The sequence below is a fragment of the Lolium rigidum genome, chromosome 6 (genome assembly GCF_022539505.1).
Source record: "Lolium rigidum isolate FL_2022 chromosome 6, APGP_CSIRO_Lrig_0.1, whole genome shotgun sequence".
NCBI lineage: Eukaryota > Viridiplantae > Streptophyta > Magnoliopsida > Poales > Poaceae > Lolium > Lolium rigidum.
The window spans coordinates 257255769-257399947 of NC_061513.1; the positions used below are offsets into that span (position 1 = coordinate 257255769).

Here is a 144179-nt window from a genome sequence, read left to right on the forward strand (position 1 = left end):
TATTTGTAATGACCAGCACATATCAAAATAAACAAGCACAATTCAATCATCCATTCCATGAAGGGTTCAGTTCATCCAATAAACGAATCATCCACAGCGGGCATGCATCCATATAATGATATAACACTAAAAAGGTATCTCCTATTGATCAAATAAGCTCATTCATCAGTCCATCACAACACACACAAGTTGGTATCAGAAGTACTACCTGAAGACAAGGCCATCCAGGGTAATGAACTCCAAAGACAGCTATCAGTGTGGTACCGGTACATGAGGCAGCACAGCGGCTCACCGACATACCTCCAGATGGCCTCTTCGGCGATAGCAAGGCCATCGCCGCCCGGTCGCTTCGGACGAAAGCCTCATTTGTGGGGATGATGCGCCAGAACTGCTTGAGGTGCCTGGATGATAGCAACATCAACAGAGTTAAGTCCTTTTTATATTCCTGTTCATAAACCTGAAAAATAGTTTAGGACCAAATGCTATAACGCATTTTTCAACTACACTTAAATGACATGCGCAACACAAGCTGATTGAAAGTATTTATACTGGAAAAGCAGAGCATCCAAAATAGACTTGAAAAACATGTAAGAACCATGCCATAAACAAGAACAAGAAATAAGTTGGCAAATAGGATATGGAAACAGTGAATATTAAGTTTACACTATACAGATCTCAATCTCATTCTCGATCTGTGTCACCCTTTAGTAAGTTAGTCAAAACAAGCAAGAATTCACAGGCTTTGAATTCCGAACTCAAATAGACATGTAGGTTATACAACAGAAAGATAACCAGTATACCAACAAAAGAGATTATTGCTTGAAATCAACAGGCTCTTCTGTTGTAAAAAATTATTAGACCCACTGTGAAGGCACTAACAAACTAAATGCCTAAATGCTCAGTTCCCGTTGTGCATTTATAAATGTTCTTTAGCTGGATAAAGCCACGCGATATCAGCGACTAACACTTAAAGTAGCAACCATGTCCTGTTGCCAAATCCAAGATAGCATATTCCCATCATGTCCTTTCTCTTTTCCTTGTCATATACGACAGCAGATTTAAATATAATAATATAAACCAAAAAAAGTGATTTTCAAGAGCAAAATTTTGAAATTGTGGCTCGCACATGTGTGTCTGGTACTGAATTTTATGAAATAGAAAGAAAAGGGTGAATTTTATGGACGAAGTCATCCAAGTAGTGAATGATTTCTATTTCCATTTCTATTATCATTGTATTGACTATTAAGTACGAAGGATATAAAGGAGCTCGCAGGCTTGCTTTGATCACATATTTAACATGGCTTTATTGAAAACAGCTGCTGATGAATAGGCTTGGACTGCACTGACCCAGAACAAAGAATGGAAGGTACCGCCTGGTGCCAGCTAGTAGTGAATTAGTTTAACACTGCTTGCTTGCTTCAATCACAAATACTTAAAGGTTCCACATGATGACACACACAGGTCCACAATACAAGAAATTAACACTAGCATCATGTGGGGGTACTGCTACTTGCTGCTAGATCCATTATACAGCAGGGGACTCGAGCAGATGCCGTACCTTGAGCAGGACAGTGGAGAAGCTGGAGCCTCTACATGGTGTCAGGGTGACAACAGAGTTGTCATCATCGGTTACCTCATCGAGCACAAGGTAGTTGAGTGACTTCTTCCTCTCGAGGATAGCCATCGGGCAGTCATTTGATTTCCTGCACCTGAAAACGAAAAAGAATCATGCATTGAAATTTAGAATTAACAGCAACTGCAATGTTTAAGAAATTTCTATCAGAACCAATCAAAATTTAGTGACAGCCAGAATACTAGGAGAATTGCATGAAATATGCATGCATTTAATATCATTCATGTGCCTCACAACAAAACAATTCACCCTGCCTACAAGCAATCTCAAGATTTTCTAACTAGGACATCTATAACTAGCAACATCCTACAATGTTGTCGTCCTAATTTCCAATTCAACAAGTGATGACATCAGACAAGCCAGGTGAAACTTGCTTGTGGTGGCTGACTCTGTGACAGTGCCAGTGCCAGGCCAGGAGGATTCCAATTTCTATGTCTACCCTGCTTCCAAGAAAACATTTTCCCATATCTACAACCTTGGCAACAAAATTAACCAGAAAAAACAGCCTACTACACTATTTCCAGAATAAGCACGAGTCATGACATCCAGATATGACCACAAAATACAGAGAAAATCAAACAAAATAGCAGACAGATGAAAAGCAACATATTAGATGGTTCAATGCTAACAGTTCAGCATAGCAGCATTCTAACAGGATTCCTAGGTTCAACAGTACCATCCTAATGGAATTCAAAGGTAGGTTCTGAGGCACCGAATGCACAGGTGTCCAGCATGCCAGCACATCTCAGGTGTTCAACTAGCTGGCTCTCGTTACGACGATATATCAGGCATCCAAGACAAAAGCATCACAAAACGTTGAAGCGCACACCAGCCCGCACTGAGGCAGGGCAGGCTCAGCAGATGAGCAATGAGATCTTGACCTTCTCGTGCACGTGAGGCAGATCCTGCACCAGGGCGCTGCCAGCGGAGGTTTGGGTACTGCCCTGGCACAGACATCTCATCAAACTTGATTTAGTTTGCCACCTGAGAAGCATCCAGACGCACATAGCAGATTAGACTGCAAGGAATCAAAAGATAATTACATCAGAAGATGTCATGTAACCAGTCCACACAATCAATTAAGAAGCATCACTTAAACAAATATCCATACGTTCACTCACATATGTTCATGACTCAAGCCAATGGTCGTGTGCTCTGTGTTTGCCGGGCTTGTTTTTATCCTTAAATTCTTGACTGCACGCTTGACCTACAAAGTCAAGCATGTTACAGATATAGATAATACTAGCATTATGAACAGTTCCATAAGAAAGTTGAAAAGAAATCTTACCTTTCCCACGATAAATTTCATTCGGGTGATCAACCTTCTGATTGGCAAGTAAAAAATCAACAACAGGGTCAGGCTTGAAAATCATTGTCGTGGAAACATCTGCACACACAAACAGTGTTTGTAAATGCTAGCAATCAACTACTTTTAGATGTGATCACAAAGAAACTGGGCTCATCCAGAACATAACATACCAATATTAAGACAAAACCCACTCTTTGCGGCTCGAATGGTAGAGTGAAATCCTCTACAGCCTAATCCCTGCACCCAAGTCCAAAAAAATTGAAGGATTGTTGTGAAAAAATGATTGGCGAACTAACCGGCAGCCCCTGCAAACACAAAAGTTAACAGAGGGAATTAGATAGGGACCACCGGAGCAGCCATGCAAAATTGGTAGATAGGCCTTCAAAAGTATATATGAAGAAACATACTGCTTGGTGGAGTGCCATTGCAATGGCACTCACAGGAATTTTAGCTACAAAGCACAGCTCCACCATAAATGTTTCAGTCTGATATGGCATATTGGCTCTTTTCCTGTCACTTCCAAGAGGATTGTCATTTCCAGGGCTTCCATTGCAGCAGTTCTAAAAGCAAGAAAGATATATGAGCAAGAAGAGATAGACTGTAGACAATACTGGATAAGGAAAGAACAGTTGAAATGGAAATCAGATCCCACAAAAACCTCTACAACACACACCAAACAACATAAATCCTCTGAAACTAAGGCCTCTAAACTTATTTTTGAAGAAAAATATAGAACGGAAAATAAAGAACTCTTCTTTTTCCCAGCAGATGGTACATCAGAACCAACAAATGCCTTCTCAAAAAAAATTCCTTGTCCCGGAAACTAACCATCAAACGGATCTCTGACTAACGAACCGTGAAACAAAAAACTCTACAAATAAATATGAGCAATGACACCCAGCAAAGATAGAATGAACAGAAAAAATGATACTTCTTTCCCAGGAGATGGGAAATCAGAGCCCACAAAAACCATATGTGCTACGTTTAAGGATGAGGTGAAAACCACCCCCTTCCCAAGAAGGAACCACAAAATCCGTTTAACAGAGCACACAAACCAAGAACAACCAAGGCTCCAAAAAGATCTAAGACATTCACAGCGGTCTAATCTACAGAAACCTAGATTTATCCTCCATTATGGAGACCGGAAGGGAAGCGAGGCGGCCTCGAGAGAGGTTTTGCCTCATGTTCCACTCCCCTCCCTCCAACGTAAGCTAGCTACTTGACTTATATGATTTCCAAATCTGCAATCAGATAAAGAGAAGTTTCATGGAAAGCACGAGACTTGATGTTGAAACTCAGTGCTTTGCACCGCACCACGTTGTTACATCACAAACAAAAATATGAAGGGTACAGCTCACAACACAGTGGCCATACCAGCTGTAAGAAGCTGCAAACTACAGGAAACATGTGCAAATTCTGGATCTTGTCGCAGACAAGTGCTATCTATCTACTCATGTGTAAGGTACATCCACACTTGCCTCAAAACACAAAATTTTGCTACCAATACTTCTGACAGAATTCTTAATATTCTCCAACCTATTATTGAGCAAGACCAGCATGCACGCTGATGACCATTGGAAGCAACTAGAGCAAGCTTCCAGGTTTGGAGACAATGAGACTACCTCGACGCTGTACTTGATTGTGATGTACTCCATGCTGCACTCCACGAGCAGCAGGACACTAGCGCTGTCCTCTCTGGCGACATCGGCAGGAAAATGGCTGCCAGGGACGGTGTCATCGGCGGTGAACCCAGGCGCCATACCAAAACCATGTGTGCTGTGTTTAAGTACTAGGCGACATCATTCCCAACCTGAGGTTCCACGGTTCATGTAAGTTGTAAATAATCACTTCAAGTAGTAGACAAGTAAATCTAACACCAAAAGAAAACAATATATAATTCCAGAAAGATTGGAAACAAAGGGCTGATCAACCATAGGTGCCGGATACTAGAAGTTTTACATCCCCATTTCTCCATAGATAACTTATAGATATTAGCCCAAAACAATTCTGGACCAGAAAACAACAGCCGGATTTCAATTTGGTGCAGACACTAATTTAACTAATCCTCTTGATCAGCTTATTCCTTGAAAAGAAGGAGGATTTATAAGCTTAAGCCATAAAAGACAACGTGCGCATAATTCTGAAGCAAAATAGCATATATGTTATGAAGTATGATATACGATCAGGGGCGGAGGCAGGGGGCGAGCAGGGGCTAGACCCCCCCCAATGGTTCGCCCCCCTCAACATTGTACAGCAGGTATTAGTACTACTATGTACGGTTTGTGAGCTAATGGCCAGCAGTAATTACCTGATTAACTAGCCCAGATTTCATTGTTGGACCTGTGCCTACCTAATTACAGGCCTGGTAGCCCATCTGCCAAGGCCATCGAGGCGTGGTGCTGTTTCCCGTACCAAATAGCACTCTGTCCATCGATCAATCGCCTATACATATACTAGATCGATCAATTTATCGGAGCGGTTCGCCGCTAGGGCTGCCGCCGCCGCCGTTCACTATCCACTTGCTCCAAGAGATGAGACCAGGATACGCCTCCGATGAATAACAGTACCAGAGCTCCAGCCTCTGGCCAACTGACCGCCGCGGGGTTTGGCTACTTATCGTCCCAGAACATCACGACTGCCTGTCATCACGTAAGAATTTATCTCTAGTAGCTAGCTATTGTTTTTCTATACTTGCAAATAAAACAATAGACTATGTAGAACGTGGTGAGACATCTATAATAGAATCTGACCTGTGCTGCTTATCCACATTGAGAACATAGACTACTAAATAGAAAAGATTTTAAAATCGTTAGAAGAAACGCCTCTTATGAGATTACAAATATGTTCTGACAAGACCAGTAATTGTAGCTAGAATTCAATTAAGTATATAAGCATATATTCTCTTTAACGTATTTTACGAGACTAAAATACATTTTCACATTTGTGACCATCGCCTTTCTCGCCCCCCCCCCACACACACACACACCAAAATCCTGGCCCCGCCCATGTATACGATTCTATAAGTAATGAAATTTGTACAAGATGTAAACCAGAAAAGAGGCAAACATTGTGTCAAAGAGACCAGGTGACTCAACTAGACCAACAACAGCACAACCAAGTACCAGAAAAGCACCAAATAATCCCAAAAGTTGAACCGGGGATCGAATGGGAACCCGAGGAATCACCTAAGGGAATGGTATAAAAAGCATGTGATACAGCGCCGCCACATGTCTTGGTACAGCTCCAATGCCTCTTCCGGTGTGTCACTGCCTGCATAAAGCGTTATGATTAGACTAAGAACACAAGTTTAACAATTTGGAACCTACTTTTCGCATACAGACATACGCATTGAGCGGCGACCTGCTATAAAAGATGTGGGAGGCCGCTCTAGTCACTTTCGTAAAAACACAAATTTTTTACAGGTATTACTCGCATTGAGCAACACAATAATGCACACTGATGACTAGCAACAAGCTACCAGGCCTGGAGAGAGTGAGATTACCTTCACGCAGTACTTGATTGCTATGCAAGCCACCTCATGATCAAGGTCGTCCAAGGTCGAGCAGCAGCACGTCAGCGGTGTCCTCTACGGCAACATCAAAAAAAAGCAGCACGGTGGCTGTCGGGGATGGAGTCATCGAGGGTGAACCCAGGCGCCACATCAGAACCATGGGTGACATCTTTCCCAACCTGAGGTTCCATGGTTGAGGTAAGTTGTAAATAATCAGTTCAAGTAAAGTAGTATACAAGTAAGTAAAACACCAAAAGAGAACAATACGTAATTCCAGAAAGAGGAAAATGAAGGGCTAATCAATCATAGGTGACGCACACTAGATTATATGGGAGTTTTACATCCTTATTTTTTTTTCCATACATAACTTACAGCTATAAACCAGAAACAAACGCCGGATATCAATTTGGTGCAGATACTGCTTTAACTAATTTATAGAGGATGTAAACCAGAAAACACTGTGTCATGGAAAGCAGTTGACCAGGTGAGTCAACTACACCAACAACAGCACGATCCAGTACCAGAAAAGCACCAAAGAATTCTAAAAGTTGAACGGATCGATGGCCAAAACAGCAAGCAGCTAGTGATGTACAATCTATTATGAAAGAAGTGGGAGGGCAGTAGCTAGTGATGTACAATCAATATGCCAGGCAAGTAGCAGTAGACGGATACATCCTCAGAGATAAAAGTATGAATCGATGCACAGCTGACAAAGACAAAGTCCATATATACCAGCAGCCACTAGTGATTCTCTTTGTGTTGTGCTCAGCTAGCTGCTGAGAGCATTACACGTAGTATCCAAACTATTCAGAGCAAAGATTTGTAGCATCTGCGAGAAGGTACACAATGCAGACAGCAGACAAGCACAAATAGCAGTGTTGGAGAGTTAGGCTACCCTGTTGCTGTCGATGATGGTTAGGCCAACGCAGTTGTCTGTGCGAGATCCGGGCGTCGTGGGGTGGGGTTGCAGCAGAACCGTCATAGGCAGTGTCCTGTGGTGACCTGCAAAACACGTACAGGCAGATGAGCTAAGTAGCTCCATGGCAGCGACTATCAACCAGAGAGGCTGCTTCTTTTTGAAGCTAATCCGTGCCAGCCGGCGACGGAAATCTTAGCGAGGTGGTGGGTTAGCACATACCATGCGTCCCTCACAGTTGCGTCCTTGTTTTCTTTTTCTTTTTTTTGAAATGGACGCGGATTGATTGATCCGTCTCATGCGTTTCTTCGGGAGGCGACGGTCCGTCGGATGCGATCCGTGGCTCCTGCCATTTGATTGGTCCGTCCCGTCCCGTCCCCCCACACAAACGCAGCCATTAGTAGGACCCGGCGACCGAGGCACATATTTGACTAGACGCGACCGATGCCTTCTCTTCGACTACTCCATGCCTGCGCCACGACCCGATATACTACTATATCAACAAGAATGCCAAAACGTGCAAGTGTATGTAGCATGTACTCCTCGTACATACTTATAATAAGACAGGACACTGAACTTTTAAGCTTAACATGGTGACCCTCGTGGAACCCGCCGTATGAGGATGGTTTACGTTGGCGTGCAAGATAATTCCAAAAGACACACACAAATCCTCAAAAACTATCATGTTTAAGCCTTGGTGGTTGAGTTGGTTGCGTTCTTGCACACGCGCGCCTACTTCAGTAGCTGCATCACTCATGCAGAGTAGGTGGCCAGTCCAAGGAAGAATACATGCTTTTTTATACTATACACTTGATCGATGCCGACTGTATGGAATAATAGAGCAGGAAGAAGTAGGATGCCATTGTACAAAACGGAGAGGACAGTGTGCCACTGACATAAGAGATCGAGAGGACCGAAAAGGAACCGGAGCCATGGAAGAAGGGAGAGACGGGGAGGAGGCCAACGGCGAGAATTCAGAGGATGGGGGCAATACTAATGACAGCGGCAGATGCAACGGCAGCGACATCATCTCCTTCAAGTTCATGCAGAAGGTATACATACATGCGTGCCTGCTGTAGAAAATAGTAGTTTTGTGCAACCGAGATGAAGCAGAATTTGCATAGATAGTCGCAGATTTTTGAGAAATTTGGAACAGATTCTTGCAGAGATTTTGGGAACCTACTTCATGATCTTCGCCGGGTGCGGCTCCGTGGTGGTGAACCAGAGGACCGGCGGCACGGTGACGTTCCCAGGGATCTGCATCGTGTGGGGGCTCGTCGTCATGGTCATGGTCTACTCCGTCGGCCACGTCTCCGGTGCGCACTTCAACCCCGCCGTCACCGTCGCCTTCGCCACCTGCCGGCGCTTTCCATGGAAGCAGGTGCTTGCAGACAGGGATCGATGTTCAGTGGAATGAACGTGATGTTACTGATGTTCAGTGGAATGAACGTGATGTTTAGACTGTCGGGAAAATGCTACTGACGATGTCGATGTGGCAAACTCACGATGTCGAATTGTCGATGCTTGCAGGTGCCGTCCTATGTCCTGGCACAGGTGCTGGGATCCACGCTTGCTAGCCTAACGCTACGCCTGACGTTCGGCGGCGGGCACGAACACTTCTTCGGGACGACGCCGTCTGGTTCTTACACGCAGGCGGTGGCGCTCGAGTTCATCATCTCCTTCTACCTCATGTTCGTGGTGTCCGGAGTGGCCACAGACGACAGAGCAGTGAGTTCATTATTTGCTCCACGCCGCTCCGCAGGCTGAATGTCGCCATACGCTTCGAGATTGCTGGTGTCTGACACATATCAATGATGTTTTGTCGTCTCGCAGATTGGTGAATTAGCCGGTCTCGCCGTCGGTGCCACCGTCTTGCTGAACGTGCTCTTTGCCGGGTACAAGGCTAAAACCCCATCGATCTGGCCATCTCCGGCCGTGCGCCTGAAATCATCGCCACGAAACTAAAATTGTACTATATCTGCTCTCAGCCTCTCACCAGTCACCACTGACCTGATGCGTTTGGTTGCAGGCCAATCACGGGGGCGTCGATGAACCCGGCAAGGAGCCTCGGGCCAGCGATCGTCGCCGGTCGCTACGGCGGCCTGTGGGTGTACGTCGTCGGCCCTATGTGCGGCACGGTGGCGGGCGCGTGGGCGTACAACCTCATCCGGCTGCAGGACAAGCCGATCACTAGGAGCTCGTTCCTCAAGACCGCGTTAAAGGGTTAAATTAGAAGGAAGAAATGTGTTGATAGTTTGATTCGAATGACCAATATTGCATCCATTTTAAGGATTGTGTTTGAATCACGTGCGTGTGACGTGTGCGCACTGTTATTTTTGTCATACTTGCATAGAAAAGGGGCCATTTTTTAGTTGTCTCACATGAACCCGATTCTTGCCCATCAACCCATATAGTACCTCTGTCCATAAAAAAATGTTTTAGATTTATTAAAACTTATATGACAAATCAAAGACATCTTTTTATAAATTGAAGGAGTAGTATACATTTTTCTTGTTGGAAACATACATGCTACCGGGAGCACGTCGTGAACGCTGCTTATTCTCCCGAAGCGGAAATGCTGCTGGATCTCTACCACCATCTACATCTAATCTTGCCGGGGGTCGCGAAAGCGTTGCCAGATTTTCATCGACACGCTCCCGCTTCAACAATTTGTTTTATCACGCTTTGATGCGGTGTTGTTGATCTGTATGTCTAGATACCATGGAGGCTTTGCACGTGCGACATTTGATCGTGGAAAAGGTGAGTGGATAATACATTTCCTTCCGACTAGACGAGGCTAGTTACTGGCATCGACTCGTGACTACATCAATGTCACTGTCGGCAACTTTCCGCTAGCTTAATCTACGAGAGCAGGATCCGTTGCATCTCTCCTCATATATGATCTTTGTTATGCACTTTTTTTTTTGTAGCGCGCTCCCTAATAGGGTTCCCCAAGCGGCACCTCAAACTAGCCTGCCATCTTTATTTTGGCCCATTTTCTAGCATTTTTTTCTTTCTGTTTTTCTAAATTTAGCCACAATATTCTTTTGAGCGTAACATTAACAAATAAAAAACACACAAATATACAACCATAATAAAATCAGAGCATCGGTCACCAATAGCAAGGTCGGCCAATAAAATCAAGCTCGGCCACTAAGTCCAGCCATCATAAAACACATCACACATGCATGGATGTCAATCTTTTTTAAGACGTTTTGATATATGGAAGACAATCTTATATACCTAAGATTTACTTACCGGCTTGATCAAAGAAAGATTTGGCCTTCGCGTCCATGCAACTCCCACTTTTTCCTTGCTTCCCATGTCACTTTGATCCTTCCGTTTCACACCTTTCAAAGATCTTTTGCTCCCTCAACTGGAATCTCTCCCCACACACGAGTTCAAATCATTCTCTATCGAAATCTACAAAAAAAATTCCACTAAATAGTATGTTTATGAATAATAGAGGTCTTCGTGACTTTGCTAAACATTTACATATTGCTGACTGTATTAGGAATGTAATTTAGATTTTATGGCTAGTTCGGAAACGGGTAGGCGAGATTAGGGGGTTCCTAAACAGTCTTTCTGGCGGGGCTGACTTCACCTGGTTTTCTCGTCCACCTCGTGGACGATCTGGGGGCTTATTAAATGGCATTAGAGCAGACAATATGAATGTGTCAGCTAGTTTGGATGAGGATTATCATATTAAACTTCGCATCCGTAACAAAGCTCGCAACTTCATTTGGAGTCTTGTCGCTGTGTATGGAGCAACCTATGATGAGTTTAAGGTTTCCTTCCTTTGAGAGGTGGTTAATATGAGACATGGATTTTAACTTGCTAAGAATTCCTTAGGGAAGAGTAGAGAGAGATTCCACAACCATTGGCCTTTCTTATTGAATGTTGTCATTGACAGTTTAGATTGAGAGAGATTTGAATGATTGAAAGACAATTAACTTCGGCAAACAGTCTCCCTGAGCCGACATGCGAGAAGTTAGGGCATGTACCTATGGACTCAGACTAGGAATCTAAATATCCATTGGTCACTATACAGTCTCTCCAACGTATTGAGGCATTGCCGGATCATGCTCCCATACTGTTAACCACCAGAACGCATAGACCACATTGTAAACGCCAACTAAAATTTCAACTTGGATAGTTACATCTTGAAGTTTTTTTCGTATTTGGTTAAAAAGGTACGAGAGAGACCTCTACCTGAAACCAATCCCATTCAAATGTGGAATAAAAAATTGAGTCCTACTCATAAATACCTTGGTGGATGGGCCCAATATTTGTCAGGTCAGTTAAAAAATGAGAAGTTTCGTTTATCATATTTGATTGATGAGTTGGAGGCATTCGTTGAAGTGAGACCATTATATACGGAAGAGATTGAACTCAAAAGTCAATACAATGCACAAATAGCTAGTCTCCTTCGTGATTACAATGTTAAATGGTATGAGAGATCGGAGGTTCAATTTATTTTGGAAGAAACTTCGAATACAAGATACTTTTCCAGTGTCGCAAATGGCCGACATTGGAAGAAACTTATTCATTCTCGGGGACATGATGATGGTACGATCAAAGGGCATGAGCAACTCAAATCTTACATTACTAATTACTATAAAAATTGGTTTGGGAAACTAGAAGAAGGTAACATCTCAATGGATGAGTCCCAAATAGATGACAATCCTCGAGTTTCCGATGAGGAGAACGCTTACTTTACTGATCCTTATACAAAGGATGAGAGAAGAAAGGTTGTTTTCCAAATGGAACACGACAAGGCTCGAGGTCCATATGGTTTGCCGGCAAAGTTTTATCAGAACTTCTTGAAGATAATCAAGACGGACATGATGGAACTGTTCAGTGCTATTCATGATATGGATAGCTTGAATTATTTTGCCTAAACTTCAGTGAGATAATTTAGCTACCAAAGGTTAAGGAAACATAAAGGATCTAACCATAGCGGTCTATTTGTCTTCCTCACATTACCTTCAAAATATTCACAAAACCGAACTGTTAGGCTTAATTCAGTGGTTGATAATGTTGTGTGCCCATCTCAGACTGCATTCATGCAAAGGAGAAATATCCTTGATAGGGTAGTAACCCTACATGAAAGGGTTCATGAGTTGCATCAGAAAAAGATAGAATGGAATCATTTTAAAAATTGACTCTAGAAAAATCTTATGATAAATTTAAATGGTCTTTCTTTCAACAAACACTTAGAATGAAATGTTTTTCTGATTAGTCGCATGCTCTTTATTCATAATTTTTTTAGAGGAAGTGTTAACATCAAAGTCAATGACAGCGTTAGCAGATACTTCCAAACGGAAAAGATTAAGGCAATGCGACTCATTATCACTCATGTTTTCAATATAACGGCGGATATTTTGGTCGTAATCCTTGATCGTGTGAAAGTTGATGGCCCAATTGAAGGTGTAGTTCCACACCTTATTGATGGTGGACTATCTATCCTTCAATATGTCGATGATATGATCTTATTTATGGAACATGACCTAGAGAAAGTAAGAAATCTTAAGTTGATCTTATGAACTTTCGAGAAACTTTCGGGTATTAAAATTAGCTTCCATAAAAGTGAATTGTTTTGCTTCAGTGATGCCCAAGTCGATGCTGCCATGTATGCTAAATTATTTGGATATGGGCTAGGCCAGTTTACTATCAGTTATTTAGACAGCCCAATTCACTTTTGAAGTCTAACAAATGTTAGATGGAAGCACTTTCAAGAAAGACTTTCAGAATGGAAAATATTTATCTCTAGGTGGAAGATTGTGCTCATTAATTTGAGACTCAGTAATATGGTTCTATTTGTGATTTCCTTATTCTGATTACTCTAATGAGTCTTGCAAATATTGGTTTATTTTCGATCAAAATTCTTTTGACATGGAGATAGTAAGAAAAAGAAATGGCGACTGGCTAACTGGAATGTGTTAGCTCTCCTAAAGATCAATGAGGACTTGGTATTCATAACCGTGAGGTCAAGAAGCGAGCCCTACTTGGAAAATGTCTATTCAAGGTTCTTCATGAAGATGGGATTTGGCAAACCATTCTAAATAGCAAGTATGTCGGCTCGGCTCTTGAGCTTTGTCCCATGTTTTTTTGGAAACCCGAGGACACGCACTTCTCGGTTGGCCTTATGGAAATAAGGAAATTCTTCCACCCATATGGAACTTTGTTCATCGGAGATGTGTTGGATCTATACCCAAGAGGCAATAATAAAATAGTTATTATTATATCTTTGTGTTTATGATAAATGTTTGCATCCCATGCTATAATTATATTAACCGGAAACATTAATACTTGTGTGTTTTGTAACACTAGTAAGAGTGCACGTGCAATGCACGTCTAATTTTAACACTATGTTTTGTTTGAAGTCAAATATTAAACAATTAGACAAACTACCTCAAGTAAATATATAATTAAACCTTGTAGATACTATTACCTCCCTTTTGAAATGTGATCTTTTTGTTATAGATAATTACGATGGTACTTACTTTTCGAAACAGAGGTAGTACTTCATTTCTTGTACTCGTTTTCAGAATGAAAATGTACTAAGTTGCCATTGGAAGGGATGTGTAAACTACGATGGTACTTACTTCCAGTTTTCATCCTGAATTTGAAGTTGCTTCTATGAGCTTAGAATCATAACTATAATTTCCCCGTCTCTTGTCTACCCATTGGGTGCACAAGTGACAAGCAGGTGTCGATCTCATCATAAACACAATAAACTGGCTCAAGTTAGTTGACCAAGATCAAGTGAAGAATGAGTTGTTATGGAGACAATACATTTAAGATTATAAAGAACATGGTATAAACATGATGCAACAACGTTAAGGTTCACAGCGCAGTAGCACAAAGCCTGTTTAAGCTGCTATAAATTATATCATAGGTGCAAAAAAATTCATTAATACACATATTAAATTTGATAACAGAATAAAAGAACCTTATCAAAACTTCCAAGAACTCAGTTTACATATATCAAGTCAGCACAAACTAAAGGTCCCTGCCCATTGTAAAATAAAATAGCCGCCTCATGCCTACGAGCATTACATATATCAACAATAATACAGCTGAGCATCTCAAATAAATCAATGTTCTTATCACGCACATCATTCTGAAAATCATGAGCTTGTTTCCATCTGACAGAGCCTGCCTGTGTATCTTCAGAAACAAAGGATCTCTCAGACAATTTCTCTCATTTATCACACTGTTCAATTTAATGACATCCACATGTCAATTTTCCACCTTCTCTTTACCATAATTTGAGCAATGACATATGACGCAATAAAAATATATACCCACAAAGTCAGACATCTGTCAATCATAAGCGTAATAACAAATAATACTGGAAACTACTCTTGTGCAATATTTTTAAAACCCTAGAAATTTTGGTAATATCTAAGCTAAAATATCAATCTCGGATGCCAATTTGGTGGAGTTTATGTTAGGATGTCATCTCAAGTTACATTAGTCTGAAAGCAGGTTACAAAATAGCACCATATAAACATAAATGAATTGAATAATTCTCTTCCTTGCAACAAAAAGGAGGCGGTCAGAATGATGAACCTTGTAACTAAAATCATGACTAATGGAAGTTCTCAACGCCCCCCTACTGTTTTCTGGCAAAAAAAAAAGTTCCCAACGTCCCCCCTAATGTTTTCTGGTAAAAAAGAGTTAACAACAGAAGACCATTAGATACTCAAATTGTGTTTATTTTGGTTCAGAATTTAGCATTAAGTTTCAAAAGCCGAGCTTTGCACAAATTTACTTCGCTGGAATGAGACAAATCTCATGGAATGCAGGGAGGATAACTTGCCTGTACATAATGCCAAGATGCCAGGAAGCTCGCAAAACATCGTATGCGCAATATGAATGACCATTGTCTCTTCTTGCGAGACCTCGGCATCGTCGGGTAGATTCCCAGATCTTCGCGCTCGTCAGTCTACCGCTGGTCGCCTTCTCTCTGCCTTCCACTGACCGAAAGCCTGTCCGAGGAGTGACTCCGAAGGCTTCTGAGAAGGAGGCGCTGAACTGATCATCAACATGTTGAGCATATACCATTGCTGAAGCATGTCAGCCTTATTACTTTGTCCTGTGAGTTTTATTCTTGGTATCACTTTTTCCTAAATATCAAGTTTTCTTTCAGGTATATAATTTGGTTTGACATGAATGAATATAATAAAGAATCTAAGAAAGGTGCAGGTTTAATATTTTTCATACCATCAGCAAATCATAAACAGCTTACACTTAGCATCAGACTGAAAACCTGTCGGATGAATGCACTGTTTGCACCGTATCCTGACTCACCTGAAAACAACACTTGACAAACTAATAGATCATGAAAAGAGCATGATCCGTGTGAGTATAATTTCAGTTATAGCAATAACAATAAAACCTATTATGATATATAAGCATTGCAGGCTCTCCAGATCACATGTAGCTAAATATAAAAAGATACATCGAACCAGTCTTCAGTTATGGACTTACAAAATAGTAAGACCTCAGAAACAACTAATATCATTGACCTAGGTGATTACAAAATAGTAGGAACTCAAAAACAACTAACTCGTATGCACTAATAACAATGCTAGATTGTCACACCAACATGGACATAATCAATGGTTCAACCATAAATCGGAGGTCCATGTCAAATTTGCAAATATTTGAAAACACCTGATGTGTCGTCCACATGCAAGAAAAAATCTAGTAACATTTAAGGATTCGTGCTACTCATTCTGATAGCAGTGGGTTGAAGCTAATTTAATAGATATGACACTCGATAGTGTTGCAAACACTGGAGATCAGCAAACATGACGAAAATAGAGAACAAGAAAGAAATGGAACCAGTCTCTTACGATCTGCCATTCAAACGTAGCAGAGCCAGGGGAGGTTTTGTTGTCAACTTCTAAACTATCTGAGTCCAAGAAAACAATCCGACTTCATATGTACACAATTAACTCGAGTCATATTTAGATTAAAATCAGTACGAACAAACATCGCAGTAGGAACAGTAGGAATCAGTAGCAACATCAGGAATCAGTAGCGAATGGTTGTTCTCTGCACACTCTTAGTCAGTATAAACTCGCAACAGATTTTGATATAATTGCAGTGGCAGCGCACTCGTTTCTGAATCTGAGAACAAGATCACCAAATTGGAAGTAGCAGCCAACAACAACCAAATTGAAGATGAGAAGAAGCTCCGCCATGGCTCAAACACCTGCACAACCACGCGGCCACGCCGCCTCAGCCCGCTCACCTGCGATGCACATCCCCCGCGGCAGCCACACCCATCGCGCCCCTGCCCCTCCCTCTCTGCTCTCTCTCCAAATATGGCGGCACAACGTGGTTCTCCACATCTTGCATCTGACTGAGTTGGCAGTGCCCGTCCCACCTTGTGTCCACCTCTCTGATGGGCGGCAGGAATGGAGTTCATCGAGATGAGAGAAGAAGAGGACGCGAGGTGGAGCGCTCGATTCTGGGGAAAGTGCGTTGGGCAGCGAGAAGGACGACACTATGGATTCGAGGAGCGGTGGCGCGATCTTGGGATGTAGGTGGCGCGATCTTGGGATGGAGGCGGTGCGATCTTGGGGTGGCGGCATCGAGGGGAGAGGACGCGACGGCGTGCGGCTAGGGTTTGGGAGAGAAAAGTGCGTGTGTGGGTGGGGGAGATGGAAACCATCCAAGCGACGGAAGCGCCCGGGCGTGCGCTGCGTGCGGGATGGAAGGGGACGGGATTTTCGGGAGGAAGGTGGGAGAGAAGGCTCGGGCGTGGGAGAGGGACAACGCGTGGGGAGAATAAATAAATCTGGAGCGTTAGATGTACCTGGATTGAGGGCTGAGATCTTATTTTCCAACACAACTTCGTGCCTTTATAAGTAGTAGAGATAGAGATAGAGATAAAAGAGTCCCTAGTAAGTCTCTCGTTAAACTAGCTTGTTGATTAATAGATGATGATAGTTTCATGATCATGAACATTTGATGCTATTAATAACAAAATCATATCATTAGGTGAGTGATGTGATGGACACGCAGGGCCGGCTCTAAGATTTTGAAGGCCCCGAGGCGAACTCTATCAATGGGCCCAACGAATAAAAAAATTAATTGCATAACACTGATGTTTTTTAGTAGCATCAAATATCTGATAAATTTTATTTCTCCAAACCAAGTACACCATAGAAGCAACAACACATAGAAAAAGAGAATTAACATACGAACAAACCTGTATTGAGTAATCATGAGAAAGGAGACTTTGAGTTTAGTGTGAGTAGGATTGAGAAATTTTGATTTAGAACATGGAAAATAGAATCAGCGGCCTTGAGTAACCTGCTGATTGATATCTCCGACGCCGAGCAGGTCCGTTCCCTTTCTCCAACTCTCCATCGGGCCAGCTCTTTGTCTCTGTGAGAGTGTTTTGCGCCAGAGCAATGAACAAAAACTAGAAAGGGATTAGAGAAGAGAAATGGATTTGGGCGACCAGCCACTAGGCGAGGTGGTCTTCTCGGCTTCCGTGCGCCTATCGATGAGCGATTCAATCGAGAACGGGAAGATAACGAGCCATCCAGAGGAGGATTGGATGCTCGCTAGCTGGCTGTGATTCTTCCGTGATGGACTTGGACGCTGGCCTGGATAGTATAATAGTGGGCCTTTTTTTTTCTCTACTCTTGCATGTATACATACTATTGCAAATATATTGGGCCCCTCTTTAGGCTGGGCCTCGGGCGGTCGCACTTGTTGCCCTGGTCCAGAGCCGGCCATGTGGACACGCACCCATAGTAAGCGTAGCATATGATCAAGTCATTAAGTTCGTTTTGCTTCAAGCTTTAAGATACATAGTAACATAATAATCCTTCGACCATGAGATCATGTTAATCACCTACATCGGATGGATGCTTTGATGACATCAAACACTACTTCGTTCATGTGTAGTTATAAAGGTGGCATTAAGTGTTCGAAAAGTATATGTTGAAGCACGTGGATCAATAGTGCGATTTGTCCATCCAAATGACAGATAGATATACTCTGGGCCCTCACGGTGGAATGTCATCCAATTAGCTTGCAAGCATGTGACTGGCTCGCAAGGGATGTCATATCACGGTACGAGTAAAGAGTATTTATCGATAAATAGGTTGAACTAAGTATAGAGATACTGACGATCAAACTTCGGATAAGTAAAATATCGCGCGACAAAAGAAATCGGTATCATATGTTAATGGTTCTTTCGATCACAAAGTTATCGTTGAATATTTGTGAGCCATTATGAATCTCCAGGTCCCGCTATTGGTTATTGATAGGAGAAGTGTCTCGATCATGTCTACATAGTTCGCGAACCATAGTGTGACACACTTAAAGTTCGATGTTGTTTTAAGTAGATATGAACTATGGAATGGAGTTCAGATATTGTTTGGAGTCTCGGATGGGATACAGGACATCACGAGAAGTTCCAGAGAATAAGATTTATATATGGTAAGTCACATTCCAAGTTTGGGAGTGGCCCGATGAATTTATTGAAGGTTCTAGAAGCCTTCGGAATAAATCACTATGCATGAATCCCACGACCATCGCCGCCCAAGCCCAACCTCGATTTCTTCGTGCAGAACTTTCTTTACCCTCTCGTTCAGGAATCAGCTACTCTCCTGTCTTCTTTGATGATTCGTCACACTAGATAGATGAATCATTCTGAAGTTAGCAACATTGTTGATTCCTCTTGTTGATTGTTCGTCGCGGGGGTTTACGGACCAGAAGTAGCAACAAATGTTCGTGTAGGGATTCATGCACTGATTCAGTTGATTTCTTTTGCCTACAATTAATCGATCTTCTGAGATGTTGCAGACGTTGAGTGTTACGGTTTTGGTGTAGGGCGAGTAAAACAGTCGTGGGAAGGAAATTTGACAGGACCGTGCGATGGTGATTTATGGTAGCATAAGCAGGGCACAGGCAAGCTGCGTCCATTCCAGTTTTTTTTTTTTTGAAAATCAATACCACATATATTCATAGTAATAAATAGTACATGATAGAGATACATGAGCTGACTTCAACGATTACAAAATAAAGTCTAAAAGATACCAACACATCTTCAACGTCTTCAAAATCTTTCTTCTTCCAGAACACAATCTTGTACTCTTCTGAAGGCAACCAGAGATAGAAAACGAACCATAGACCTGTAAACACCGACGAAGGTTCTCATGTCACTTTGATCCTTCCGCTTGCCACCTTTCAAAGATCTTTTTCTCCCACAACTGGACCCTCTCCCCACACACGAGTTCAAATCATCCTCTATCAAAATCTACAAAACAATTCCAGCAAATAGTATGTTTATGAATAATAGAGGTCTTCGTGACTTTTCTAAACATTTACATATTGGCTGATTGTATTAGGACCATAATTTAGATTTTATGGCTAGTTCAGAAATGGGTAGGCGAGATTACACATAGACCACATTGTAAACGCCAACTGAAATTTCAACTTGGATGGTTAGATCTCGAAGTTTTTTTCGTATTTAGTTAAAACGGTACAAGAGAGACCTCTAGCTGAAACCAATCCCATTCAAATGTGGAATAATAAATTGCGTCCTACTCGTAAATACCTTGGTGGATGGGCCCAACATTTATCAGGTCAGTTAAAGAAATGAGTAGTTTCATTTATCATATTTGATTGATGAGTTGGAGGCGTTCGTTGAAGTGACACCATTATCTACGCAAGAGATTCAACTCAAAAGTCAATACAATGCGCAAATAGCTAGTCTCCTTCGTGATTATGACGTTAAATGGTATGAGTGATCGGAGGTTCAATTTATTTTGGAAGAAACCTCGAATACAAGATACTTTCCCATTGTCGCAAATGGCAGACATTGGAATAAACTTATTCATTCTCTAATTCATGATGATGGTACGATCGAAGGGCATGGGCAACTCAAATCTTACATTACTAATTACTATAAAAATTGTTTTGGGAAACTAGAAGAAGGTAACTTCTCAATGGATGAGTCCCAAATAGATGACAATCCTCAGAGTTTCCGATGAGGATAATGCCTACTTCAATGCTCCTTATACAAAGGATGAGAGAAGAAATGATGTTTTCCAAATGGAACACAACAAGGCTCGAGGTCCATATGGTTTCCCGGCAATGTTTTATCAGAACTTCTCGGAGATAATCAAGATGGACATGATGGAACTGTTCAGTGCTATTCATTGTATGGATAGCCTGAATTATTTTTTCCTAAACTTCAATGAGATAATTTAGCTACCAAACATTAAGGAAACAAAAAGGATCTAAGCATAGCGGTCTATTTGTCTTCCTCACATTACCTTCAAAATATTCACAAAACCGCAACTGTTAGGCTTAATTTAGTGGTTGATAATGTTGTGTGCCCATCTCAGACTGCATTCATGCAAAGGAGAAATATCCTTCATAGGGTAGTAACCCTACATGAAAGGGTTCATGCGTTGCATCAGAAAAAAAATATAGAATGTAATCATTTTAAAGATTGACTCTGGAAAAATCTTATGATAAAGTTAAAGGGTCTTTCTTTCAACAAACACTTAGAATGAAATGTTTTTCTGATTAGTGGCATGCTCTTTATTCATAATTTTTTTAGAGGAAGTGTTAACATCAAAGTCAATGACAACGTTAGCGGATACTTCCAAACGAAAAAGATTAAGGCAGTGTGACTCATTATCACTCATGTTTTTCAATATAATGGCGGATGTGTTGGTCGTAATCCTTGATCGTGTGAAAGTTGATGGCCAAATTGAAGGTGTAGTTTCACACCTTATTGATGGTGGACTATCTATCCTTCAATATGTCGACGATATGATCCTATTTATGGAACATGACCTAGAGAAAGCAAGAAATCTTAAGTTGATCTTATCAACTTTCGAGAAACTTTCGGGTATTAAAATTAGCTTCCATAAAAGTGAATTATTTATCGAGTAAATAGGTTGAACTAGGTATAGAGATACTGACGATTAAACTTCGGATAAGTAAAATATCGCGCGACAAAAGAAATCGGTATCGTATGTTACTGGTTCTTTCGATCACGAAGTCATCGTTGAATATTTGTGAGCCATTATGAATCTCCAGGTCTAGCCATTATGAGTCGCAGGAACTTCCTAAAGAAGATTCCGCCTTAGATCTGAAAAAATCAAAGCCCACCCAATCCGCCCCTGAGCAGGAGAAAACGGTGGAAAACCAATGCAGATCCGCCTGGGTCTCCCAGGTGTTAGAGAAGCAAAGGTACGCGGCAAACCCAACACAAAATCCATACTAATATCCTCCCATGGTGTAGTAGGTGCCGGTAAAGGAGTATACAAACCGTGAGGCTTCAACTTAGACTTATGCAAAGGAGAAATATCCTTGATAGGGTAGTAACCCTACCTGAAAGGGTTCATGAGTTAAATCAGAAAAATATAGAATGTAATCATTTTAAAGATTGACCCTGGAAAAATCTTATGATAAAGTTAAATGGTTTTTCTTTCAACAACCAAGTTTTGATCTCTTCTTGTGTTAGTGTGACACCGAGCACCACCTTGCATAAAGGACCTTACACTTTTCCGCTCATTCCTTGGTCGCACTAAACCCGCTTATCCCGTGTGTCGCGAAAGCGCTGCCAGATTTTCACCGACACGCTCCCGCTTTGACAATTTGTTTTATCACGCTTTGATGCGGTGTTGTTGATCTGTATGTCTAGATACCATGGATTTTGACTTGCTAAAAATTCCTTACGGGAAGAGTAGAGATATATTCAACAACCATTGGTCTTTCTTATTGAATGTTGTCATTGACAGTTTAGATTGAGAGAGGTTTGAATGATTGAAAGATTTGGTCTTTGGGTCCATGCAACTCCCACTTTTTCCTTGCTTCCCATGTCACTTTGATCCTTCCGTTTGCCACCTTTCAAAGATCTTTTGCTCCCTCAACTGGACCCTCTCCCCACACACGAGTTCATGGCCATCGTGCCTTGTGTTCTTGACAACTTCATGGCCATCGTGCTGTCCATGCCAGACAGATCAGAGAAGCATTGTCACATCTCAGGATATTAAAAAAAAAGCATGTTCCATCCAGCCTCCATCCTCCCCTCCCGAATCAGGGCCAAATCTACCACCTAGGCAAAAAATAGTCCATGTCTGTATAGCATATTTTGATTATGTCAAACTGAGCATAATTAATAAATCCTTACATGATTGTTATGACCCTTGCAACTCTCCTTCCTTCAAAAAAATTTGATCATACTGCCGTGATTTTTTTTGCATATCTCTTACATGTCACTCCACCTATCAAGATCACCAACACCCTATTACAGCTCTTACCCAAGTTCAAGTTTGGGAAGGACTGCTGACATGGTCCAGTTAGAAAAAAAACATCAATGGGCATACTATCGATAAGCTGAACGGGTGAGAACTATGAACTAAAAACAGTCAGTATTACATAAAAAGAGTTTGTATAAAAGAAATTTTTTGATTATGTTAGCCACGCCGTCGTCAAGTCGGATAAGTCATAAGTCGCGAATATTCACGCGAGCGCACGCGCTATTTGTCTACTCCATCTAGTAGTTCTACCAATTTAGAAGGTAGTGGAATGGCTCCCTTATAAGCTGGTCTACATCCCTTTAGACTAGCAAGGTGGGACTAAATATTCTATGTAGTGCTTATTCAACTACCAACGAAAAGATATGGGCTACAAATTGAGGTTGGAAGAAACCAGGTGCATTCATTTGCCGCTTAGGTGGGCTTCCGTACAGCACAGTAAAGGACAGCAGGCACATGGAAGTTAGTACTCTCGATTCAGCCACCTAACATAAAGTGTGTTTTTTCCAACCATTTAAATTTTCCTACTCCGTACATGATTTTGAATGTTGTTACTATTTGAATTCATTCTCAAAATTAAGAATTGTGTCCTATAAAAGACTGTTTAGTACCAAGATACTATTTAGTAGCAACATACATGTAAAATTTAATAAATCTAGGACATCATGTATGAGGCGTAGGGAGTATTAGGTTTAGCTCTTCACATATCTTTTGAACATAAAATGTCATCTATTTTGTAAAAACATGATCCTCGGCGTCGTGTCCACCCAATTCCGTCCAACATGCTTTTGGCCAAGACGCGCATGGAAGGTAGACTTCAGGCCGGCACAATTTTGGACAAGACACGCATGGAAGTAAGTACACTCGTTTTGTCACATTGCAAGCTGCTTTATCTGAAAGAAAATTTATCTTTTCCAACCATTCAAATTTTGTCTTCAGGATTTCAAATGCTTGATATAGTTTGAATACATCTTCCAAATAAAAAGTCGTCTGACTTTTAGAGCTCCACATATATTTTGAACAAGATCAATACTGTACTTCATACGAACATAAAATGTTCTCTCCAACCACTATAAACCATGAGCATAAAAGAGTTCCCATGAAACATGCCAATTTAAAATTTTCTAATGTACATGGTACTTTTGTGCCAACCCCATCAGCCGGAAAAGGTTCAAATGGTCACCTGACCGAGTGCAAATCAGATTACATCAAACTGACTCAAAACTCTAATCATGCAATATTATGCCAACATAGCTTTCGAGCACAGAACTCATCTGGATACATGCACGCTCAAGTGACACTATAATGGGAGCAAATTCACATTCAAATTACATTATATAATGAATTCAAAGCAAATACGTCATACATCTGTGCCTTGTGATCTTGATCACTTCATGGCCATCATGGTCCATGCCAGATAGCCAAACGACATCAGAGAAGCATCGTCACATCTGACGATGTTTAAAAAAGCATGTTCCATCCAGCAGCCAAGGCCTCCATCCCCCTGCTGAATCAGGGCCAAATCCACCGCTCCCCTTCAGGGTCGCCACAACATTCTGATGCTAGGTGTACCCCTCGAGCCAGCATGTCCAACAACCACTGGTCAAAGAAGGCTCAGTGGCTCGGCCATCAGCTGCACAACAACATACCAAGATAGATTCACCTCCAGGTCCAGCACAAGAAGCCACTACTCCACACAGGCAAGCTATACTAATAAGTAATAACAGTTATGAGTGTTCGTCACTTCAACATGTGATGGCGGAAAGGTGTTACAGTAAAACTTGGGGAGCATGTACACGGCAAGCACCAAACCAGCAGTAGGTCTAGTTGATCAACATAGAGCATTCAAGATGGCACATGACAGAATTCACATTTAGTGGAGACGAAATATCTAAGAGCTCAAACACTAGCATCCAGTTAACATGGCACACACGTTTCAGAGACACGACATGCTTACAAAATTGGCAATCCAGAGCTAAGAACCTACTACAACTAATCATAACCACTGCAATATTATGCCCAAGATGGTTTTAGGATATGAACAGACACAAAATGCCAATTATTATGCCAACAAAACTGAACAACCCAAGGCAACTTCACAAGGAAAATCACTAGTAATTCTAAATTCTTAAGCCATTGCAGAACCATGTTTGAATGAACTTCACTATAAACAGCTAACAGGAGACAATAACATGACCCACAAAGTATGAACACTGAACCTTGAGACAGTGGAGGTCCATACCTGGAGACGCATGGGTTGGTAGAGCTCCATGCACACAAACCGGAAGTTGACCCTCATCTCGATGTTCTGCTGGATCTGCTTGTCCCACATCAACAGATTGCTCACAGCAACACCCATGCAGAGGGCCTTATTCAGCTGGAACTTGATTGTAGCTTTCCTCTCGTTTACCTGGCTTCCAGAAATTCCAGGTGAGAAATCAGAGACAGTAAATTACCTGTATTGGCATCTGAAAGCTGACTACGCACAACAAGCTGACATGGAGGGTATAGAGAGCGATATAATGCAGCTAGGCTCTAATAATTATGGATAAATACAAATATCAGATAACATGAACTGGAGCAGTGTGCATGATCAAATCACAACATTTTCGATCCATGTTGGGAATGAACTATAAGTAAAAAACCGCCTTACAAGGTTCAGCAAGCACGCTGGTGTGTACAGAAACAATAAACCCATCACCAATGATCACTATATCTTTGTTCTTTAATATTGCTCTGAAATACCAAACATGTCTCTAAGAAAAATATAGTAGCAAATGACAAAACTTAGAGCTACTTAAATATCAGTCTGTTTGACCTCCAGCAGCCTAACATGCCAAATCAGTTCCTAAAATCATAAGAACAAAAAATTGGATACTATCAGGTCAAGAACTGTGGCTTGTTTATCTTTGAGTTTCCAATTCGCAAAATGTGAAGGTAAGCCTAGTTGCAAATAGCTAGCAGAATTATTTAAGATACAAAATCCTTGACTGCAGTATATTTGTAATGACCAGCACAGATCAAAATAAACCACCACAATTAAATCATCCATTCCATGAAGGGTTCAGCTCATCCAATAAATGAATCATCCACAACGGGCATGCATCCATACAATGATATAACACTAAAAAGGTATCTCCTATTGATCAAATAAGGTCATTCATCAGTCCATCACAACACACACAAGATGGTCTCAGAAGTACTACCTGAAGACAAGGCCATCCAGGATATTGAACTCGAAAGACAGGTCATCAGTATGGTACTGGTACGTGGGCACCACAGCAGCACACCAATGTACCCCCAGATGGCTTCATCCGCGATAGCAAGGCCATCGCCGCCCGGTCGCTTCGGACGAAAGCCTCATCTGTGGCGATGATGCACCATAACTGCTTGAGGTGCATGAATGATAGCAACACCAAAAGAGTTAAGTCCTTTTAACATTCCTGTTCATAAACCTGTAAAATAGCTACTTAACACATTTTTCAACTACACTTAATTGACATGCGCAACACAAGCTGATTGAAAGTATCTATACTGGAAAAGCAGATCTTCCAAAATAGACTTGGAAAACATGTAAGAGCCATGCCATAAACAAGAACAAGAAATAATTTGGCAAATAGGATATGGAAACAGTGAATATTAAGTTTACACTAAACAGATCTCAATCTCATTCTCGATCTGTGTCACCCTTTAGTTAGTCAAAACAAGCAAGAATTCCCAGGCTTTGAATTCCCAACTCAAACAGACATGTAGGTTATACAACAGAAAGATAACAAGTATACTAACACAAGAGATTATTGCTTCAAATGGATAAAGCCACGCGATATTGGCGACTAACACTGAAAGTAGCAAGCATGTCCAAATCCAAGAGCAACGCTATATAACATATTCCCATCATGTCCTTTCTCTTTTCCTTGTCATCTACCACAGCAGATTCAAATATAATAATACCAAGAAAAAGTGATTTAACAATTTGAAATTGTGACTCGCCCATGTAGAAAGCAGCTCCTGGTACTGAATTTTATCAAATAGAAAATAAAAAGGTGATTTTTATGGACGAAGACATCCAAGTACTGAATGGTTTCTATTTCTATTATTATTATATTTAACTATTAAGTACGAAGGCTAGAGGAGCTCGCAGGCTTGCTTTGAACAAATATTAAACAAGGCTTCATTGAAATTGATGCTGATGAATAGGCTTTGGAGTGCACTGAACAAGAACAACGAATGGAAGGTACCGCCTGGTGCCAGCTGGTAACAAACTAGTTTAACACTGCTTGATTGCTTCAATTACAAATACTTAACGTTTCACATGATGACATACAGGAACACGATACAAGAAATTAATACTAGCATCATGCAGGGGTACTGCTACTTGCTGCTAGATCCATTATACAGCAGGGGATTCAAGCGGATGACATACCTTGAGCAGGACAGTGGAGGAGCTGGAGCCTTCACATGGTGTCAGGGTGAAAACAGAGTTGTCGTCATTGGTTGCCTCATGGAGCACGAGGTAGTTGAGCGAATTCTTCCTCTCTAGGATAGCCATCGGGTAGTCCTTCCATTTCCAGCACTTGAACACAAAAAGAATCATGAACTGGAATCTAGAATTAACAGCAACATCAATGTTTAAGAAATTGCTAGCAGAACAAAGTAAAATTTAGTGCAAGTCAAAACACTAGGAGAACTGCATGAAATATGCATGCATTTAATATCATTCATGTGTCTCACAACAAAACATTTCACCCTGCCTGCAAGCAATCTCAAGAAAATTTTCAATTCAATGAGTGATGACATCAGACAAGCCAGGTGAAACTTGCTTTTTCTGGCTGACTACATGTCAGTGCCAGGACAGGTGGATTTCAATTTCTAGTTCTACTCTGCTTTCCAAGAAAAACATTTTCCTTCATCTACAACCTTGCCAACAAAATTAACCAGAAAAACCATCCTACCACACTCTTTCCAGAATAAGCACAAGTCATGACACCCAGATATGCCCACAAAAAACAGAGCAAATCAAACAAACTAGCAATGAGATCAGTGACATTGCAATGGCACTCAAAGAGCTTTTAGCTACAAAGCACAGCTCCACCTTAAATGTTTCAGTCTGATATGGCATCTTGGCTCTTTCCTGTCACTGTCATTTCCAGGGTTTCCATTACAGCAGTTCTAAAAGCAAGAAACATACATGAGCAAGAAGACATAGACTGTAGACAATACTGGATAAGGAAAGAGCAGTTGAAATGGAAATCAGAGCCCACAAAAACCTCTACTGAACACACCACTTTTTTTCTCTGAAACTAAGCCCCTAAACTTATTTTTCAAGAAAAATATAGAACGGAAAAGAAAAAAGAACTCCTTTTTCCCAGCAGATGGTACATCAGAACCAACAAATGCCTTCTCAAAAAAAACTTCTTCATCCTGGAAACTAACCTTTAAACAGACCTCTGACACACGAGCCGTGAAAAGAAAAACCTTACAAATAAAGATGAGCAAAGGCACACCCAGCAAAAAAGATAGAATGAACATAAAAAAAATTACTTCTTTTCCAGCAGATTGGAAATCAGAGCCCACAAAAACCTCTCCAAAAACTTGGAAACTTATATTTCCCTGAAAATAACCCAAAAGTTCATTTTCTTAAAAGAAATAAACAAACATCTAATGCACCTACTGCGGTCTTAAAAGCCCTACACATAAATATGAAGAACCAAGAAGCCGAAGAGCTATGACTACAGAATCTGCAAATAAGAAGGTTGCAGATAACTTATGTTGGAGAACAGAGAAGGGATAGAAACGCTTCCATCATGAAGAGCAAGGCAGGGGCCAAACTTTCGCCGAAACGATGGCCAATAGAATGAAGACCCAAATCCAACACCCTAAGAAACATGCATACAAATGCATGAAAATTTCACTAAAAAGAAAAGAAAAGAATCCAAAGAAAAACGAAGAACGGAAGCGCCACAAGGATGAGGAAGGTAAGCAAGGCGACCTCGAGAGAGGTTTTGCCTCATGTTCACCTCCCTTCCCTCCAATGAAAGCTAGCTACTTGACTTATATGATTTCCAAATCTGCAATCAGACAAAGAGATGTTTCACAGAAAGCACGCCACTTGATGTCGAAACGGAGTGCTTTGCACCGCACCACGCGGTTACATCACAAACGAAATATGAAGGGTACAGCTCACAGCACAATGGCCATACCAGCTCTAAGCAGCTGCAAACTACAGGAAACACGTGCAAATGCTGGATCTTGTCGCAGACAAGTGGTCTCTACTCATGTGTAGGGTACATCCACACTTGCCTCAATACACAAAATTTTGCTACCAATACTTCTGACGGAATTCTTTATTTTCTCCAACCTATTACTCGCATTGAGTGACACCAGAATGAACACTGATGAGCATTTGGCAGCAACTAGATCAAGCTTCCAGGTTTGGAGATAGTGAGATTACCTCAACGCTTTACTTGATTGTGATCATGTGATGTAGGCCATGCTGGACACCTCATGCTGGAGGGCATCCACGGACGATCAGCAGGATAGCAGCCGGGGACGGAGTCATCGACAGTGAACTCAGGTGCCACAACAAAACCATGTGTGCTGCGTTTAAGCACTGGGCGACATTATTCCCAACCTGAGGTTACATGGTTCAGGTAAGTTGTAAATAATCACTTCAAGTAGTAAACAAGTAAATAAAACACCAAAAGAAAACAATACACAGTTCCAGAAAGATGAGAAACAAAGGGCTAATCAATCATAGGTGACGGGTACTAGAATTTTTACATCCCCATTTTTCCAAATATAACATACAGCTATTAGCCCGAAAAAATTCTGGACCAGAAAACAGAAGCCAGATTTCAATTTGGTGCAGAAACTATTTTAACTAATCCTCTTGATCATTTTATGCCTTGAAAAAAGGAGAATTTATAAACTTTAGCTACAAAGACAATGTGTGCATAATTCTAGACTAAATAGCATATATGAAGTATGACATAATATTCTAGAAGGTAAGGAAATTTTTAGAAGATGTAAACCATGAAACAGGAAAACATTGTGTCACGGAGACCAGGTGACTCAACTACACCAACAACAGCACAATCCAGTACCAAAAAAGCACCAAATAATAATCCTAAAAGGTGAACAGACCAATGGCCAAAACAACAAGCCGCCATGCTGCCACAGAGCATGAGGAAGACCAGAGATCAAATGGGGACCCGAGGAATCACCTAAGGGAATTGTATAAGAAGCATATGATACAGCACCATCGCATGTCTTGGTACAGCTCCAATGCTTCTTCCCGTGTGTCACTGCCTTCATAAATAAAGCGTGATAATTAGACTAAAGAACACGGATTTAACAATTTCGAACCTACTTTTCGCATACAAACATACGCATTGAGCAGTAACCTACTATAAGAGATATGGGAGGCCGCTAGTGCTGTAGAATCTATATCAGCCAGTAGCACTAGACAGTTACATTACAGATAAAGTATGAATCGTTGCACAGCTCACAAGGAAAAAGACCATATATACCAACAGCCACTAGTGCTTCTATTGTGTTGTGCAGACTAGTACATCTAGAGAATCCAAACTTGCATTTCAGAAGAACACCCACAGAGCATGAGGAACAACTAGGCAGCTGTAGCCTCTAGGCAGCTGGAAACTACAGGAGCCATGTGCAAATTCTGGATCTTGTCCATAGAAGTACTCTCAACTCTAGAGCAGGGTACATCCAGACTTGCCTCAAAACACAAATTTTCTGACGATTCTTAGTACACCCCAACCTATTACTCGCATTGAGCAATACCATAACCCACACTGATGACTAGCAAGGTACTGGGTTTGGAGAGAGTGGCTTACCTTCACGTGGTACTTGATTTCTATGCAGGCTTGCTGGACACCTCATGCTCAAGGTCGTCCAAGATCCAACAGCAAGACAGCAGCTACGTCCTCTCGGCCCGGCGACATCAAAGAATGCAGCACGATGGCTGCCAGGGACGGACTCACCATTGATGAACCCACGCACCACACCAGAATCCTGGGTGACATCTTTCCGAACCTGAGGTTCCACAGTTCAGGTAAGTTGTAAATAATCACTTCAAGTAAAGTAGTAGACAAGTAAATATAACACCAAAAGAGAAGAATATGTAATTCCGGAAAGAGGAAAATAAAGGGCTAATCAATCATAGGTGGTGCAGACTAGAATGAATGGGAGTATTACATCCACATTTGTCCATACACAACTTACAGATATTAACCATAAACACTTCTGGACGAGAAAACAGAAGTCAGATTTAAATTTGGTGCAGATACTGCTTTAGCTAATCCTCTTGATCAGTTAATGTCTTGAAAAGAAGGAGCACTTATAAACTTAAGTTGTGAAAGACAACACGTGCATAACTCTGGAGTAAATAGCATATATAAAGTATGATGCATGATTCTACAAGCTAAGGAAATTTGTAGAGGACGTAAACAGAAAACAGGCAAACATGTTTGAATGAACTTCACAAACAAAAACTAACAGGAGACAATAAAATGACCCGCAAAACACTGAGACGCATGGGTTGGTAGAGCTCCGTGCACACAAACCGGAAATTGATGCTCATCTCAATGTTCAGCTGGATTTGCTTCTCCCACAGCGACAGATTGCTCATAGCGACACCAATGCAGAGGACCTTATTCAGCTGGAACTTGATTGTACCTTTCCTCTCGTTTACCTGGCCTCCAGATATTCCTGGTGAGAAACCAGAGAATAAATTACCTGTAATGGCATCTGAACGCTACGCACACCAAGCAGCTATGGAGGTTATAGAGAGCGACATAATGCAGCTAGGCTCTAATAATTAATGATAAATACAAATACCAGATAACATGAACTGGGGTTGTGTGCATGATCAAATCACAAGACTTCCTATCCATGTTGGGAATGAACTATAAGTAAAAAAGAACTTCCTTATAAGGTTCAGCCAGCATGCTATTGTTAACAGAAACAATAAACCCATCACCATAATGATTAATGATCACTATATCTTTGTTGTTTGCTCTGAAATACCAATCATGTCTCTAAGCAAAATATAGTAGCAAATGAGAAAACTTAGAGCTACTTAAATATCAGTTGACCTCTAGCATCCTAGCATCCCAAATCAGTCTCTAAAATCATAAGACCAAAGAACTGGACACTACCAGGTCAGGAACTGTGGCTTGTTTATCTTTGAGTTTCCACTCCGCAAAATGTGAATGTAAGCCTAGTTGCAAATAGCTAGTAGAATTATTTAAGATACAAAATCCTTGCCTGCAGAATATTTGTAATGACCAGCACATATCAAAATAAACAAGCACAATTCAATCATCCATTCCATGAAGGGTTCAGTTCATCCAATAAACGAATCATCCACAGCGGGCATGCATCCATATAATGATATAACACTAAAAAGGTATCTCCTATTGATCAAATAAGCTCATTCATCAGTCCATCACAACACACACAAGTTGGTATCAGAAGTACTACCTGAAGACAAGGCCATCCAGGGTAATGAACTCCAAAGACAGCTATCAGTGTGGTACCGGTACATGAGGCAGCACAGCGGCTCACCGACATACCTCCAGATGGCCTCTTCGGCGATAGCAAGGCCATCGCCGCCCGGTCGCTCGGACGAAAGCCTCATTTGTGGGGATGATGCGCCAGAACTGCTTGAGGTGCCTGGATGATAGCAACATCAACAGAGTTAAGTCCTTTTTATATTCCTGTTCATAAACCTGAAAAATAGTTTAGGACCAAATGCTATAACGCATTTTTCAACTACACTTAAATGACATGCGCAACACAAGCTGATTGAAAGTATTTATACTGGAAAAGCAGAGCATCCAAAATAGACTTGAAAAACATGTAAGAACCATGCCATAAACAAGAACAAGAAATAAGTTGGCAAATAGGATATGGAAACAGTGAATATTAAGTTTACACTATACAGATCTCAATCTCATTCTCGATCTGTGTCACCCTTTAGTTAGTCAAAACAAGCAAGAATTTTATGGACATGTGTGCCTGGTACTGAATTTTATGAAATAGAAAGAAAAGGGTGAATTTTATGGACGAAGTCATCCAAGTAGTGAATGATTTCTATTTCCATTTCTATTATCATTGTATTGACTATTAAGTACGAAGGATATAAAGGAGCTCGCAGGCTTGCTTTGATCACATATTTAACATGGCTTTATTGAAAACAGCTGCTGATGAATAGGCTTGGACTGCACTGACCCAGAACAAAGAATGGAAGGTACCGCCTGGTGCCAGCTAGTAGTGAATTAGTTTAACACTGCTTGCTTGCTTCAATCACAAATACTTAAAGGTTCCACATGATGACACACACAGGTCCACAATACAAGAAATTAACACTAGCATCATGTGGGGGTACTGCTACTTGCTGCTAGATCCATTATACAGCAGGGGACTCGAGCAGATGCCGTACCTTGAGCAGGACAGTGGAGAAGCTGGAGCCTCTACATGGTGTCAGGGTGACAACAGAGTTGTCATCATCGGTTACCTCATCGAGCACAAGGTAGTTGAGTGACTTCTTCCTCTCGAGGATAGCCATCGGGCAGTCATTTGATTTCCTGCACCTGAAAACGAAAAAGAATCATGCATTGAAATTTAGAATTAACAGCAACTGCAATGTTTAAGAAATTTCTATCAGAACCAATCAAAATTTAGTGACAGCCAGAATACTAGGAGAATTGCATGAAATATGCATGCATTTAATATCATTCATGTGCCTCACAACAAAACAATTCACCCTGCCTACAAGCAATCTCAAGATTTTCTAACTAGGACATCTATAACTAGCAACATCCTACAATGTTGTCGTCCTAATTTCCAATTCAACAAGTGATGACATCAGACAAGCCAGGTGAAACTTGCTTGTGGTGGCTGACTCTGTGACAGTGCCAGTGCCAGGCCAGGAGGATTCCAATTTCTATGTCTACCCTGCTTCCAAGAAAACATTTTCCCATATCTACAACCTTGGCAACAAAATTAACCAGAAAAAACAGCCTACTACACTATTTCCAGAATAAGCACGAGTCATGACACCCAGATATGACCACAAAATACAGAGAAAATCAAACAAAATAGCAGACAGATGAAAAGCAACATATTAGATGGTTCAATGCTAACAGTTCAGCATAGCAGCATTCTAACAGGATTCCTAGGTTCAACAGTACCATCCTAATGGAATTCAAAGGTAGGCTCTGAGGCACCGAGTGCACAGGTGTCCAGCATGCCAGCACATCTCAGGTGTTCAACTAGCTGGCTCTCGTTACGACGATATATCAGGCATCCAAGACAAAAGCATCACAAAACGTTGAAGCGCACACCAGCCCGCACTGAGGCAGGGCAGGCTCAGCAGATGAGCAATGAGATCTTGACCTTCTCGTGCATGTGAGGCAGATCCTGCACCAGGGCGCTGCCAGCGGAGGTTTGGGTACTGCCCTGGCTCAGACATCTCATCAAACTTGATTTAGTTTGCCACCTGAGAAGCATCCAGACGCACATAGCAGATTAGACTGCAAGGAATCAAAAGATAATTACATCAGAAGATGTCATGTAACGAGTCCACACAATCAATTAAGAAGCATCACTTAAACAAATATCCATACGTTCACTCACATATGTTCATGACTCAAGCCAATGGTCGTGTGCTCTGTGTTTGCCGGGCTTGTTTTTATCCTTAAATTCTTGACTGCACGCTTGACCTACAAAGTCAAGCATGTTACAGATATAGATAATACTAGCATTATGAACAGTTCCATAAGAAAGTTGAAAAGAAATCTTACCTTTCCCACGATAAATTTCATTCGGGTGATCAACCTTCTGATTGGCAAGTAAAAAATCAACAACAGGTTCAGGCTTGAAAATCATTGTCGTGGAAACATCTGCACACACAAACAGTGTTTGTAAATGCTAGCAATCAACTACTTTTAGATGTGATCACAAAGAAACTGGGCTCATCCAGAACATAACATACCAATATTAAGACAAAACCCACTCTTTGCGGCTCGAATGGTAGAGTGAAATCCTCTACAGCCTAATCCCTGCACCCAAGTCCAAAAAAATTGAAGGATTGTTGTGAAAAAATGATTGGCGAACTAACCGGCAGCCCCTGCAAACACAAAAGTTAACAGAGGGAATTAGATAGGGACCACCGGAGCAGCCATGCAAAATTGGTAGATAGGCCTTCAAAAGTATATATGAAGAAACATACTGCTTGGTGGAGTGCTCCAATTCCTAACCTCTTTCAGTGCCATTGCAATGGCACTCACAGGAATTTTAGCTACAAAGCACAGCTCCACCATAAATGTTTCAGTCTGATATGGCATATTGGCTCTTTTCCTGTCACTTCCAAGAGGATTGTCATTTCCAGGGCTTCCATTGCAGCAGTTCTAAAAGCAAGAAAGATATATGAGCAAGAAGAGATAGACTGTAGACAATACTGGATAAGGAAAGAACAGTTGAAATGGAAATCAGATCCCACAAAAACCTCTACAACACACACCAAACAACATAAATCCTCTGAAACTAAGGCCTCTAAACTTATTTTTGAAGAAAAATATAGAACGGAAAATAAAGAACTCTTCTTTTTCCCAGCAGATGGTACATCAGAACCAACAAATGCCTTCTCAAAAAAATTCCTTGTCCCGGAAACTAACCATCAAACGGATCTCTGACTAACGAACCGTGAAACAAAAAACTCTACAAATAAATATGAGCAATGACACCCAGCAAAGATAGAATGAACAGAAAAAATGATACTTCTTTCCCAGGAGATGGGAAATCAGAGCCCACAAAAACCATATGTGCTACGTTTAAGGATGAGGTGAAAACCACCCCCTTCCCAAGAAGGAACCACAAAATCCGTTTAACAGAGCACACAAACCAAGAACAACCAAGGCTCCAAAAAGATCTAAGACATTCACAGCGGTCTAATCTACAGAAACCTAGATTTATCCTCCATTATGGAGACCGGAAGGGAAGCGAGGCGACCTCGAGAGAGGTTTTGCCTCATGTTCCACTCCCCTCCCTCCAACGTAAGCTAGCTACTTGACTAATATGATTTCCAAATCTGCAATCAGATAAAGAGAAGTTTCATGGAAAGCACGAGACTTGATGTTGAAACTCAGTGCTTTGCACCGCACCACGTTGTTACATCACAAACAAAAATATGAAGGGTACAGCTCACAACACAGTGGCCATACCAGCTGTAAGAAGCTGCAAACTACAGGAAACATGTGCAAATTCTGGATCTTGTCGCAGACAAGTGCTATCTATCTACTCATGTGTAAGGTACATCCACACTTGCCTCAAAACACAAAATTTTGCTACCAATACTTCTGACAGAATTCTTAATATTCTCCAACCTATTATTGAGCAAGACCAGCATGCACGCTGATGACCATTGGCAGCAACTAGAGCAAGCTTCCAGGTTTGGAGACAATGAGACTACCTCGACGCTGTACTTGATTGTGATGTACTCCATGCTGCACTCCACGAGCAGCAGGACACTAGCGCTGTCCTCTCTAGCGACATCGGCAGGAAAATGGCTGCCAGGGACGGTGTCATCGGCGGTGAACCCAGGCGCCACACCAAAACCATGTGTGCTGTGTTTAAGTACTAGGCGACATCATTCCCAACCTGAGGTTCCACGGTTCATGTAAGTTGTAAATAATCACTTCAAGTAGTAGACAAGTAAATCTAACACCAAAAGAAAACAATATATAATTCCAGAAAGATTGGAAACAAAGGGCTGATCAATCATAGGTGCCGGATACTAGAAGTTTTACATCCCCATTTCTCCATAGATAATTTATACATATTAGCCCAAAACAATTCTGGACCAGAAAACAACAGCCGGATTTCAATTTGGTGCAGACACTAATTTAACTAATCCTCTTGATCAGCTTATTCCTTGAAAAGGAGGAGGATTTATAAACTTAAGCCATAGAAGACAACGTGCGCATAATTCTGAAGCAAAATAGCATATATGTTATGAAGTATGATATACGATCAGGGGCGGAGGCAGGGGCGAGCAGGGGCTAGACCCCCCCCCCAATGGTTCGCCCCCTCAACATTGTACAGCAGGTATTAGTACTACTATGTACGGTTTGTGAGCTAATGGCCAGCAGTAATTACCTGATTAACTAGCCCAGATTTCATTGTTGGACCTGTGCCTAGCTAATTACAGGCCTGGTAGCCCATCTGCCAAGGCCATCGAGGCGTGGTGCTGTTTCCCGTACCAAATAGCACTCTGTCCATCCAATCGCCTATACATATACTAGATCGATCAATTTATCGGAGCGGTTCGCCGCTAGGGCTGCCGCCGCCGCCGTTCACTATCCACTGGCTCCAAGAGATGAGACCAGGATACGCCTCCGATGAATAACAGTACCAGAGCTCCAGCCTCTGGCCAACTGACCGCCGCGGGGTTTGGCTACTTATCGTCCCAGAACATCACGACTGCCTGTCATCACGTAAGAATTCATCTCTAGTAGCTAGCTATTGTTTTTCTATACTTGCAAATAAAACAATAGACTATGTAGAACGTGGTGAGACATCTATAATAGAATCTGACCTGTGCTGCTTATCCACATTGAGAACATAGACTACTAAATAGAAAAGATTTTAAAATCGTTAGAAGAAACGCCTCTTATGAGATTACAAATATGTTCTGACAAGACCAGTAATTGTAGCTAGAATTCAATTAAGTATATAAGCATATATTCTCTTTAACGTATTTTACGAGACTAAAATACATTTTCACATTTGTGACCATCGCCTTTCTCGCCCCCCCCCCCCACCACACACACACACCAAAATCCTGGCCCCGCCCATGTATACGATTCTATAAGTAATGAAATTTGTACAAGATGTAAACCAGAAAAGAGGCAAACATTGTGTCAAAGAGACCAGGTGACTCAACTAGACCAACAACAGCACAACCAAGTACCAGAAAAGCACCAAATAATCATGGTTTTAAAGGCGCCAAGGCGTCCTAAGGCGAAGGGGGGGCGCTCTGACGCTTAGGCGACGCCTAGGCGGACGCTTTGGACGCCTAGGCGCCTAAGGCGGGCGTTTTTCTAAGGCGGAGGGGGAGCGCTTGGACGCCTAGGCGTCCCTAAGGCGACGCCTTTAAAACCATGCAAATAATCCCAAAAGTTGAACCGGGGATCGAATGGGAACCCGAGGAATCACCTAAGGGAATGGTATAAAAAGCATGTGATACAGCGCCACCACATGTCTTGGTACAGCTCCAATGCCTCTTCCGGTGTGTCACTGCCTGCATAAAGCGTTATGATTAGACTAAGAACACAAGTTTAACAATTTGGAACCTACTTTTCGCATACAGACATACGCATTGAGCGGCGACCTGCTATAAAAGATGTGGGAGGCCGCTCTAGTCACTTTCGTAAAAACAGAAATTTTTTACAGGTATTACTCGCATTGAGCAACACAATAATGCACACTGATGACTAGCAACAAGCTACCAGGCCTGGAGAGAGTGAGATTACCTTCACGCAGTACTTGATTGCTATGCAAGCCACCTCATGATCAAGGTCGTCCAAGGTCGAGCAGCAGCACGTCAGCGGTGTCCTCTACGGCAACATCAAAAAAAAGCAGCACGGTGGCTGTCGGGGATGGAGTCATCGAGGGTGAACCCAGGCGCCACATCAGAACCATGGGTGACATCTTTCCCAACCTGAGGTTCCATGGTTGAGGTAAGTTGTAAATAATCAGTTCAAGTAAATTAGTATACAAGTAAGTAAAACACCAAAAGAGAACAATACGTAATTCCAGAAAGAGGAAAATGAAGGGCTAATCAATCATAGGTGACGCACACTAGATTCTATGGGAGTTTTACATCCCCGTTTTTTTCCATACATAACTTACAGCTATAAACCAGAAACAAACACCGGATATCAATTTGGTGCAGATACTGCTTTAACTAATTTATAGAGGATGTAAACCAGAAAACTGGCTAACACTGTGTCATGGAAAGCAGTTGACCAGGTGACTCAACTACACCAACAACAGCACGATCCAGTACCAGAAAAGCACCAAAGAATTCTAAAAGTTGAACGGATTGATTGCCGAAGCAGCAAGCAGCTAGTGATGTACAATCTATTATGAAAGAAGTGGGAGGACACTAGTGGTGTACAATCTTTATGCCAGGCAACAAGCAGAAGCAGTAGACGGATACATCGTCAGAGATAAAGTATGAATCGATGCACAGCTGACAAAGACAAAGTCCATATATACGAGCAGCCACTAGTGATTCTCTTTGTGTTGTGCTCAGCTGCTGAGAGCGGTACATGTATCCAAACTATTCATAGCAAAGATTTCTCGCATTTGGCGACAAGGTACAAGATGCAGACAGCAGACAATCACACATAGCAGGGTTGGAGAGTTATGTTACCCTGCTGCTGTAGTTGATGGTTACGCTGGCGCAGTTGTCTGTGCGAGATCTGGTTGTTGTGTGGTGGCCGGCAGTTACATGGGGGAGTTTTGGTCTTGGCGGCTGTGGCCGGCAGCAGCTCTGTGATAGGCAGTGTCCGGTGGTGAACTGCAAAACACGTACAAGCAGATGAGCAAAGTGGCATCGAAATCAACCAGAAAGGCTGCTTCTTTTTGAAGCTAAACCCTCCCACCCGGCCACGGTGGTGGGTTAGCACGTACCACTTGAACGGCTGGTGAGCTGGGCAGCGGCAGCGTTGCCGTAGGGGAGGCATGGTCGGCTGAATGGGTAGATCCGTTGGTGGCCTCCCCGCTGGTGCAGGTTCAGTCCACGTCTCGATTCCATGGGCGCCATCTACTGCAGCAATTTTGGGCGCACCTTGTTGGTCTCCCGCTGCAGCGCAGGTGGTGGGACTGGTTTAAGCGGCGCTGCAGAATGGGCTCCATGGTGGGGCGGCGGTGGGTGGAGCTGGCGGCGGGAGGGAGAAAGGGGATCCAGATTCGTGGGGACGAGTCTGCGTGGGTGCCGACCTAGCGAGACAGTGATTGGTGCGCGGTGCTTCTTTCTTGGCGAGTCAAGGGGCGACATGAGATGGTTCGAGATCGAGGCGTTGCTGTGGCCGGCGGCGACTGTTGGTCGTCGTGGTGGTCGAGGCCTGCAGCAATGTCCGGGACAGGCAGTGTCCGAGAGCAGTGGTTACCTGAAGAAAAGGTAGAAACAGATGAGCAACCTGTGGCCGACGGCAGAGTAGCGAAATCAACCCCAGATAATAGGCTGATTATATTTGAACCGAAACGCACCAGTTTATATGAAGACAGACAGAGATGTAGCAACAAGCAGCAGTTTATATGAAGAACATAGGCTTAGAAATACAGGAAAGGCCCACAAGTAAACTGAAAATGGGAAGGAAATACAGGCTGACCTGCAAGTGCTCCGAGAACTTGTCCGACCCATCCACTCCTCCGCTACCACTGCACCCATGGCATCCAAGAAGAACTGCATGTGGGTTTCTCTGTGACCGGTGCAGAGAAGTGAGAGAATAGACCACACCGGTGTAGAATGTCTGATAGCCCAATCGCCATCACCATCCAAGCGACGGGAGAATGGAATTGACAGACCGGCGCATGAGATGTGGTAGCGGAGGAGCTTGACCTTGCAGTGGGCGGAAGGGGGATCCCGCGGACGGCGGCTCTAGCTGTCTCCAGTGGCACCCACCTCTCGCCCTCCTCCGCCATCTCTCTGTGTGCTTGGTTCTGGGAGAGAAGGGGGGTGAAGAGTGCGTTAGGAATTGGGGGAACTGCAAGGTTGTACAGGGGAGAGCGATTGAGCGACTCACGCGGGCGAGGTGGACGCCGGAGACGAGGGTAAGGAGCTGCAGCTGCAACAGCGCCGCCGCCGCCGGCTACTCCCGCGACACCCGCACAGCAGCCAGATCTTCCAGAGCCGGTAGCACCCGCCGGATCTCGCCCTCCTCCTCGCCTCGCCTCCAGCTGCGGGGGCTAGCAAGAGGGCACAAACGCGGGTCAGGACGAGTTGCACGGCGGTCACCCGCTTCGCTTCCACCGTCGAGCTGTCCCTGGGCGGCCTTGGTTGGGCTGAATCGCGAGTGCCGCTGGCGCCTCCCCGCTGGCGTGGGCTCGTCCGTCCGTGTGCGGCTGGATTGAGCCGGCGCAGTCTGCTCCAGCACCGGCGCACCTCGTCGGCGTCCATGGTGTGGCGGCGGTGGGTGGAGGTTTTGGGGAGAGAGAGAGGGAGAGTGGGCGGCGGCGGCGGTGGGTGGGAGATGAATGCGTCAGGACTGAGGAGTGAGACAGTCATGCGTGTGCCGTGTGGTGTGTTTCATTTTCATCGGGAGGCGACGGTTGGTTGAGATTGTGTTGGTTGAGGCAGCCATTAGTAGGACCCGGCGACCGAGGCACCCCACGCCGCGCATATACTACGTATTTGACTAGTCGCGACCGATGCACTCTCTTCGACTACTCCATGGAGTCGTGCGCAACCGAGGCGGCCGTACATTCCTCAAAAACTACTAGTACTGTATTATGCATGTTTAAGCCTTGGTAGTTGAGTTGGCTGCGTTCTTTTGCACACGCGCGCCTACTTCAGTAGCTGCATCACTCATGCAGAGTAGGTGGCCAGTCCAAGGAAGAATACATGTTTTTTATACTATACACTTGATCGATGCCGACTGTATGGAATAATAGAGCAGGAAGAAGTAGGATGCCATTGTACAAAACGGAGAGGACAGTGTGCCACTGACATAAGAGATCGAGAGGACCGAAAAGGAACCGGAGCCATGGAAGAAGGTAGAGACGGGGAGGAGGCCAACGGCGACAATTCAGAGGATGGGGGCAATTCTAATGACAGCGGCAGATGCAACGGCAGCGACATCATCTCCTTCAAGTTCATGCAGAAGGTATACATACATGCGTGCCTGCTGTAGAAAAAAGTTGTTTTGTGCAACGGAGATGAAGCAGAATTTGCATAGATAGTCGCAGATTTTTGAGAAATTTGGTACAGATTCTTGCAGAGATTTTGGGAACATACTTCATGATCTTCGCCGGGTGCGGCTCCGTGGTGGTGAACCAGAGGACCGGCGGCACGGTGACGTTCCCTGGGATCTGCATCGTGTGGGGGCTTGTCGTCATGGTGATGGTGTACTCCGTCGGCCACGTCTCTGGTGCGCACTTCAACCCCGCCGTCACCGTCGCCTTCGCCACCTGCCGGCGCTTTCCATGGAAGCAGGTGCTTGCAGACAGGGGTCGATGTTCAGTGGAATGAACGTGATGTTACTGATATTCGGTGGAATGAACGTGATGTTTTTAGACTGTCCGGAAAATGCTACGACGATGTCGATGTGACAAACTCACGATGTCGAATTGTCGATGCTTGCGGGTGCCGTCCTATGTCCTTGCTCGGGTGCTGGGATCCACGGCCGGCAAGCTCGACGCTGCGCCCGACGTTCGGCGGCGGGCAGGAGCACTTCTTCGGAACAGCGCCTTCGGGTTCGTACACGCAGGCAGTGGCGCTTGAGTTCATCATCTCCTTCTACCTCATGTTCGTCGTCTCCGGAGTGGCCACAGACGACAGAGCGGTAAAGCCATTTGCTCCACGCAGCTCTGCAGGCTGAATGTCTCCATACTCTTCGAGATTGCTGATGTCTGACATATCAAAATGATGTTTTGTCTCGCAGATTGGCGAATTAGCCGGTCTCGCTGTCGGTGCCACCGTCGTGCTGAACGTGCTCTTTGCCGGGTACAAGGCCCATCTGGCCATCTCCGGCCGCCTGAAATCATCGCTACGAAACTAAAATTGTATATCTGCTCTCAACCTCTCACCACTGACCTGATGCGTTTGGTTGCAGGCCAATCACGGGGGCGTCGATGAACCCGGCGAGGAGCCTCGGGCCAGCGATCGTCGCCGGTCGCTACGGCGGCCTGTGGGTGTACCTCGTCGCCCCTGTGTGCGGGACGGTGGCGGGCGCGTGGGCGTACAACCTCATCCGGCTGCACGACAAGCCGATCACCAGGAGCTCGTTCCTCAAGACCGCGTTAAAGGGTTAAATTAGAAGGACGAAATGTGTTGTTAGTTTGATATTGGAATGACCAATATTGCATCCATTTTAAGGATTGTGTTTGAATCACGTGCGTGTGACGTGTGCGCACTGTTATTTTTGTCATACTTGCACAGAAAAGTGGCCATTTTTTAGTTGTCTCACATGAACCCGATTCTTGCCCATCAACCCATATAGTACCTCTGTCCACACAAAAAAATGTTTTAGATTTATTAAAACTTAGATGACAAATCTAAAACATCTTTTTATAAATAGAAGGAGCGGCATACATTTATCTTGTTGGAGACATACATGCTACCGGGAGCACGTCGTGGACGCTGCTTCTTCTCCTGAAGCGAAAATGCTGCTGGATCTCTACCACCATCTACATCTAATCTAGCCGGGGGTCGCGAAAGCACTGCCAAATTTTCATCGACACGCTCCCGTTTCGACAATTTGTTTTATCACGCTTTGATGTGGTGTTGTTGATCTGTATGTCTAGATAGCATGGAGGCGTCGTGCGACATTTGATCGTGGAAACGGTTAGTGGATAATACATTTCCTTCCGACTAGACGAGGCTAGTTACTGGCATCGACTCGTGACTACATCAATGTCACTGTCGGCAACTTTCCGCTAGCTTAATCTACGAGAGCAGGATCCGTTGCATCTCTCCTCATATATGATCTTTGTTATGCACTATTTTTTTTTGTAGCGCGCTCCCTAACAGGGTTCCCCAAGCGGCACCTCAAACCAGCCTGCCATCTTTATTTTGGCCCATTTTCTAGCATTTTTTCTTTCTGTTTTCTTAATTTAGCCACAATATTCTTTTGAGCATAACATTAACAAATAAAAAACACACAAATATACAACCATAATAAAATCAGAGCATCGGTCACCAATAGCAAGGTCGGCCAATAAAATCAAGCTCGGCCACTAAGTCCAGCCATCATAAAACACATCACACATGCATGGATGTCAATCTTTTTTAAGACGTTTTGATATATGGAAGACAATCTTATATACCTAAGATTTACTTACCGGCTTGATCAAAGAAAGATTTGGCCTTCGGGTCCATGCAACTCCCACTTTTTCCTTGCTTCCCATGTCACTTTGATCCTTCCGTTTCACACCTTTCAAAGATCTTTTGCTCCCTCAACTGGAATCTCTCCCCACACACGAGTTCAAATCATTCTCTATCGAAATCTACAAAAAAAGATTCCACTAAATAGTATGTTTATGAATAATAGAGGTCTTCGTGACTTTGCTAAACATTTACATATTGCTGACTGTATTAGGAATGTAATTTAGATTTTATGGCTAGTTCGGAAACGGGTAGGCGAGATTAGGGGGGGTTCCTAAACAGTCTTTCTGGCGGGGCTGACTTCACCTGGTTTTCTCGTCCACCTCGTGGACGATCTGGGGGCTTATTAAATGGCGTTAGAGCATACAATATGAATGTGTCAGCTAGTTTGGATGAAGATTATCATATTAAACTTCGCATCCGTAACAAAGATCACAACTTCATTTGGAGTCTTGTCGCTGTGTATGGAGCAACCTATGATGAGTTTAAGGTTGCCTTCCTTTGAGAGGTGGTTAATATGAGACATGGATTTTAACTTGCTAAGAATTCCTTAGGGAAGAGTAGAGAGAGATTCCACAACCATTGGCCTTTCTTATTGAATGTTGTCATTGACAGTTTAGATTGAGAGAGATTTGAATGATTGAAAGACAATTAACTTCGGCAAACAGTCTCCCTGAGCCGACATGCGAGAAGTTAGGGCATGTACCTATGGACTCAGACTAGGAATCTAAATATCCATTGGTCACTATACAGTCTCTCCAACGTATTGAGGCATTGTCGGATCATGCTCCCATACTGTTAACCACCAGAACGCATAGACCACATTGTAAACGCCAACTAAAATTTCAACTTGGATAGTTACATCTTGAAGTTTTTTTCATATTTGGTTAAAAAGGTACGAGAGAGACCTCTAGCTGAAACCAATCCCATTCAAATGTGGAATAAAAAATTGCGTCCTACTCATAAATACCTTGGTGGATGGGCCCAATATTTGTCAGGTCAGTTAAAAAATGAGAAGTTTCGTTTATCATATTTGATTGATGAGTTGGAGGCGTTCGTTGAAGTGAGACCATTATATACGGAAGAGATTGAACTCAAAAGTCAATACAATGCACAAATAGCCAGTCTCTTTCGTGATTACAATGTTAAATGGTATGAGAGATCGGAGGTTCAATTTATTTTGGAAGAAACTTCGAATACAAGATACTTTTCCAGTGTCGCAAATGGCCGACATTGGAAGAAACTTATTCATTCTCTGGCACATGATGATGGTACGATCGAAGGGCATGAGCAACCCAAATCTTACATTACTAATTACTATAAAAATTGGTTTGGGAAACTAGAAGAAGGTAACTTCTCAATGGATGAGTCCCAAATAGATGACAATCCTCGAGTTTCCGATGAGGTGAACGCCTAATTTACTGATCCTTATACAAAGGATGAGAGAAGAAAGGTTTTTTTCCAAATGGAACACAACAAGGCTCGAGGTCCATATGGTCTGCCGGCAAAGTTTTATCAGAACTTCTTGAAGATAATCAAGACGGACATGATGGAACTGTTCAGTGCTATTCATGATATGGATAGCTTGAATTATTTTGCCTAAACTTCAGTGAGATAATTTAGCTACCAAAGGTTAAGGAAACATAAAGGATCTAACCATAGCGGTCTATTTGTCTTCCTCACATTACCTTCAAAATATTCACAAAACCGCAACTGTTAGGCTTAATTCAGTGGTTGATAAGGTTGAAATCGGTATCGTATGTTAATGGTTCTTTCGATCACGAAGTCATCGTTGAATATCCGTGAGCCATTATGAATCTCCAGGTCCCGCTATTGGTTATTGATAGGAGAAGTGTCTCGATCATGTCTGCATAGTTCGCGAACCATAGTGTGATACACTTAAGGTTCGATGTTGTTTTAAGTAGATACTTGTGATTATACCCCTTGCAAGCATCCGCAACTACAAGATAGTAATTAAGATAAATCTAACCACAGCCTTATCTATGGCATCATCAGAGTCATCGACATCAAGTTCTCGGAACTTGAAAAAGTCTACGGTATTTGACTTAGCATTTGTTACACCCTATACATAACTATTTCATATATATAACTATTTCATATTTGTTACCACCAGAACGCATAGACCACATTGTAAACGCCAACTAAAATTTCAACTTGGATAGTTACATCTTGAAGTTTTTTTCATATTTGGTTAAAAAGGTACGAGAGAGACCTCTAGCTGAAACCAATCCCATTCAAATGTGGAATAAAAAATTGCGTCCTACTCATAAATACCTTGGTGGATGGGCCCAATATTTAAAGATGTGGACTGGGGGAAATGCATTTCGGATCATAGGTGCATATGAACCAATTACGTGAAAACATATTTTGAAATGTCAAAAAATATGAAATAAAATTTCCATGTATATCTAGACATTTTATGTTGGCACACAAATTGTTGGAAAAAAATAACATTTTTTGTGTCCCATGTAAAAAAGATAAATTTTGATGCTTCAACATCTCTATTCACTGAACATTTTTTGTTTGTCTTCTTTACACAAGCAACGCAAAATGTTCGTTTTCCCCGAAAGTTTGACCGAGAACATAGAATGTCCATATGTACACGTTGTTAGGGAAATATGCTTGTTGTATTACCAGGGGGCCAAAGGCCACAATATATAGTACATGTACAGGTGCACATATGTAGAAAGCCCCCTAACATATGGGGAAACTACAATATGCAGATATATACATCTAACACCCCCCTCAAACTCATGGTGGATCCACAACACTACTTCGTTAATGTGTTGTTATAAAGGTGGCATTAAGTGTTCGGAAAGTATATGTTGAAGCACTTGGATCAATAGTGCGATTTGTCCATCCAAATAACAGATAGATATACTCTGGACCCTCACGGTGGAATGTCATCCAATTAGCTTGCAAGCATGTGACTGGCTCACAAGGGATGTTATATCACAGTACGAGTAAAAAGTACTTATCAGTAACGAGGTTCAACTAGGTATAGAGATACCGATGATCAAACTTCGGATAAGTAAAATATCGCGCGACCAAGGAAATCGGTATCGTATGTTAATGGTTCTTTCTATTACGAAGTCATCGTTGAATATGTGTGAGCCATTATGAATCTCCAGGTCCCGCTATTGGTTATTGATCGAAGAAGTGTATCGATCATGTCTGCATAGTTCGCGAACCATAAGGTGACACACTTAAGGTTCAATGTTATTTTAAGTAGATATAATTTTTTTAGAGGAAGTGTTAACATCAAAGTCAATGACAGCGTTAGCGGATACTTCCAAACGAAAAAAATTAAGGCAATGCGACTCATTATCACTCATGTTTTTCAATATAATGGCGGATATGTTGGACGTAATCCTTGATCGTGTGAAAGTTGATGGCCAAATTGAAGGTGTAGTTCCACACCTTATTGATGGTGTACTATCTATCCTTCAATAAGTCGATGATATGATCCTATTTATGGAACATGACCTAGAGAAAGTAAGAAATCTTAAGTTGATCTTATCAACTTTCGAGAAACTTTCGGGTATTAAAATTAGCTTCCATAAAAGTTAATTGTTTTGCTTCAGTGATGCCCAAGTCGATGCTGCCATGTATGCTAAATTATTTGGTTATGGGCTAGGCTAGTTATTTAGACAATCCAATTCACTTATGGAGTCTAACAAATGTTAGATGGAAGCACTTTCAAGAAAGACTTTCAGAATAGAAAATATTTATCTCTAGGTGGAAGAATGTGCTCATTAATTTGATACTCAGTAATATGGTTCGATGTGTGATTTCCTTATTCCGATTACTCTAATGAATCTTGCAAAGCTAGTTTGGATGAAGATTATCATATTAAACTTCGCATCCGTAACAAAGCTCGCAACTTCATTTGGAGTCTTGTCGCTGTGTACGGAGCAACCTATGATGAGTTTAAGGTTGCCTTCCTTTGAGAGGTGGTTAATATGAGACATGGATTTTAACTTGCTAAGGATTCCTTAGGGAAGAGTAGAGTGAGATTGATGGCGGATATGTCAAACTGAGCATAATTAATAAATCCTTACATGATTGTTATGACCCTTGCAACTCTCCTTCCTTCAAAAAAATTTGATCATACTGCCGTGATTTTTTTTGCATATCTCTTACATGTCACTCCACCTATCAAGATCACCAACACCCTATTACAGCTCTTACCCAAGGTCAAGTTTGGGAAGGATTGCTGACATGGTCCAGTCAGCAAAAAAACATCAATGGGCATACTATCGATAAGCTGAACGGGTGAGAACTATGAACTAAAAACAGTCAGTATTACATAAAAAGAGTTTGTATAAAAGAATTTTTTTCTATTACGAAGTCATAAGTCGCGAATATTCACGCGAGCGCACGCGCTATTTGTCTACTCCATCTAGTAGTTCTACCAATTTAGAAGGTAGTGGAATGGCTCCCTTATAAGCTGGTCTACATCCCTTTAGACTAGCAGCCGCTGATCTGCGACATCAATAGATAAGCATGGTATGCGAATATGTGTTGTTGATCTCCGCATCGCGATGCTACTTTCGTAGGGGAGAGCAGTCAGTCCCCACCAAGGTGAGTATAAGGGCTTTTTTTTTTTTGTAATTTCGCTTCGTTCATCTTCAAGTGCCGACAGTTTCTATTCCCGAGTGTGAAAAGCCAGTACTGGATAGACGGCTGATATTGAACAGAGGAGGAGTTCTTGTTACTACTTCTCGCTGGCACCAAAAGAAGTTTCGCCTGATTCGGACCTTTTGTGGTGGTCTGCCGAGGACAGCACCTAAACAACCCTTGTGCCATGGAATATTCCCTTTTACGATTGGAGAACCTGGTTTCTAATATTATTCATATTATAGCTATCTTTAGTCCCTATGTCAAAATAAGTAGAATATTGTACTAGTAAAATGAAATTGAGAATCATTATTTCTTTTTTCTGTATCTTTTTTGTTTCGGGATTATGTCGAATGATGTGTCTTCTTCCAACTTTTTGAGTTCTCCACGAGCTCTTCTTCCGGTATTATTCTACATTTTCCCAAAAGGACATTCATTCATTTCTTTCTTCCCGGGCGATCACCACGACTAAAACAACAAAAAAAAAACAAGAAATCAATACCCGTACTAAAGGAAAAGGGCTGGTGGTCGACATTTGCATTTGGGAAAGTCGGGCCGATCGGGAGGCACCAGCCAAAGGAGTAGGAACAGCAGCTGGGGAAGCACCATTACCATCCATGGGATGCTTTGTGAACAGCCCCCTCTGTTCAATACCGATACCTGTACCAAATCTGGTGAGCCAGACATCAAGCAAAAATGGACATACAATCAAAGAGTAAGGAGCAGTTATTTGCAATGACGACTAAACATTCTATGTAGTGCTTATTCAACTACCAACGAAAAGATATGGGCTACAAATTGAGGTTGGAAGAAACCAGGTGCATTCATTTGCCGCTTAGGTGGGCTTCCGGCTGGCACAGTAAAAGACAGCAGGCACATGGAAGTTAGTACTCTCGATTCAGCCACCTAACATAAAGTCTATTTTTTCCAACCATTTAAATTTTCCTACTCCGTACATGATTTTGAATGTTGTTACTATTTGAATTCATTCTCAAAATTAAGAATTGTGTCCTATAAAAGACTGTTTAGTACCAAGATACTATTTAGTAGCAACATACATGTAAAATTTAATAAATCTAGGACATCCTTTATGAGGCGTAGGGAGTATTAGGTTTAGCTCTTCACATATCTTTTGAACATAAAATGTCATCTATTTTGTAAAAACATGATCCTCGGCGTCATGTCCACCCAATTCCGTCCAACATGCTTTTGGCCAAGACGCGCATGGAAGGTAGACTTCAGGCCGGCACAATATTGGACAAGACACGCATGGAAGTAAGTACACTCGTTTTGTCACATTGCAAGCTGCTTTATCTGAAAGAAAATTTATCTTTTCCAACCATTCAAATTTTGTCTTCAGGATTTCAAACGCTTGATATAGTTTGAATACATCTTCCAAATAAAAAGTCGTCTGACTTTTAGAGCTCCACATATATTTTGAACAAGATCAATACTGTACTTCATACGAACATAAAATGTTCTCTCCAACCACTATAAACCATGAGCATAAAAGAGTTCCCATGAAACATGCCAATTTAAAATTTTCTAATGTACATGGTACTTTTGTGCCAACCCCATCAGCCGGAAAAGGTTCAAATGGTCACCTGACCGAGTGCAAATCAGATTACATCAAACTGACTCAAAACTCTAATCATGCAATATTATGCCAACATAGCTTTCGAGCACAGAACTCATCTGGATACATGCACGCTCAAGTGACACTATAATGGGAGCAAATTCACATTCAAATTACATTATATAATGAATTCAAAGCAAATACGTCATACATCTGTGCCTTGTGATCTTGATCACTTCATGGCCATCATGGTCCATGCCAGATAGCCAAACGACATCAGAGAAGCATCGTCACATCTGACGATGTTTAAAAAAAGCATGTTCCATCCAGCAGCCAAGGCCTCCATCCCCCCTGCTGAATCAGGGCCAAATCCACCGCTCCCCTTCAGGGTTGCCACAAAATTCTGATGCTAGGTGTACCCCTCGAGCCAGCATGTCCAACAACCACTGGTCAAAGAAGGCTCAGTGGCTCGGCCATCAGCTGCACAACAACATACCAAGATAGATTCACCTCCAGGTCCAGCACAAGAAGCCACTACTCCACACAGGCAAGATATACTAATAAGTAATAACAGTTATGAGTGTTCGTCACTTCAACATGTGATGGCGGAAAGGTGTTGCAGTAAAACTTGGGGAGCATGTACACGGCAAGCACCAAACTAGCAGTAGGTCTAGTTGATCAACATTGAGCATTCAAGATGGCACATGACAGAATTCACATTTAGTGGAGACGAAATATCTAAGAGCTCAAACACTAGCATCCAGTTAACATGGCACACGCGTTTCAGAGACACGACATGCTTACAAAATTGGCAATCCAGAGCTAAGAACCTACTACAACTAATCATAACCACTGCAATATTATGCCCAAGATGGTTTTAGGATATGAACAGACACAAAATGCCAATTATTATGCCAACAAAACTGAACAACCCAAGGCAACTTCACAAGGAAAATCACTAGTAATTCTAAATTCTTAAGCCATTGCAGAACCATGTTTGAATGAACTTCACTATAAACAGCTAACAGGAGACAATAACATGACCCACAAAGTATGAACACTGAACCTTGAGACAGTGGAGGTGTCCCTGGCTGCATACCTGGAGACGCATGGGTTGGTAGAGCTCCATGCACACAAACCGGACGTTGACCCTCATCTCGATGTTCTGCTGGATCTGCTTGTCCCACATCAACAGATTGCTCACAGCAACACCCATGCAGAGGGCCTTATTCAGCTGGAACTTGATTGTAGCTTTCCTCTCGTTTACCTGGCTTCCAGAAATACCAGGTGAGAAATCAGAGACAGTAAATTACCTGTATTGGCATCTGAAAGCTGACTACGCACAACAAGCAGCTATGGAGGGTATAGAGAGCGATATAATGCAGCTAGGCTCTAATAATTATGGATAAATACAAATATCAGATAACATGAACTGGAGCAGTGTGCATGATCAAATCACAACATTTTCCATCCATGTTGGGAATGAACTATAAGTAAAAAAACCGCCTTACAAGGTTCAGCAAGCACGCTGGTGTGTACAGAAACAATAAACCCATCACCAATGATCACTATATCTTTGTTCTTTAATATTGCTCTGAAATACCAAACATGTCTCTAAGAAAAATATAGTAGCAAATGACAAAACTTAGAGCTACTTAAATATCAGTCTGTTTGACCTCCAGCAGCCTAACATGCCAAATCAGTTCCTAAAATCATAAGAACAAAAAATTGGATACTATCAGGTCAAGAACTGTGGCTTGTTTATCTTTGAGTTTCCAATTCGCAAAATGTGAAGGTAAGCCTAGTTGCAAATAGCTAGCAGAATTATTTAAGATACAAAATCCTTGACTGCAGTATATTTGTAATGACCAGCACAGATCAAAATAAACCACCACAATTAAATCATCCATTCCATGAAGGGTTCAGTTCATCCAATAAATGAATCATCCACAACGGGCATGCATCCATACAATGATATAACACTAAAAAGGTATCTCCTATTGATCAAATAAGGTCATTCATCAGTCCATCACAACACACACAAGATGGTCTCAGAAGTACTACCTGAAGACAACACACACAAGGGAATTGTATAAGAAGCATATGATACAGCACCATCGCATGTCTTGGTACAGCTCCAATGCTTCTTCCCGTGTGTCACTGCCTTCATAAATAAAGCGTGATAATTAGACTAAAGAACACGGATTTAACAATTTGGAACCTACTTTTCGCATACAAACATACGCATTGAGCAGTAACCTACTATAAGAGATATGGGAGGCCGCTAGTGCTGTAGAATCTATATCAGCCAGTAGCACTAGACAGTTACATTACAGATAAAGTATGAATCGTTGCACAGCTCACAAGGAAAAAGACCATATATACCAACAGCCACTAGTGCTTCTATTGTGTTGTGCAGACTAGTACATCTAGAGAATCCAAACTTGCATTTCAGAAGAACACCCACAGAGCATGAGGAACAACTAGGCAGCTGTAGCCTCTAGGCAGCTGGAAACTACAGGAGCCATGTGCAAATTCTGGATCTTGTCCATAGAAGTACTCTCAACTCTAGAGCAGGGTACATCCAGACTTGCCTCAAAACACAAATTTTCTGACGATTCTTAGTACACCCCAACCTATTACTCGCATTGAGCAATACCATAACCCACACTGATGACTAGCAAGGTACTGGGTTTGGAGAGAGTGGCTTACCTTCACGTGGTACTTGATTTCTATGCAGGCTTGCTGGACACCTCATGCTCAAGGTCGTCCAAGATCCAGCAGCAAGACAGCAGCTACGTCCTCTCGGCCCGGCGACATCAAAGAATGCAGCACGATGGCTGCCAGGGACGGACTCACCATTGATGAACCCACGCACCACACCAGAATCCTGGGTGACATCTTTCCAAACCTGAGGTTCCACAGTTCAGGTAAGTTGTAAATAATCACTTCAAGTAAAGTAGTAGACAAGTAAATATAACACCAAAAGAGAAGAATATGTAATTCCGGAAAGAGGAAAATAAAGGGCTAATCAATCATAGGTGGTGCAGACTAGAATGAATGGGAGTATTACATCCACATTTGTCCATACACAACTTACAGATATTAACCATAAACACTTCTGGACGAGAAAACAGAAGTCAGATTTAAATTTGGTGCAGATACTGCTTTAGCTAATCCTCTTGATCAGTTAATGTCTTGAAAAGAAGGAGCACTTATAAACTTAAGTTGTGAAAGACAACACGTGCATAACTCTGGAGTAAATAGCATATATAAAGTATGATGCATGATTCTACAAGCTAAGGAAATTTGTAGGGGACGTAAACAGAAAACAGGCAAACATGTTTGAATGAACTTCACTAACAAAAACTAACAGGAGACAATAAAATGACCCGCAAAACACTGAGACGCATGGGTTGGTAGAGCTCCGTGCACACAAACCGGAAATTGATGCTCATCTCAATGTTCAGCTGGATTTGCTTCTCCCACAGCGACAGATTGCTCATAGCGACACCAATGCAGAGGACCTTATTCAGCTGGAACTTGATTGTACCTTTCCTCTCGTTTACCTGGCCTCCAGATATTCCTGGTGAGAAACCAGAGAATAAATTACCTGTAATGGCATCTGAACGCTACACACACCAAGCAGCTATGGAGGTTATAGAGAGCGACATAATGCAGCTAGGCTCTAATAATTAATGATAAATACAAATACAAGATAACATGAACTGGGGTTGTGTGCATGATCAAATCACAAGACTTCCTATCCATGTTGGGAATGAACTATAAGTAAAAAGAACTTCCTTATAAGGTTCAGCCAGCATGCTATTGTTAGCAGAAACAATAAACCCATCACCATAATGATTAATGATCACTATATCTTTGTTGTTTGCTCTGAAATACCAATCATGTCTCTAAGCAAAATATAGTAGCAAATGAGAAAACTTAGAGCTACTTAAATATCAGTTGACCTCTAGCATCCTAGCATCCCAAATCAGTCTCTAAAATCATAAGACCAAAGAACTGGACACTACCAGGTCAGGAACTGTGGCTTCTTTATCTTTGAGTTTCCACTCCGCAAAATGTGAATGTAAGCCTAGTTGCAAATAGCTAGTAGAATTATTTAAGATACAAAATCCTTGCCTGCAGAATATTTGTAATGACCAGCACATATCAAAATAAACAAGCACAATTCAATCATCCATTCCATGAAGGGTTCAGTTCATCCAATAAACGAATCATCCACAGCGGGCATGCATCCATATAATGATATAACACTAAAAAGGTATCTCCTATTGATCAAATAAGCTCATTCATCAGTCCATCACAACACACACAAGTTGGTATCAGAAGTACTACCTGAAGACAAGGCCATCCAGGGTAATGAACTCCAAAGACAGCTATCAGTGTGGTACCGGTACATGAGGCAGCACAGCGGCTCACCGACATACCTCCAGATGGCCTCTTCGGCGATAGCAAGGCCATCGCCGCCCGGTCGCTTCGCCAGAACTGCTTGAGGTGTCTGGATGATAGCAACATCAACAGAGTAGAGTCCTATTTATATTCCTGTTCATAAACCTGAAAAATAGTTTAGGACCAAATGCTATAACGCATTTTTCAACTACACTTAAATGACATGCACAACACAAGCTGATTGAAAGTATTTATACTGGAAAAGCAGAGCATCCAAAATAGACTTGAAAAACATGTAAGAACCATGCCATAAACAAGAACAAGAAATAAGTTGGCAAATAGGATATGGAAACAGTGAATATTAAGTTTACACTATACAGATCTCAATCTCATTCTCGATCTGTGTCACCCTTTAGTAAGTTAGTCAAAACAAGCAAGAATTCACAGGCTTTGAATTCCGAACTCAAATAGACATGTAGGTTATACAACAGAAAGATAACCAGTATACCAACAAAAGAGATTATTGCTTGAAATCAACAGGCTCTTCTGTTGTAAAAAATTATTAGACCCACTGTGAAGGCACTAACAAACTAAATGCCTAAATGCTCAGTTCCCGTTGTGCATTTATAAATGTTCTTTAGCTGGATAAAGCCACGCGATATCAGCGACTAACACTTAAAGTAGCAAGCATGTCCTGTTGCCAAATCCAAGATAGCATATTCCCATCATGTCCTTTCTCTTTTCCTTGTCATCTACCACAGCAGATTTAAATATAATAATATAAACCAAAAAAAAGTGATTTTCAAGAGCAAAATTTTGAAATTGTGGCTCGCACATGTGTGCCTGGTACTGAATTTTATGAAATAGAAAGAAAAGGGTGAATTTTATGGACGAAGTCATCCAAGTAGTGAATGATTTCTATTTCCATTTCTATTATCATTGTATTGACTATTAAGTACGAAGGATATAAAGGAGCTCGCAGGCTTGCTTTGATCACATATTTAACATGGCTTTATTGAAAACAGCTGCTGATGAATAGGCTTGGACTGCACTGACCCAGAACAAAGAATGGAAGGTACCGCCTGGTGCCAGCTAGTAGTGAATTAGTTTAACACTGCTTGCTTGCTTCAATCACAAATACTTAAAGGTTCCACATGATGACACACACAGGTCCACAATACAAGAAATTAACACTAGCATCATGTGGGGGTACTGCTACTTGCTGCTAGATCCATTATACAGCAGGGGACTCGAGCAGATGCCGTACCTTGAGCAGGACAGTGGAGAAGCTGGAGCCTCTACATGGTGTCAGGGTGACAACAGAGTTGTCATCATCGGTTACCTCATCGAGCACAAGGTAGTTGAGTGACTTCTTCCTCTCGAGGATAGCCATCGGGCAGTCATTTGATTTCCTGCACCTGAAAACGAAAAAGAATCATGCATTGAAATTTAGAATTAACAGCAACTGCAATGTTTAAGAAATTTCTATCAGAACCAATCAAAATTTAGTGACAGCCAGAATACTAGGAGAATTGCATGAAATATGCATGCATTTAATATCATTCATGTGCCTCACAACAAAACAATTCACCCTGCCTACAAGCAATCTCAAGATTTTCTAACTAGGACATCTATAACTAGCAACATCCTACAATGTTGTCGTCCTAATTTCCAATTCAACAAGTGATGACATCAGACAAGCCAGGTGAAACTTGCTTGTGGTGGCTGACTCTGTGACAGTGCCAGTGCCAGGCCAGGAGGATTCCAATTTCTATGGCTACCCTGCTTCCAAGAAAACATTTTCCCATATCTACAACCTTGGCAACAAAATTAACCAGAAAAAACAGCCTACTACACTATTTCCAGAATAAGCACGAGTCATGACATCCAGATATGACCACAAAATACAGAGAAAATCAAACAAAATAGCAGACAGATGAAAAGCAACATATTAGATGGTTCCATGCTAACAGTTCAGCATAGCAGCATTCTAACAGGATTCCTAGGTTCAACAGTACCATCCTAATGGAATTCAAAGGTAGGTTCTGAGGCACCGAGTGCACAGGTGTCCAGCATGCCAGCACATCTCAGGTGTTCAACTAGCTGGCTCTCGTTACGACGATATATCAGGCATCCAAGACAAAAGCATCACAAAACGTTGAAGCGCACACCAGCCCGTACTGAGGCAGGGCAGGCTCAGCAGATGAGCAATGAGATCTTGACCTTCTCGTGCACGTGAGGCAGATCCTGCACCAGGGCGCTGCCAGCGGAGGTTTGGGTACTGCCCTGGCTCAGACATCTCATCAAACTTGATTTAGTTTGCCACCTGAGAAGCATCCAGACGCACATAGCAGATTAGACTGCAAGGAATCAAAAGATAATTACATCAGAAGATGTCATGTAACCAGTCCACACAATCAATTAAGAAGCATCACTTAAACAAATATCCATACGTTCACTCACATATGTTCATGACTCAAGCCAATGGTCGTGTGCTCTGTGTTTGCCGGGCTTGTTTTTATCCTTAAATTCTTGACTGCACGCTTGACCTACAAAGTCAAGCATGTTACAGATATAGATAATACTAGCATTATGAACAGTTCCATAAGAAAGTTGAAAAGAAATCTTACCTTTCCCACGATAAATTTCATTCGGGTGATCAACCTTCTGATTGGCAAGTAAAAAATCAACAACAGGGTCAGGCTTGAAAATCATTGTCGTGGAAACATCTGCACACACAAACAGTGTTTGTAAATGCTAGCAATCAACTACTTTTAGATGTGATCACAAAGAAACTGGGCTCATCCAGAACATAACATACCAATATTAAGACAAAACCCACTCTTTGCGGCTCGAATGGTAGAGTGAAATCCTCTACAGCCTAATCCCTGCACCCAAGTCCAAAAAAATTGAAGGATTGTTGTGAAAAAATGATTGGCGAACTAACCGGCAGCCCCTGCAAACACAAAAGTTAACAGAGGGAATTAGATAGGGACCACCGGAGCAGCCATGCAAAATTGGTAGATAGGCCTTCAAAAGTATATATGAAGAAACATACTGCTTGGTGGAGTGCTCCAATTCCTAACCTCTTTCAGTGCAATTGCAATGACACTCACAGGAATTTTAGCTGCAAAGCACAGCTCCACCATAAATGTTTCAGTCTGATATGGCATATTGGCTCTTTTCCTGTCACTTCCAAGAGGATTGTCATTTCCAGGGCTTCCATTGCAGCAGTTCTAAAAGCAAGAAAGATATATGAGCAAGAAGAGATAGACTGTAGACAATACTGGATAAGGAAAGAACAGTTGAAATGGAAATCAGATCCCACAAAAACCTCTACAACACACACCAAACAACATAAATCCTCTGAAACTAAGGCCTCTAAACTTATTTTTGAAGAAAAATATAGAACGGAAAATAAAGAACTCTTCTTTTTCCAGCAGATGGTACATCGGAACCAACAAATGCCTTCTCAAAAAAAATTCCTTGTCCCGGAAACTAACCATCAAACGGATCTCTGACTAACGAACTGTGAAACAAAAAACTCTACAAATAAATATGAGCAATGACACCCAGCAAAGATAGAATGAACAGAAAAAATGATACTTCTTTCCCAGGAGATGGGAAATCAGAGCCCACAAAAACCATATGCGCTACGTTTAAGGATGAGGTGAAAACCACAACCTTCCCAAGAAGGAACCACAAAATCCGTTTAACAGAGCACACAAACCAAGAACAACCCAGGCTCCAAAAAGATCTAAGACATTCACAGCGGTCTAATCTACAGAAACCTAGATTTATCCTCCATTATGGAGACCGAAGGGAAGCGAGGCGACCTCGAGAGAGGTTTTGCCTCATGTTCCACTCCCCTCCCTCCAACGTAAGCTAGCTACTTGACTTATATGATTTCCAAATCTGCAATCAGATAAAGAGAAGTTTCATGGAAAGCACGAGACTTGATGTTGAAACTCAGTGCTTTGCACCGCACCACGTTGTTACATCACAAACAAAAATATGAAGGGTACAGCTCCCAACACAGTGGCCATACCAGCTGTAAGAAGCTGCAAACTACAGGAAACATGTGCAAATTCTGGATCTTGTCGCAGACAAGTGCTATCTATCTACTCATGTGTAAGGTACATCCACACTTGCCTCAAAACACAAAATTTTGCTACCAATACTTCTGACAGAATTCTTAATATTCTCCAACCTATTATTGAGCAAGACCAGCATGCACGCTGATGACCATTGGCAGCAACTAGAGCAAGCTTCCAGGTTTGGAGACAATGAGACTACCTCGACGCTGTACTTGATTGTGATGTACTCCATGCTGCACTCCACGAGCAGCAGGACACTAGCGCTGTCCTCTCTGGCAACATCGGCAGGAAAATGGCTGCCAGGGACGGTGTCATCAGCGGTGAACCCAGGCGCCACACCAAAACCATGTGTGCTGTGTTTAAGCACTAGGCGACATCATTCCCAACCTGAGGTTCCACGGTTCATGTAAGTTGTAAATAATCACTTCAAGTAGTAGACAAGTAAATCTAACACCAAAAGAAAACAATATATAATTCCAGAAAGATTGGAAACAAAGGGCTGATCAATCATAGGTGCCGGATACTAGAAGTTTTACATCCCCATTTCTCCACAGATAACTTATAGATATTAGCCCAAAACAATTCTGGACCAGAAAACAACAGCCGGATTTCAATTTGGTGCAGACACTAATTTAACTAATCCTCTTGATCAGCTTATTCCTTGAAAAGGAGGAGGATTTATAAACTTAAGCCATAAAAGACAACGTGCGCATAATTCTGAAGCAAAATAGCATATATGTTATGAAGTATGATATACGATCAGGGGCGGAGGCAGGGGGCGAGCAGGGGCTAGACCCCCCCAATGGTTCGCCCCCCTCAACATTGTACAACAGGTATTAGTACTACTATGTACGGTTTGTGAGCTAATGGCCAGCAGTAATTACCTGATTAACTAGCCCAGATTTCATTGTTGGACCTGTGCCTAGCTAATTACAGGCCTGGTAGCCCATCTGCCAAGGCCATCGAGGCGTGGTGCTGTTTCCCGTACCAAATAGCACTCTGTCCATCGATCAATCGCCTATACATATACTAGATCAATCGATTTATCGGAGCGGTTCGCCGCTAGGGCTGCCGCCGCCGCCGTTCACTATCCACTGGCTCCAAGAGATGAGACCAGGATACGCCTCCGATGAATAACAGTACCAGAGCTCCAGCCTCTGGCCAACTGACCGCCGCGGGGTTTGGCTACTTATCGTCCCAGAACATCACGACTGCCTGTCATCACGTAAGAATTTATCTCTAGTAGCTAGCTATTGTTTTTCTATACTTGCAAATAAAACAATAGACTATGTAGAACGTGGTGAGACATCTATAATAGAATCTGACCTGTGCTGCTTATCTACATTGAGAACATAGACTACTAAATAGAAAAGATTTTAAAATCGTTAGAAGAAACGCCTCTTATGAGATTACAAATATGTTCTGACAAGACCAGTAATTGTAGCTAGAATTCAATTAAGTATATAAGCATATATTCTCTTTAACGTATTTTACGAGACTAAAATACATTTTCACATTTGTGACCATCGCCTTTCTCGCCCCCCCCCCCACACACACACACACCAAAATCCTGGCCCCGCCCATGTATACGATTCTATAAGTAATGAAATTTGTACAAGATGTAAACCAGAAAAGAGGCAAACATTGTGTCAAAGAGACCAGGTGACTCAACTAGACCAACAACAGCACAACCTAGTACCAGGAAAGCACCAAATAATCCCAAAAGTTGAACCAGGGATCGAATGGGAACCCGAGGAATCACCTAAGGGAATGGTATAAAAAGCATGTGATACAGCGCCGCCACATGTCTTGGTACAGCTCCAATGCCTCTTCCGGTGTGTCACTGCCTGCATAAAGCGTTATGATTAGACTAAGAACACAGGTTTAACAATTTGGAACCTACTTTTCGCATACAGACATACGCATTGAGCGGCGACCTCCTATAAAAGATGTGGGAGGCCGCTCTAGTCACTTTCGTAAAAACAGAAATTTTTTACAGGTATTACTCGCATTGAGCAACACAATAATGCACACTGATGACTAGCAACAAGCTACCAGGCCTGGAGAGAGTGAGATTACCTTCACGCAGTACTTGATTGCTATGCAAGCCACCTCATGATCGAGGTCGTCCAAGGTCGAGCAGCAGCACGTCAGCGGTGTCCTCTACGGCGACATCAAAAAAAAGCAGCACGGTGGCTGTCGGGGATGGAGTCATCGAGGGTGAACCCAGGCGCCACATCAGAACCATGGGTGACATCTTTCCCAACCTGAGGTTCCATGGTTGAGGTAAGTTGTAAATAATCAGTTCAAGTAAAGTAGTATACAAGTAAGTAAAACACCAAAAGAGAACAATACGTAATTCCAGAAAGAGGAAAATGAAGGGCTAATCAATCATAGGTGACGCACACTAGATTCTATGGGAGTTTTACATCCCCGTTTTTTTCCATACATAACTTACAGCTATAAACCAGAAACAAACGCCGGATATCAATTTGGTGCAGATACTGCTTTAACTAATTTATAGAGGATGTAAACCAGAAAACTGGCTAACACTGTGTCATGGAAAGCAGTTGACCAGGTGACTCAACTACACCAACAACAGCACGATCCAGTACCAGAAAAGCACCAAAGAATTCTAAAAGTTGAACGGATCGATTGCCGAAGCAGCAAGCAGCTAGTGATGTACAATCTATTATGAAAGAAGTGGGAGGACACTAGTGGTGTACAATCTTTATGCCAGGCAACAAGCAGAAGCAGTAGACGGATACATCGTCAGAGATAAAGTATGAATCGATGCACAGCTGACAAAGACAAAGTCCATATATACGAGCAGCCACTAGTGATTCTCTTTGTGTTGTGCTCAGCTGCTGAGAGCGGTACATGTATCCAAACTATTCATAGCAAAGATTTCTCGCATTTGGCGACAAGGTACAAGATGCAGACAGCAGACAATCACACATAGCAGGGTTGGAGAGTTATGTTACCCTGCTGCTGTAGTTGATGGTTACGCTGGCGCAGTTGTCTGTGCGAGATCTGGTTGTTGTGTGGTGGCCGGCAGTTACATGGGGGGAGTTTTGGTCTTGGCGGCTGTGGCCGGCAGCAGCTCCGTGATAGGCAGTGTCCGGTGGTGAACTGCAAAACACGTACAAGCAGATGAGCAAAGTGGCATCGAAATCAACCAGAAAGGCTGCTTCTTTTTGAAGCTAAACCCTCCCACCCGGCCACGGTGGTGGGTTAGCACGTACCACTTGAACGGCTGGTGAGCTGGGCAGCGGCAGCGTTGCCGTAGGGGAGGCATGGTCGGCTGAATGGGTAGATCCGTTGGTGGCCTCCCCGCTGGTGCAGGTTCAGTCCACGTCTCGATTCCATGGGCGCCATCTGCTCCAGCAATTTTGGGCGCACCTTGTTGGTCTCCCGCTGCAGCGCAGGTGGTGGGACTGGTTTAAGCGGCGCTGCAGAATGGGCTCCATGGTGGGGCGGCGGTGGGTGGAGCTGGCGGCGGGAGGGAGAAAGGGGATCCAGATTCGTGGGGACGAGTCTGCGTGGGTGCCGACCTAGCGAGACAGTGATTGGTGCACGGTGCTTCTTTCTTGGCGAGTCAAGGGGCGACATGAGATGGTTCGAGATCGAGGCGTTGCTGTGGCCGGCGGCGACTGTTGGTCGTCGTGGTGGTCGAGGCCTGCAGCAATGTCCGGGACAGGCAGTGTCCGAGAGCAGTGGTTACCTGAAGAAAAGGTAGAAACAGATGAGCAACCTGTGGCCGACGGCGGAGTAGCGAAATCAACCCCAGATAATAGGCTGATTATATTTGAACCGAAACGCACCAGTTTATATGAAGACAGACAGAGATGTAGCAACAAGCAGCAGTTTATATGAAGAACATAGGCTTAGAAATACAGGAAAGGCCCACAAGTAAACTGAAAATGGGAAGGAAATACAGGCTGACCTGCAAGTGCTCCGAGAACTTGTCCGACCCATCCACTCCTCCGCTACCACTGCACCCATGGCATCCAAGAAGAACTGCATGTGGGTTTCTCTGTGACCGGTGCAGAGAAGTGAGAGAATAGACCACACCGGTGTAGAATGTCTGATAGCCCAATCGCCATCACCATCCAAGCGACGGGAGAATGGAATTGACAGACCGGCGCATGAGATGTGGTAGCGGAGGAGCTTGACCTTGCAGTGGGCGGAAGGGGGATCCCGCGGACGGCGGCTCTAGCTGTCTCCAGTGGCACCCACCTCTCGCCCTCCTCCGCCATCTCTCTGTGTGCTTGGTTCTGGGAGAGAAGGGGGGTGAAGAGTGCGTTAGGAATTGGGGGAACTGCAAGGTTGTACAGGGGAGAGCGATTGAGCGACTCACGCGGGCGAGGTGGACGCCGGAGACGAGGGTAAGGAGCTGCAGCTGCAACAGCGCCGCCGCCGCCGGCTACTCCCGCGACACCCGCACAGCAGCCAGATCTTCCAGAGCCGGTAGCACCCGCCGGATCTCGCCCTCCCTCCTCGCCTCGCCTCCAGCTGCGGGGGCTAGCAAGAGGGCACAAACGCGGGTCAGGACGAGTTGCACGGCGGTCACCCGCTTCGCTTCCACCGTCGAGCTGTCCCTGGGCGGCCTTGGTTGGGCTGAATCGCGAGTGCCGCTGGCGCCTCCCCGCTGGCGTGGGCTCGTCCGTCCGTGTGCGGCTGGATTGAGCCGGCGCAGTCTGCTCCAGCACCGGCGCACCTCGTCGGCGTCCATGGTGTGGCGGCGGTGGGTGGAGGTTTTGGGGAGAGAGAGAGGGAGAGTGGGCGGCGGCGGCGGTGGGTGGGAGATGAATGCGTCAGGACTGAGGAGTGAGACAGTCATGCGTGTGCCGTGTGGTGTGTTTCATTTTCATCGGGAGGCGACGGTTGGTTGAGATTGTGTTGGTTGAGGCAGCCATTAGTAGGACCCGGCGACCGAGGCACCCCACGCCGCGCATATACTACGTATTTGACTAGTCGCGACCGATGCACTCTCTTCGACTACTCCATGGAGTCGTGCGCAACCGAGGCGGCCGTACATTCCTCAAAAACTACTAGTACTGTATTATGCATGTTTAAGCCTTGGTAGTTGAGTTGGCTGCGTTCTTTTGCACACGCGCGCCTACTTCAGTAGCTGCATCACTCATGCAGAGTAGGTGGCCAGTCCAAGGAAGAATACATGTTTTTTATACTATACACTTGATCGATGCCGACTGTATGGAATAATAGAGCAGGAAGAAGTAGGATGCCATTGTACAAAACGGAGAGGACAGTGTGCCACTGACATAAGAGATCGAGAGGACCGAAAAGGAACCGGAGCCATGGAAGAAGGTAGAGACGGGGAGGAGGCCAACGGCGACAATTCAGAGGATGGGGGCAATTCTAATGACAGCGGCAGATGCAACGGCAGCGACATCATCTCCTTCAAGTTCATGCAGAAGGTATACATACATGCGTGCCTGCTGTAGAAAAAAGTTGTTTTGTGCAACGGAGATGAAGCAGAATTTGCATAGATAGTCGCAGATTTTTGAGAAATTTGGTACAGATTCTTGCAGAGATTTTGGGAACATACTTCATGATCTTCGCCGGGTGCGGCTCCGTGGTGGTGAACCAGAGGACCGGCGGCACGGTGACGTTCCCTGGGATCTGCATCGTGTGGGGGCTTGTCGTCATGGTGATGGTGTACTCCGTCGGCCACGTCTCTGGTGCGCACTTCAACCCCGCCGTCACCGTCGCCTTCGCCACCTGCCGGCGCTTTCCATGGAAGCAGGTGCTTGCAGACAGGGGTCGATGTTCAGTGGAATGAACGTGATGTTACTGATATTCAGTGGAATGAACGTGATGTTTTTAGACTGTCCGGAAAATGCTACTGACGATGTCGATGTGACAAACTCACGATGTCGAATTGTCGATGCTTGCAGGTGCCGTCCTATGTCCTTGCTCAGGTGCTGGGATCCACGCTGGCAAGCCTGACGCTGCGCCTGACGTTCGGCGGCGGGCAGGAGCACTTCTTCGGAACAGCGCCTTCGGGTTCGTACACGCAGGCAGTGGCGCTTGAGTTCATCATCTCCTTCTACCTCATGTTCGTCGTCTCCGGAGTGGCCACAGACGACAGAGCGGTAAAGCCATTTGCTCCACGCAGCTCTGCCGAGGCTGAATGTCTCCATACTCTTCGAGATTGCTGATGTCCGACATATCAAAATGATGTTTTGTCTCGCAGATTGGCGAATTAGCCGGTCTCGCTGTCGGTGCCACCGTCGTGCTCGAACGTGCTCTTTGCCGGGTACAAGGCCCATCTGGCCATCTCCGGCCGCCTGAAATCATCGCTACGAAACTAAAATTGTATATCTGCTCTCAACCTCTCACCACTGACCTGATGCGTTTGGTTGCAGGCCAATCACGGGGGCGTCGATGAACCCGGCGAGGAGCCTCGGGCCAGCGATCGTCGCAGGTCGCTACGGCGGCCTGTGGGTGTACGTCGTCGGCCCTGTGTGCGGGACGGTGGCGGGCACGTGGGCGTACAACCTCATCCGGCTGCAGGACAAGCCCATCACCAGGAGCTCGTTCCTCAAGACCGCGTTAAAGGGTTAAATTAGAAGGAAGAAATGTGTTGTTAGTTTGATTCGAATGACCAATATTGCATCCATTTTAAGGATTGTGTTTGAAACACGTGTGTGTGACGTGTGCGTGCTGTTATTTTTGTCATACTTGCACACAAAAGAGGCCAATTTTTAGTTGTCTCAGATGAACCCGATTCTTGCCCATCAACCCATATAGTACCTCCGTCCATAAAAATATGTTTTAGTTTTATTAAAACTTAGATGACAAATCTAAGACATCTTTTTATAAATAGAAGGAGAGGTATACCTTTTTCTTGTTGGAAACATACATGCTACCGCCTACTGGGAGCACATCGTGGACGTTGCTTCTTCTCCCGAAGCGGAAATGCTGCTGGATCTCTACCACCATCTATATCTAATCTAGCCGGGGGTCGCGAAAGCGCTGCCAGATTTTCACCGACATGCTCCCGTTTCGACAATTTGTTTTATCACGCTTTGATGTGGTGTTGTTGATTAGTATGTGTAGATACCATGGAGGCGTTGCACGTGCGACATTTGATCGTGGAAACGGTTAGTGGATAATACATTTCCTTGCGACTAGATGAGGCTAGTGGACTACATCAATGTCACTGTTGGCAACTTTGGGCTAGCTCAATTTACGAGAGCACGGTCCGTTGCATCTCTCCTCATATATGATCTTTGTTATGTACTATTTATTTTTGTAGCGCTCTCTAACAGTGTGCCCCAAACGGCACATCAAACCAGCCTGCCATCTTTATTTTGGCCCATTTTCTAGCATGTTTTCTGTTTTTCTAAATTTAGCCACTTATTCTTTTGAGCATAACATTAACAAATAAAAAACATATAAATGTACAACCATAAAATCAGAGCATCGGTCACCAATAGAAGGTCGGGGTCGGCCAATAAAATCAAGCTCGGCCACCATGTCCAGCCATCATAAAACACATCACACATGCATGGATGTCAATCTTTTTGAAGACGTTTTGATATATGGAAGACAATATTATATACCTAAGATTTACTTACGGGCTTGATCAAATAAAGATTTCGTCTTTGGGTCCATGCAACTCCCACTTTCCTTGCTTCCCATGTCACTTTGATCCTTCCGCTTGCCACCTTTCAAAGATCTTTTTCTCCCACAACTGGACCCTCTCCCCACACACGAGTTCAAATCATCCTCTATCAAAATCTACAAAACAATTCCAGCAAATAGTATGTTTATGAATAATAGAGGTCTTCGTGACTTTTCTAAACATTTACATATTGGCTGATTGTATTAGGACCATAATTTAGATTTTATGGCTAGTTCAGAAATGGGTAGGCGAGATTACACATAGACCACATTGTAAACGCCAACTGAAATTTCAACTTGGATGGTTAGATCTCGAAGTTTTTTTCGTATTTAGTTAAAACGGTACAAGAGAGACCTCTAGCTGAAACCAATCCCATTCAAATGTGGAATAATAAATTGCGTCCTACTCGTAAATACCTTGGTGGATGGGCCCAACATTTATCAGGTCAGTTAAAGAAATGAGTAGTTTCATTTATCATATTTGATTGATGAGTTGGAGGCGTTCGTTGAAGTGACACCATTATCTACGCAAGAGATTCAACTCAAAAGTCAATACAATGCGCAAATAGCTAGTCTCCTTCGTGATTATGACGTTAAATGGTATGAGTGATCGGAGGTTCAATTTATTTTGGAAGAAACCTCGAATACAAGATACTTTCCCATTGTCGCAAATGGCAGATATTGGAATAAACTTATTCATTCTCTGATTCATGATGATGGTACGATCGAAGGGCATGGGCAACTCAAATCTTACATTACTAATTACTATAAAAATTGTTTTGGGAAACTAGAAGAAGGTAACTTCTCAATGGATGAGTCCCAAATAGATGACAATCCTCAGAGTTTCCGATGAGGAGGATGCCTACTTCAATGCTCCTTATACAAAGGATGAGAGAAGAAATGATGTTTTCCAAATGGAACACAACAAGGCTCGAGGTCCATATGGTTTCCCGGCAAAGTTTTATCAGAACTTCTCGGAGATAATCAAGATGGACATGATGGAACTGTTCAGTGCTATTCATTGTATGGATAGCCTGAATTATTTTTTCCTAAACTTCAATGAGATAATTTAGCTACCAAACATTAAGGAAACAAAAAGGATCTAAGCATAGCGGTCTATTTGTCTTCCTCACATTACCTTCAAAATATTCACAAAACCGCAACTGTTAGGCTTAATTTAGTGGTTGATAATGTTGTGTGCCCATCTCGACATCGCATTCATGCAAAGGAGAAATATCCTTCATAGGGTAGTAACCCTACATGAAAGGGTTCATGCGTTGCATAGAAAAAAATATAGAATGTAATCATTTTAAAGATTGACTCTGGAAAAATCTTATGATAAAGTTAAAGGGTCTTTCTTTCAACAAACACTTAGAATGAAATGTTTTTCTGATTAGTGGCATGCTCTTTATTCATAATTTTTTTAGAGGAAGTGTTAACATCAAAGTCAATGACAACGTTAGCGGATACTTCCAAACGAAAAGATTAAGGCAGTGTGACTCATTATCACTCATGTTTTTCAATATAATGGCGGATGTGTTGGTCGTAATCCTTGATCGTGTGAAAGTTGATGGCCAAATTGAAGGTGTAGTTTCACACCTTATTGATGGTGGACTATCTATCCTTCAATATGTCGACGATATGATCCTATTTATGGAACATGACCTAGAGAAAGCAAGAAATCTTAAGGTGATCTTATCAACTTTCGAGAAACTTTCGGGTATTAAAATTAGCTTCCATAAAAGTGAATTATTTTGCTTCAGTGATGCCCAAGTCGATGTTGCCATGTATGCTAAATTATTTGGCTATGGGCTAGGCCAGTTTCCTATCAGTTATTTAGACAACCCAATTCACTTTTGGAGTCTAACAAATGTTAGATGGAAGCACTTTCAAGAAATACTTTCGGAATGGAAAATATTTATCTCTAGGTGGAAGATTGTGCTCATTAATTTGATACTCAGTAATATGGTTCTATGTGTGATTTCCTTATTCCGATTACTCTAATGAGTCTTGCAAAGATTGGATTATTTTCGATCAAAATTTATTTTGATAGGAAGATAGTAAGAAAAAGAAATGGCGACTGGCTAACTGGAATATGTTAGCTCTCCTAAAGATCAATGAGGACTTGGTATTCATAACCTTGAGGTCAAGAAGCAAGCCCTACTTGGAAAATGTCTATTCAAGGTTCTTCATGAAGATGGGATTTGGCAAACCATCCTAAACAGCAAGTATGTCCGCTCGGCTCTTGAGCTTTGTCCCATCTTTTTTGGAAACCCGGGGACTCGTACTTCTCGGCTGGCCTTATGGAAACAAGGAAATTCTTCCACCCATATGGAACTTTGTTCATTGGAGATGTGTTGGAGATATGCCCAAGAGGTAATAATAAAATAGTTATTATTATATCTTTGTGTTTATGATAAATATCTGCATCCCAAGGTATAATTATATTAACCAGAAACATTAATACTTGTGTGTTTTGTAAACATAAAAGAGTCCCTAGTAAGTCTCTTGTTAAACTAGCTTGTTGATTAATATATGATGATAGTTTCATGATCATGAACATTGGATGTTATTAATAACAAGATCATATCATTAGGTGAGTGATGTGATGGACACACACCTATAGTACGTGTAGCATATGATCAAGTCATTACGTTTGTTTTGCTTCAAGCTTTAAGATACATAGTAACATAATCCTTCGACCATGAGATCATGTTAATCACCTACACCGGATGGATGCTTTGATGACATCAAACACTACTTCGTTAATGTGTAGTTATAAATGTGGCATTAAGTGTTCGGAAAGTATATGTTGAAGCACTTGGATCAATAGTGTGATTTGTCCATCCAAATAATGGATAGATATATATACTTTGGACCCTCACGGTGGAATGTCATCCAATTAGCTTGCAAGCATGTGACTGGCTCACAAGGGATGTTATATCACGGTACGAGTAAAAAGTACTTATCGGTAACGAGGTTCAACTAGGTATAGAGATACTGACGATCAAACTTCGGATAAGTAAAATATCGCGCGACCAAGGAAATCGGTATCGTATGTTAATGGTTCTTTCGATTACGAAGTCATCGTTGAATATGTGTGAGCCATTATGAATCTCCAGGTCCCGCTATTGGTTATTGATCGAAGAAGTTTGACTCGATCATGTATGCATAGTTCGCGAACCATAGGGTGACACACTTAAGGTTTGATGTTATTTTAAGTAGATATGAAATATGGAATGGAGTTCAGATATTGTTTGGAGTCTCGTGTCGGGGGGATGGCCCCCGGTAGGCCAAAGGCATGGCAAAGTAGCCATGTTTTTATCTTAAAGATACCAGATTGTAGATCAATCTGGATGATTTTGGTGAGTTTGGCAAGATCCAAGTTCGAACCTACCGGTATCCCAGGAGGGGTATACCGGAACTTAGGGAACCAGAGAGGTACAGGAGTACCGGTATAATTTCCACTGTAGCCTGTCGGCACTTTGGTCAAAGATTCTCTCCAACGCTAGAGGACAAACATGAGCTAAGCAAAGTAGCTTTAAACGAAGCCCTGACGACAAAGTAGAAGATGACGTTAAAGCATCCGGAGGACGTCACAGCTCCCCGATTAAAGACATACCGGTGTCATCTGAGGCCAAAGAAGCTTTGTAAAGTAGTTTGTCTAGTCAAAGATACCATTAGGGTTCCTTCCCTTGTAAGCCACCCTCTCCCCTATATAAGGAGAGGGGGCACTCCCTTGCGCGGAAAAAACGAACACAGAGGACAAGCAGTAGGCGATCAGTAGAGAAACCCTAGTTCTTGTAGCTTGTACTGTTCATCTTCAACCTCTGGCCAAGGCCAAGTTCATTAATAAAGACTTCGGATTCCTTCCGAGATCCATCCATCTGTTAACCAAACCCTCCCCTGAATCCTCTAGCGTCCATTCAGCCTCAACTTAAGCCATCCTATGGCATCTGTCTGTTCACCACGACGATAGTTGGCGCCCACCGTGGGGCCAGCAGCGGCGCTTGCTGGAGTTCATATTCGGGCGGGCCTCCTCAACGTCTCCGGCGAGCGGGTGGTGTCTGCGCTCGTGCAGCGCATCTACTCGATGGACTCATCAACGATAACGCAGGCTGCTTCGCCAACGGCGGTAAGTTCCCCAAGAACGGCCGCATCATCGAGTTCGGCAGCCACCGTGTCTACCTCGGCACCGTCCCTGTGCGCCAGTGCCCCTCGCCGGTGCTGGTGGCGCCGGACCCGCCAAGATGGTTGTGTGCAGGCCGCGCCGCCGACAGCGTGGAGGTGATGATGGCAGGCGCGGCAGGCGCTGGCAAGGAAGCTGTTGAAGAGGGCGCAGGGCGCACGGCGTTGACGCGCCCGGCCAAACCACCGCTTGAGCACGGCGAGGGCGCCGCGGGAACATCTACAGCGGAACCAGAGGCAACACCGCTGCAGGCGGCCATGAATGTGCTGGCCACGCCCATCGCGCACAACGCCGATGCGGCGGCGACCCAAGCGGAGCTGGAGGAGCAGCGACAGAAGCTACTCTCCGGAGGCGCGACCCTCAAGGCGCAGCGCAAGATGAACCTAACCCTACGTGAGTACAACGCTGCTCATGGCTTTGCTTATGTTAGCACGCAACCGGTTAGAGCGGCAGAGCACCGGCTTAAGGCACGTAACTTAGACCAGGATTTGCGCAACGAAGTACTTGCCGGAAAGAGTGCGTCAGTATCTCTGAGTGTAGTGGAAAAGCCTAAGTATAGTAGTCCCGATAAAACAATCAAAGCTGCTAAGGCCGATGTGCAGTTGTGTGAGTCGCTATCCGGAGATGCTCTAGCAAAACAACAGGATAGAGTTAGAGAGTTGCTTGAGATGATAGAGGCACAAAACGCTGAGCTTGCTAGAATCAACAAAGCAGCTGTAGCGTCAAAATCGATCCGGTCGACTAAAAATGCCGGAAGCAAGTCCCATGGGCAGGCATCGTCCCCCCATCCGGACAGGAGAAAAGAAAAAGAAGGAAATGTGCGGCAGATGACCGTGTATGATCCGGTTCTTGCCGGAAAACAACAAGCCGGGCACTACGAGGCCGGCAGAAAAAATCAAGGGGCAGGTCACGGCTATGCCGGAGATGACTATGCCGGAGATGGTTACGCTGGGAACGCTTATGCCGATAGAGGTGAAACCGGGCAAAATTATCGAGCGCCTAGAGCAGCATATGTTGAGGAAATGCCGCCACCAAGGTACCGGCAGGCAAGAGCCGCGGTACCGGTAAGACATGATGAAGCAGATTCCGGAGGGGAACGAACCGGAGCCTACCGGAACCCTTTGGGGGAACGCGTGGGAGAAAGATGCTTGCCAGGCCAGGACGCGAGGCACAGGCTGGACAGAGTGTATCTTTCTGAGATGATTGAAGCTGAGGGTCCGCCTGGTCCACAATGCTTTGGCCCGCGGATCATGAGAGAAGAGCCACCGGTGCGCAATTTCCAATTGCCCCGGGATACAAAAACATATGATGGCACGACGAAGCCGGAAGATTGGCTGGCAGATTATGTCACAGCTGTTTACGTCGCTCGTGGTGGAGGAACAACTAACGGTGGAGGAAACCGGCGCTGGGCCGTGAGAATCATACCATCCTTCTTGGTGGGACCTGCACGAATTTGGCTTAACAATTTGCCAAAGGGAAGCATCAATAGTTGGCTGGGCTTTGAGGAAGCCTTTGTGAGTAACTTCAGCAGTACCTACAAGAGGCCAAACAGGCCGCAGCAGCTCGCTTTGTGCCAGCAGCACCCTAACAGGCTCTGGGGAGAGTTCTGAACTTCTGACGCGTCTATGAATTCGGTACGAGTTGACCCGGTTTCTGAGGGAGGAGATTGATCGAGCTACATACGCAACTCGATCTCGGCTCTTCTGATTCGAGACCATGGAGTCCACCACCGCGCCTGCCGGTTCCGGCGTCACAGCGACGCTCGCGCCAACCGCACGGCCTTGGGCCAACCTATCGCCGGACCTCCTCCTCGACATCTCCAGCCGCCTGGACGGATATGTTGGTCGTAATCCTTGATCATGTGAAAGTTGATGGCCAAATTGAAGGTGTAGTTCCACACCTTATTGATGGTGGGCTATCTATCCTTCAGTATGTCGATGATATGATCCTATTTATGAAACATGACCTAGAGAAAGTAAGAAATCTTAAGTTGATCTTATCAACTTTCGAGAAACTTTTGGGTATTAAAATTAGCTTCCATAAAAGTGAATTGTTTTGCTTCAGTGATGCCCAAGTCGATGCTGCCATGTATGCTAAATTATTTGGCTATGGGCTAGGCCAGTTTCCTATCAGTTATTTAGACAGCCCAATTCACTTTTGGAGTCTAACAAATGTTAGATAGAAGCACTTTCAAGAAAGACTTTCGGAATGGATGATACGTCTCCGACGTATCGATAATTTCTTATGTTCCATGCTACTTTATTGATGATATCTACATGTTTTATGCACACTTTATGTCATATTCGTGCATTTTCTGGAACTAACCTATTAACAAGATGCCGAAGTGCCGGTTCCTGTTTTCGCTGTTTTTGGTTTCGTAAATCCTAGTAACGAAATATTCTCGGAATTGGACGAAATCAACGCCCGGGTTCCTATTTTGCCCGGAAGCATCCGGAACACCCGAGAGCCACCGAGAGGGGGCCCTGTGGGCCCAGATGATAGGGTGGCGCGGCTCGGGCTCCCGGCCGCGCCAGCCTATGGTGTGGTCGCCCCTTCGACCCTCCGAGGCTGCCCTTTCGCCTATATAAAGCCCCTGCATCGAAAACCCTTACGGAGGAAGCCACGGTACGCGAAACCTTCCAGAGCCGCCGCCATCGCGAAGCCAAGATCTGGGGGACAGGAGTCTCTGTTCCGGCACCCTGCCGGACGGGGAAGTGCCCCGGAAGGCTTCTCCATCGACACCGCTGCCATCTCCACCGCCATCTTCATCACCGCTGCTGCTCCCATGAGGAGGGAGTAGTTCTCCATCGAGGCTCGGGGCTGTACCGGTAGCTATGTGGTTCATCTCTCTCCTGTGTACTTCAATACAATAATCTCATGAGCTGCCTTACATGATTGAGATTCATATGATGATGCTTGTAATCTAGATGTCATTATGCTAGTCAAGTGAGTTTTACTTATGTGATCTCCGGAGACTCCTTGTCCCACGTGTGTAAAGGTGACAGTGTGTGCACCGTGTGGGTCTCTTAGGCTATATTTCACAGAATACTTATTCACTGTTATGAATGGTATAGTGAAGTGCTTATTTATATCTCTTTATGATTGCAATGTGTTTTGTATCACAATTTATCTATGTGCTACTCTAGTGATGTTATTAAAGTAGTTTTATTCCTCCTACACGGTGTAATGGTGACAAGTGTGTGCACTCGTGTTAGTACTTGGTTTATGCTATGATCATGATCTCTTGTAGATTGCGAAGTTAACTATTGCTATGATAGTATTGATGTGTATTATTCCTCCTACATAAGCATGAAGGTGACAAGTGTGCATGCTATGTTAGTACTTGGTTTAGTCGTTTCGATCTTTCATGCACTCTAAGGTTATTTAAATATGAACATTGAATTGTGGAGCTTGTTAACTCCGGCATTGAGGGTTCGTGTAATCCTACGCAATGTGTTCATCATCCAACGAGAGAGTGTAGAGTATGCATTTATCTATTCTGTTATGTGATCAATGTTGAGAGTGTCCACTAGTGAAAGTCTATTCCCTAGGCCTTGTTCCTAAATACTGCTATCATCTGCTTGTTACTTGTTTCTATGCGTTACTACTGTCTAGCGTTACTACTGCATGTTTACTTCCCGCAATATTACTACCATCAACTGCACGCCAGCAAGCACTTTTCTGGCGCCATACTACTTCTCATACTTATTCATACCACCTGTATTTCACTATCTCTTCGCCGAACTAGTGCACCTATTAGGTGTGTTGGGGACACAAGAGACTTCTTGCTTTGTGGTTGCAGGGTTGCATGAGAGGGATATCTTTGACCTCTTCCTCCCTGAGTTCGATAAACCTTGGGTAATCCACTTAAGGGAAACTTGTTGCTGTTCTACAAACCTCTCGCTCTTGGAGGCCCAACACTGTCTACAAGAATAGAAGCACCCGTAGACATCAAGCACTTTTCCGGCGCCGTTGCCGGGGAGGAAAGGTAAAAGGCACTCATACTCCGGTTCCAGGTAACAGTACTTTTCTGGCGCCATTGTGTGTGTGCTCGAAGCTATTTCCTTTAGACTCTGCAATTGCAACATTTGGTTTCTTGTTTACACTAGTTAGGCATAATGGACAACAATGACCTTTTTATTCTATTTCCTGATTTAAGACATGGATGGTTTGATGCGAAAATTAAAAAACCCATGGAACATATTAATATGAATGCTTTGAACACTATTGTTGCTAATGCTATGGAAAATTCTAAGCTTGGGGAAGCTGGCTTTGATGAGCATGATATTTTTAGTCCCCCAAGCATTGAGGAGAAAATTTACTTTGATGATACTTTGCCTCCCATTTATGATGATTATAATGATAGTAGTCTTTTGTTACCACCTGTTATGGAGGATAAATTTGATTATGATTACAATATACCTCCTATATTTGATAGCTACTTTGTTGAATTTGCTCCCACTACAATTAATAAGAATGACTATGCCTATGTTGGGAGTAGTAATTATTTTATGCATGAGACTCATGATAAGAATGCTTTAAGTGATAGTTATATTGTTGAGTTTGCTCATGATGCTACTAAAGTTATTATGAGAGAGGAAAATATGGTTGTAGAAATTTTCATGTTACTAAAACACCTCTCTATGTGCTGAAATTTTTGAAGCTACACTTGTTTTATCTTCCTATGCTTGTTACTTTGCTCTTCATGAACTTGTTTATTTACAAGATTCCTATGCATAGGAAGCATGTTAGACTTAAATGTGTTTTGAATTTGCCTCTTGATGCTCTCTTTTGCCTCAACTCTTATTTCTTGCGAGTGCATCATTAAAGCTGTTGAGCCCATCTTAATGGCTATAAAGAAAGAACTTCTTGGGAGATAACCCATGTGTTTATTTTACTACAGCAATTTTTGTTTTGTTGAGTCTTGGAAGTTGTTTACTACTGTAGCAACCTCTCCTTATCATGTTTTTGTGCCAAGTAAAGTTTCTATGTCAAAGTTGATGTTATATTTGGGATCGCTGCGCAGAAACAGCATTGCTGTCTGTCACGAATCTGGGCCTAAGTCTCTGTAGAAAATTTGAAAAAATCTGCCAATTTACGAGCGTGATCCTCAGATATGTACGCAACTTTCATTAGTTTTGAGTTTTTCCATTTGAGCAAGTCTGGTGCCATTTTAAAATTCGTCTTTACGGACTGCATTCGTTTTTGACAGATTCTGCCTTTTATTTCGCATTGCCGCTTTTGTTAAGTTGAATGAGTTTCTTTGTTCCATTAACTTTCAGAAGTTATGTGCAATGTCCGAAGTGTTAAGAATGATTGTGTCACCTCTGAACATGTGAATTTTTGATTATGCACTAACCCTCTAATGAGTTTGCTTGAAGTTTGGTGTGAAGGAAGTTTTCAAGGGTCAAGAGAGGAGTATGATATACTATGATCAAGAGGAGTGAAAGCTCTAAGATTGGGGATGCCCCCGTGGTTCATCCCTGCATATTTCAAGAAGACTCAAGCATCTAAGCTTGGGGATGCCCAAGGCATCCCCTTCTTCATCGACAAAGTATCGAGTTCCTTCTCTTGAAACTATATTTTTATTCGGTCACATCTTATGTACTTTACTTGGAGCGTCCGTGTGTGCTTTTATTTTTGTTTTGTTATCTTAGTTCTCTGAATAAGTTCATTCTTGTGTGGGAGAGAGACACGCTCCGTTGGTTCGTATGAACACATGTGTTCTTAGCTCATAATATTCATGGCGAAGTTTCCTCTTCGTTAAATTGTTATATGGTTGGAATTGGAAAATGCTACATGTAGTAATTGCTATAATGTCTTGGATAATGTGATACTTGGCAATTGTTGTGCTCATGTTTAAGCTCTTGCATCATATACTTTGCACCTATTAATGAAGAAATACATAGAGCATGCTAAAATTTGGTTTGCATAATTGGTCTCTCTAAGGTCTAGATAATTTCTAGTATTGAGTTTTGAACAACAAGGAAGACGGTGTAAAGTCTTATAATGTTTACAATATGTCTTTTATGTGAGTTTTGCTGCACCGGTTCATCCTTGTGTTTGTTTCAAATAACCTTGCTAGCCTAAGCCTTGTATCGAGAGGGAATACTTCTCATGCATCCAAATCCTTGAGCCAACCACTATGCCATTTGTGTCCACCATACCTACCTACTACATGGTATTTCTCCGCCATTCCAAAGTAAATTGCTTGAGTGCTACCTTTAAACAATTCAAAAGTTATTACCTCTTATTTGTGTCAATGTTTAATAGCTCATGAGGAAGTATGTGGTGTTTATCTTTCAATCTTGTTGGGCAACTTTCACCAATGGACTAGTGGCTTCATCCGCTTATCCAATAATTTTGCAAAAAGAGCTGGCAATGGGATTCCCAGTCCCAAATTAATTAACAAAAATAGACACTCCTCCATGGTATGTGATTGTTGGACGGCACCCGAAGGATTCGGTTAGCCATGGCTTGAGAAAGCAAAAGTGGGGAGGAGTGTCATCATAATAAAACTAAAATAAAAAGGCACTCCTTCATGGTATGAGATTGTTGGCAGGCACCCGAGTATTTGGTTAGCCATGGTTTGTGAAAGAAAGGTTGGAAGGAGTGCCACCCAAAAATAAAATAAAATGGGAGCCGCTCTTTGAAGGTTTGTCTGGCAAGGGGGTTAGACTACCCGCTACCATTCGTTGACAACAACAAACACCTCTCAAAATTTTACTTTTATGCTCTCTTCATGTTTTCAAAACCAAAGCTCTAGCACAAATATAGCAATCGATGCTTTCCTCTTTGAAGGACCATTCTTTTACTTTTTATGTTGAGTCAGTTCACCTATCTCTCTCCACCTCAAGAAGCAAACACTTGTGTGAGCTGTGCATTGATTCCTACATACTTGCATATTGCACTTGTTATATTACTTTACATTGACAATATCCATGAGATATACATGTTATAAGTTGAAAGCAACCGCTGAAACTTAATCTTCCTTTGTGTTGCTTCAATACCTCTATTTTGATTTATTGCTTTATGAGTTAACTCTTATGCAAGACTTATTGATGCTTGTCTTGAAGTACTATTCATGAAAAGGCTTTGCTTTATGATTCATTTGTTTACTCATGTCATTACCATTGTTTTGATCGCTGCATTCATTACATATGCTTATAATAGTATGATCAAGGTTATGATGGCATGTCACTTCAGAAATTATCTTTGTTATCGTTTTACCTGCTCGGGACGAGCAGAACTAAGCTTGGGGATGCTGATACGTCTCCGACGTATCGATAATTTCTTATGTTCCATGCTACTTTATTGATGATATCTACATGTTTTATGCACACTTTATGTCATATTCGTGCATTTTACGGAACTAACCTATTAACAAGATGCCGAAGTGCCGGTTCTCGTTTTCTGCTGTTTTTGGTTTCGAAATCCTAGTAACGAAATATTCTCGGAATTGGACGAAATCAACGCCCGGGTTCCTATTTTGCCCGGAAGCATCCGGAACACCCGAGAGCCGCCGGAGGGGGCCTGTGGGCCCCGGATGATAGGGTGGCGCGGCACGGGCCACGGCCGCGCCGGCCTATGGTGTGGTCGCCCCTTCGACCCTCCGAGGCTGCCCTTTCGCCTATATAAAGCCCCCGCATCGAAAACCCTTACGGAGGAAGCCACGGTACGCCAAACCTTCCCGAGCCGCCGCCATCGCGAAGCCAAGATCCGGGGGACGGGAGTCTCGTTCCGGCACCCTGCCGGATGGGGAAGTGCCCCGGAAGGCTTCTCCATCGACATCGCTGCCATCTCCACCGCCATCTTCATCACCGCTGCTTGCTCCCATGAGGAGGGAGTAGTTCTCCATCGAGGCTCGGGGCTGTACCGGTAGCTATGTGGTTCATCTCTCTCCTATGTACTTCAATACAATAATCTCATGAGCTGCCTTACATGATTGAGATTCATATGATGATGCTTGTAATCTAGATGTCATTATGCTAGTCAAGTGAGTTTTACTTATGTGATCTCCGGAGACTCCTTGTCCCACTTGTGTAAAGGTGACGAGTGTGTGCACCGTGTGGGTCTCTTAGGCTATATTTCACAGAATACTTATTCACTTGTTATGAATGGTATAGTGAAGTGCTTATTTATATCTCTTTATGATTGCAATGTGTTTTGTATCACAATTTATCTATGTGCTACTCTAGTGATGTTATTAAAGTAGTTTTATTCCTCCTACACGGTGTAATGGTGACGGTGTGTGCACTCGTGTTAGTACTTGGTTTATGCTATGATCATGATCTCTTGTAGATTGCGAAGTTAACTATTGCTATGATAGTATTGATGTGTATTATTCCTCCTACATAAGCATGAAGGTGACGAGTGTGCATGCTATGTTAGTACTTGGTTTAGTCGTTTCGATCTTTCATGCACTCTAAGGTTATTTAAATATGAACATTGAATTGTGGAGCTTGTTAACTCCGGCATTGAGGGTTCGTGTAATCCTACGCAATGTGTTCATCATCCAACAAGAGAGTGTAGAGTATGCATTTATCTATTCCGTTATGTGATCAATGTTGAGAGTGTCCACTAGTGAAAGTCTATTCCCTAGGCCTTGTTCCTAAATACTGCTATCATCTGCTTGTTATTGTTTTACTTGCGTTACTACTCGCTGCGTTACTACTGCATGTTTACTTCCCGCAATATTACTACCATCAATCGCACGCCGACAAGCACTTTTCCGGCGCCATACTACTGCTCATACTTATTCATACCACCTGTATTTCACTATCTCTTCGCCGAACTAGTGCACCTATTAGGTGTGTTGGGGACACAAGAGACTTCTTGCTTTGTGGTTGCGGGGTTGCATGAGAGGGATATCTTTGACCTCTTCCTCCACGAGTTCGATAAACCTTGGGTAATCCACTTAAGGGAAACTTGCTGCTGTTCTACAAACCTCTGCTCTTGGAGGCCCAACACTGTCTACAAGAATAGAAGCACCCGTAGACATCAATGGAAAATATTTATCTCTTGGTGGAAGATTGTGCTCATTAATTTGATACTCAGTAATGTGGTTCTATGTGTGTTTTCCTTATTCCGATTACTCTAATGAGTCTTGCAAAGATTGGATTATTTTCGATCAAAATTCTTTTGACAGGGAGATAGTAAGAAAAAGAAATGGCGACTGGCTAACTGGAATGTGTTAGTTCTCCTAAAGATCAATGAGGACTTAGTATTCATAACCTTGAGGTCAAGAAGCGAGCCCTACTTGGAAAATGTCTATTCAAGGTTCTTCATGAAGATGGGATTTGGCAAACCATCCTAAACAACAAGTATGTCGGCTCGGCTCTTGAGCTTTGTCCCATGTTTTTTGGAAACCCGGGGACTCGCACTTCTCGGCTGGACTTATGAAAACAAGGAAATTCCTCCACCCATATGGAACTTTGTTCATCGGAGATGTGTTGGAGATATGCCTAAGAGGCAATAATAAAATAGTTTTTATTATATATTTGTGTTTATGATAAATGTTTGCATCCCATGCTATAATTATATTAACCGGAAACATTAATACTTGTGTGTTTTGTAAAAATAAAAGAGTCCCTAGTAAGCCTCTTGTTAAACTAGCTTGTTGATTAATAGATGATGATAGTTTCATGATCATGAACATTGGATGTTATTAATAACAAGATCATATCATTAGGTGAGTGATGTGATGGACACGCACCCATAGTAAGCGTAGCATATGATGAAGTCACTAAGTTTGTTTTGCTTCAAGCTTTAAGATACATAGTAACATAATCCTTCGACCATGAGATCATGTTAATAACCTACATCGGATCGATGCTTTGATGACATCAAACACTACTTCGTTAATGTGCAGTTATAAAGGTGGCATTAAGTGTTCAGAAAGCATATGTTGAAGCACGTGGATATCAATAGTGCGATTATCCATCCAAATGATGGATAGATATACTCTAGACCCTCACGGTGGAATGTCATCCAATTAGCTTGCAAGCATGTGATTGGCTCACAAGGGATGTCATATCACAGTACGAGTAAACAGTACTTATCGATAACGAGGTTGAACTAGATATAGAGATACTGACGATCAAACTTCAGATAAGTAAAATATCGAGCGACAAAGGAAATCAGTATCGTATGTTAATGGTTCTTTCGACCACGAAGTGATCGTTGAATATGTGTGAGCCATTATGAATCTCCAGGTCCCGCTATTGGTTATTAATCGGAGAAGTGTATCGATAATGTCTGAATAGTTCGTGAACCATAGGGTGACACACTTAAGGTTCGATGTTGTTGTAAGTAGATATGAAATATGGAATGGAGTTTAGATATTGTTTGGAGTCTCGGATGGGATCCAGGACATCACGAGGAGTTACGGAGAATAAGATTCATATATGGGAAGTCACATTCCAAGTTTGGGAGTGGTCCGGTGAATTTATGGAAGGTTCTAGAAGCCTTCGGAATAAATCACTATGCATGAATCCCACAACCGTCGCCACCCAAGCCCAACCTTGATTTCTTCGTGCAGAACTTTCTTTCCCCTATCGTTCAGGAATCAGCTACTCTCCTGTCTTCTTTGATGATTCGTCACACTAGATAGATGAATCATTCTGAAGTTAGCAACATTGTTGATTCCTCTTGTTGATTGTTCGTCGCGGGGGTTTACGGACCAGAAGTAGCAACAAATGTTCGTGTAGGGATTCATGCACTGGTTCAGTTGATTTCTTTTGCCTACAATTAATCGATCTTCTGAGATGTTGCAGACGTTGAGTGTTACGGTTTTGGTGTAGGGCGAGTAAAACAGTCGTGGGAAGGAAATTTGACAAGACCGTGCGATGGTGATTTATGGTAGCATAAGCAGGGCGCAGGCAAGCCGCGTCCATTCCAGTTTTTTTTTTACAATCAATACCACATATATTCATAGTAACAAATAGTACATGGTAGAGATACATGAGCTGACTTCAATGATTACAAAATAAAGTCTAAAAGATACCAACACATTTTCAACGTCTTCAAAATTTTTCTTCTTCCAGAACACAATCTTGTACTCTTCTGAATGCAGCCAAAGATAGAAAACAAACCATAGACCTATAAACACCGACGAAGGTTCTCATAATTTTAATTTGAGCCGCAATGTCAAGGTTGCGTGCACACGCACATCCATTGTCGCAATCATTCAACATCAGCAGGAGTACCAATACCAGCATTTCAGGGAATAACAACCGACTAGCCTTATCAACGTTGATGGGGAGCCAAGAGTACGAATCAACATTGTCGAGGACGTAGCAGCCGGGACAAAAACTGCACGGATAATTCTCCTCGCGGCAACCATGAGAAAAGATCCAAAATCGATCTGGCGAAGCAAGATCTTAAAACCCATACCTAGAAAATTATAATCATTCAACACCACCATTGACGTCAGGAAGAAGTTCTCGTCGCCAAACAAATGGCCGAAGATCACTTATTGTAAACGATGCCATCTCCATTGAAGGAAACCATCAAAAAACGGGTACCAAAATCCTAACATAATCTAATAAAAACAATATTTTTATTAGAAACTCCACACATAGATCGGGTTCCCCACTCCTCCTGACACTGGCGAAGCCGACCGAAGGAGGGGAAACCGATCTATGGAGGAGGATGAACTGCAGGCGGCTAGGGTTGAGACGGCGGCTGCACGTGCGTGTTTCCAAGCTGCGTCCGTTCCAGTTATAAATAAGCAAGATACGTTGCAGTTAAATAAGCAAGATACGAAACTTATCAAGAATTGTAGAGTTCATGTCCTTTTCAAGTTGCAGCGTCCACGTTTATCCAGCCCGTTGTCGGTAGGGTACGCTGTCGGATAAAAGGAAGGCTCTGGGGAGAGTTCTGAACTTTCTGATGCGTCTATGAATTCGGTACGAGTTGACCCGGTTTCTGAGGGAGGAGATTGATCGAGCTACAGACGCAACTCGATCTCGGGTCTTCTGATTCGAGCCCATGGAGTCCACCACCACGCCGGCCGGTTCCGGCGTCACAGCGACGCTCGCGCCAACCGCACGGCCGTGGGCCAACCTCTCGCCGGACCTCCTCCTCGACATCTCCAGCCGCCTGGACGAAAACGCCGCCGACTTCACGCGCTTCCACGCCGTCTGCACGCCGTGGCGCGATGTGCTCTCCCGGGCGACGATCCGCCCCGCGTTCTCTCCGTGGCTCCTCGCTGTGTGCAGCGGCCGCATCACGCGCTCCACCGTCGACTTTGGATACGTCTCCTCCTTCGAGGAGGCAGGCCACGTGCTCCCGGAGCCGCCGGGCCCGTGCTCTACGGGCGACGGCGACAGGAACTGGGTGGCTAGCGCCGATGGCACGGCCGCGTGGCTCTTCGCTGCGAGCCCCGAGCCAAGGCTTATCCACCTTCTCACCGGATCCATCGCCGGGCTGCCTGGCTTCCCAGACAACGACGAGATCAGGGTGCCGATGGAGAATGCTCGTGGCATTGTTTACGGCGATGGTACGGTGTTTCTGCACAGATTTTCGTACGAGGAGTCGACGCCCAAGTTCACGGCGGCTATCCTACGCCCCGGTGCTACGTCGTGGACAGTCATGAAGAGGATCTTGGAGGTCCCGATAGCCCCCCGATCAGATTCACATGCGGCCTATCACGATGGCAAGGTACTAATATGCGTGGGCGACTTCTGGAGTTTGCTGACGCCCAGTGGCGGCGCCAGGAAATGGCGCCTGGGTATTCCGCCCAAAATTTTTTTTTTTGCTCTAAATGTAGTATATGAATCAAACACCGCAATAATATCAATATATGAATAAAACAACACTAGCATGACAACAATAGCAATATTTCAAATAGCTCATTGAAGAGAACATCTTTTCAACACTAGCAGTGGCTACTGGTAGAATCAATACCAACTTAAGAAGCTTGTAATATGATATTGTTCATGCTTCTTTGTCTTGACAAGCATAACTGATAGCTCAGACAGATGTTTCAAGTTTTGAAATCTTTCATCTCTACGCAAATTAGCAACATACATATTTAGTTGCCATGGAAGCCTTGCTAGTTCATCTCTTGCTAGTTCATCTCTTGTAAAACACATGGATCTGTCTCTAGTAGCAGGGTATAGTGTGATCTAAAAGAGTATAGAGCTGGTCAGTTTCTAGGTGTACGACTGTCGATCCACTTATATTCCGTTGCCAAAACTCCTGTAAAAACTAGTTACCAGCAAATCTCCGCCGGTTAGGAGTGCTAGGGCAACAAACAAAATTGGGGGCAGTACGCCAGTACCGCTGCTCGGCGCTGGGATGGGGATTGGGCGGCGCGGAAGGGCGGAGGGGCTAGGGCGCGGCTCGGGGCCGGGGCGCCGCCGCCGCGGCAGGTGCGGGGCCGTCGCCCGCCATGTCGCCCGCTGCTCCGGGATGCATCGCCGGGCCGGATGGGGCGGCGCGGACGGGAAGGAGGGGATAGGGGCGCGGGTCGGCCGGGGCGCCGCCGCGCGGCGGCGGCGCGGGGCCATCGCCTGCTCGCTCCGGGATGCATCGCCGGCGGCGGTCGTGGGGTGGCGTGGGCAGGTCCGCGTCGCGTGCTCGCTGCGAGAAGGTTGCGAGCGAATGTGCGATGGCCCGGTTCCCGGCTTCTCGCTTGTTGGGCTGGGCCAAATACGATCAAATTTTTTTCCCATCAAAATCATGGGTATTCCATGGAAGACAGGGGAATACCCCCAGCGCCGCCCATGCTGACGCCATGCGACCTTGGTGGCCTTGCCGGTCTCCAGTCAAGGTGTGGCACAAGCAAAGAAAGTATTACGATGAACACCAGTACGTCCTGGAGTCCCGGGGTGAGCTACTGGGGGTATCCGTCAAACTTGAGCCCGTCGGGTATCATGCCGGCGTCGACCTCACGTCGGCGTTGTCGGTGACGGTACACGCGTTAGAGAGAGGAGCAGGCGGCGCCATGCGATGGGCGGTGAGGGACGGATGGAGCTTGGCCGACCGTGTCCTCTTCCTTGGGTCCCCTGCCAGTTTCACCGTGGACGCACACAAGCTGGGCATGCGCGGCGGACGCGCCTACTTCGTTTTCGGGAACTGCGTGTACCGGTATAGCCTCGTCGTCGGCGAGAACGAGCTAGTAAGGCAGCTGCCACTCGAATGGGGTACCGGCGGCGAGGGGCGCGTGTGGATCAGCTGGCGCCAACCTACCATTGCATCAATCCAAGAAATCCGAGAAGGCCTTAGGCTCTACCCTAACAAGAAGAAAAAGCTCTGTAACTGATTAGATGTATTAGAGAGTTTGGGAATTCAATAACACTATTGGATGGAGTTTTGTCTCAAAATTATTTTGAAGACCTTTGTCCTCTTATTTAGTGTTTTGAGACAGTTCCTTCATAGCTTGTCTGATATTTTGAACAATTTACCAGCATTACAGTGAAATGTAGCAAGAAGATTCGATGTACAAAGAGTTCTTTGTTGTATTTTTTCTGTGTGCATGATACCTTACAATTTGATAATCTACAGGCATCCCTCCGTGTTCGGTGGCAATGGCTGCGAAGAACGGACACTTCCAGGCCATGGCAAGGTCTGCCAGGTATGCATGATGGCCGTAGAGTTTTATTTTGGCGCGATCGATGGATTGATGAGAGAACGGCGGAGGAGATCGCTCATGCGGTGGTTGCTCTTGTCCCGACTTGGCGTAAGAGCAACCGCATTGTATCCGAAGCTATCAATGAGAATGCGTGGATTGCAGACATAGCGGGGGAGCTATCGGTTGAGAGTTGTGTGCAATGAATAAGGCTGTGGGAGGCGGTCGAAAAGGTGGAGAGGGATGTTACCACCCGTGACCGTATCTCCTGGAAGGTTTCTGTGTCGGGAGAATACTCGGCTAAGAGTACTTACGAGTTGCTTTGTCAGAGGAGCACGAGATGGAGTATGAGCCCTCCCATCTAGGAATCTTTTGCGCCCCTCAAATGTAAGATCTTTGCCTGGTTAGCGATCAGATACCGGCTTTGGAACTCGGACAGGTGGGCGCGGCATGGGCTTCAGGAGCATCCGGATTCCTGCTTCACATGTCTGCAAGAGGAAGATAATGTTGATCATATTTTCGTCCAGTGTTCATATGCGAGGCAGGTCTGGTTCAACGTCCTGACAAGTGCCAGTCTCAACATCCCCGAGCCTTCAATCAACTCAAACCTTGAGAGGTGCTGGACCGAGGCTAGGAAGCGAGTGCGGATGCTGGATAGGAAGCTATTTGACTCGATGGTGATTCTCATAGCTTGGACGCTATGGAAGCAACGCAATGCTAGTGTTTTTGGCAATGTGCAGGTGCAGCGTGACATCAGCAGAGAGGAGTTCCAGCTTTGGGAGGTAGCAAGGAGAAGAGGGAGTTTAGATATAGAGAGAGAGTAGGCTGTAGGCGGAGGGAGGAGGGGAGGTGTGTGTGTGTGTGTTACAAGCACTTATGTTCGCATTAGTTGGCTTGATCTTGTAATTTGAATTGCTTCTTCTTCTATAAAGATAAAGATAAGGCACGCTTTCCGCGTGCTCTGGAAAAAAAAGATAATCTACATGCATAGTACTGCAAACAACATTCTGGTATGGGAAGAGTCCTCCAACCTGAATATACCCAACTATATATGCAGTCCTGCTTGTAATAGTTCTTGTCATCAATATGTTTAACATGTTGTGGTTGGTGACAAGGGTAAAGCTCCGGTCCAGGCCTATCGTAGCTCCTCCTGCTGTTGCTGCAAAGTACACATAAAATTGAAAGCTTCCAGGTATTGGGTTGGCTCAAGGTTAATGTTAACCTGCTTACCGAAAACTGGAGCTATTGTTCTATTGTTCACTTTGCTCACCGATAACTGAGGGTATTGTTTTGTCATTCACCTGCTCACCTACAAAGTAAGGACCAATATTTCAATATTTCAGTATACTTAGAACTCCCCTGTGGCAATGGTGGTGGACACACGAGGTTGTGAAGACACCCAGCCATGCATGTCAATATGGGCATACCTAGTTGGAGGTGGAAGATGGACCTAGCCCTCAGCCGTGCAGGGTGTTGAAGGCCACGGAGTTGCGACTACGTTGTCAAAGAGGGGTGGCGGCGGCGGTGCGAGTGTACATGTGCAATGATGCCCCAATCCCCAGAGGTGCGGAGATGAAAGTCCTGTCTGGCATTTGTCGGGCCAGCGATGAAGGCGCCCGCGTTTGTTTTTACCCTCCTTTGCTGAGGTGTATCGACATCTCCCTCACTCTCTCTTGGTTGCGGTAGCTTTCTCCGGATGAAAGCCTAGATTCGGAGTTGGGTCAGCTTGGAGGTACCTTGGAGGTCCTATGTTGCACTCCTTTGTATGACTGGTATGGGGTTTATACTACACCCGTTGTCCGAGTTGCAGTTTCTTATACTCGGAATTTTGCCTTTAATAAAAATATAGAGGGCCTAGCATACTCTTGAAAAAAGATGATACTGTTTTTTTTCTTATCTCCTTGCCAACTGGTAATGCACTGTTGCACTAACCTCGTTGGAACATGGATGGTTTCAATTTGATTCGCTGGATCTTGCATGAGTTGCGTCATGTGATTTTGATTTTAGGACATATAAATGGCAAGCTTACAATAGGAATTATTTAAAGATGTGGACTGGGGGATATGCATTTCGGATCATAGGTGCATATGAACCAATTACGTGAAAACACATTTCGAAATGTCAAAAAATATGAAATAAAATTTCCATGTATATCTAGACATTTTATGTTGGCACACAAATTGTTGGAAAAAAATAACTTTTTTGTGTCCCATGTAAAAAAGACTAGTTGAATGCCCGTGCGTTGCTACAGCTTCTTTTTTTCTCACAATACGTCAATACAATAGTTGTAAAAAATCACGTGTATCAAAACCACAAGATATTTAGAAAAACTAATAAGATTCTAACCCGTCTGAAATATATTTAATAACCATATATTTGACATTGTTTGAATATGCAATAAGTACTCCACTAATTAACTATTTTATATTAAAAAGATGTCCTCCTCGTTACTCCTTAGAGTATGTCGTACAATGTATGGAATATTTTTGAGTGCTTCATTTTGATGGTACTTGAGCAAGCGTACCAAAAAATTCTTCCTCAGGTCGATAACATTCTGCACAACAATACTTTTCATTAGCATGTATATTTTTAGTGAAAAAATAGAAAGTGCAGCGTAAAGTACTCATTATCTTAATTACCGAAGAGAGTAAAACATATGGGTTTTATTTTAGAGATACTCACATGCTTGAACTTTGTAGAATACCAGTTGGCGACATGCGTGGCCAGAAAAATATATCGGCATCCCAACCAGGTTGTGTTAATGCAACTACGTCGGTTAGGTAGATTGCAATTCTTTGTAAGATCAATTTCATCTTATGCGATCGAACCATTTTACCCTCCGACGATGGCGGCATGGACCAAGGATCAATAACAGACATCTAAAGGTATAATTGATGCAACCCCATGGGGATCTCACAGCGCTTTCAGTTACTGTCCGTCGGATGGTGCCTCGCGGTAAATCTCATCCGTAGATATTTTTCACCGTCCGGTATAAATCTGTGGCCCACAGTTGAAAAAACCCTAGCTCCTCCACCAATCCCTCACGCGCCTCCTCTTCCTCCAATCCCCTCCTGCGCCTCCTCCTCCAATCCCCTTCGCCCTAGCTACCCCACCTAATTCCCTCCGCTGAGCCAGCAGGGCGAGCAACATCTGGTAGGTCCTTCCCATGTCCTCTTTGTTGTTCGTCGGCGCGCCTCCGTGTGAGATACCGGCAGGGGTTGGCGATTTGGTGGCGGTGGTCAGGCGATTTTGCTGTAGTGGGTGTTTAGGGAGATGGACTGGGAAGAAGGCGGCGGGGCAGTGGTGGGCGGCTAGCTGCGAGGACATGGGTGGTTCAGCGTCAAGAACAAATCCAGCTGCAAGTTTGTCCCTCCCTCCCTCCCTCCCCCCTCTCTCTAATCCCCATAGATCCTTATCTTTTTGTATGCTTCTCTCTCCAATCTCCACCTATCCTCATTTTAGTTTGTGCAGGTCTCAGTTTATCTATGCCTACAAGGTACTTGACAAAATACCTGTAAGTCCGATATTGCACTGTTGTTTAGAATTTTGTTTTTTCTAAAATTTAGCCCAAGCCTGTAGTAAATCAAGTTGTTGGTACTTTGTTTAACTTTGTGTTTTTATCATTGAATCTAATTTCGGATTAGTCTCTTATTGAGTAGTCTGGACAGTCATTTTGTTGGATTATATTCTTCTTTTGCAGGGAATAACTAAATTATTGTTGCTGCCTCTTGCCTAATGTTATGCGCCCGAGGTTCCCGGGCTAGATCTCAACTGCTAGGCATGAAGTTAAGTCAGACCTACATCATTTAGATCTTGAAATATTTTTGTACGATTTTTCCATTAACAACAGTCGGCAACAGTACTCATGCTTCTTATATTGCTTGCAAATGTAAATATATTTGTGCTTCTCTATATGATGTACTAATCAATGAAACCAGTAGAGGATTTGATTTATGGTTTGTGCATACTTGAGAGGTTGGTGCATATATGCAGAATCAAGCCTGCAAAAATGGGGATTTCCCAGCAGTTATATAGTATTTATTTTTGTTCTCAAATGTGTACATAATATGTGCACCGCATGATCAATGAAGCCAGTAGAAGATTCGATTTATGGTTACAAAACCTAGGATTGGTTCTATGAAGTTTGGTTTCTTGTTGTTCACAGAACGTGCCCATAACTTGCTACTGATAAGAACTAATGTATACATGTTAGCTATTCAACATGATTTATTAAGCCTGTAGGGGATTGGATTAATCGTTGTTTGAATTAAATATATATCTCACTTATGCAGGTTTACTAATATTTTCCATTTTATACTGATCAGGGATTTTAGGCTGTCATGCATGTGTGCTTGTATCAGGCCTTAAGCTGCAGTCTGGTGAGCTTTTGTGCCTTTTCTTTTGTCTTAATATAGTAACAACTGAGCTACATCCATAAGTCATCCACTTGATCATTGTGTTGATTACAGTATCATAATTATTTGTTTGAAATTCTTACTGCTATTGGCTGCTGTTATTTTTGTAGCCGTCGAAAGTTGTTCCTATTTTTTCCGCTTTTGTGTTATGACCTTGACTTATTCTGGAAACTTCAGATTTGCATTTGATATTTTGAGACAACTTTTTCCTAAAATCATGATGTTCCGGATTTCAAGAAGAAAACAAATGGTGCTTGCCTTTTCCTAGGAAAGCTTGGTTGTATTTTTGTTCTCTGCTTGTCAGCATAATATATTGGTCCAGTCTTCTAATAATCAGTTAATAGCCTCCTCAATCGACTATGTAAATCAGTGCTTTAAGGTTGTGAATTATGTGTCACTGCATTTTTTCAGAAAGGGACACATGAACAGGTCAGAGGCTCTGAATTTTGATTGTAGCATGTTTTCTGCAATATGTACAAAGCACGTCCTTTAAAATCCAAGCACATGGGAGTATTGATCTCTGTAATTGTGGTCTTTTTTGGAATTTATTCAGTAAATGATAACATGGTGTTCAATTAATATTTTAGCTTGCTATTTCTGATGATTTGTACAACTGCTTTCTTTAGCTTCCTAAATTTAATCCTATTTTTGCAGGTGCCAGGTGCAACAGCTCCAACTCCTGGTGGTGAGCATGGGTATTCATGAGAAATTAACACCTTGTGATCTCACGGGAAGCTGGAAGATACACTGTCCGGTTGATTCCAGGGCTCTTTGCATATGCAGTCAGCCAGCCCCTAAAAAAGTTTTTGCAGTCTCAAAGCCTAATAATTCCTATGCTTTGGTACTCATTGCAACATTGCTCTTGCGCATTCCTTTTTGTTGGTTATTGGTTTTCAAGATCAGTCTGGGGTATTTTGGAGCCGCTTTGGCAATAAGCGTATCGTACTGGTTGAACGTATTCATGCTTGTTGCATACATCAGATTCTCAAATTCATGCATGGAGACATTCTCACCTCCTAAGAAGGATGCCTTCAGTGGAGTCGCTGTGTTCATGCGCCTAGCTCTGCCATCTGCATTAATGTTATGGTAATCCTAGCAGTGTGGTTCAGAATATCTGTGAGTCATGTTTCTTTTACTCAGGCTAATGCCTATTCTTGTGCATCTTCCAGTTTTGAATGGTGGTCATTTGAGGCCATTATTCTTCTGTCGGGACTTCTACCCAATCCAGAGCTGCAAACTTCAGTTCTTTCGACCTGGTAAGAATTTCCCATGTAAGCTAATACGCTCTTATGGTAATATCTGCATTATACTTACACTCATCTTCTTGTGCAGCATGACAACTATCACAGTGATGTATACTATAGCATATGGGATTGGTGCTGGTGCAAGGTAAGCAGAAGCTTAATATACGTGGACATGATACAGTTTTGTCGGAAGCTTAATATACGTGGACATGATACAGTTTTGTCGGACGGAATTATTATTTGATAACACCATTTTTTATTTTCTTCAATGGGGAAGCACTGGAGTATCAAACTAACTAGGGGCCGGGAATCCTGAAGGTGACTGATTGTCTGTCCGTGTTGTGATGTTTATTGTTGTGACTTAGGCAGTTCTCACCACTGGGGCTCTATTAGCATCCAAGCGCATCTTGTGCTATGCATATAGCAGAAATAAGGAGGTAGTTGAGTATGTGAATGGAATGGTTCCCTTAATCTGCATCTCATTCGCTGCTGATTGCCTACAAGGAGTTCTCTCAGGTTAAAAATTTGTACCTTCAATTTTACCTTTCCTTCGAAAGATTTTGGGAAGGTAAAATTTATAGAGGTAAAATGGATTGTGCTGCTGGGACTATGCCACACATAAACGATACACTTGCTAGCACTGCGATGCAATTTCTACTTCTGAATATTTTTTTCTGCTCGATTAGCCTTTAGGTTATCTTTGATGAAATTCATGACTATTATTTTCCAAGCTAATACTATCATCGATTGGATGCTGCACTTAGGATTTGACTTCCTACATCTTCATTTTCCATGGATTACATAAAGCAGCATTTTTTGAATGCATCGTCATGGCAAATTTCTGAGATGTATGCTTAATATATTTGTTGAGCTAACCTGTTAAATAGAGAATCTATAATCCTAAAAAGGGTGTAACATATTTGTTGAGCCAACATATATATATATATATATATATATATATATATATATATATTGTATGTTTTTATCAGCTTATTATCGAGTATATTACAAAACGATCATTAGTGCGAAATACCGGGGCTGCGCACATCCAGCCTCTATCCATCCTATATCTGCTTTCCAAGTCATTTCTTCAGCAACAATCAAGATAGGTACATTTTAACTGTTTACTACTATCTGGTATTATACGACTTGTACTGCAAAGTATTTTAGATTAGTCTTCTACCTGAAGAAAAATGAAATCTTCCATGAAAATTTGTATGACTAATTTGTTCACTGATTATATTATAGCAGCAAGGCAACAACCCGCTGGCTGCCATTAGTTTTAGAGAATTCAGATTCTAGGAGATCAGACTCAGATACTACCTCTGGCGCTTTAAATTGGTCGCCGCATGTGAAAAAGCTTGACATATTTTTTAACTGCCCCATGTTATTATTTATAGCCAGATCTAGATTTTAGGGTGCTCCATCGTTCTGAATTATTTACTGTCATGCACATGCGTTGATGCGTTGACAGAAGAGCAAATGATTTTGTACATGAAAAAGAATTAAATCCTACCCATGAAAATGATGCAAGAAAACAATACCAGCGGAGGAGATCCCAGCAGTTGACGTGAAGCACTGTGGAAGAAGGACATGAAGATGAAGGCAATGAGCTGCTGGATACAATCGCGCCAGATCTGGTTTTCATCATCAATGATAATTTACACCTGGAGTTCACCCGTTGGAAACAACTTGGTGGCTAGGAGAATATACCCCTCCCGATGTCCTGACAGGGCACCTGGCGATGTTGGCCAGATGTAGCATGACTGGGTCTATCTGCTCCATGATCCACCCATGGCCGGGGAGGCGAGAGCATGCTGGCGCCAATGTGATCTTCCTATACCAATTTGTCTCTACCATGCATAATCAGAAAGCGAAAGTTCATATGTGGTTATGTTATTTCCCCTTTTGGCTAACGGCAGCTTTTGTGTTCTTTTAATTTTGTTACCGGGAATTACAGCTAGGCCATAGAAGACAAAAGCTTGAGCAAAAAACTGTGTTTTCTGATCAACATGTGTGGGTAAATTATTGTCACGTGACCAATGTGGATGTTAATTATTCTTATTTTTTGCATACGGTAAATCTATTTTCTCTTGGTATGTGCTATTGTGCAATTATGCATGATATGCGCGCGCGTGTAGTCACCACTATTGTGGGAAATTTGTCAGTTCCTTTATTCGGAGCCATTGCTTCATGTGGTTTACGAATTCTTTGAAACAATGTAGCGTTCTTCCTTTTCCTTCTGTATGCATTTATTATCATTTGCTTGAGCTACGATTTTGGATGATTAGTGATATTAAGTCACTGTCTCATCACGACTCAGTTTACGGTTTGATCTTATTAGAAACTTCTTGCATTCACTTGCCATGTATTTTGTGGGCGACGACACATGAGGAGATTGGTTGGGCGGCGTGAATGGAGATACAGGTTATGGATTATTTTAGATAGTGTTAGAAATTATTTATCCAGCTCTACCTTTTAGTGTGCTCCTTCACTATGAATTATTTACTATCATGCACATGTGTTGACAGAAGAAGCTCAAATTATTTTGCACAAGAAACAAAATACACAATCACAACTACTCTCAATTTCACTATCGATCTACTCTTTCAGGTGCTGCCAGATGGCTCGATTCTGCCTCACGCGTCACGGAAGGCTTTGTTGCTCCTCACTGAAAGGTTGTCAGGTCAGCTTCTATTTCCCTCTAGATTTGCTAGCCGTATTGGTACCAGGTAGAGATTTATACCTCGAGCTTTTCCTCGGGCCTCGGTTCTGCTCAGGCACAACGTAAATATATCGATATGCTGTTGAGGAAATGTACCTAAGCTGGATTAGTTCTGTAGGGACTTCACTCTATTGATTGGCTACCAAAAATAAAATACAGTACCCTGTTAAGTATCATTGTCAATAAACTGTTGTCGAGGCTGAGTGTGTGCCCTCGAGCACATGTAGCAAGAGAATAACTAGGGTGCTTTTTGTCATACGAGCATAGTTAGTATACGTTATCCTCAAGTAAGACTTCGGGTGCATTCCTTCTGTTAGATGGCATCACCTATTTATTTATTGATATCATTTTGAGAACATATACTTATCGATTTCTTGGTCACGGTAGGACACAAAATCTATGTCCTTTATCAAACTCTTACAAAACTAATTATATATTTTCTAATAATAGATCAGCTAATCCCTATCGAAAACTTCCTACATTTTTTTATTTATTCACCTATGGAGGCAACTCTTGAGGCTTGGGTTTCTTCTTATGCTATATCCAAGTGCAAATAATACTCTTGGTTTACAAATACTTTCATCTGATTACAACATTAGTATAACATTCCCTTTGTTCTCCAACATTTTTTTATTCCATGGTGTTCTTAATGTTGCTCTAATTACAACATTTATTTGCTTTGTTGCAGCCTAATGGAGGCTGTCGAGATGGAGGCTGTAGAGCTCGAGAATGTCAGGATCCTGCCTGGTGTCATGCTGGAAGTTATGGTGCAGAAGCTGCACATTTTGGCGGTGCAACTACCTACTAGAATTTGTTTTTTGGTGTGCCCGTAGTGGCCTTAAAAGACTGAATTGCGGCGAGCTTATTTAGATGTTACTTTTGTTATTTTTAGCTTTACTTCTATTTGTCTCCAAAAAACCATAAGAGCGTTCATAGATTTCGCTATTTTCCTCATTGTGTATAAGCATTGTTGTTCCATTCTAATTTTGTGTGTTTAATTTTTATAGACTTTGTTTTCTAAATCCTACAAAATGTATTTTCGTTTACATGTAGATCGGTTCGATATTCACGGGATCGTGCGCCAAGGCGCACATCTAAATCTAGTAGAATATTCATGCTTATCGATGAAGAACAAGTTAAAGTGACCCATGGATGCATAAGGAAGAAAAATCTTCAAAAGGGAAACAATTAGAAACACATGTAATGTGACACCGTTGGATAAGTCAATATATTTACCAAGTTGTGTGATGCGATTTTGTAGTCTATCCCAGGCCAACTATTGAACAATGTTGCTAGGGACTGTATATTTGGCTTTACTCGGTATTTTTTACCTCGTGTGACAACAATGAAAATGCCAGATTGTACTAACTTACACAAGAGGCTAGATCTATGTAGTGCACATCAGTCTCTGCTATCTGTAGGATTTCATCGCATGCCACTATATGAATTCCCAAGTTGAAGCACTCATTGTTCATATGCTGGTCCATCCTAAGTATGTCCTGGATTTTCTTAAGACTCAAGCCTATTGGATATGGTTTGGAGCTCCACACCCATTCCTGCCTGTGAGGAAAATGTTAAAAATGATAAAACCATAGCAATGCATAGTATCGCATTTTTTTAACATACTGCTTACTCCAATAATTTGGGGTCTTGGATCGACATGATGTGTTGCAAAAACTTGTCAACTAACTTGCGTGGGTTTGTGGGTATGACGTGGACTTTATCACTCAAGTCTAGTTGCTTCGGACCCTCCACAATCACACAATCAGAAGTAGACACATTTTTTTCATTGGTACATTTATAGTATATTGGCTTTCCTTTTATCTTATTCAATTCGGACTCCACCAGTACAACGATTAATTTTCGGCAAAATTCTTTCATATCCTTTTGCAAAATATAATATTTAAAACATCTCCTTAAGCAACTATTGAAAATGTAAGCGGCTACTAATGTTATCCTCAAAAAATATTAACACACCTGAGTGAACTGATCAGGCAACACATCATCTGTCCAATATTCCATATAATTAAGGATGAGGATCGTGCAATTAAGGAAGGTGTCTTCCTAGAGCGTATTGTGATTGATTTGATTCGCGGCAACATGGCGACTTGCCTGGAACCAAGTCTGGAGCATAATTGATGCTACGGAGTACCATATTTTGGTTCTCCTGCCATAGCCTAGAGAGTAGTTGGTTCTCCTGCCATAGCCTAGAGAGTAATTGATGTTACCATAATTATTCAGCGTTGACAACAGCCTGAGATATCGTGACTGATTTTTATACCATACTTAATTTGTGCGTGGAGATATTTGGGGTGTGACTTGATCGGACGAAGCTAAGATAGGGAGAATAGATTAGAGGGTCCGGATTGTTTTAATGACGACCATCAAAGTGCGTTTAGTGTCAAACGACCAACTCCCATTTAATAGTAAAGATAAATTTTGATGCTTCAACATCACTATTCACTGAACATTTTTTTTGTCTTCTTTACACAAGCAACGCAAAATGTTCGTTTTCCCCGAAAGTTTGACTGAGAACATAGAATGTCCATATGTACACGTGAAATTTTATTTCCAATTTTTTTATATTTTTGAGATGTAATATTTATGCACTTTCAATAATATTTTCATATGCAAATATGAACCAAAACTCCACCTCCGTAGACGGGCAAGTATAGTGAGATTTCTAAAAGTAAAATCTATAGTTGCTTTGGAACCGAAAAGTGCTTTTAGCTCACGGGCTCCAGTGCTCTCGCTCAGTTAAAAAAAATTAAAAATATTTTTACAAGTTATAAAAAATCATGAAAATAAATATGTACATTACCATTGATACATCCCACAATCATGAAAAATCCCAATCCAAAATTCGTTTTATTTTGGCCTGGACAAAAATAACAAATTCTGATATGTTTTGGAGATTTGAAAATGACTACTCAGATCTACAATTTTGTCATTTTTGTGTAGCTCAAAATATTAAGTATTTGAAACTGATTTTTTACCCGTTTGTGGGATACATCATTGACTATGTGTGGATTTTTTTTCCAGAATTTTTTACAACTCAAAACTATTATTTTCATTTTTTTAAAAAAAACGAGATCACTGGTGCCCATGTGCACCAAATCTCTGTCCCTTTGGAACGGAAAATGTTGTAATTTGGTTGGTACAATGGTACTGACAGTCTTGAATACTAGCTAGCCTAAGATTCTTGCATGTTTTTATCGGGTGTAAATTATACCCTACCCTGGTATTGAATTGGGGCTCCACTCCCAAACAGTATTAGCGGTAGTTTTTTCAGCAACTGTTAATTTTAAAGTACAATTAGGTCCTACTGGGGATTCCTCACATGACGACCGCGTGGCCTAATGGATAAGGCGCTCGCCTCCGGAGCGGGAGATTCTGGGTTCGAGTCCCAGCGTGGTCGCGTTCAAACATTTTTCTAAAGTTTAAGTTTACCATATACATTGCTTTTTAAAATTTAAGTTTACAATATACATTGCTTTTTAAAATTTAAGTTTACCATATACATTGCTGCACCTGCCAGAGGATAATTAGTTTCTTAAATTAGAAGAAAAAAATGAAGTTTCTTTTCTTGCCGAGGAACGGCAGCAGCTATATGTATATGGTGAAGAAAAAATGCATTAATAGAAGGAGAAACGTAAGTTTTTCACAACAGATAGTTTCACCTACCGATTAAAATGGAGTGGAAAGTTTTGACGTTTCCATGAAAATGAAATGAAAGCGGAATCTTACATAAACGGAACAATGTGACGCACACAAAAAACGGAATTTCCGTTATTAGCAAATATGGAATTTTTGTTTTAACGTTGATGTCCATTATCCAATCCAATAGATCCATTACATGACCTTATCAAGAAAACGAAATTTTACAAAACATAATATTTTGTAGAAACGGAACAATTTCGAACGCACGAGAAAACGAAATTTCTGTTTCTAGCAAAGATGGAATTTTCGTCTTAGTGTTGATGTCCATGATCCAATCTAATAGATCCATTACATGACCTTATCAAGAAATTGACCAAGTAATCCCTGCACGCATTCGAGGAGGTTTCGACGGTTTGACATTTCCTATATTCCCTAGTAAATCTAACACCGAGTGCTAGAGTTAGGTAACAAGTTTTATGGATTGCTTGAATCCTACAAATATTCTCTTGGTTCAGGGAAATATTTGCATTGCTCCGTGTGCGCACCGTAATCGGTCCATGTTTCCGATAATACCTACTTTCATTTTTTTTAGATTTATGTATTGCCTTTTGTTTCTGAAAAAATATGAAAATTCTAGGAATCTATGTGTGAGTGCAGTAACTGGGTAGGACTTATCGAGTTTCAGTGTTGTCTAGATGCGAAATTGCTTACTTTGGATGAGTTATACTACTTCACAAGGGATGGGAAGAGGAATCCAGATGAAGACACGACGAATGTGCAAGAGAAGCTTGAGCTGGCTAATGGGCAAACCCGAAGATAGAGAAAGAAATGAAAACATCGTAAGAGAAGATTGAGCTAGCACGGGGCAGCTCGGAAGATGGAGGAAGCGATGAAGAAGAACGAAGAAAAGAAAAGCTAGTGCACGAGGCAACCCAGAAGGCCCCGAGGAAGCAATGAAGAAAATTCTCGAAGAAAAGATGAATATGGAACTTCATTTGGACAATTTCATCCATGAACACAAGATGAACACTGATGAAACAAGGATGAAGATGAGAAAGATTAAAAGATATGCTCTTGGCAAATATCAATAATATGCTATCAATGCTACTGGTATCCTAGCCGTGGTCTTCATCGCTATGTCAGAATTAAGATGCATGAGGTAGGTTCATATCCTCAATTTAGGTAATTGTGGTGTTGAACAATGTATTTAAAACCAATCATGTCTATTCGCATCATTTCTATGTTGGTGTTCAAACATGAAATTAATCGGCTATGTAGGTATTAATTAATGCATTTCATTCATGCAAATTACGATCTAAAATCACTACCTCCCAAAAGAACATAATCACGAACCGGGACATAAGTCCGAACATCCCGGGAGCACCACTATATGCGGACACGCTCATCCTCGTGCTGCCAGTCGCCGCCACCGACATCCCCACCACACACCGTCGCTGACTACGACAGCGGTATCACACACCACCGCTGCTATCCCCGACACACACCGTTGCCACCGCTGCCAGCCCCGACACACGCCACCACCGTGAGCAACAACATACACCGCCTGTAGAAAAGGGGAAAATATACATCTTCTGCACATCCAAATTTCTCAGGTTTCTTCGGAACCCCCGCATCACACGAGTACAATGGTCCGTATGCTAGCTGGAGTGGAAGGGGATAGCATATAGACTTGCTCGGTGACTTCACATGTGACTTGAACGACGACCAACTCGACCATGGCTTGTTCTTGGACACCCGGTTCGAGGTGCGCTGGAGTTTTTGGGGGCGACAGGGGCGCTGCAGTGAATAAGTGTTGGTGTCACAGGTGATGCACCGCCATCGCATCCTTCTGCGTCACCGGTGAACGCTCATTGTTTCCGCGACCGTTTAGATTCCGCGTCATTTTAATTTTAGTTACATTTTCAGTTTCCTAGATGATGATGAGCTATCAGATGCTATCTACATTTCGTGCGAATGCAAATTTCAAATATGCAGTACCAATTTGCAAATATGTTGAAATAAATACTGCCGTCGATGTTTTTGAAGTGTCAAGTTTATGTGGTGCAAACTGCAATTAACAAGATGTAGTACGGTCTCTGGTGCATGTACACGGGCCTGCAACTGCAAGGCTAAAGTAGATTGAAGGAAACGTTGCTGGCAAGTCAGCCACCAGATCGAAGAGAAGCACGGCTCGGATTCAAAATATGGAAAGTCTCGATGCGAAACGCAAATATTTTTTGTATCGGACATAGAACATGGAAACCCGCCGAATTGAATTGGAAACCGACTCCAAACCCAAACCATCAGCCAATATTTCCTAGTCTAGTACGCGTGACGCCCTTTCCCTTTCGATTATAAGTATCTGATCTGAACCCCACTCTCCATCCGGCACCACACTCCCTCTCCCGCCATCCAAGATCCAACCTAGGTTTCTCCCTCCCTCCCGCCATCCAATTCAGTTCCACCAATCAACCTAGACGCGGAGCAGCTCCACGGCCGAACCATGGCGACGGACGGGCTCGACGACCTCTACAAGCACCACCAGTTCAGGCCGTCCAAGGAGGACGCCGTGACCTACTTCCTGCCGCGCCTCCTCGCCGGCTCGCCGCTGCCGCACGGCGCCGACGCGCTCATCCGCCACGCCGACGTCTATGCCTGCGAGCCCAAGGACCTCGCCGCCGAGTACGCGCCCGTGCCCTCGGCCGCTCGCACCGGCGACCGCTTCTTCTTCACCACCTGCAAGCGCAAGAGCGGAAACGACGCTCGGGCCACGCGCGTCGCCGGCGCCGGCACCTGGGCCGTCCAGAGGACGGAGAGCGTCTACGGCCACGAGGGCTTCAAGGTCGGCGAGGTCAAGCACCTGTCGTTCAAGAAAGGCAAGGCCAGCACCGGCTGGGTCATGGAGGAGTTCCGGTGCCTGCGCCCGGAGGCCATCGTCGCCGACGGCGAGAAGGTGCTATGCAAGATTCATCTCGCTCCCAACGCGTGCGCCGCAGCCCGCCAAGAATCCGACGCCTACAAGCTTCGACAAGAGCATGTATTCGCGCTGCAATCACAGAAGAGGCCAGCCCCTGTTGCCGCCGCCGCCGATCCGCCCTGCTCCAAGAAGATGCGGATGGCAGCCCCCGTCGCGGATTGTCGCGGATTGCCGTCCGTCTGCGTTCCCGTCCCAGTCCCAGCACCTGAGGAGGTCGAGTGCGAGCATTCTCTGGTCTGGTGCACGTCCGCCGCACCCGTTTCCTTGCCCCACGCACCTGAAGCTGACGACGCCATGGGCCGGATGTCTTGCACAATGGAAGAACTCCTCGGGGACCAAACTCTCCCCGTGGAACCTGAAGAGGAGTCGGACTTTGACTGGGGATCAATCAACGAGGGATCAGAGCACCTGCTGCTAAGGCCTTGGGATGATGACTGGGAATCAGAGGAGCAGCAAACTCTCCCGATCGAGGCTCAGACCAACATCGACCACATGCACACAGAACATCCTGCGCCATCAACAGACTGGGAACTTTCAGAGGAGCTGCGAAACCTTTTGGCCGATCATGACGACGAAGAAGCAGCGCTCTACAAGAAGTGCAATTACAGTACCGCGGCGGTCGATCTTCAGAGACACAACCATTTCTTCTCGTTTGCTGCTATCAATTAGAGTAGATCAGGTCTTGATAATTTTTTTGGCAAAGTATACTGTACTCACTCGAGGATACTGACCACTGTTGTATTAATTCGTCTTGTATGGTTTTCACTGATGAAGATATTCCCTTATTCAAACTAAAACTGGTGTTGTTCTTAGCTCATCTGATCAATGTTCTCAAAGTTGTGTCCGTGTGCGTTGTGTTATTTCGGCAGGCTTGAGTCTTTTTTATCCTAGTTGAGCATGCCGGATGCAGTTCTCGATTTGAACAATGCCAATGGATTTACATGTCCACACACTTCACAATGGAGCTGCCGAAATGTGCAACCTCTTCAACATGTCTTGTAATCCGGATGTGTGTCATATTTTTCATTTTTATTCAATTGCTGGGTAGTCATTCAACAATGTGTTGGAACTGTCCACTTTGCAGGACAACATCAGTTAGCTAGGCAACAGGAAGCTTTTTTTTGTTTTTGTTTTTTTGTTTTTTGTTCCTTTGGTCTGTGCAACTCTCGATTTCATTTGGAACTAGAAGGACCCCGCGCGCGTTGCAGCACGCGTTTTTTCACATACTTACTATATAGTTTCAGTTTTTATGCACATAGGTCTATTTCTTATCGGAAACTATAATGGCTGTGTTTTTCACATACTTAGTTTGTATATACCCTCTCCATCTAAACATAGGCATCGCATTGTTGTCTAAATATGAATGTATCTAGATGCATTTTAGTTTAAAATACATTCGTATCTAGATAAAATTAAGACACTTATTTTTAGACAGATGGAGTATTTCTTATCGGAAATATCATAGCGGATGACGTGATTTTCACAACTCTAACATCATCTGGCACATTGCAATTTTCAATATGGTCGCACGTTTCTAACACCACACAATATGACAGTCCTTTCTTATTTAGTAAGTGACAGAGGAAAGGATGCGTGTGTGGTGTTTGCATGCCATTTAATCTAGATGGGTTTACTTTTATAGGTGGGTGTATATATATATACAACCAAAGCACGCTTTATGGTTCATTGCAGTTGTCGAATCTTTTTATGTAATAAGAAGAGTATAATCTTGGTTTTATCTACAATACAATCATCTGGTGCAAATAAGATGAAAACTCCCCAAAAAATAAATTTAAAAACAACAGATTTGCCCAACTTAGAATTAAAACGGTATTATACAATTAGACCTGAACTCAACTTGCTTCAGGGCTTCTTTAGGGGCCTCATCGTTCCGAATCAGACTTACCACTGGCAGACTGATTACATTGGATTTGTTTCTTTCCAACTGTTAGAAATAACAAAACTTTCTGAATTACACTGTCAGTTTCAAGGACATGCATAGGATCTAGAATTCAAGGACATGCATGAATGGTTTGTGACCATTGTGTTTTACCATTGGTTGATGTATTTAGCTGCACACCTTTTTCTCTGTGGCTGAGCACAAATAGAAAGCTTTACCCACTGGCTGCAAGTATTGACGGACGCGCAAAATTGCCTTAGGCTGGACATACCTTACTAATTTCCATTTTTGCACTGCTTGTATGTGATAAAGATTTGCAAAATTGATTAATTAAAACGTTTTTCAAACCCGAACAACCTGGCTGCAAGCTGACTTCCACCATGCACGTGCAAACATCCATCTGTCTACACGGTTTGACCCCTAGTGGTTGTCAGTCTCTTGCCTTGATCCAGCTTGCCACTCGCCAATAGAAAAATTAGTACGGAATAAGGTGAACCCATCAGAGCTCACGGGCCTAAATAAATATATCACGCATCTAATACATCCAGAAAATAGACTGCACATAATAGTATAAGAGATGGCACAAACCATTTCAAAAGTTAGAATGGCAATCCATTCAAATAATCCTTTTCACTAATTTAATTTATGTTTTTTAAATACTTCAAGAGGAATAGATCTCACATTTATTGCACGCTTGTATGAATTGCATTTTTCTTAAACTCGGATTAGTACAGACAAAAACAAAGCTAATTTGCTATTGTCTGCGAATGACTCATGAATTTTAGACAATGACATATAAAAGCAAATTTGCTATTGTCTGCAGAATGACTAAGGAATTTTAGACAACATATAAAAGCAAAGATATTAAGTTTGCAGACTGATTACTCCAAACTGTAAATTAACTGACTAAGTAAATCCCAATCAAACCACATTGGCTAAGCAAATCATACATGCCACAAAAGGCTCTAGTAACATGAAGGACCATCAATCCATCGCCTAGGTTGTTAACCGCCCGTGTCCATCGTTGTCAACCTCCCTAGTTCCCATCCCGATCCTTATCATTTTCACCTTTGATGTGTACCAGTGAAACAAGTAGAAAGTCTTCGCCATGACAAATAACTTGTGTCTATGGTACACATGTCAAATAGTAATTATTATCACCTAATAAGAAACGGGACTATATTTTCCGAATGATATTTGGATATCCACAATGTGAGCAACCTTGATAGTCCAAAGTTAACATCTAGCAAATCATATTTTTAAAATAGATCATATATGAGATCATGCTTCTTTTACATGCAAGCTACATGATGAAGTCCCTATATAGCAGGTCATATATAATATATAAGCCATGTGACAATAAAATTGACGATGCACAATAGGAATGAGAGTGACTAAAAACAACAATGATAACTGGTCTAGGTACACACAAAAAAGTGCAAATACTACAGATCTGCAATTTCCAACATGCATCCACCATGCGTCCATGCATCTGTACATTTGTAACAGGGAACATCCATTATGAAGCATATATATTTATATAAAGCTACAGGTACACTTACCCATACAGCTAGATCCGACAAAATGGCAGTAGATACACACGGATGTGTATTGCATCATCATCCAGGTTCGCCTGATTAGTGCAGCCTCCAGACACTACAGGAGGTTCAGCCCCGGCTGTAGGTTTGTGGAGGCCCGGTGGCGGATGGAGCAGGCTTGAGAGCTCAATAGTGGGTGCAAACTTGGGCCAAGGGAGGAAGACCTGCAATGGAGTGCAGGAACGCGTAACAAGTTCGGCGTCGACAGAGTGGAGTCAAAACAGCTGGCGGGTCGATTTCTGGCCATCGCCAGCACACACAGACCCTATCGAGACACTGATTTCTGTTCTATGTGCATGGAGAATGGATACCGTTCCCTAATCCAAAACAAAATCCTAAAGAAAATACACGGTGAGCACGTTCGCCACAAACCCCTTCCAAATCAGCAACAAAAGACCCGTAACTGCACCCACGTGAACAACGGCCTACAGTCCTCTCAATCTCAACCAACTCAGAACGCGCCAGAAGTCACAAGATGACTCAAAGTCAAAGGAAAGAAACTACGGCAACCAAAACCAACTGCAAACCTGCTTCATCTCTGCCCACAATAACAGACACATTGGCAGCCTCGCGCACGGAAAATCCCTGCAAGCAATAATCCGCCCCGAAATCAACACCATCGTACCAACAAAAATTATGGTAAACAATATTCTAGCAGCTAAATCTGGGCTATATATAAGTGGTTGGGATTGAATAATCATGGCCTCAATTTTGTTTCAACGAGTACCATTTCGGACTGGGTATCACCGTGACATAACGGGAACAACTTGCTTTACAAACACTATCTTCAAAATGTGACAGTTCGTGATAGGAATAGATTTTGCAAATAAATATTATTGTGATTAAATGAATAATTTAAGGCGCATGTGAAACTAAGGTAAAGAAAGTACAATATATATATATATATATATATGTTATTTTTCTAATGATAGCACAGCCCGTAAATTTGCCAGCAGGTTACGAATAACCAAATTTCAATTAATTCGGTGTGAATTTTCCATCATGTTCTCAAATGTAGTTATCATTTACTGTCAGTTCTTCCTTTATTAAATGTGAAAATCTCGGGTCAAAGCCATTGGGGTTATTGTGCCTCTTCAAAATTGCAATTAGGTTACAGTGCTAAACATGCTGGTTAGACGCAGTGGGCTGACAAACATAGAAAATGAGTGAAAAAATTAATTTAAATACCTACATGCCACAGCAGTCCCTCTACTGGTTAACTGCAACTTATAAGCTATAGAGTTGTCAACACGATACATTCATCACACATTGGCAATCTCCTTCATTTATATTTGTAGAAATGTAAGAACCTTTATCCTTGTGAAACTACGTAGTTTGTATCTTCAGAACAAAGTCGATATTGAAGCCTGCAACCTGCTTCGGAGCATTTCATCAAACAACTACGGTGTGAAGAAGGTGTGTGGGGAGGGGGGGGGGGGGGGGGGGTGATCATCGCCTCATGACAGAGATCCCATTATAAGGAGAGATAATGTGATTGGAAGAGATTAACCTGCAGCTTCAGTGAGGACACAACGAAACTGGTGCTCCTGAGTCCTGTCGACGGTGGGGGGCGCGATTTGGGGATGCAACGTGCCGCCCGCAGTTCCTGGTCGGGGACGCGCCGCTGGAAGCTCGGAGCCAGATCTTGGCGTAGGGACGTTGGCGGAGATGGCAAGGCGGAGCAGCGTAGGGCTGGGCAGGCGGAGCAGAGTAGGGCTGGGCAGGCGGAGCAGCGTAGGGCTGGGTAGGCGGCGCGCCGCCGGCGGGTTGGCAGAAGGGGCACCGCGGCCTGACCCTTGCAGCCCGTGGAAGAAAAGAATGGTTCGGCTGTTGGGGAGAGAGACGCGGAGATGGGTTCATGCGTGAGGAAAATAACACGCTCGAATCGACCTGGCGTAATACGGGACACGTACACACATGAACCGACGATCCTTGTAGGCCCGATGATAGCGACGCTCCAGTTCACCCCAGACGCTGGAACCCTGGGAGCTTAGAGCTCTTCTAGGAATCTAGGATGCTGGAGATTAGCCGGGGGATCCCTCGCCTTTGTTCCTGGCGAGCGCAACATGTGTCCTCGTGGCTGTTGGAAAAGCTTGGATATTGGACAACGTGGGTGGGGCCCTTCCACATTCTTATCCTTACATCCTCGCACCTCTAGAGAATAGGTTTTCGCTACCGGTTCGGAAGAACCTTTAGTCCCGATTTTCTATCCGGGACTGCCAAAAACGGGATTAAAGCCTAAATTTATAGTTTCGGTTAGCTTATTAAACCGGAACTAAAGGTCATCCACGTGGCGGCGATGGAATGCTCGGGCTGGCGGACCTTTAGTCCCGGTTGGTAACACCAACCGGAACTAAAGTTCACGCCAGGGTTTAGGGTTCTAGCCCTATATTTTGCTTTTCTCCGTTTCCATTTATATATATTCCACGTCAAATACATATATATATATATATATATATATATATATATATATATATATATATATATATGTACACGTTTATGCACATATAATATAATGCCTCTTACGATAGAATTTGTTATAGTTTCTATCTAATTACATGGAGATCACTAGATTACATGGAGGCATTAGCGGAAATGGTATTCTCCGCCTTTATGTATGACCCTTTATGTATGACCTCGTTAAGTAAAAATCCCGCCAACTCCTCTTGAATTGCTTGCACGCATTCCTCTGGTAGAAGCTGGCCCCATAGAAAATCGGCCTTCAAAAGAAGAAGATCAATATATGTGTATATATTAATGTACGAGTAGTATGAATGAAACTCAACACAATTGATGGTAATAAAATAAATGAGTGAATATTGTCAACATGCCTGACCTTTCGCGAAAGGTGCCTGAGGCGTTGGGCTTCCTCTCTCCTCAACTGCTCCTGCCACCACGGCGGTGGAGGCCCCCACTTCTCCTCACCCTGTTCATGGTACCTGTAATCGTCCTCCTGGTAGCGGTAGCCGCCATCCTGCCGGCTCCCGCCCTCCTCCGGGTAGCGATAGCTTCCCTCATGGCTATCGTTGACGTCGACCTGGAAGCAGAAGACATCCGGCGGCCTCCACCGTCCTGGCGTCCTCCACCGTCCTGACGTCCTCCACCGTCCTGGCGTCCTCCGCCCCCAGCTTGCCGACCACTGCCGCCATCGAAGCGACCGCCACCACCGTCGAAACAACCACCATCACCACGGCCCGTACCCTCCTGCCTCCGCCCACTCGCATATCTCGCAAAGTTGCGCTTGCGCCCACCTTCTCCGCTCCGATCCATGACCACCGCCGCAAAAGAGCGAATCGGCGGCCGGGGATCAGGGGCACGTCGGAGCAGACAGTGTGGTGGAGCAAGGGGATCGAGCAGCCACTTTCTCACCTCACTACTCCTGGCTAGCTAGGAACCCTAACTCCGGTCGGGTGTAAGGATGGCAATTTTACCCATGGGTACGGGTACCCGCGGGTACCGTACCCGCATGGGCAGGGTATGGGTACACTTTTATGCCCATTGGTAGTACCCATACCCTGCCCGTTAAGTCATGGGCAGGGCACGGGCGTAGCCTCATACCCGCGGGTGTACCCATACCCTGCCCGTTTATTGTTAAATTGTTACGTGACACGTCTATTTCTGTTGACTTATGAGTTAGAATATGAGAATGTGATTTTTATATTATGTTAATTGTTATGTACTCAACTACCTATAATTGAGTTGAGATGATTAATTATTTTAATCGAAATTGTTATCGTAAATGTAAAATTGTGATTGACTTCTGTACAATTTAACCTACCCACCGGGTACCCAATGGGTACGGGTACCCGCCGGGTATGGGTATGGTAAAGTTTTGTACCCATGGGTACGGGTATGGGTAGAAGTTTGTACCCATTAACTATATGGGTATGAGTATGGTATTACTCTACCCTGCCCATACCCTGCCCATTGCCATCCTTAGTCGGGTGCAACCCACTGGCATCCAAAGCCACCTAAAACGTGATCTGGTCCGTTCCACCAGGCCACTGGGCCCATCTGCAGTTGGGCTCGAGCCCATAGACCCTTGCTGCGTCGAGGGGGTCCTCCTGTTGGGATGCTTGTCCCCTTCCAGGCCCGTTGAGAAGGAGCAAACCAATGGCCCATCCAACCCATCTAGCTCAAGCGGCCCGCTCCGCTTTGGCGAGCACGAGCGAGTGGCTCGCTCCCTCCACCCGCTCGAAACCCTATCCTCCTGTGTCTGGTTGGCCGGCGGCGCAGACCGTGGAGCATAGACCTCCCAAGTCGTCTCCTCCCCGGGCACCGGTGGAATCGAGGGCACTGACGCACCTTCCCTCGGCACGGAGTTCTCCCATCGGTCGGCCGCTATCACTCTCCGAAGCCGAGCTTCCCCCGATGCAATCCCCTTCTTCTTCCGAATCGCCTCACAAGCCGCCGCCTTCCTCGTCGGAGACCAGCGCCTAGAATCGCCCACGGCACATCCCCTCCCCCAGAGATGGCACCGAGCGTAGGCCTCCTTTTCCCCGGTTAGCACCGGCCGCTGGACGACACGGCTTGGCCGCCGGAGTTCGATTCAAATTTTCAGGGATGATTTCATCTTACTTTCCAGTTGTAGTCCTTTTATTCTCAAAGTTATGTTCCAATTGGCTCAGTTCCAGTTTAGCATCCACTCTGGTCCTTCTTTGTGTTATCCATCCTTATATGTGTGTTTTTTTCCTTTAATCATGTAGATGGTCAACCTCCAGCGATCGAGAGAAAATCAAGCCCTGCTTGTAACCAACAGAAACATTCAAAAAAAGGTGCTAAATTGGAATCCGTTAAAGATAACCATGTCAAGCCAGACGCAGAGCAAGTCTCTAATGGAGATGACCTGCCTAATGGTGAAGAGCGTGGTGTGTCAATGTATGCTGCGGTTCATGGATCACAGATGCCTGAAGAAACCAATTGGGCTGCAAAAACCAATTCCTTACCTAATTTTCAAGGATGGCCCTGAAAATGTTGGAATTTTTTTGAACCTGGAGGGAGTGGAGTACATCATGTGGAATACATATGATGTGCATTTTTATGCTTCTTTTGCTCTCCTTGATTTGTTCCTCAAAATAGAGCTGAGCATTCAATGTGATTTCGCTGATGCTGTTTTGTATGAAGATCGGCAGAGAGTCAAATTTTTGGTTGATGGTACCTCAAGAATCCGGAAAGTCAAAGGCGTTGTTCCTCATGACCTAGGAACACACGATCCATGGCATGAAATGAATGCCTACAACATACATGATACAAGCAAATGGAAAGATCTAAATCCCAAGTTTGTACTCCAGGTATACAGAGACTTTGCTGCCATAGGTGATATGGCATTTGGTAGAGATGTCTGGCCTGCAGTCTGTGCAGCGATGGACTACATGGATCAGTTCGATCGAGATGGTGATGGTATGATTGATAATGATGGATTTCCTGATCAAACCTATGATGCTTGGACTGTTCACGGAATTAGTGCTTACTGTGGTTGCCTCTGGCTTGCTGCACTTCAAGCTGCAGCTACAATGGCTCATCGCCTTTCGCCCATACGCTGAAGAGTACAAGCTGAAGTTCATGAAAGCTAAAGCAGTCTATGCGGCAAAGTTATGGAATGGGTCTTATTTCAACTATGACAGTGGTACAAGCAGCAACAGCCGTTCCATTCAGGCTGATCAGCTTGCAGGACAGTGGTACGCCGCATCGTCAGGTTTGCCTCCAATTTTCGATGAGTACAAGATAAGAAGTGCTCTCCATAGGCAGGTGAGAGAACCAACGTTTTGCTCCGCGTCGCTCCCCGCGGGCGACCGGGGCGAACCCTAGCCTCACCTCGCGCCTCGCCCTCCCTCCTCCTCTCCTCCCCGCCGCCGCAGGCGAGCGCCGCCGGGCAAAGCCCGCGTGGTGCCGGCGGCGGCGGGATCTTCCTCACCCGCGCGCGCGGGGCTCTGCGCGGGGCAGATGCAGCTGGCGGCGGTGCGCTTCGGGGCATCCGGGATTCGGTCCGGCGACGACGGCAAGGCATGGCGGCGGCGGCTCATGGCGAAGGAGGTGGCGGCGCAGCGCGAACTACGGCAGGCGGCGCAGCGCGGCGACGGAGGGGGCAGCCTGGCGACGCGGCGCAGGACGGGGTAGCTGGGCCCCGATCTAGGCCTGGTGGTCACTGACCATGGCCAGGCGGGCCTGGGCAGGGCCACCGCCGGCGGGGCACCCTCCGGGCTGCACTGCGGCCGGATCTAGGTCTGGGCCAGGCGGGTCCAGATCTGGCGGCCCGGGCAGCTCTGCGTTCGTCCCCGATCTTGCTCGGGCGAGTCGTCGCATGTTCTTGCCGGCGTTCAAAGGCGAGTTCTTGGATGCCGACAAAGTGACGGGCTTGATCGGCGGCGTGGTGGCGTCGGTTACGGTGCAACTATGTCCCCGGGCGTTGTGGCGGGGGTGCTCCTTTGCAGCGGTGTGCGGCCTCGGTCGGGGCCGTCGTGCGAGGAGTGAGGTCGCGGTGACGCCGCTCTTGGCATCTGCCTAACACATGGTGGTCTGCCGGTGGCGGCATGGGTAGGCTTGGCACAGAGCTGCAGTTGGATGGCATCGGCGACGTGGGCATAGAAGCGGTAGCACGTCTAATGGGGCCTGTTCCGGGCCTGGCAGGCGGTCGGGCCTGATCTAGGCCTAATTGGTAGTGCTACCACGTCCGGACGGTGGGCACCTTGTGTGCCGGAGGGCGGATCCCCTCCCCTAACTAGCGCTGGCCCTGATGACTGTTAGCTATGGTGATGGCCTACCCTGTCCATCCGTCGGCGTTGCCGCGTGGTGGCTAGGTCATGGGCTCGAGCTCGTGGGATGCCGGGGCGGCGGCCCCGGAAGGCGGACTGCACGGTTGGCTCTACGGCGGGCAACGTTGCGGTGGTGGTGGTCCCACTCTTCGGTCATGCGGATGGCGTGGAGCGGACGATGGGTGTTCCTGGTGTTGACGGCGCTTCGGCTTTGGCAGCTCCCAGATCTTGTTTCGGAAACCTACCTCGGTGGCTACGGGAGGCTAAGTTCTCCGGGCGTGGTGTGAGGATGCTTCCGGGCGAAAGCTCAGCGCCTCGGCGCCAGCGATGGCGATGCCTGCGGGTGTCGCAACCCTCTTGGGGGCGTCGTTGTGGGCATCCTCCCTGCGGGACGGCTCCGGGTGAAAACCTAGACCTTGCGGTCTCGACGGCGGCGGCGTAATGCGTCGTTACCCTCTTTGGGGCGTTGTTGTGGAGCTCCGTTGCAACTCGGGCCGGTCTCAATGTCGCCGCAAGTTTTGGTTTTCGTGTTCTTTTTTGTTTATTCTTGATCTGCTTTGTAAGAGGTTCTCCTCACCACCTTGTATCGATTCGGCCGTTGCGGCTTTATTTATAAAGCGGGGCGAAAGCCTATTTTGAAGAGAAGTGCTCTCCGGAAAATATTTGAGTTCAATGTTATGAAGGTAAAAGGAGGACGGATGGGAGCCGTAAATGGTATGACTCCCAAGGGAAAGGTGGATGAGACATGCATGCAGTCTCGGAAAATCTGGACGGGTGTTACATACGGTGTTGCAGCAAACACGTTGCTCCATGGAATGGAGCATCAAGGTTTTATCACTAAGGAAGGAATATTTCTAGCCGGGTGGACAGAAGCACCGGTGGAAAAAAGGGCTTCGGTCGCGGTTCGTAACTGCCATTGGTCGCGGTTGCGCAACCGCGACCAAGCAAGCGCGACTAAAGCCCACCCCCCTTTGGTCGCGGTTCTTTACGAACCGCGACTAAAGGCGCCTCCACGTGGCCGCCAGCAGTCCTTCGGGGCGGAGGACCTTTAGTCGCGGTTCTCCTCGCCAACCGCGACTAAAGACCGCCGCAGGTTTAGGGTTTTAGCCCCCCCTAAACCTGGTTTCTTTTTAGTTTGTATTGTTTTATTTTCTTTTCTGTTTTATTTTAATTTTGAAGGAGTTTCACATATTCTACTATATACTACATATACATGCATATGAACGTACAATTTCAAACAAATTTGAAATTAGAACCAAAAAGAATTCAAGAGGAATTGACAATATATATTCAATATCGATGACCACCATATACAATTTTGAACTAGTTTTCATACATATGATTTACTGCATATGAAGTTCTACGTCCTCTACATAGTGTTCTCCTCTAGGATCGATGACTTGCTTCGCGATCCATCCAGCTAGTTCCTCTTGAAGTGGTCGGAAGCGAGCTTCTAGACTAAGCGTCTTCCGAAGGTTATTCCTGCTAATGTTGTTCGGACACGAAATCCGCTCAGAGGTGTATCTCCGGATCATCTCACAAACATAGTATCCACATAGATTGGTCCCCTTTGGCTGAATATCTTGGGTCGCAGACACTACCCTTTTCCACTTGTAGCTCTTTTTTGAATTCACCGACCTTTGTGTTTACGAACCGTGTCCAAACCCTACGAGGCAAAGAAAATTAAATGAACAAGAGAGTTATTAGTTACTTGATATTAGGAAATGAACAAAATAGGCCGATCGATATAGAGCGCAAGTGAATGAAAATATATATATAATTACTTCTGCATCATTTTTCTCAAGTCGGCCCAAAGCTTTGCATTCATATTCGGAGAGTCGTGGATGAGAACCGTGGAGTCGTGAAATTGAATTACTAGCGGAATCCGGTGGAACCTGCGGACACGATACATGCACGAGTCATGCATAATTAACTCATCGATTAGCCACATACCTTGCATGGAGTAAACAAAAGAGAATGTGCTCAAGACGAAACACTCACCCAAAATGGTAAGGAAATAGAATATCACTTTTGAGTTCCTGCCTTGAAAAAAACATCCACAGGTCGGCCTCCATGTCGGCGGGAAAATGTTGTAACACATATGAATTAACGATTTGTGGGTCAATGAACCCAACATCATGGATGTTCCTTATTATGCATTCCCGCTTCTTCATTCTGCATACACAACAAGATAGTTAGGACAATATATATATATATATATAGTGCAGGCAATGAACGAGATGGGGTAGAAATAAATCACTTACAGAACGTAGCAACTGATGATAGATTTGTCGAGCTCGCGCAGATTGAAAAGCTGGAACAATTCACTCCGATGAATTTGTACATAGTAATGTTTGAAGTGATGCTCAGCTCTAACTTCCGCATAAATATAGTCTTTGGCGTTTTTTAATTTTATGTAAGCCTTGTACCAATTTAGCAGACCTGTCATTTGTGGAGGTAGATCCTTTTTCCTGCGCAGGCTCGACGAGAGGCCCATTCGACACATATGTAATTACTACGTCCTTCATTCTTGGCGCCTCATCAAGGCCTAACACTGCACGAAGAGTGATACCTAAGTTGGCCGCTTGTTCTGTGGCACTCGCTACAGTCAATCCATGTGCTGCCGCAGCTGCTATGATTTGGGGGTCATCCGGATCGGCGGCTTTCACTATGAGAGGGGCGATGGATTGTTTACTCTGTTCCCCGAGCTGGGCAACTTGTTTCCCCTCTTTTTTACTTTGTAATTTTTTCTCGGCCTCCTCCAAGGCTTTCTTCTCCTGCTTCTCCGCCAACTCTTGCTTCTCCTTGAAGATGAATGCTTGCCTACGAAGTTCATGTGAATAGTAGTCGAGCGGATTCTTCGCGGCTTGGGACGGTTCGGTCAAAAATGACTTAGCCCACTTCTTTTGCTTGTCGAATATACTGGCTTGGGCTCGGGCTCTCTTTTCTTCTTGCAGTCCGCCTGCCATTTCTCATGCTGAGCAGCCACGGCCTTTGCATTTTCCTCGACACTAAGTTCCCAAGGTCTCGGGGTGAGAGGCTTCAGTGATGGCTCCGGTATCTTTGTGGTCCTAGGTACATAAGGATCCGGGTTAATAACCCAGGACCGCTTCGCTTCTTTGCCGGGGCGACCGCTTCTTCGCCGGAGGTGGATCGGGGGGCGGCGTCCGCTTACCCGCCGGAGGTGAATTGGGGGGCGGCGTCGGGCTGACGTGGAAGGGGGTGTAGGTGAACCACCACCACCGCCGCCGCCGCCACCACCACCGGAGGGGGTGGACTTGTTCGCCTTGGCGCCTCGTCCGGAAACTTGATAAACTTCTTTTTCCGAGAGAATAAACCGGCGCTTGACACCTCCAAGTCTTGTCTCCCCTTCGGGTGTAGCAATGTCAATCTCCGGGTCCTCAAACCCCGGGACTATTTCCTCCACCGTGACACGAGCATAGCCATCTGCAATGGGTTTGTTGTGGTGGAGTGCTCCGGGCTCACATGACAAAGCACCGCCGATGGCTACCTTCGTGGACATGTTCCCGATAGGATAATGCGAGATGACATTCTTTCATCTCCTTTACATCGTCCACGGGGTAGCGAGGAGGCTCCGGTGCGGTAATTTGGATCTCCGGTGCATCGGTAGCCGGCTGGACCTCCGTGGAAGCCACGCCGCTTCTCCGCTGCCGGCTTCCGAGATCCGCTGGATGATCTTCATGCGTCCCGGCTGCCGATCTCTCCCGTACTAGTATAGACAGGGTTTTCTTCATCTCATCGACTTCCGATGCCAACCGCGCCACAACATCGGCATCCCGATCCGACTTTCTCTTACGGCTTCGTAACCGTACGGGTCATCGTCCCGGGAGAACCCTTCTTTCCACGTAATGTTCCCGGGCATGCCTCGTACACGTCCTCCGTGTTCGGGATTCCCGAGGGCTCTTGTCGGCGCGTCGTTCTCTCTGTTGAACTTGATCTTCCCCTCTTGAGCATCCCTCATTGCGTCAATAAGGGCTTGGGTGGGTTTAAACATTTTGTTCCCGTAAACACACGCCCTCGTCTCCGGGTCTAGCGTTCCCCCATGCCCGTACCACCAGCTTTTGGCCCTTCGGTCCCATCCCTCCGTACCCGGACGGATTCCTCGCCTCCTCCGCTCGTTCTCCATCTTCTCCCACTTAGGCTCCCAAAAGCGATACCCTCCTGGCCCCATAACATGATTGTACTCCTTCTTAGCCGCATTTTCCTTATTTTTTTTCGATATTTCAATGAAATGCTCCGATTTCTTCTGCTTCACAAATTCTGGCCAATCATGTTCAAGTCTCTCATACTCGTCCTTTGAATTCCGGAGTCTTGTTCTGGTTGACATAGTCACGGGCTAGATTCTGCTTGAATTTCCGGAATGTATCGGCCATCTTACCAAGAGCGAAGTGTTTGAGTAGCCTCCTCCTCTCCTTGTTTTCCTGAATCTTGTTACCCGCCTCATCGAATTTGTGGTATTCCGGAGGTAGGATGAAATGCTCCATAAGCTTTTGAAAGCAATCCTTTTTAGTTCTCTTGTCAACAAAAGTGAAACCAAGACGTGCCTTCTTTGGCTCATTCCACTCCCGGAGGGTGATCGAGATGTTGTCTCTAACAACGGCTCCGCATTGGCTGATAAACTTGGTGGCGTACTTCGGGGGCTCCGGCGGCCTGCCGGTTGCACTGTCGACAACCTCGATGGTATATGTTTCTCCTGGTTTCAGCGTCTTGGTTGCGCCACGCTTTGACGACGACGTACTCGATTTTTTCGACGATCCGGCCGAGGGCTAAAATAAGAAAGAGAGGCGCGCGTGTTAGTATACACACATATTTATTCAAATCAGTAAGTTTGTATCACCAGAGGAAAAATGTATATATATATACCTCGGCGCCGGAGCTAGTTGCTACTTGCAATTGAAGATCGTCGTTGATCGACGTTTCTTCCCCATCATCTTGCTGACGGCCTTCATCTTGACCGTCAAGATTCAGATAAGAAGAAATATCCTCTTCATCTTGTTCGCTCGGCACATAAGGAATATCGCCTTTTATGATGCCAAATAGCTGTTCTTCAATTTCTTGATCATAGTTCGCCATAATCGGGTCAGCTCTATCGTCCGCCATATGTCAGTCCTGAAAACATGTAGTAAAAACTAATTATTTAAGTGCGGTGTCGAAAGGGCGGTGGCAAAAGGAGAGAGGGCGGTGGCGGTGGCAAAAGGGCGGTGGCGGTGCCGAGGACAACACATAGAGGCCTCCCTCGCCGTATACGGAGGGGGCGGCGAGGCAGGGCGAAAGGGCGGTGGCGGTGGCGGTGTGCCGATCCTCTCTCTCGTAAAAAAAGAAAAAAAACCCGCGCGTATACGGAGGGGGAGGCGAGGGCCTCGCCGCCCCTCCGTATACACGCGGGGTCGATAGCGGTGGCGGTGGCTACTTAAAATTATCAAGTTTTATGTCCACTTAAAATTTTATTAAGTCAAAATTATCAAGTTTTATGTTTTTTTGTTAACTACATATATATAGTTACTAATTAATTCATTAATTATAAGTGGACAAAACAAAATTATCAAGTTTTATTTTTTAAGTTTTTTTTGTTAAGTATATATAGTTCAAATTAAAAAAAACAAACAAAATTTAATTCTTTTTTTTAGACAAACTCTTTTTTTATTGTTAAGTATATATCAAGTTTTTTTTAAGTTTGTTAAGTATATATAGTTTTTTTATTTGTTGTATTAAAATTAACAAGAAAAAAAAAATACGGCCGGGGGCCGGGCGGGCGCGCGCGCTCGGCCACGCGGCGGCCGGCCGCCTCCCGGCCCTCTCTCTCGGGCGGTGTGGGCGGCGGGTGCAGGCCGGCGCGCGGCGGCACGAGGGCGACGGCGACGCGGTGTGGCGGGCGCGTGTGCGGGCCGGCGCGCAGCCGGCAGCGGCGGTGTGGCCGGCGCGCGCGGCGGCCGGCCGGGCAGGCGCGTGTGCGGAGAGCGCGCGCGCAAGAGCGCGCGGTAGATGGGGCGGCGGCGACGACGTACGGGCGTCGGTGGGCAGCGGCGACGACGGGCGGCGCGAGGAGGGGCGGCGCGACGAGGGCGACGGCGACGACGGCGAGGCGGCAGAGAGTCGACGAAGACGAAGCGCAGATCGAGAAGACGTGAACCGCCTCGCGGCGTGCGCGAGCTTATATAGGGAAGCACCTTTGGTCGCGGTTGGGGAGCCCAACCGCGACTAAAGGGGTACCTTTAGTCGCGGTTGGTGACCCCAACCGCGACCAAAGGGTATTTTCGGCGGGTTTTTCGTTTCCCGCGGAAAATACCCTTTAGTCGCGGTTGGTGACCCCAACCGCGACCAAAGGTATTTTTCAAATTAGTTTTCATTTAAAATCTGAGAAATACATATAATATATCAATAAATTCAGAAAAATAAAACTAATTCATTTAAAAATCTTAAAAATACAAATAATATATCAATAAATTCAGAAAAATAAAACTAATTCATTTAAAAATCTTAAAAATACAAATAATATATCAATAAATTCAGAAAAATAAAACTAATTCATTTAAAAATCTTAAAAATACAAATAATATATCAAAAAATTCAGAAAAATAAAACTAATTCATTTAAAAATCTTAAAAATACAAATAATATATCAATAAATTCGGAAAAATAAAATCTTCCCACCCGTTCTTCCCGGCCGCCTCTGTCTTTCGGCGCCGGCCCCCTCTTCCCGCCTCGTCTTTCCGCCGGCCCCCTCTTCCGGCCTCTGTCTTTCCGGCGCCGGCCCCTCTTCCCGCCTCTCGTCTTTCCGGCGTCGGCCCCCTCTTCCGGCCCTCTCGTCTTTCCCGCCTCTTTCTTCCCGCCAATTTCTTCCCGCCGGCTCTTTCTTCCCGCCTCTTTCTTCCCGCCACTTTCTTCCCGCCTCCCGTCTTCCCGCTCCCATTTTTCCCGCCATTTCTCACTACATATATGTTGCCCGGCTTGGCCGGCATTATCACATCTCTCCAATCTCTCATCACTCTCTCATGGCTTCCACCGCACCCACTCTAACCTACCAGCGAGTGGAGGAGCTTTGCGCCTCGAACTACCCTTGCCCACCGGGCTACCGCGTCCCCGCCGGCCGGAGCCTAAGCGCCGGCGGCGTGCCGGTCCCTCCCCTCCCTCGTAGTGCCGCGCGCCGGGCAGCCATCACGAACCACTACTACCTCGACCTCACGCCGGAGCAGCGGATGAATCCCCGCCGGCATCCCGATAACCAGCATACTTGGGACGCCTTCTTCATCAATCGGCGTGAGAGGGCGCTCGCCGGGTATGAGGAGGACGGTCCGCCTCCCGGGAACTTCCACGAGGCCGGCCGTCGGCTATGGTGGTACGGCCGGACTCGCAGAGCGTCATGGACTACATCACGGCCGGCGATATCCCCCGCCTGCGCTACCCTCGGTTCGAGCCACGAGCGCCGCCCGACGACGGCCGACGACGGCAGCGACGACGACGGCGGTAACTTAGAAGGCGACGACTACCGGTACAACGGCGGCGACTATGAAGACTACGAGTATGCATATTATACGCCTAGGCAGGAGTATGACTAAATCACTCCAAATTTCATGTATCATCGGTGCTATCTCTCGAATCAATCGAATCATTCGAAAATGGACACCAAACACATCACGGGCAATATAATTCACATGATCCATTCAACAAAGTTTGGTACAATAAATTATTACACATCATTTCTTCCCTTGTGTCCCCGCTTGCTTACGATTGGGCCGTATCCATGGAGCATCCTCATCATTTAACTTAATGCTTGGATCGGTGTTCACTTTGAAGGGCGGAATTTCACCAAACATATTATAATCTTCCGACATGTCCGTCTTGTCCTCCACTCCCACGATGTTTCTTTTCCCCGAAAGAACAATGTGGCGCTTTGGATCATCGCATGATGTACTCGATCGTTTTCTTATCTTTCCGTTTCCTCGGTTTGCTACTCATGTCCTTGACATAGAAAACCCGAGCGACATCTTTCGCTAGGACGAATGGTTCGTCAAGGTAACCAAGATTGTTGAAATCCACCATTGTCATTCCGTATTGCTGGTCCACCTTTACCCCACCTCCTGTTAGCTTGAACCATTTGCACCGGAACAAAGGGACCTTGAAGGAGGGTCCATAGTCAAGTTCCCATATCTCCTCTATGTAACCATAATATGTGACCTTTTGCCCATTCTCGGTTGCTGCATCAAAGCGGACACCACTCGTTTTGGTTGGTGCTCTTTTTATCTTGGGCGATCGTGTAAAATGTATTCCCATTTATCTCGTACCCTTGGAAAGTCGTTATAGTCGAAGATGGTGTCTTGGCCAACATGTACAGACTGATCTACAACCTCATTGTCACTCATTAAATGTTTTCTCAACCAACTGCCGAAAGTCTCCATGTGGGCCTTCCTAATCCGGGATTCAGGCTTCCCGGGTTGTCCGAGCGTAAAATATTCTTGTGTTTCTCAAAGTACGGAGCCACCAAGCTGGAATTGGTCGGAACCGTGTGGTGTGCTTCGATCGGAGAATGGCCGTCCATACATATCGTTGATTTCCTTCCGATCGTGCCTTTTCCACTTAGTCTCCCCTCGTGCCGCGATCGAGGAAGACCAATCGGCTTAAGGTCGGGAACAAAGTCAACACAAAACTCAATTACCTCCTCATTTCCATAGCCCTTGGCGATGCTTCCTTCGGCCTAGCACGGTTACGAACATATTTCTTTAATACTCCCATGAACCTCTCGAAGGGGAACATATTGTGTAGAAATACAGGACCGAGAATGGAAATCTCTTCGACTAGGTGAACCAGGAGGTGCGTCATAATATCGAAGAAGGATGGCGGGAACACCAACTCGAAACCGACAAGACATTGGACCACATCGTTCCGTAACCGTGGTAGAACTTCGGATTGATTACCTTCCGAGAGATTGCATTGAGGAATGCACATAGCTTCACAATGGCTACTCGAACATTTTCCGGCAGGAGCCCCTCAAAGCAATCGGAAGCAATTGCGTCATAATCACGTGGCGGTCGTGAGACTTCAGGTTTTGGAACTTTTTCTCCGCCATGTTTATTATTCCCTTTATATTGGACGAGAATCCAGACGGGACCTTAATACTGCTCGGGCATTCAAAAAAGATGACCTTCTCTTCTTTGGTCGGAGCGTAGGCGGCACGACCTTGAAACCATTCCGGATGCTTGGTCATCGGGGTCTTTCAAGCGTTGCTCGGTCTCGCCGTGCTTCCTTTGTATCATTTGTCTTCCCATACACGCCCAAGAAGCTTAGCAGGTTCACGCAAATATTCTTCGTAACGTGCATCACGTCGATTGCAGAGCGGACTTCTAGGACTTTCCAATATTCTAGCTCCCAGAATATAGATTTCTTCTTCCACATGGCTACGTGCCCGTCAGCTCCCTTCGGAACTGATTGTCCGCCAGGACCCTTTCCAAAGATGACTTTCAAATCCTTTACCATATCAAATACCTCAGCACCAGTGCGTTCCGCAGGCTTCGGCCGGTGATCTGCCTTGCCGTTGTAATGCTTGCCGCGCTTTCTTACGTTATGATTTTTGGGAAGAAATCGACGATGCCCCATGTACACGTTCTTCTTACAATTTGGCAAATGTACACTTTCGGTCTCATGTAAGCAGTGCGTGCATGCATTGTATCCCTTATTTGACTCGTCCCGAAAGGTTACTAAGAGCAGGCCAATCGTTGATGGTTACGAAAAGCAACGCTCGTAGGTCAAATTCCTCTTCTTTGTGCTCATCCCACACACGGACACCGGGTCTGCCCCACAACCGTAAAAGTTCATCAACTAATGGCCTTAGGTACACATCGATGTCGTTGCCGGGTTGCTTCGGACCTTGGATGAGCACCGGCATCATAATGAACTTCCGCTTCATGCACAACCAAGGAGGAAGGTTGTAGATGCATAGAGTCACGGGCCAGGTGCTATGGCTGGAGCTCGCTCGCCGAAAGGATTCATGCCATCCGTACTTAGACCAAATCTTATGTTCCTTGCGTCGACTGCAAAATCTTTAAACTCTCTGTCGATCTTTCTCCATTGCGTTCCATCTGCGGGGTGTCTCAACTCCCCGTCCGACTTACGGTCCTCTTTGTGCCATCTCAACAACTTGGCATGCTCTTTATTCCTGAACAGACGTTTCAACCGTGGTATTATAGGAGCATACCACATCACCTTGGCGGGAACCTTCTTCCCGGGTTTCGGCCCTCGACATCGTCACCGGGGTCATCGCCTCGATCTTATAACGCAATGCGGTGCATACCGGGCATTCATTCAAATTCTCGTATTCACCGCGGTAGAGGATGCAGTCGTTGATGCATGCATGTATCTTCGTAACCTCTAAACCTAGAGGGCGAGACAACCTTCTTTGCTTCATACGTATCGGAGGGCAACTCGTTATTCTTTGGAAACATATTCTTCAACATTTTCAGCAAGTTTTCAAATCCCGAGTCGGCTACACCTTCCTGTGCCTTCCATCTCAAGCAAATCCAGTAGTGCAGCCCAGCTTTTTCAGACCATTATCGCATCCTGGGTACAACGACTTTTTGTGATCCTCTAACATGCGATCCAAATTCTCCCTCTCCTTTTCGGTTCGCAGCGACTCCGTGCATCGGCAATGGTCCGACCAAGATCATCGGCGGGCTCATCACGTGCCTCTTCTTGATCACCTTCCCCTTCACCTTCCCCACCTTCAGCATCATCCATGAAAGTATCACCGAAATGATCAAGATAGCTCTCATCGATGTCATCCCCTTCTTCATCTTCTTCCATTATAACCCCTCTTTCTCCATGCTTGGTCCAACAATTATAGCTTGGCATGAAACCATGCCGAATCAGGTGCACGTGAACTTCCCTTGAGGAAGAGTAACCCTTCCGATTCTTACGGTTAACACATGGACAGATAACAAAACCCCCCGCTTGTTCGCATTAGCCACTACGAGGAAATCTTGCAAACCCGTAGTGAATTCGCCGGAGAGTCGGCTAGCGTACATCCATTGCCGATTCATCTGCATTATTATAATACAAAATATATAATTAACCATCGCATGCATTTGTTAAACTAATTAAATAGAAATTAAACAATGAACTACACACATATGCATATTTTATCAATGACACATATATATGAAAGGTTCAAGTGTGTTGTTGCTAACCGCGATCGAGGAGGAAAAAATAAATGAGGAAGCTCGATCAAGTGTGGCTCCGACACTTCATATCATGTTTGTTTCATGCTCTTGGGACATTTCATCAAACACCTTGTGTGCATAAGAAGAGCCAAAAGCAAACCTACACCCCCTTGTGAAGTTTGTGAAGAGAAGTGGGCACCAAATGGCTAAGTGTCGTGGGCTGGCTGGTATATGTAGGGGAGGGGCTTTAGTCGCGGTTGGCCCGGCCAACCGCGACCGAAGGCCTTTGGGCCAGGCCCGAGGACATTTAGTCGCGGTTGGCCCGGCCAACCGCGACTAAAGCCCCTCACGTCCACCAGCCGGCCACCGAGCGCGCTGGGCCCAGGCCTTTGGTCGCGGTTGGGCAACCGAGCCGCGACTAAATCCGCCTTTGGTCGCGGTTTTTGCATTTCCGCGACTAATGGGGCTGGACGGAAGGCCTTTTTTCTACCAGTGAAGATGGATACGGGTAAACTCTGCCTTTCACACTCTTTCACTACAGGAATGACGACGTACGCCGAGGGCCGTGGCGGGGCCGTCGGCGTATGGCCCGGCACGGCCAGCCAGCGAGTTTCACCCTCGGCGTATCGTTGCCGTCGGCGTAGCGAAGTCTACGCCGAGGGCAGCCCTCGGCATATGTTTGGCCCTAGGCGTAGACATGGCTACGCCGACAGCCACCCTCGGCGTAGACTATTTGTCAAATTTATCTAATTTTGTAAAATCATAACTAATTCATATGATGTCAGAAAAATGCGTATAAGGTATCAAAATGTTCAGAAAAACATCCTCTATCCGTTTATGTCAAAATCATGCATATTTGAATCATGTATATCATGTTAATATAGTAACAATTCAAACACTTTCTTATATGTCATCGGGTTCCCGTTTTGGCCGGATGGCGATTTAAACGAAGTCGGAAAATCCCGCGGAGCCGCATGGCGTCATTTTATGTGTCCTAGTAACCACTCCAAAAGACGGAATTGGGATACGGCAGTTATTTTGGAACACCCTTCACAAACAGGGCTATCAAGTCCGGAGTTCTATGACTTTTAGGGGAAATAAGTAGGAAACGGTCCGTGACACCGCATAGTTTGTCGGAACGAGGCCATATTTTGCACGTGCGTGGTCCCTAGGATGGGAAGCAATGCCCCGGAAGCGGATTTCCAATCCGACCCATGGCCGATGGTTTTTTCATTTTCGGGGTGCCAAAACGGTTTTTTTTGTGAAGCAGCTACATGTGGCGTATTTTTGTATTGCGCGAGACCTCCGCGTAGTAGTAGGACACCGCCTCCGCACCACATATCACATGCCATATGTGCGTGCTAGCTATCTGGGAATCCCTGCAGCTTCCTGCTGTGTCCCACTGAATCCGTTGGAAAGTGACCGGAATTGAACTAGGGGTACACTTTCCGTCGCTCAATAAATTCCGGAAAAAATGTTTTTAGGTCTACAACACATCACTTTATGTGCTAAATTTTTTCCGTTTAGCGTGATGGTGCACCAGCGCGCCCGGTACGGCCATACCGCATCTCCGTGGGGCCCGTTTTGGCCGGATGGCAATTTAAACTAATTTAGAAAATCCCTTGGAGCCACATGGCGTCATTTTATGTGTCCTAGTAACCACTCCAAAAATTGTAATTAGGATACAATAATTATTTTGGAAAACCGTTCACAAACAGAGCTATCACGTCCGGAGTTCTATGGCTTTTGGGCAAATGAGTAGGAAACGGCCTGTGACACCGCATAGTTTGTCGGACCGAGGCCATATTTGGCACATGTGTGGTACCTGGGATGGGAAGCAAAGCCCCGGGAGCGGATTTCCAATCCGACCCATGGGCGATGGTTTTTTCATTTTTGGGGTGCCAAAACGTTTTTTTTCTTCTGTGAAACAGCTACATGAGGCGTATTTTTGTATTGCACGAGACCTCCGCGTACTAGTAGGACACCACCTCCGCACCACATATCACATGCCATATGTGCGTGCTAGCTATCTGGGAATCCCTGCGGCTTCCTGCTGTGTCCCGCCGAATCCGCTGGAAAGTGATCGGATTTGAACTAGGGGTACACTTTCTGTCGCTCAATAAATTCTGGGAAAAATGTTTTTAGGTATACAACACATCACTTTATGTGCTAAATTTTTTCCGTTTAGTGCGATGGTGTACGGGTGCACCAGCGCGCCCGGTACGGCCATACCGCATCTCCGTGGGGGCCCATTTTGGCCGGATGGCAATTTAAACTAAGTTAGAAAATCCCTTGGAGACGCATGGCGTCATTTTATGTGTCCTAGTAACCACTCCAAAAATTGGAATTAGGATACGGCAATTATTTTGAAAAACCCTTCACAAACAGAGCTATCACGTCCGGAGTTCTATGGCTTTTAGGGCAAATGAGTAGGAAACGGCCTGTGACACCGCATAGTTTGTCGGAACGAGGCCATATTTGGCACATGCGTGGTCCCTGGGAAGGAAGGCATGTCCCCGGGAGCGGATTTCTAATCCGACCCATGGGCGATGGTTTTTTCATTGTCGGGGTGCCAAAACGAGTTTTTTTTGTGAAGCAGCTACATGAGGCGTATTTTAGTATTGCACGAGACCTCCGCGTAGTGGTAGGACACCGCCTCCGCACCACATATCACATGCCATATGTGCGTGCTAGCTATCTTGAAGTCCCTGCGGCTTCCTGCGGTGTCCCGCCGAATCCGCTGGAAACTGACCGGATTTGAACTAGGGGTGCACTTTCCGTCGCTCAATAAATTCCGCGAAAAATGTTTTTGGTCTATAACACATCACTTTATGTGCTAATTTTTTTCCTTTTAGCATGTTGGCGAACGGTGCACCAGCGCGTCTGGTACGGCCATTTCGCATCTCCCGAGGGGGCCGTTTTGGCCGGATGGCAAGCTGGACGTCATATTTGGATTACTCTAATTTTTAGGTTCAAATGATGATATGGATGTTATATTTAGATTCCTCTCATTTTTCTGATCGATTTAGACATATTATTTGTGGAATTTCGATTTTTCGATTTAAAGATATTAATTATTCGATATTAAATAGAAAAAAACCAAAAAATAAAATCATTCTATTGTTATTTGAATTCAATATTATTATTCATTGTTAGTTGTATATTCATTGTTGTTTACTTAAGTAATTTTTTGGAATTAAAAAATAAAGAGTTGTGACATCACGATCCAAGGGTTAATAGGGTTGATATGCTATTATTATCAGTAAGGTGTCAATTTTTTAAGGAAAGCTCATCCGAATGGAACCAAGAAGTTAAGCGTGCTAAAGTTGGAGTAGTGTGAGGATGGGTGACCGGCTGAGAACTTTAACCATGATTGTAATTTGACCTAGGATTAAGTGTACTTAGAGTTAGAGTTAAAAGTGTATGGGTGAAAGATAAAAAAGAAAAAAAATGGTGTAAAAAAATTTAAAATTTTAAAAATTTTAAAACTCTATGCCGACGGCATAATTTTTTTTCGATTTTTTTTTTAATTTTTTTTGAAAAATGAAAATTCAAATTTTTAGAATTTGTATGCCGACGGTTTTGCCGTCGGCGTAGCGTGCTACGCCGAGGGCCAGGCTACGCCGACGGCAATATTGTCTATGCCGAGGGACCTAAACGCTGACGCCATACGCCGAGGGCTGCCGTCGGCGTAGCCTACACCAAGGGCCAGGCGTGGCTACGCCGAGGGCAGCTGGCCGTCCGCGTATGCGCCCATTCCTGTAGTGTTTAGCAATCTATCCTGCGGGGATGCAATCATCTTGATGTAGCTTATGAAAGCCATTTTTAGTACTTCATCCGTCCATAAAAAGACGTATTAGATTTGTTTAAAGTTTGAATATATGTAGACACTGTTAGAGATACATCCAAATTTAGATAAATCCATCCTCTTATGTACGGATGGTACTATATATAGATCTATACCATCCAAACGATTCTTGACTGCTTCCTTTGTGCCGCCATAACTAATGTAGTGCTAATGGCTCTTACTCCTATGTATCCAGCAAATTTGCAACATCATTGTACCTATCAAACCATATGATGTCTTGAACAAAGATTATTTGCTATAGTTGACATGAGTTTCATGTGGCACTGCAGGTATTGGTTCCAAACACCAGAAGGATGGACGATTGCAGGTCGCTGATATACATGCGGCCTCTTGCTATCTGGGCAATGCAGTGCGCATTGTCACCACCAAAGGCGATCCTCGAGGCACCCAAGGTAAATATGATGGACAGAATACATGCATCCGCTAAGCAGCCCAGGCAGCCAATGAGATAAACGTTCGAAAGATCGCGCCTGATAATAGATGTATCCCCATCTCCACTTCCAGTGTGAATGCTAACCACGAGAAGACGATAACATGCAACGACCGATGAGTAATTCAGGTTCTTTTCTTGGCTTTTACTTGGGCCCCTCCTAGATCCAGTGGGGTTCAGGGTTTTTCCTTTAACCAGAGGGAACACCTATGCGACAGCGGAACTGGTAGCTCCAAAGAGCTATTGTTGTATAATCGTACACTGTTAAATCACAATCGTTGAGAAGTTTGTACACAGCCGATATTTCTTGTATACTATTTCTTTTGTTGTACACCCAAAGATGAATAAACTGCCCGCAGCATACCTTTTCCTCCCGTGGTCTCTCCTCTCAGCCGCCGCCCTAACCCTAGCCGCCTCCAGTTCATCCTCCTCCATAGATTGGTTCCCCCTCCTCCGGTCGGCTTCGCCGGCGTCAGGAGGAGTGGGGAACCCGATCTATGCGTGGAGTTTTAAATAAAAGTATTGTTTTCATTAGATTATGTTAGGATTTTAGTAGCCGTCTTCTTGTTGGTTTCCCCTCAATGGAAATGGCATCGTATGCAATAAGTGATCTTCGGACTTTCGTTCGGCGACGAGATCTTCTTCCCGGCGTCAATGGTGGTGTTGAACAATCACAATTTTCTATCACAGTTTTTGTCCCGGCTGCTACGTCCTCGACAATGGTGATTCGTACTCTCGGCTCTCCATCAACGACGACAAAGCTAGTTGGTTATTATTCCCTGATATACTGGTGTTGGTACTCTTGCCGATGTTGTATGACTGCTTTAATGGTTGCGTGCGTGCACGCAGTCTTGGCATTGCGTCTCAAAAAATATGGGAGAACTTTCGTCGGTATCTACGAGTCTATGGTTCGTTATGTATCTTTGGCTGTCTTCACAAGAGTACAAGATTGTGTTCTGGAAGAAGAAAGAAATTGAAGACCTCGAAGATTTGTTACTATCTTTAGACTTTATTTTGTAATCGTTGGAGTCAGTTCATGTATCTCTACCATGTACTATTTGTTACTATGAATATATGTGGTATTGATTGTCAAAAAAAAAACTGCCCGCAGCATACCATCAGCTTGTCTAACGACGAATCAGCATACCATCAACTCGTCTCATGCCGGGCATAAAACCCGATACCCGAGACCCAAACCCGTTTGATCCGGACCCGAGAAGCATCGGGTTTCTATCGGGCGGCAGCTCTAGATACCCGGATTTAGTTCGGGCGACTCGGGTTTCGTCCACGGGGACCCGTTCAGGCCGAGCAGCCCAAAATATTAGCCCAGCCGGCCAGCCCACCTGCGCCAGTCCAGTGAACAAGGCCCAGTGAACCCCAGCCCAAGTCCCCAAGTAATCCCCTCCTCCCCTGGCAAAGACGCAAACCCTAGCCGCCTTCACTCTTCTCTTCCACGGGCGCGAGTCGCCGCCACCCACCTGCCGACCGCCGAGGTCGCCAGGTGCCGAGAACGACCGTCTCGGCGGTCGGCGTGATCTATCTTCTTCCCCGACGGAGGACGGCGAGGACGGCCGTCTCTGGCTCTCGGCGTCTCCTCTACTTCACGTCTTCACCTGCTCGACGGCCCGACGCGACGCAGGCATCTGTTGTTCTGTTAGTCAGCCACGGCTTCACCTTCATCCACTCGAACTGAAGGATCGAGAACAGCTGCTGCTTTACCTGTAAGTTCATCTCAATTCTCAAGTCTCAACTGTCGAATTTTCTGTAACATGTATGATGTATCATTGTCTGCTGTAACTTTGTAATTTGTACTGGTTTTGTACTCTTTACTGTTGTATGATGCAATAAGTAGTAACCTGATGCAATAAGTAGTAACCTGAATACCTGATGCATTTCTGTTAGTGTTAGTAACCTGATGTCCTGATTTATTATCTGTTAGTGTTAGTTGGACTAACCAGTCTTAGATGTCATATACAGGCAACTAATTCTAAAATCATGTCTAAAAGCATTCCACGCTAACAAAATCATCGGCCATTTATGTTCAGCATGTAGTTTTTAGGATTTTGGCATCAAATCCACATGTAATTCCTTAACTACTCGTGGAAAACAAAATAAAAAAGCTAAGATATAGTTGGAGAATGTGAATTCAGACTTTAGAAGCTAAAGCACCATTTCTTCCAAGATAGTAATGCATTTCTGATTTCTGCAGCCAAGGTGGTCCAATGGCTTCAGGTGCATCTGGTATCATGTTCCGGCGTCTTTTCAAAACCCTCACTGTAAGCCCAGCAGTGGCATCTGGTATAACCAGCCAGCATCACCAGCTCCAGCAGCGCGCACATGTGAGTGGCACATCCAAAGGCAAGGCTAAGCTCAAAGCCGGCATGCCTTTGAAGCGTAATGTCATAGCTAAGAAGGGGGGCACGTCTTCAGCTGGGAGCGGTGGCTCTGGCCGTGGTCGTCGTGAGGCTATTGAGCGTATTACTCAGATTGCAGAGTCTTGTCTGAAGTCCCCTACTCCTCTACGGCACCTGTCCCCCAAGGAGCGTCTTCGTGAGGCCAAACGTGAGGAGCTTGGACTCATCTCAAAGGAACGACAACGTGAGCTTGATGCAGCTAAGGCTAAAGCCAAGTCCAAAGGTACCAGTGGAGGTGAAGATGGCCGTGTGCTGATGGGTCCGCCGGGCCTTGACTATATCAGTCTTGGCTTGGTTGATGAGGAGGCCATCCCTGATTATGAGCTGACAGTTGAAGATGGCCGCCGTCTTGCCAAAGAATATAGCCGTGTCCTCATGCGTCGACATCGTGCACGTCAAACTGCAGAATCGACGCTTTTGAGGCTCAAGAAGGAGGCCATTGCTGCTCTCCCTGAGAAGCTGCAAGCTGCTGCTTTGATTCCTGACATGACACCGTTCCCCGCAAACCGGTACATGGCAACACTCACGCCACCAATTGAAGGGTATATTGAGAAGGTGCGGGACGCTGCCAAGAAGTATTCTGTGAAGGAGAAGCTCCGCTGAGTTTGATTCAAGGGAGTAAAATGTCTCCATATAAGGTGCTGAGAGTTGAGGACACTTTTCTTTTGCTGCACTCTTGGCCTGTCTAAATTTGTTGTCTTTTTGCTATTTTGGCCTCTGATAATCAGCTTCTGGTAATAAACAGCCACAAGTATGCTTTGTAAGACCTTGCCATGTTATTCTGACTGAACTTTTCTGCTTCAGTTTTTTGCTTTGTATGAATGCTGGAAGTATCCTGCTAAGGTCATTAGAAAAATGGCATATCCAAGGCTATATAGGCCATATTTGTTATTTTCCACCCCTTCTTTTACGCAAATAGTGTGTTATTTGGCTTTCCATAAATGTTTTAGTGTTTACTGCCTGCAATGTTAGACATTGGTTTTGAACTTTGAGCTGTAGGAAGATTACAAACAAACAAAATCTGGCCAGGTTGCTGAGTTGAAAGTTGAAGCCTGAACATGAGATATATAGTCAAATCCAGGCTTGAAACACTATATTCTTCTACATTCTCGATATCTGGCATTCAGTCTTCATCCAGTATCCAGACTCCGCATCTAGCATTGTTGTAATCTACATTATAATTTTTTATCCTCGAGGCATCCACTAGTGTGATTTCTAACAAATGTGGTGTCCCATCTTCTGCATTTGTACTCCTTGTGTGTTTTCCCCCTTTATTCCTTTAAACTTTGTTCTTCTTTTCCCAGCTGCCATCTCTCTGTACGTGAAAATGTCAGCTATGTGGAAGGAGTCTTTGTAGATTGGGATATTGTGAAGCTTGGCTATCTAGTAAGGAATCCAATAGCAGGGAGTTCCTTGTACCAGAACTCCAAAGTATGTTTTATTTTGTCTATTAGTTGTCTTTTGGTTTTTGATTTCCTATGGATGTAGGATGCTTGTTGTTACCACATAGGCCACTTGTGTAATAAGATGCCTGACAATCAGACTGAATAGTTCCCGGCAACTTGCCAATGGTTCCCTTGGCCTTGATGGCACTACAGTTCTGTGCCGATAGAAGGCAAGTGTTGTGTGGTCTCCCTGCTTTTGTTCTTCCTGTCTGTGAAGCACTCTAAACTTTCGAACCAACCTACCTGAGAAGACAGACCTGCAGTACCTTCTTCGAATTACCTAATTGTATAATCGAAATCTTGTATCAATAGCTGGCAACGCTTGTTGATTGTACTGCACGGGAGCAAGCAGAAAGGAGATTTCGGAATAGAGAATCCATGTCCACTCCATAATTGGAAACATCGGGACTCGACAGGGAGGAGTGTTCGGCGCTGACTATCAATCCGATCGGAATTTCTATTCTAACCTCGCTTCCAGACTAAAATACTGAAGCTACTGCACACGAAACGCCAACAGTCGCAAGCAGCTGTTGCACGTACTGCTGTTCCGTGATGCACCATCGTTCGATGAACGGTATATTTTGCGGAAAGTGTCTTTAGCACCTAAACCCTAGGACCCTGAGTTTTGAAAATCATTTTTTTTATTCAAAAAAAATAAAATTAAATACGCACGTACATACAAATGTTTCGAATGTACGATACAAATTTTGTAGAAAAATATGTTGTATTTTGAGCTATAAAAAAACAAATTTCTGAAAATTATATGTCCCTATACACATTTACAAATTTGTTTTTTTTTCCTGTAGCTCAAAATACAACCAATTTTTACCAAAACTTTACACGAGTATTCAGGACACTAGACGGATTGCTTGCGAGCTTCGCCTCGCCGCCGCTTTGTGTTTCGACACTGTGTGATAGGCATGGTGGTGGGTTTATAAGTTTTTTCATATGTGTTGTTGTCTTTTGCAAAGCGTTTATTTTTCTATTTTATTTTTACACCATCATAAACAAAGTTATGAATCAAAGCCGCAACAATTATTGCGAATCGGAAGGAGTATAAGATACATTAGGCGTGATTTTCTGTACCCATGAAATCTCAGTGATTCATATCACTTCTATCGCGATTACCGTCTTGTCTCGCTAATATCATTGTTATAGTTGAATCATGTTTTGTCTCGTTTCTATCACTATTACAGCTGTATCTCCTCTACCGATGTTACCATTGCTTTGATTCATTGTAGAGTTAAAGGTGTGACATAAAAAGTCTAATATGCATAACTTAACTAAAATAATTAGTTTAGCTGGTTCATCGGCAACGTTAATTTGTTGTAGCTAATTTTTTCTTGTAAAGCAACATAGATAACAATAGTTGTAAATAATAGATCACTACACATTGAATGTACTAGGACGTCGCCTAGAGGGGGGGGGGGTGAATAGGCGGTATATAAAAACTTCTACTTGAGAGCTAAACTGAGCAGAATAAAACTAAGTGTTTACTAGTTTAGCTTAAAGCCTATCAACTAGGGCTTTGCCTACGTGCTCCAACAACCTATGCTAGCATGATGAGCAACAAGGTGATGACAAGATAGGTATAGCACATCAAGCAAGATAGATATCACAATGTAAAGCGCATAGGTAACGGAGCTCGGGTTGAGAAGTAACCAGTGCACGAGGAGACGACGATGTATCCCGAAGTTCACACCCAAGGGTGCTACGTCTCCGTTGGAGCGGTGTGGAGGCACGAGGCACTCCAAGAAGCCAACTAGGGCCACCGTATTCTCCTCGAGCCCTTCCTCCAAGGAGGAATGCCTCGATCCACTAAGGGATCCTTGAGGGTGGTCACCGAACCCGTACAAGCTTGGGACAAACCCAAGTATCAAGCTTGAGGCAACTCCACAACACGGAGGCTCTCAAGTACAAGGCCACAAGAGGCTACAACACGCCACACCGGCGACAAGGCCACCAAGACACCACCGCGCCACAACCGGCACCAAAACCACAAAGGCTACCACACTCCACTAAGGCAACAACTTCACTAAGGCTACCACACCACAAAGGCAACAACGCCACAAAGACGACAAGGCCACAAAGGCTACAAGGCCACAAAAGGCTCCAAGGCCACAAAAGGCTCCAAGAACACCACTAAGATCAAACACGTCCTCTACGAGACCGAAACCCCGGAGAGAACCCAAACCGATGCACCTAATGCAATGGCTAAGAACACCACTAAGATGCCCAAGTTCTTCTCTCCCAAATTCCGACAAAGCTACAAAAGCTATTGGGGGAATAAGGGAGGAAGAACAAATATGTGGAGAAACACCAAGCAACTCCAAGATCTAGATCTAGCAAGATCCCCTCACTTGGAGAGGGATTTAATTGGTGAAGCTCTAGATCTAGATCTCCTCTCTCCTTTCCCCCAAAAATATGCAACAAATAGTGGGGGATCAAGAGGAGGAAGAAAGAACTCAAGGTCAACAATGAAGGAGAGAGAGTGGAGGGGAAGAAGTGTTTGGGTCAGAGGTGGAAGAGAGGTATAAATAGGGGGCCCAAAATATAGCTGTTGGGGCTGAGAAAACGGTCAGATTCGCGCCCGAGCGGTACTACCGCTTGTCAAAGCGGTACTACCGTTTGCGCCAAAACTGTGCAGAAAACGGTCAAAGTGTAGGCCCAAACCGGTAGTACCGCTCCGCGGAGCGGTACTACCGCTTGTACCAAAACTCGGAAATCAGAACTGTGCGAAAGCGAGATGGGACAGCGAAGCAGAGTGGCGGCGCAGCATGCAGCAGATCGTGGCAGCAGTGGCAGGGCAGGTGGGGCCAGCGCGGGGCCAGCATAGCGTGCAGCGTGTTGGCGCATGGGGGCGAGCGAACTCAGGCGGGAGCTGTACCCGCGTGGGGATCGAGCAGGTCAACGCTGGCCAGCTCTCCCGCGCGGGAGATCGAACGAAGCGCTCCCGCAGCATGCTGAGTCTAAACCCCATGTTTTGTGTGTTTGATGACAACACTTGAGTTATCTAACCGTGTGTTTTGAGTATCATTGCTAGATTTGCAAATGCACGGTGACCTCGTTGGACACGTCAAGATCGGAGGACTGAAGCGTAGTTATAGGTAGTCATAGGTTTGCTGGTTTTTTGTGTGTTAGCGAGGTGACATGGCTGGAGAAAAAAGAGGAGAAAACCAGTTTTAGCCAGGCCGGTACTACCGGTACCTGTAGCGGTAGTACCGCTACCCCTATAGGTACCGCCCCACGATACCGCTCTGAGTTCTGAGCTGATTTGTCCCCCAGTACGAGTTGCGGTACCTCTGCGGTACCTGGAGCGGTAGTACCGCCCATGGTACCGCCCAGGTACCGTAACTAAGTTACGGCAGTACCGCTTTGGTACCGCTCTGGTACCGCTTTGGATCCAGTAAGGTTTGGACCCCATTGCGGTACCTCTAGCGGTAGTACCGCTCTGCATCCACGTGGACCAGATCTGGGGAATTTCAAACTCAGAGCGGTAGTACCGCTTCCCAAAGCGGTAGTACCGCTTAGGCGAAAACTGGACATAACGGTTGGATTTGGAGGAGCCTATTTAAAGGCTCCTTCTTCCCTAGCTCGTTTCTTATCTCTTCTCTCTCTCTCCTCCATTGTTGCCGAGCTTAATCCTTGAGGATCTCCCCAACCATCCAACCAATCTTGCCCAAATTTTGAGGAGTGGTGGAGGAGACCCCGATCTATAGTTCTACCAAGAGAGATTTCACCAATCCTTGCTATTCCTTAGTGGACCTTGGTGGTAGGGTTCCTATTGTGGGACATTGGAAGAAGTGCATCCATGGAGGCTAGCTTGGTGTTCTACTAGCTCCATGGATTGTTGGGAGCCTCCTTCTGGTGTGGAGCTCGCCCCAACCTTGTGAAGGAATCACCGCCTCGACTGGTGCCTTAGTGGAGAAGGGGGAGCACCTTTGTGGAGCTCTCTCGAGGAAGAAGGTGAGGCCTTCCTTCGTGGTGTGGCCGTCTAGCCTCTTGTGTGAGGCTAGCACCTCCTCAACACAGACGTACTCCCTTTTGTGGGAGGAACTGCGACAACAAACCTCGTCTCGTCTCCGCGCCCTCCGGTTGTCCCGCTCCTTACTCTTAGTATCTTGTGTTGTTCCTTTACTTGTTGCACTTGTTCTAGGATCATTGTAGGATAACCAACACCACTAAAGCAATCACTGATGACCCACAAGTATAGGGGATCGCAACAGTCTTCGAGGGAAGTAAAACCCAAATTTATTGATTCGACACAAGGGGAGGTAAAGAATACTTATAAGCCTTAACAACTGAGTTGTCAATTCAGCTGCACCTGGAAAAGCACTAGCAACAGGGGTGATGTGAAAGTAGCAGTAATATGAGAGCAGTAGTAACAGTAACACAGCAGCAGTAGTAGTAATATGAGAGCAATGGTACCAGAAAATAGTTGACATGTAGAACGAGTATATGATGATGAAAGATGGATCGGGGTTCCCAGCTATCTACACTAGTGGCAACTCTCCAATAACAAGTGACAAGTGTTGGGTGAACAAATTACAGTTGGGCAATTGATAGGATTGATAAGGCATTAAGAAAGAACATCAATTCATTAATCATGTAGGCATGTTTTCCATATTTAGTCGTACGTGCTCGCAATGAGAAACTTGCACAACATCTATTGTCCTACCAGCCGGTGGCAGCCGGGCCTCAAGGGAAACTACTCGGATATTAAGGTACTCCTTTTAATAGAGCACCGGAGCAAAGCATTAACACTCCGTGAAAACATGTGTCCCTCACATCACCGCCATCCCCTCCGGTTGTCCCGATTGCGTCACTTCGGGGCCTTTGGTTCCGGACAGTGACATGTGCATACAACTTGTAGATACAATCTAAGCAATAATTATAGAGCTCAAATCTAAGATCATGCCACTCGGGCCCTAGTGACAAGCATTAAGCATAACAAGATTGCAGCAACAATACTTCATAAACTTTGTAGATAGACAATCATAATGTAACAATCCATCGGATCCCGACAAACACAACACCGATTACATCAGATGAATCTCAATCATGTAAGGCAGCTCATGAGATCATTGTATTGAAGTACATGGGGGAGAGAATACCAACTAGCTACAGCTAGAACCCGTAGTCCATGGGGGAACTACTCACGGAGCATGATGGAGGCGATGGCGTTGATGGAGATGGCTTCCGGGGCACTTCCCCGTCCCGGCGAGGTGCCGGGACGGAGACTTCGTCCCCCGAATTGGAGTTTCGCGATGGTGGCGGCGCCCTGGAGTCTTTCTCGGAGTTTCGTCAAGTGGTACGGTGTTTTTAGGTCGAAAGGGGTTTTATAGGCGAAGAGGCGGCGCAGGGGGCACTCGGGGCGCCACACCCTAGGCCGGCGCGGCCGGGTCCGGCCCGCGCCGCCATGTGGTGTGGTGGCCCCTGGCCCCTCTCCGACTCTTCTTCGGTGTTCTGGAGCCTTCCGGGAAAAATATGAGGTTTGGCGTTGATTTCGTCCAATTCCGAGAATATTGCCCGAACAGCCTTTCTGGAACCAAAAACAGCAGAAAACAGGAACTGCACTGTGGCATCTTGTTAATAGGTTAGTTCCGGAAAACGCATAAAAACATCATAAAGTGCAAGCAAAACATGTAAGTATTGTCATAAAACAAGCATGGAACGACAGAAATTATGGATACGTCGGGGACGTATCAGCATCCCCAAGCTTAGTTCCTGCTCGTCCTCGAGTAGGTAAACGATAAAAAGAGTAATTTCTGAAGTGACATGCTACTTACATAACCTTGATCATACTATTACAAAGCATATGAAATAAAGTGACTCAAGGCAATGATCTATATTTGCTAACAAATAGATAACATATAGCAAAACTTTTCATGAATAGTACTTTCAAGACAAGCATCAAAAGTCTTGCACAAGAGTTAACTCATAAAGCAATAAGTTCATAGTAAAGGCATCGAAGCAACACAAAGGAGGATATAAGTTTCAGCGGTTGCTTTCAACTTTCAACATGTATATCTCATGGATATTGTCAACATAGAGTAATATGATGAATGCAAATATGCAAGTATGTAAGAATCAATGCACAGCTTGACACAAGTGTTTGCTTCTAAGGTGGAAGGAATTAGGTAACTGACTCAACATAAAAGTAAAAGAATGGCCCTTCTACGAGGGAAGCATCGATTGCTATATTTGTGCTAGAGCTCTGGTTTTGAAAACATATAGAGAGCATAAAAGTAAAATTTTGAGAGGTGTTTGTTGTTGTCAACGAATGGTAGTGGGCACTCTAACCCCCTTGCTAGACAAACCTTCAAGAGCGGCTCCCATGAATTATTTTTATTTTTGGGTGGCACTCCTTCCAACCTTTCTTTCACAAACCATGGCTAACGTAATCCTCGGGTGCCTGCCAACAATCTCATACCATGAAGGAGTGCCCTTTTATTTTAGTTTTATTATGATGACACTCCTCCCCACCTTTGCTTACACAAGCCATGGCTAACCGAATCCTCGGGTGCCGTCCAACAATCACCCATGGAGGAGTGTCTTTTTTTTGTTAATTAATTTGGGACTGGGAATCCCATTGCCAGCTCTTTTTGCAAAATTATTGGATAAGCGGATGAAGCCACTAATCCATTGGTGAAAGTTGCCCAACAAGATTGAAAGATAAACACCACATACTTCCTCATGAGCTATAAAACATTGACACAAATCAGAGGTAATAAATTTTGAATTGTTTAAAGGTAGCACTCAAGCAATTTACTTTGGAATGGCAGAAAATACCACATAGTAGGTAGGTATGGTGGACACAGATGGCATAGGTTTTGGCTCAAGGTTTTGGATGCACGAGAAGTATTCCCTCTCAGTACAAGGTTTAGGCTAGCAAGGTTGTTTGAAGCAAACACAAGTATGAACCGGTACAACAAAACTTACATAAGAACATATTGCAAGCATTATAATACTCTACACTGTCTTCCTTGTTGCTCAAACACTTTTACCAGAAAATATCTAGACCTTAAGAGAGATCAATTATGCAAACCAATTTTTAACAAGCTCTACGGTAGTTCTCCACTAATAGGTTTAAACTACATGCAAAAACTTATGATCTACTTGAGAGCTCAAAACAATTGGCAAGTATCAAATTATCCAAGACATATGAGGCATTTTCTTTTCCCAACCAAATAAAGATAAATATTGTAGCTTCCAACTTTTATTCATTGAACATTAAAAGTAAAACGAAGAACAAGTGTTCATATGAAAAAGCGGAGCGTGTCTCTCTCCCAAACAAGGATTGCTAGGATCCATCTTTATTCAAACACAAACAAAAATAAAAACACACATACGCTCCAAGTAAAGCACATAAGATGTAACCGAATAAAAATATAGTTTCAATAGAAGAAACCTGATAAGTTGATGAAGAAGGGGATGCCTTGGGCATCCCCAAGCTTAGACGCTTGAGTCTTCTTGAAATATGCAGGGATGAACCACGGGGCATCCCCAAGCTTAGGCTTTTCACTCTTCTTGATCATATATCATCCTCCTCTCTTGACCCTTGAAAACTTCCTTCACACCAAACTTCTCATAAACTTCATTAGAGGGGTTAGTACTCAAAAAACTTGAATCCACCTTGGTCCTGTAGTGACACATTGCAAGAACTCAATAAAACATTAGCTACAGCTCTCCACGTCTAGAAAGCCTCACATAAAGTCCACAAGAGACAATGCAAAAAACAGAGACAGAATCTGCCAAAAATAGAACAGCCAGTAAACACGAATTTTAAAATGGTACTTCCGTTGCTCAAATCAGAAAACTCAAAACTAATGAAAGTTGCGTACATATCTGAGGATCACGCACGTAAATTGGCAGATTTTTCTGAGTTTCCTACAGAGAAATATGCCCAGATTCGTGACAGATAGAAATTTGTTTCTGCGCAGAAATCCAAATCTAGTATCAACCTTCGATTAGAGGCTTCACTTGGCACAACAAAACACAAAACTAAGATAAGGAGAGGTTGCTACAGTAGTAAACAACTTCCAAGACACAAATATAAAACAAAGTACTGTAGCAAAATAACACATGGGTTATCTCCCAAGAAGTTCTTTTCTTTATAGCCATTAAGATGGGCTCAAGCAGTTTTAATGATGCACTCGCAAGAAATAGTATTTGAAGCAAAAGAGAGCATCAAGAGGCAAATTCAAAACACATTTAAGCCTAACATGCTTCCTATGAAAAGGAATCTTGTAAATAAACAAGTTCATGAAGAGCAAAGTAACAAGCATAGGAAGATAAAACAAGTGTAACTTCAAAATTTTAAGCATATAGAGAGGTGTTTTAGTACCATGCAAATTTCTACAACCATATTTTCCTCTCTCATAATAATTTTCAGTAGCTTCATGAATAAACTCAACAATATAACTATCACATGCAGCATACTTTTCATGATCCACAAACATATAATTTTTATCAAGCTCAAAAATAGTGGAATTAAAACTTTCGAACACACTTTTATCAATAATATAGCAAGATGAATGATCAATCTCAAGAGATATGGGACACCTAGATAATGTCAAGAACTCTCCAATCCCATTTTCATTAGTAGTACAATTAATATTATCAAGTAACATAGGACCATCATCTAGAGCTTTATCATAAGCATTTGCTAAGCAAAATTCTTTAGTACCATGCATTTCGACATCGTGCACAAACAAAGCATTATCATAAGATTTATCAAAGTAGCATGGATTATCATATATAACAGTAGCATAATTATTCTCACAAGTTTTACTTATAGGAAATATTTCAAGAGAATCCACAGGAACATAACATTCAACCTCTTTCGGTAAGCATGGAGGACAATCAAATAGTGTAAGAGATGAAGAGTTACTCTCATTAGAAGGTTGGCATGGGTAGCTAATCCATTCTTCCTCCTTTTGTGCATCACTCTCCTCTTCTTTTTCATCCAATGAGCTTTCAGGTTCATCAATTTCCTCCTCTTTTTCATCCAATGAGCTTTCGAGGTTCATCAATTTCTTCTTCCACCGGTTCCCGCAAATTGTGAGTGCATTCTTGTGCATTAATGTGTCTCTCTTTATAATCAAGGATATACGGATTCCTACTGTAGCATTCTATGCAAGAATTAAGGATAGTAGAGACATAATCTTTAAGGTCCTTACAAATAGCACAAGTTTCATAATTCTCAACCATGAAGGATTCTATCTCGGAGGCTCCCATAAATAAGACAAATTGTTCTACCTCTTCGAACCCATAATGAATATAGCAATTCCGATTATAGTTCTTAATTAAAAATTCCTCACTAAAGCCACATTGAAATTTAAGATGTTTAGTATCATGTTGAGAGCAACAGTTTATATCATGACGTCTAAGCAAGATTCTAGCCATTGTATTCAATTTTTCTATCATAGCACTCATTATTTTACCAGTTCTTGATTCTCTATAATTATTATAACATTCTATAAGCTCCAAGTAGGTTGTTGGTTCTCCCATAACAGCAGTTTTTAATTTTTAGGTTTTTCAAATTTTTATAGATTTTTGGGTATATGAGGAAAATAAAACAAGACAAAAAGTAACTAGGCAAAAGTAAACTACGCAAAATAATACTAGACAGAAATAAACTAAGCACAAATAAACTAGACAGAAATAAACTAGCAAGACAAAATAAAATAAAAGCGGAGGGAGAGGTAGAGTGTACTCCCCAGGTGAACTTATGAGTAGAGCTATGCCTCCCCGGCAACGGCGCCAGAAAATAGTCTTGATGACCCACAAGTATAGGGGATCGCAACAGTCTTCGAGGGAAGTAAAACCCAAATTTATTGATTCGACACAAGGGGAGGTAAAGAATACTTATAAGCCTTAACAACCGAGTTGTCAATTCAGCTGCACTCGGAAAAGCACTAGCAACAGGGGTGACGTGAAAGTAGCAAGTAATATGAGAGCAGTAGTAACAGTAATACGGCAGCAGTAGTAGTAATATGAGAGCAATGGTACCGAGAAAATAGTTGACATGTAGAACGAGTATATGATGATGAAAGATGGACCGGGGTTCCCAGCTATCTACACTAGTGGCAACTCTCCAATAACAAGTGACAAGTGTTGGGTGAACAAATTACAGCTTGGGCAATTGATAGGATTGATAAGGCATTAAGAAAGAACATCAATTCATTAATCATGTAGGCATGTTTTCCATATTTAGTCGTACGTGCTCGCAATGAGAAACTTGCACAACATCTATTGTCCTACCAGCCGGTGGCAGCCGGTCCTCAAGGGAAACTACTGGATATTAAGGTACTCCTTTTAATAGAGGACCGGAGCAAAGCATTAACACTCCGTGAAAACATGTGTCCCTCACATCACCGCCATCCCCGCCGGTGGTCCCGATTTGTCACTTCGGGGCCTTTGGTTCCGGACAGTGACATGTGCATACAACTTGTAGATACAATCTAAGCAATAATTATAGAGCTCAAATCTAAGATCATGCCACTCGGGCCCTAGTGACAAGCATTAAGCATAACAAGATTGCAGCAACAATAACTTCATAAACTTTGTAGATAGACAATCATAATGTAACAATCCATCGGATCCCGACAAACACAACACGGATTACATCAGATGAATCTCAATCATGTAAGGCAGCTCATGAGATCATTGTATTGAAGTACATGGGGGAGAGAATACCAACTAGCTACGAGCTAGAACCCGTAGTCCATGGGGGAACTACTCACGGAGCATGATGGAGGCGATGGCGTTGATGGAGATGGCTTCCGGGGCACTTCCCTGTCCCGGCAGGGTGCCGGGACGAGACTTCTGTCCCCGAATTGGAGTTTCGCGATGGTGGCGGCGCCCCTGGAGTCTTTCTGGAGTTTCGTCAAGTGGTACGGTGTTTTTAGGTCGAAAGGGGTTTTATAGGCGAAGAGGCGGCGCAGGGGGGCACCTGGGGGCGCCACACCCTAGGCCGGCGTGGCCAGGGTCTGGCCCGCGCCGCCATGTGGTGTGGTGGCCCCCTGGCCCCTCTCCGACTCTTCTTCGGTGTTCTGGAGCCTTCCGGGAAAAATAGGAGGTTTGGCGTTGATTTCGTCCAATTCCGAGAATATTGCCCGAACAGCCTTTCCGGAACCAAAAACAGCAGAAAACAGGAACCGGCACTCGTGGCATCTTGTTAATAGGTTAGTTCCGGAAAACGCATAAAAACATCATAAAGTGCAAGCAAAACATGTAAGTATTGTCATAAAACAAGCATGGAACGACAGAAATTATGGATACGTCGGGGACGTATCAATCACCTTTACCTTCCGTTGCACTAAAATTGAAAAAGGCTAAAACTTGACGTAGCAACCATTCACCCCCCCTCTTGTTCGCTACGATCCATTCAATTGGTATCAGAGCAAGGTTTTCTTGCTCGGGCTTTACCGCCTAAGAAATGGCCGAACAAGGAGAGGGTGTGGCGAATGGGTCACCTTCCCTTGTGCCACTCGCTCCATCATCTCCCATCAATACCACAACGGCTATGTTGGATGACCTCAAGAAATTGGAGTCATCCATCGTTAGCAAATGAAGGCAATGATGATGGAGTTGGTTGCTCAAAAACCAAACCCTAGTGTTGATCCTAAAGAAAGTGCCGAGGATCTCCCACCAAAAGATAACTCCTTTCCTCTTGTTGATTTTGTCGCGCAAGCGATAAAAGACCCACAAAAGGAAGGGATTGGAGAGACCGGCACTTCAACAAAGGGGAAGGATGAGACACCGGTTGCGGAACGTCTAGGGGGTTATCATGAGGTGCCACCACCAAGTGATTACACCGTAAACGTTCCAATCCCTATGCCACATATCTTGTCGCATGGTTCACCACCATTACTTGAGTCAAATAATTTTGGAAATTGGCAATTCTTGATGAAATCTCATGTGCGCAGCGCGTCTACCGAGCTTTGGCGCATCATTGAGGAAGGTTATTCACCAAGAGACCCAAAGAACTTTACAAGGAGAGATGTGGTGGACGACCAACTCAACGCCACCGCCATCAACATGATTCACATGGCCGTCACGCCAAAGGATCGCGCTCATATCCGCTCGCTCAAGACCGCCAAAGAAGCATGGGATAAACTCGACAAGCTCTTCCTTGGAAATGCGAGCATCCAAAGCTCACATTTCGATGAAGTGAACAACATGGCCGACAACTTCGTCATGATTGAAGGAGAGACGCCCGAAGAAATGTACCGGCGCCTCATCGCTCTAGCCGTACAAATGCAAGATATTGGACCAACGTTTGTGGATGACCAATGGATCAAGCGCAAGTTCTACAACGCTCTCCTCCCTTATGAGGAAGTGAAGTTGACGACCATCCGCCAAAATGCCTCCTTCCGTGCTATGACATCCGATGAAGTTCTTAGCGAAGTCATCGCTTTGGACATCTCCAAGAAGAATGCGGAGGAACTTGTTGCTCGTGCCCACAACACACGCAAGCGCAACCTTGCATTGAAGATGAAGGTGCATGAGGCGAGTGAAAGCGATGAGGATCCCGTTGAGTGGGGACCGGATGATCTCAAGTTCAATTATCATGAGCACATGGCTCTCGCCGCCAAGAGATTTTGGGATGGAAACAAGTCCCGAAGCACAAGACCAAGAAGATCACGTGATTCTCCAAGAAGTTTCTCCAAGAGCCCAAGGGAAGGGCAAAAGGGAAGAACATGCTACAATTGCGGCGACAAGAGTCATTTTGTCGCGGATTGTATGTTTGAGAGAAGAGAAGATCATGGTGGAAGGCTTATCCGCAAGGAAAAATTCAAGTCATTCTCCAAAGGATTCTCCAAGTTCTCCCCCAAGTCCGATGACGACAAGGTCTCCTTCACCAAGAAGCCAAGAGCCTTCATCATTCGAGAAAAATACTCTTCCGATGAGGATGAAGAACATGGGGACAAGAACTCCAACAAGGAAGGAGAGGGAGTGGCCGCCATCGCCATTACCACTCCCCCCATCTCTCTCTTTGACTCTCCAAATGAGAACCTCGTCACCAACAATGCTCGTTGCCTTATGGCAAAGGTATCCACGGAGGTAAAATCCCCTTCCAAAACATCATCCTCGACTAATGCCTTATGTATTGATGATGCCACTAGTCTCACCATTCAACATGAGATTATGGGTTTGGATTCTTTTCTCACTAACATGCAAGGGGATACCAAGACTCATGTTGGGGCTCTCTTGAGCCAACTTGGTGCGGCACAAGACCTCATAGAGGAGAAGGAGAGATTGGAAAGGGAAGCGGCAAATGAGATTGCCTCCCTCAAAGAAGAGCTTGAAGATGAACAAAATCTGCGCATGTCTCTTGAAGCTAGTGTCATCGTCCTTGAAGACTCCAATAAGGCTATTGTCTCCCAACTCATCAAGGACCGAGACCATGCTCTTGGTTTGATGGGTGAGCTCAAAAAGAAGATGCTCTCTCTTGAGGAAGCTAACAAAGAGAAAGACAATGAAGACCCCAAAGCTTGCCATGACGAGCTTGTTGATCAAGTTACTTCTTTGAGAAAGCACAATGCTCTTCTCTTGGAGGTCAATGCTCTTCAAGAAGAAGTCTTGGATGAATATTACCGCTTGTGCAAGGAGAAGACCTCATGTTGCAATCATGAAGAAGAAATTGCCACTCTTGAGACCACCAAGGCCAAGCTATTGAATTTGAGTAGCATGCAAGAAGAGTCTTTGGTGGAATGTCTCCGTATGAGCAAAGAGAAGGCCACTTGTTGTGATCATGAGGAAGAAATAGCCGCCTTAAAGAGAAGGGAAACCAAGCTCATGGAGGTCAATTCCATGCAAGAGGAAGCATTGAAGGAGTATTTTCCTTTGAGCAAGGACCGTGCGTGCGGCACTCATGAAAGTGACATTGCCAAGCTAGAGAGTGACAAGCGTATGCTCATGAAGATGAATGCACTCCAAGAAGAAGCTTTGATGGAACATTTCCGGGTGAACAAAGCAAAGGAAGTCCAAGTGTTTGCTATTTGTCATCCACACCCGGAGCATGAAGATGAAGTCAATCGTTTGAAGGCCAAGATTGATAGACTCCAAGTTCAAACCAAGTACTTGGAAGGAGCCATTGGAGCCAAAGAGAGCTCTTGCAATGAAGGAGGAGTAGCTACCAAGCCAAAGAGGAAGAGAAACAAGAGGACCAAGAAGAAGAAGAACAAGGAGAACATGGAGATCAACCTTGAGGAGAGCGATCCTAGCTCAAGAAGGGATGGAGTACCCAACTCCGCCACGAAGGGTTTCGCCGGCTCTAACAACCCTTCTCATGTTCTTTTTGTTGATTACTATGGACATATTCGTGCCCGCTTTATTGGTCCTCAAAAGGACAATGTCGATTGGACTATTTGGGTTCCCAAATCCCTTGTTACTAACATGTTAGGACCCATTGAAAAATGGGTACCTAAATCCAAGACTTGATTTCTTGTAGGACTATGCTTCCGGTGGTGCTAAATGTGTGGTTGATAGTGGAGCCACAAGTCATATGATCGGAAGCAAGAATATTGTTGTCGACCTCGAGCCTACCTACTCTACCTTATCATATGGCGACAACATGTGCTCTAAGGTATTGGGTCTTGGAAAGGTG

At 44.1% G+C, this 144179-nt stretch overlaps 6 protein-coding genes, 6 long non-coding RNA genes, 1 other non-coding gene and 4 pseudogenes across 19 annotated transcripts in view; 8 read left to right on the top strand and 9 right to left on the bottom strand.

Annotated features, from left to right (window-relative positions):
* LOC124661033 overlaps positions 1 to 2580 on the bottom strand; it is a 5356-nt gene extending 2776 nt beyond the window's left edge. For both annotated transcript variants that reach the window (XR_006990067.1, XM_047198895.1), the window contains exons 1-3: positions 2515 to 2580; positions 1559 to 1709; positions 209 to 401 (exon numbers count right to left, since the gene is read on the bottom strand). Coding sequence is in view for 1 of the 2 variants with exons in the window: in XM_047198895.1 (XP_047054851.1) it covers positions 209 to 334 (126 nt within the window). In the remaining variant the exon portion in view is untranslated. The remainder of the gene's footprint in view (positions 1 to 208; positions 402 to 1558; positions 1710 to 2514) is intronic.
* A 3-nt stretch (positions 2581 to 2583) lies between these two features.
* LOC124661036 lies at positions 2584 to 3355 on the bottom strand. Of its 2 annotated transcripts, none has more exons than XR_006990071.1 (4): positions 3134 to 3355; positions 2922 to 3020; positions 2755 to 2840; positions 2584 to 2651 (listed from the first exon to the last, which is right to left on the bottom strand). It is a non-coding gene; the product is annotated as an uncharacterized LOC124661036 (long non-coding RNA). The 2 variants fall into 2 exon arrangements; XR_006990072.1 differs by having other exon boundaries at positions 3113 to 3355.
* Positions 3356 to 8400: 5045 nt separating this feature from the next.
* LOC124663999 (aquaporin NIP1-2-like) lies at positions 8401 to 9597 on the top strand. The gene is made up of 5 exons (XM_047201618.1): positions 8401 to 8421; positions 8526 to 8750; positions 8900 to 9097; positions 9203 to 9264; positions 9399 to 9597. The coding sequence occupies exons 1-5, from the start codon at positions 8413 to 8415 to the stop codon at positions 9595 to 9597; spliced, it is 693 nt and encodes a 230-aa protein (XP_047057574.1). The 5' UTR covers positions 8401 to 8412.
* Positions 9598 to 23735: 14138 nt separating this feature from the next.
* LOC124661035 lies at positions 23736 to 26075 on the bottom strand. The gene is made up of 3 exons (XR_006990070.1): positions 25890 to 26075; positions 24926 to 25093; positions 23736 to 24316 (listed from the first exon to the last, which is right to left on the bottom strand). It is a non-coding gene; the product is annotated as an uncharacterized LOC124661035 (long non-coding RNA).
* Positions 26076 to 27109: 1034 nt separating this feature from the next.
* Positions 27110 to 30733, bottom strand: LOC124661038. Of its 2 annotated transcripts, none has more exons than XR_006990074.1 (4): positions 30540 to 30733; positions 29907 to 29991; positions 29135 to 29314; positions 27110 to 27280 (listed from the first exon to the last, which is right to left on the bottom strand). It is a non-coding gene; the product is annotated as an uncharacterized LOC124661038 (long non-coding RNA). The 2 variants fall into 2 exon arrangements; XR_006990073.1 differs by lacking the exon at positions 27110 to 27280 and adding an exon at positions 28191 to 29041.
* A 3393-nt stretch (positions 30734 to 34126) lies between these two features.
* LOC124665722 lies at positions 34127 to 34578 on the bottom strand. The gene is made up of 3 exons (XR_006990670.1): positions 34512 to 34578; positions 34345 to 34430; positions 34127 to 34241 (listed from the first exon to the last, which is right to left on the bottom strand). It is a non-coding gene; the product is annotated as an uncharacterized LOC124665722 (long non-coding RNA).
* Positions 34579 to 34582: 4 nt separating this feature from the next.
* On the bottom strand, positions 34583 to 36324 carry LOC124665721 (protein argonaute 4B-like). The gene is made up of 4 exons (XM_047203108.1): positions 36179 to 36324; positions 34940 to 35117; positions 34724 to 34837; positions 34583 to 34610 (listed from the first exon to the last, which is right to left on the bottom strand). Exons 1-3 carry the CDS (start codon positions 36209 to 36211, stop codon positions 34824 to 34826), a joined length of 225 nt encoding a protein of 74 aa, XP_047059064.1. The 5' UTR covers positions 36212 to 36324; the 3' UTR covers positions 34583 to 34610; positions 34724 to 34823.
* Positions 36325 to 41579: 5255 nt separating this feature from the next.
* Positions 41580 to 42747, top strand: LOC124664000 (annotated as a pseudogene).
* A 9490-nt stretch (positions 42748 to 52237) lies between these two features.
* Positions 52238 to 54521, bottom strand: LOC124667915. Its single transcript, XM_047205145.1, has 3 exons — positions 54396 to 54521; positions 53478 to 53622; positions 52238 to 52947 (listed from the first exon to the last, which is right to left on the bottom strand). Exons 1-3 carry the CDS (start codon positions 54457 to 54459, stop codon positions 52797 to 52799), a joined length of 360 nt encoding a protein of 119 aa, XP_047061101.1. The 5' UTR covers positions 54460 to 54521; the 3' UTR covers positions 52238 to 52796.
* Positions 54522 to 55718: 1197 nt separating this feature from the next.
* On the bottom strand, positions 55719 to 57544 carry LOC124667556. 2 transcript variants are annotated; one of them, XR_006991324.1, is made up of 6 exons: positions 57508 to 57544; positions 57292 to 57405; positions 57080 to 57178; positions 56913 to 56998; positions 56673 to 56809; positions 55719 to 55867 (listed from the first exon to the last, which is right to left on the bottom strand). It is a non-coding gene; the product is annotated as an uncharacterized LOC124667556 (long non-coding RNA). The 2 variants fall into 2 exon arrangements; XR_006991323.1 differs by having other exon boundaries at positions 57271 to 57531.
* A 22-nt stretch (positions 57545 to 57566) lies between these two features.
* LOC124667557 lies at positions 57567 to 61643 on the bottom strand. Of its 2 annotated transcripts, none has more exons than XR_006991326.1 (4): positions 61531 to 61643; positions 60626 to 60813; positions 60309 to 60393; positions 57567 to 57685 (listed from the first exon to the last, which is right to left on the bottom strand). It is a non-coding gene; the product is annotated as an uncharacterized LOC124667557 (long non-coding RNA). The 2 variants fall into 2 exon arrangements; XR_006991325.1 differs by lacking the exon at positions 57567 to 57685 and adding an exon at positions 58839 to 58933.
* A 2224-nt stretch (positions 61644 to 63867) lies between these two features.
* On the top strand, positions 63868 to 80318 carry LOC124664001 (annotated as a pseudogene).
* Positions 80319 to 90103: 9785 nt separating this feature from the next.
* On the top strand, positions 90104 to 94180 carry LOC124664002 (annotated as a pseudogene).
* A 2512-nt stretch (positions 94181 to 96692) lies between these two features.
* On the top strand, positions 96693 to 96765 carry TRNAR-CCG. Its single transcript has one exon. It is a non-coding gene; the product is annotated as a tRNA-Arg (tRNA).
* A 2745-nt stretch (positions 96766 to 99510) lies between these two features.
* LOC124664003 (NAC domain-containing protein 41-like) lies at positions 99511 to 100653 on the top strand. Its single transcript, XM_047201620.1, has one exon. The coding sequence runs from the start codon at positions 99511 to 99513 to the stop codon at positions 100651 to 100653; it is 1143 nt and encodes a 380-aa protein (XP_047057576.1).
* Positions 100654 to 107953: 7300 nt separating this feature from the next.
* LOC124664004 lies at positions 107954 to 125789 on the top strand (annotated as a pseudogene).
* Positions 125790 to 127234: 1445 nt separating this feature from the next.
* Positions 127235 to 128920, top strand: LOC124665583. 2 transcript variants are annotated; one of them, XR_006990617.1, is made up of 3 exons: positions 127235 to 127424; positions 127913 to 128771; positions 128821 to 128920. XR_006990617.1 is itself a non-coding variant. In XM_047202980.1 (2 exons), exon 2 carries the CDS (start codon positions 127926 to 127928, stop codon positions 128718 to 128720), a length of 795 nt encoding a protein of 264 aa, XP_047058936.1. In that variant the 5' UTR covers positions 127237 to 127424; positions 127913 to 127925; the 3' UTR covers positions 128721 to 128920. The 2 variants fall into 2 exon arrangements, 1 of the variants encoding a protein (XP_047058936.1); XM_047202980.1 differs by having other exon boundaries at positions 127237 to 127424; positions 127913 to 128920.
* The last annotated feature ends 15259 nt before the right edge of the window (positions 128921 to 144179 follow it).

Bases quoted from the DNA above. Each gene is read 5' to 3' on its own strand.
- LOC124663999 (XM_047201618.1), top strand. The intron at 8,751-8,899 runs GTGCTTGCAGAC...CGATGCTTGCAG, and splicing joins GGCGCTTTCCATGGAAGCAG to GTGCCGTCCTATGTCCTGGC. The intron at 9,265-9,398 runs GTACAAGGCTAA...GTTTGGTTGCAG, and splicing joins CTGAACGTGCTCTTTGCCGG to GCCAATCACGGGGGCGTCGA.
- LOC124665721 (XM_047203108.1), bottom strand. From the start codon at position 36,211: ATGGAGTACATCACAATCAAGTACAGCGTCGAG. The intron at 35,118-36,178 runs GTAGTCTCATTG...TCTTGCTTTTAG, and splicing joins CAATCAAGTACAGCGTCGAG to AACTGCTGCAATGGAAGCCC.
- LOC124667915 (XM_047205145.1), bottom strand. From the start codon at position 54,459: ATGTACCGGTACCACACTGATAGCTGTCTTTGGAGTTCATTACCCTGG. The intron at 53,623-54,395 runs GTAGTACTTCTG...GTTTCTCACCAG, and splicing joins CTGGATGGCCTTGTCTTCAG to GAATATCTGGAGGCCAGGTA. The intron at 52,948-53,477 runs GTTTGTGTGCAC...GTGGAACCTCAG, and splicing joins GAGATGAGCATCAATTTCCG to GTTTGGAAAGATGTCACCCA.
- LOC124664003 (XM_047201620.1), top strand. From the start codon at position 99,511: ATGGCGACGGACGGGCTCGACGACCTCTACAAGCACCACCAGTTCAGG.
- LOC124665583 (XM_047202980.1), top strand. From the start codon at position 127,926: ATGGCTTCAGGTGCATCTGGTATCATGTTCCGGCGTCTTTTCAAAACC.